At 55.8% G+C, this 130,981-nt stretch overlaps 5 protein-coding genes across 11 annotated transcripts in view; 2 read left to right on the top strand and 3 right to left on the bottom strand.

The window, feature by feature from the left end:
• The first annotated feature begins 10,288 nt into the window (after nt 1-10,288).
• GNB1L (G protein subunit beta 1 like) lies at nt 10,289-70,294 on the top strand. 6 transcript variants are annotated; one of them, XM_057305839.1, is made up of 8 exons: nt 10,289-10,447; nt 11,280-11,375; nt 38,538-38,683; nt 39,175-39,300; nt 44,077-44,239; nt 48,992-49,090; nt 54,389-54,604; nt 69,716-70,294. In XM_057305839.1, the coding sequence occupies exons 3-8, from the start codon at nt 38,538-38,540 to the stop codon at nt 70,031-70,033; spliced, it is 1,068 nt and encodes a 355-aa protein (XP_057161822.1). In that variant the 5' UTR covers nt 10,289-10,447; nt 11,280-11,375; the 3' UTR covers nt 70,034-70,294. The 6 variants fall into 6 exon arrangements, with proteins under 6 accessions (XP_057161822.1, XP_026342105.2, XP_048077535.1 ...); XM_026486320.4 differs by lacking the exon at nt 10,289-10,447 and adding an exon at nt 10,926-11,017; XM_048221578.2 differs by lacking the exon at nt 10,289-10,447 and adding an exon at nt 10,948-11,159.
• On the top strand, nt 13,656-15,674 carry RTL10 (retrotransposon Gag like 10). Its single transcript, XM_026486326.3, is given in 6 exon segments — nt 13,656-13,775; nt 13,777-13,928; nt 13,930-14,001; nt 14,003-14,386; nt 14,388-14,613; nt 14,615-15,674. Coding segments are annotated over 6 exon segments (984 nt in total). The 3' UTR covers nt 14,645-15,674.
• Nucleotides 70,295-85,390: 15,096 nt separating the features above from the next.
• Nucleotides 85,391-91,889, bottom strand: TBX1 (T-box transcription factor 1). The gene is made up of 7 exons (XM_044379539.3): nt 91,411-91,889; nt 89,385-89,486; nt 88,342-88,513; nt 87,583-87,738; nt 86,902-86,969; nt 86,718-86,818; nt 85,391-86,346 (listed from the first exon to the last, which is right to left on the bottom strand). The coding sequence occupies exons 1-7, from the start codon at nt 91,836-91,838 to the stop codon at nt 85,865-85,867; spliced, it is 1,509 nt and encodes a 502-aa protein (XP_044235474.2). The 5' UTR covers nt 91,839-91,889; the 3' UTR covers nt 85,391-85,864.
• A 33,080-nt stretch (nt 91,890-124,969) lies between these two features.
• Nucleotides 124,970-126,090, bottom strand: GP1BB (glycoprotein Ib platelet subunit beta). The gene is made up of 2 exons (XM_026486227.3): nt 126,081-126,090; nt 124,970-125,846 (listed from the first exon to the last, which is right to left on the bottom strand). Exons 1-2 carry the CDS (start codon nt 126,088-126,090, stop codon nt 125,242-125,244), a joined length of 615 nt encoding a protein of 204 aa, XP_026342012.2. The 3' UTR covers nt 124,970-125,241.
• Nucleotides 126,091-126,351: 261 nt separating this feature from the next.
• The window catches only part of SEPTIN5 (septin 5), an 8,841-nt gene continuing 4,211 nt past the window's right edge, over nt 126,352-130,981 (bottom strand). For both annotated transcript variants that reach the window (XM_026486225.4, XM_026486226.4), the window contains 10 exons: nt 130,240-130,336; nt 130,047-130,133; nt 129,670-129,793; nt 129,451-129,585; nt 129,148-129,265; nt 128,909-129,010; nt 128,025-128,121; nt 127,798-127,933; nt 127,501-127,603; nt 126,352-127,396 (listed from right to left, as the gene is read on the bottom strand). In XM_026486225.4, the coding sequence (XP_026342010.1) occupies nt 127,340-127,396; nt 127,501-127,603; nt 127,798-127,933; nt 128,025-128,121; nt 128,909-129,010; nt 129,148-129,265; nt 129,451-129,585; nt 129,670-129,793; nt 130,047-130,133; nt 130,240-130,336 (1,056 nt within the window). In that variant the 3' untranslated portion in view covers nt 126,352-127,339. The remainder of the gene's footprint in view (nt 127,397-127,500; nt 127,604-127,797; nt 127,934-128,024; nt 128,122-128,908; nt 129,011-129,147; nt 129,266-129,450; nt 129,586-129,669; nt 129,794-130,046; nt 130,134-130,239; nt 130,337-130,981) is intronic.

Genomic DNA, 130,981 nt, shown 5'->3' with positions numbered 1-130,981 from the left:
AACCTTTGAAAGGAGAGAAATGCCCTGGGTGACATCCATGTTTGCACTGCTTTTCCCCTAAGGGCCCTCTCCATGACATGGCATGGGTGACTGAAATGTGAGCAGAAAGCTGTAATCTTATTGGCTTGATGTTCCAGAGAACAGAGTTTGGGTCACTCAGAACATTGGGAAATGAGGAAGAAAATCCCTGAAAATGTACATATAAACTCCCCTCAAATCCTTGGTTGACTCTTAGACTGCTTATGTATGAATGAGACTCAAGGGGTCCAGTAGGAAGATAACAGCTGAGCAGAGATTTCAGCTATTGCCTGCCACAAAGGAGAGAGAGTGTGGATCTTGAGACCTGCTAAGTTAGGGGGGCCATGCAAATACCACGGGCTCTCCATTGAAACCACAGAAAGTCCATGCCTTAGGAGAAAAAAAAAACTGTGTTCCAGGATGAAAAGGTTTGTGAAATTAGGACTAAGGGCAGAACTGCAACAGATCTACCCTCACAAATATAAAGCTAAGCTTCCAAAAGTTGAAAATGAAACAAAAGCAAAAGTCAACATGCTTCAGAAGAAAACAATCCAAAGCCTCTACCAAGTGCCATTTGTAATGTCCGGAATGCAATAAAAAGATTACTAGATGGGCAAGAGACAAGAAAAAAGCAGCTAAGAGAAAGCATCCCTCACACAATTCAATTAAATTTTAAAACAGCTATTATAAATATGTTTAAGTACTCAAAGGAAAAAAGGTCACAATGAATGACCAGAAGGAATTTCGGTAGAGGAATTGGTAACTAACTATACAAGAGAACCAAATGGAAATTCTAGAGCTGAAAAGTACAACAAATGAAATGTAATTGGATGGACTTTAAGTGATCTTAGGAACAGATTGGAGATGACAGAAGAAAGGATCAGTGAACTTGAAGACAGATCTTCTGATCAAAAGAACAGAGACTGACATGGGATGCCTGGGTGGTTCAGTCGGTTGAGTGTCTGCCTTTGGCTCAGGTGATGATCCTGGGATCCTGGGGTCCTGAGATCAACTCCCACACTAGGCTCCTTGCTCAGTGGGTAGGCTGCTTCTCCCTCTGCCTGCTGCACCCCCTGCTTGTGCTCTTTCTCTCTTTCCCTCTGACAAATAAAATCTTTAAAAACAACAACAAAGGGGCACCTGGGTGGCACAATCGTTAAGCGTCTGCCTTCAGCTCAGGGTGTGATCCCGGCATTCTGGGATCGAGCCCCACGTCAGGCTCCTCCGCTGTGAGCCTGCTTCTTCCTCTCCCACTCCCCCTGCTTGTGTTCCCTCTCTCGCTGGCTGTCTCTCTCTCTGTCAAATAAATAAATAAAATCTTAAAAAAATAATAAAATAAATAAAATAAAAACAACAACAGCAACAACAGAGAGTGACAATACAAGAAATACAGACCAGAGAGACCATACTAGAAGTCTAATATAATTGTGGCTCAGACGGAAAAAAAAAAAGAGAGAGAGAGAGAGAGAGAATGGGGCAGAAAAAAAAAATCTGAAGAAGCAATAACCAAAAATTTAATGAATTTTGGATCAACTTACAGATGTAAGAATATCAGCAAATCCCAAGCAGTATAAACGTGAAGAAAACATACCGAGGCACATCATGGTCAGACTCTTGAAAACCAAAGATAAAAAGAAATCCTGAAAGATGCCGGAGGAATAAGGACACATCACATTTCTGACTTTATATCAGAAAAAATGGAACAAAATTTATGTGAGGGAAAAAAAAGCCAACCCAGAAAATCTATGTGCAGTGAAAATATTCAACAATGAGGGAGAATTGAAGATATTTAAATGGTAGCTGAAATAATTCCTCAGCTGACTCACACTGCAAGAAACACAACAGGAGGTTCTTCAGGCTGAAGGGGAATTGCACCTATTTGTGGACGTTTGGGTCATTTTCAGCTGTTATTAATGAAGCTGCAATAAATGTTAATGAACAACTGTTTGTGTGGATATATGTTTTCGTTTCTCTTGGATATGCATCTAGGAGTGAAATGGCTAGGACATATGGTAGGTATATGTTTAACACTATAAGAATGCCAGAGTTTTTCAGAAGTGACTGTACCAGATTCCCAACATCATTCTTCACATTTGTTTTATTCTTCACATTCTTTGCAAGTATACATGGAACTTCACCAAGGAGACTACACACTGAGACATAACCACATAAAAAAAATCACAAAAAGATAGCTTGAAAAATCCCTCAAATATTTAGAAATTAAACAACATACTTCTAAATAACCCAGGGATAAAAGGACTCAAAAGAGAAATTGGAAAATATTTTTTTAAAAGATTTTATTTATTTATTTGACAGAGAGAGAGACAGCCAGTGAGAGAGGGAACACAAGCAGGGGAGTGGGAGAGGAAGAAGAAGGCTCCCAGCGGAGGAGCCTGATGTGGGGCTCGATCCCATAACGCCAGGATCACGCCCTGAGCCGAAGGCAGACGCTTAACGACTGAGCCACCCAGGCGCCCCTGGAAAATATTTTGAACGGACAATAATAAAAACATAACACTTCATTGTTTCTGAGATGCAGCCAATGAAGTGATTAGAGGCAAATGTATAGCTTTAAAACATTGGTGTTAAAAAGAAAAAACACTTGTGTCAAAAAGAAAACTACTTGTATTTTAAAAAATACTTGTGTTTATGATCTCTGACCCACACAACCTCCTGAAGAAAACAGAAGAAGAAGGGCAAATTCAGATCACAGGGAAAAGGATGGAAATAATAAATATAAAAGTGGCAATCGAAAACAAGTGATAATCAATAAAATAAAATGTTGGTTATTAACAAAATTATCAATATTAGGGATGAAGAAAAGAACATTGTTACAGAGTCTACAGGCATTAGAGAGATAATGAGGCAACGGAGCCCCTGAGTGGCTTGGTTGATTAAGCATCTGACTTCAGCTTAGGTCGTGATCTCAGGGTCCTGGGATCTAGCCTGGGGTCAGGCTCCCTGCTCAGTGGGGAGTCTGCTTCTCCCTCCTGCTCTCTCTCTGCCCTCCCCACCTCTCATGCTCTGTCTCTCTCTTAAATAAATAAAATCTTTAAAAAATTAAAGATTTTATTTACTAGACAGGGAGCAAGGGAGAGAGAGAGCACAAGTGGGTGGCCACCCCAATAAATAAAATCTTCTTTAAAAAAGATAATAAGGCAGTATTATGAACAAAAGTTGATTCAATAAATTTGACAATTTAGAAATGGACAGATTCCTTAACTTATACAGGAAGAAATAGAGAATATGAAAAGCTCCACATCTATCAAAAGGATTAAATTCTTCATTAAAAACTATTCCATAAAGAAAACTCCAGGTCCAGATAGTTTCACTCATGAATTTCATCAAACATTTAAAGAAGAAATAATGTCACTATCATACCAATTATTTCCGAAAACAGAGGAGGAAGAACCTCTTGCTGTCACTTTATGAGGCTGGCATTACCCTGACAAAGACGTTCTAGGAAAAGAAGGTTACAAACCAGTATCCCTCACGAACAGAGATGCAAAAGTCCACCACAAAATGCCAGCAAGTTGAACCTAACAATACGTACAAAGAATTGATTATGGCCGAGTGAGATCTATCCCAGGAATGCAAAGTGATTTTGCATTCGATACGCAATCAATGTAATTTATCACATTAATAGAAGGACAAAGAAAAATACTGTGATCATAGCAATAGATGGAATAAAAGCATTTGACCAAATTCAACACCCACTTATGAAAAAACAAAACTGAAAATTAGGACTGAAAGGAAACACCTTCAACCTGATAAAAAGGTGTTTATGAAAAACATCTGCAGCTGACAGCCGACTTCATGGTCAAAGACCAAACATTTTCCTTCTAAGATTAGGAGTAGGTCAAGGATCCCTACTCCTACCACTTTTACTGAACTTTATTACTGAAAGTCCTGGCCACCGCAACAAAGGAAAAAATCATGTAGTTATATGTACATATGGGTATGTATGCGTACGCATATTATATATGGATATAAATATACTAATGTCACGTATACATAAGAAAGAAGCACAGTTGTTTTTATTTGTAGATGACAGGGTCATGTACATAGAAAATCCTAAGGAAACTATAAAACAATTACTAGAACTGGTAAGTGAATTTAGCAAAAGCTCAAGATAACATGTCAATTCTAGTTTTACGTATTAGCAAAGAAAAAATGGAAACTGAAAAAATGTTAAAGTACTATTTATAATAGCATCAAAAACCATAAAATGCTCAGGGATAAATTTAACAAAATACATGCAAATCCGTGCATGAAAATTGTAACAATTCTTGACAGAAATTAATGAACACCTGAATAAACAAAGAGATATAATCTGTTCGTGAATTGGAAACTTGGTATTGTTAAGCAGTTCTCTATCCCCAAATTTACTTATAGATTCAACACAATCCTAATCAAAATCTCATTAGAAATTGACAAGCTGATTTTTCATAGAAATTGGCAAGTTGATTCTAAAACTTCTATGGAAGTGTAAAAAAATTAGAGTAGCGAAAGTAATTTCGAAAAGGGAACACAAAGTTGGAGGACGTAACTATCTGATTTCAAGTCTTACTCTAAAGCTACAGTAAGTAATAGAGTATGTTTTTGGCCTAAAGACAAAGACCAGCGGAACCGAGTAGAAGGTCCCGAGTTAGGGCCACACAGATGTGGTCACTGGATTTTAACAAAATTGCCAAGGTAATGCAATTGAGAAGAGGATCCTTTTCATTCTAACAAATGGTGCTAGAAAATGGAATGTCCGCATGGGTAAAAATGAACTTCAACTTGGTAACTCATATCATACACAAAAATTGATTCAAAATACACCATAGGCCTGCGTGTAAAAGCTAAAACGATAGAACTTCCGGAAGTACGCATAGTAGAAAACTTTAGGATGTTAGGGTAGCGATGTGGTTTTTTTAGGGTTCAAAAAGCACTGGCCACAAAGATGGGAAACTTCTACTCTTCAAAGGATATCTTTAAGAAAACACATTGGCAAGTGACAGACTGAGAGAACATATATACAATACATATATCTGACAAACACTTTCAAATTAAGAATGCATGAAGAAGCTCTTGTAAATTAATAAAAGATGACAACCAACCACATTAAAAGCATGGACATCATTAGTTGTCAGGGAAATCGAAACTGCAATGAAATACCACTCCCTTCCTGACAGAATGGTTACAACGAAGAAGACCGATAATACCACGTGTTCGTGAGGATATGGAGCTATTGGAATTCGCATGCAGTGCTGGAAGAAGTATAAAAGTTCTAGATACTTTGGGAAACTTTTGGCAGCTTCTTATCAAGTTAAATATATGCACCTACCCCACGACCCAGCAAGTTCACCCATAGATATTCTTCCTAAAGAAATTAAACCCTATGCCTCCAGAAAGAACGTTTTCAAGAATGCTCGTAGCTTTATTCTTGATAGCTCCAACCTAAAAATCACCTGAACGTCCATTAACAGGAGATGGTGTGAACGCACCGTGTAGTCATATGCAACAGGTGCCACAAAGCAGTAACAAGTGAGACGCTTGCAGCCATACATAGATGAATCTTACAAATAGCGGGTCCAACACCGACTGCATGCTATAGGAGTCCATGGTTAAGAAGTTCCGGAACAGGGGCGCCTGGGTGGCTCAGTCGTTAAGCGTCTGCCTTTGGCTCAGGGCCTGATCCCAGGGTCCTGGGATCGAGCCCCGCATCGGGCTCCTCCACTGGGAGCCTGCTTCTTCCTCTTCCACTACCCCTGCTTGTGTTCCCTCTCTCACTGGCTGTCTCTCTCTCTGTCAAATAAATAAATAAAATCTTTAAAAAAAAAAAAAAAAAGAAGTTCCTGAACAGGCAAAATAAAGCTATGCAGTAGAAATCAGAACAAGGCCTATGAGGGGTGGAAACACTTTCTGGGTAATGGAATGTTCTATAGCTTAATTGTGAGTGGGGGTGCCTTACTGCACAAAATTTATGGAACTGTGCTTTTAAGATCTGTGTATTTTATTAAAGTAAATCTTACCTCAATTTAAAAAGAGAAAGAAAGAATGTAAAGAAACTGACAAAGACAATGATGGTTTCCAAAAGCTTGTCTTACTTCAGATTGCTATAACAGAATACCGTAGACTGGGGGATTTATAAGCAACAGAAATGTATTCCTCTCAGTTCTGGATGCTGGGAAGTCCAAGATCAAGGCACCCGCAGATCTGATGTCTGGTTCATAGACAGCCAACTTCTCCCTGGGTCCTCATGTGGCAGCTGTGTGAGGTCTCTTTAATAAGGGCACTAATCTCATTCATGAGGGCTCCAAAAGCCATACCTCCTAGTACGAACACATTAGGGGTTAGGATTTCCATGCATGAATTTTAGGGGGATACAAACATTCAGTCCATAACAAGGCTGAAGGACAAAGAACCCCAGCGGCACCAGGCTCAGGTGCCCAGCCACCTGGCTAAATTGGCAGGGTCTCTGAGGTATCCATGCTAAACACTTAGGGCACAGCCCTACCAGAAGAAGAGGAAAGAGACCCTTTCTGGAAAGTGGGACCTTTGAGAAGGCACCAAAAGATTCAGCTCTATATTTTTAGGGAAACTTTGGGTAGAATGAGAAAGGTGCTGGCTGAACAGAGAGACCCCAGTATTCCTGGTTCTGGGCTCAGGCATCCACCAATGGGCTCTGGGAAAGGCCCCTGATGAAGGTCCAGGTGCAAGGAGCACAGAGAGGCTGCAGAGGCTGACAGTCCTCAGGCAGCTGGCATCACCTCTCTTGGGCTGCGTGTTCCTGCTTCCTTGTTGCCCCTTTGCTCTGGGGACACAGTGCCAACATCAACCCCGAACACTTCAGAGCCGAAGTCCTTGTTCCAATACCCCCTGCCTGACCACTGCCTCGGGGCCTCCTAATTCAAACACTCACATCTGGAACCCAGCACAGGTGGGTGCATTCCCAAAGGAGGGGCTGCAAGCTGGGTAGGGACTCTCAAGTTTATCATCCCTTGGGCAGGTCTTGGCTTTTATGAAGCTTAGCTTCTCCATCTGTGCAATGGGCTGACTCCTGCTTCATCATCCAATGAGAACCTTGCATTCACATTCTGGATACTTGGTGGGCTCAGCAGAATAAGCTTACCCCACTGTGTGGGTGAAAATGTCCTTCCCTGTTAATACATTTCAAGATCAATGTTATATACCATAACATAGAAACAACAGAATAGAAGGAAATAGAAACATAACAATAGAAAGAAGGAAATAAACATGATCACCTCAATTGATATGAAAAAAGCATGACAATATTCAACACTTTTCCATGATATAACCTTCAATAAACTACAAATAGGAGGATGCTTCCTAAAGGCCATATGCAAAAAAAAAAAAAACACCCCACAGCCAACATCACACTCAATGGTGAAAACTGAAAGCTTTGCCTCTAAGATCAGGAACAAGGCAAGGATGCCTGCTCTTGCCACCTCTATTCAACTTAGTGCCAGAAGTCCTAGCTAGAGCAATAAGACAAGGAAGAGAAATAAAGAAATTCAAATTGTAAAGGAGGAAGTAAAATTATCTCTGTTCACAGGTGACATGATCTATGTAGAAAACGCTAAAGATCCCACAAAACCACTGCCAGAGCTAATAAATACATTCCGCAAAGTTGCAGGATATAAAATCAACACACAAAAACAGGCTGCATTTCTATACACCAACCATGAGCAATCTGAAAAGGAAATTAAGAAAACAATCCTGTTCATAATAACATCAAGCAGAATAAAATATATGGGAATAAATCTAACCAAAGAAGCAAGAGACTTGCACACGAAACACCACAAACCATCACTGAAAGAAATTATAGAAGACTTAAATAAATGGAAAGCCATCCTGTACTCATGGACTGGAAGACTTAATATTGTTGAAATATCCATACCATACCAAGTGATATTATACAGATTAAAGACAATCGCTATCAAAATTCCAACAGTGTTTTTTTTCTTTTGCAGAAATAGAGAAACCCAGCCTAAAATTCATATGGAATCTCAAGAACCCCCAATAACCACAATAATCTTGGAAAAAAGGAGTGAAATCAGACTCAAGCTTCCTGATTTCAAAACTTATTATGAAGTTATAGTAATCAAGATTATATGACATAGTGACAGACATAGACACCAATGGAATAAAATAGACACCCCAGAAATAAACCAATGCTTATACTGTCAATTGATTTTTGACAAGGGTGCCAAGAATATTCGATGGGAAAAGGACAGTCTTTTCAACAAATGATACTGGGAAACCTGGATATCCACATGCAAAAAAATGAAGTTGGGCCGTTATCTTAAACCAAGTTATATAAAAAATAACTCAAATGGATCAAAGACCTTGAACATAAGGGTTAGAACTATAAAACTCTTAGGAGAAAAAACCAGGGGAAATTTTCCACAACACTGGATTTGGCAATGATTTGGATATGATGCCAAAATAACAAAAGAAAAAATGGGTAATTTGACTTTATCAAAATTTAAAAGTTTTGTGCCTCAAAGGAAACCATCAAGAGACTGAAAAGATAAAGCACAGAATGAGAGAAAATATTCACCAATTATATATCTGATGAGGGATTAATATCCAAAATCTACAAAGAACACCTACAAGTCAACAACAAAAGAAAAAAAACCCAATTAAAAAATGGGCAAAGGATTGAACAGAAACTTCTCCAAAGAAGATCAACAAATGGCCAATAAACACAGGAAAAGATGCTGAATGTCACTCATTGCTAAAATTAAAACCATGCAATACCACTTCACACCCATTAGGATGGCTATTATCAGAAAAACCACAAACCAACCAACCAACCCAGAAAAGAATAAGTGTTCGTGAGGATGTGGAGAAATTGGAATGCTTGTGCATTGCTGGTGGGAACATAAGATGATACAACTACTATGGAAAAGTTTGGCAGTTTCTCAAAAAGTTGAACATAAGATTACCATATGATTCAGCCATTTCACTCCTAGGAATATACCTAAGAGAACTGAAAGCAGGACTCACATAGATACTTGGACACCCATGGTAATAGCAGTATCGGTCACAGTAGCCTAAAGATGGAAGCAACCCAAGTGGCCATCAACAGCTGAATGGATAAACAAAATGTGGTATGTACGTATTATTGAATATTATTCAGCCTTAAAAAGGAACAAAAATTCTGATAGGTGCTACACCGTGAACCTCTTAAACATTATTCTAAGTGAAATGACAGATAATTTATGATTCCACTTAGATATGAGGAACCCAGGATAAGTAAATTAACACAGACACAGTGGAAGAGAGGTTACCAGAGGTAGTGGTGAGGAATTAGAACGGGTACAGTTTCTGTGTACACAATGGGTACACATGGGGGTGATGAAAAAGTTCTAGAGATGGGTGCTGGTGAAGATTGCACAACAGTGTGAATACACATAATGCCGCTGAATTGTACACCTAGAAATGGTTTTAAAAGGGTAAATTTTGTTATATATATTTTACCACAATTAAAAACTATATTTATATAGAAGATGGCCTGAATGAAAGAAAGCGATTTGAATAAAAAACGGTAATTTCTGATAGCCCGGCAGGCTTGGACTAGTTTTTTACACAAGCCTACTGCCTGCTCTCTGCTGACCGGCCTTGAGTTGGCCTGAGCTGCCTAGTGCCTGAGGTAAGCCAAATTGTCGGGAACTCCCCCTCTCCTTTGAGGCAGGAAGTTTAAATTATCAGGTCAATTAGGAAAGATACAACCGAAAAATACAAGTTTCATTCACACTTCAAGGAGGTGTTTCCTGGCTGGGTGCCACTTTTATTATTTTTGGCGGAGGCGGCTGAAAGCCCCACAGACCCAAGTAAAGGTACAATGTGATCTTTGATTCGCGTTTCAAAGATCAAAGAGAGTGAGTTTGGGTGTAAATGCAGATAACATTTCAGAGATGGTTTCATGAAAGGAGTCACTAGACCAGGGAAGAAAGGGAGCTGGTTTCTTACGTGTGTGTTCGCCTTGAGAAACATATTTTTCCAGTGAATTCGGACGCTGATGGCCCTAAAAACTACTGGCCTGCATCCAGGTCCCTGGCCCACAGGGCATTTGGTCTTTGGGCTGGGGGGCCGGCAGCCTCTCCCACCTCTTGGCTAGGCACCTTAAGCACAGGGAGAGGAGACATAGGGTGGTGCACGCGAGAAGCACCCAACCTCATGCTCCACTTGCTTTTGCCAAGTCTCTGGGTGCTGACTGCGCATGTCACTCCCGGGCAGCAAACTTGGCCTTGGCAGCCTGCCCTCCTTGTCCTCTCTCGGTCCAGCCTCGACCAGGGTAGGCAACACAAACCCACTCACTAGAAAACCCACAGGCCCCCGCTTGCCAACCCCTAGGCACGCAGGTGGGGAGTCCTCACTGCCAGCCCTGCCCTGTCCTCTCGCTCCTGGGCCGGAGGTATGTAGAACCAGGCATTGGGTGGTGAGAGACACTTTCCATGGGAACGCTGCCTGCCCCTCTACGCCCAAACCCTCCCTGATGCCCTCTGTCCCCAGCATCCCTTCTGACGTTCAGAAGCGCCCCAGTGCCCAGCTGATGGAGGGCAGTGGCAACGGCTCAAACGTCTCTGGGGGAACCAGGTGGGTGACCGGCCCCTCCCTCCAGCTATCCGTTCCTCAGTCCCAGCGCGTTTCACGTCTGCCTGTGAGACACTGGCAGCCCTGGACGCCCCAGTCCTGCGAACGCTGCCCAAACAACTCCAGGGACTTCCCGCGCCGCCAGATTGAGCGCGCTCCGGGACTGAGCGCGCTCCCATGACCCCCCGCGCTGCACCGCCGCGCTGGCAGAACTTGGGAGCGCCTGCGCGGCCCTAGGCCCCAAGGCTCAGGGCGCAGGCGCGGCCCTGCTGGGAGGCTAGCGTGGGACTTATGGGGCGGCTGCGCGCACGCAGGGGGCGTGGCTGCGCGGCGTGTTCGGCCTGTGCGCGCAGCGCGGGTCCGCTCGGGAGTCGCTCATTTCGGCCGGAGGGTCAGTGGGGCGCGGGAGCCCGAGCGGCCGGCTGGGTCCCCCGCCCCTGCATCGCTTCCTAACTTCCAGTCCGCAGAGAAGCGGTCGGAGTCCCCGGACTGGGTCCCAGTTGCCTTTCCGAACGGCGAGCCTCAGTTTCTCGGTCCGCGCTGCGGGCTGGGGGGATCCTGGAATCATTTTCGGGTGGTTCCCGCGGTCTTCGGAGGTCGCCCCCGCACCCTGCCTCGCCTCACGGCGGTCGATATTGTTCTGCACTTTTTAGGTGGCACTTGGACTCTCGCCGTGGGAGGGAGACCGGTCCGCAGTCTCCAGCGGCAGATTCGTGGACCCTCTTCACAGACGCTTCGCGCAGCCTCAGGTAGGTCGGCTTCTTTTTGCAGTGGGACCTGTGAGCTCATTCCCGGCGGTTTCCTGCATGGCGTTTGCGGGAGGGGTGGTGCAGTGGTCTGCCCTCCACTTGCTATGAGGCTTTGGGCAAGTTACTCTACCCCCGGGGCCCCTGGTCTCCTCGGAGCTGAGAACGCTCCAGCGTTCGCGGTGCTTTTTGGCTTTGAGGAAGCAAATGCGCGTGCGTCCCGGTACGTGCTCCTTGAGTAGAGCGCTGTGCAGTCCAGGAGAAGGGCCCAAATTCCTCGGGTTAGGGTGGGGAGAGAAGAGGTCAACAGACTGGTAGCCAAGGCTCCTGAGTGTTAAGAGACCCAGGCTTAGGAAACTTCAGGCTCAAGCAGGGCTGGCTGGTTGGAGCAAGGGAGCCTTCTCCCTCAGGCAGCAGAGGGCACACAGGCATGTCGATGAGCAGGCAGGGGACAGCTAGGGTTCTGACTGGGGATGGGAGTTTGGGACTGAGAGGAAGCCTGGACAGAGACCTGGGTAGTGTGCACTGTCTCCTGGGCATGGGATGTGGTTTTTGCGTGCAGCCTAGCACTTAACCTCAGATTGGTGGCAGGAGCTGGGGTGTGGTTCGCAGTCACTGGTTTTCAGAACTCAATGAGGAACGGAACTGGACTCAGAAGTGAACTGCATTTGTGTGCTGCCCCTTGGGCCACTGCTGCTGGCAGGCTCTAGCATATTCTTTTCCTGCGTTAGCATGGGAGGGGCTTTCAGGTGGAAGAACCCCACAGAGGGAGAGCTGTACCTGAAAGGTTTCAGAATGCTTGGCTGCCAAAGGTAGGTGGTGGTGGCCCTAGCAGGTTCGAGTGCTGCAGGCTAACCTGGGAGGTGCTCAGTAGAAAGGCCAGCAGAACTGTGTCTGCCTGGAGGAACTCACTCTGATGGGGATAGGAGAGAGAAACACATGGACAACTATGCACAAAGGTGTGTGCAGGCCGTGGTGCCCCGACGTGATGAGTTGATGGACCGTTAAGGTCTGTGTGGAGAGGTTGCAGAGTGTGTTCTGCCGTGACTATAAGTGGACCTCCCTTTGCAGAGAGACTGAGGAGGTGGCCTGAGAGGGTTCCTGGCGTTGGAAGGGAACTGTGTCTGGTGATGGTTGCAGCCTCCTTTTCCACTTCAGGTCTCTCTGGGCTGCTCAGGGTTGATGACCACTGCTCTCCAGGCCCTTTACAGGAGTGACTTTGGGGTGGCGAAAGAAGACGTAGCAAGTGGGATTAAACGTGGGGGTTTGGGTGCTGGGCTGTTGGCAGGAATGGGGAAGCAGGGAGGTGGCGTTCGGGGTTGGTGACGTTGCCAGCAGGCTATACTTTGAGTGGTGAGGTGAGTCTGGAAAGCATGGGTGAGGAGGCTGGAGGGCACAGAGAATAGCGGGCCCGGGGCTTCTGTTGGGCATAAAGGTAGGCCTTCCAAGCTCCTAGTGCTTTGATGTTAAAGGATCTTGTGACACGGTCTACTCATAAAACAGTCTGTGTGTGGGGTGACTAGGGGACTCCTCGGTGGATTGAAGGGTAGTTCATAACCAGCATGGTGATGTGTGGTGGTTAAGCTGTGGTCTTTAAAGCCAGGTTCAGCTGCCTCCATCACTTACTGGTGGGTGCTTTGTGGCCGCAGACAAGTGACTTCACTCACCACTGTGCCTCTGGTTCGATGAGAGTACCAGCTTCATCGGGGGTTAGTGTTTGGCACAGAGTAGTCAGTAAAAGGTTGCTACTGTTGTTGTCCAGAAACTCCCTGACAGCCAGCCAGGCCATCCAAGGAAACCCTGGGGGTTCTGATCTGGCCCCCTTTCCTTCTCCTGGGACTGACAGCATCTGCCATCATGCCCATGAAACATCACAGGTGGCGTTTGCCCCCCTTCTCAGACCTCCCAGGCCTGCCTCTTGCGCCCTCCTTCTACTCAGAGCTCCTAGTTGGGTTCCTGGGGTTTGCCTGCTTATTGCCTCCTCTTGCTGCACAGTGGAGATGGTTGGGCCTAGTTCCTGCTCTTCCCCACCTTGTTTTTGGACAGATTGCCTCGGATGATGGCCTGCGTCTGACAGTCCCATCAGCTCTTCTCAGCGCTCCTGAGGCCACAGCTGTCAGCTCCTCTGACCCTCAGCACTTGCCTGGAACGCGTGGGTTTGCCACACCCCTTCTCAGCCCATCTCCGTCCTGTTGTATCATGCCCACCCTCCCTGCTGTGCCATCTCTCCTTTCTTCCTCCTTCCTCTTATAGTTGGTGTGGCAACTCCCTTCTGTTCCCTGCATGCCACCTGGCTGGGGCCGTTGGCAGGGCCTTTGTAATCCCATCCAGGCGGCAGCCAATTACACCAGTGTACACCCTTGGCAGCAGATGGACCAGGTCTCTCCTGGGGTCACGTATGCCCTCCCTTGTGGATCCCTGGATTGAGTGGCCCTGCTGTGGGGACCCTGTGTGTGTGCACACAACCATGGAGCAGAAGAGCACGGCCATTAGTGCTCCCGGCGGTAAACCCACAGAAAGGGGGCTCCCGGCTCTGCACATGCCTGGCCCATGGCCCCCAGGTGGACTTCCACTGGGTGCCAGTCTCACACCCATGCACCTTTGATGGTTCCCCATGGCTTCTGGACCGATATGTCCTTTTGCTTTGAGCACTATCAGGACAACCTCACCTGCATCTTCAAGATCCTAGAGCACCTGATGGGCTGAGCCCAGGCATGGGCAGCCCCCTACCTCGACGGGGACCTGCCCCTTCCTGACGATTATGGGCTCTTCTGCCAGGATCTCAAGGAAGTTGTTCAAGACCCGAACAGTTTTACTGAGTACCATTGCTGTAGCACCTTGCTCCCTGCCTCAAGCCAGCCACCAGTGGCCCTGCAGCTGCCTATGGTGAGGCAGTACTTAGCTAGGTACTCAGAGGCCCTGGCACTCAACATGGATGCTGTCCCAGTTGCTGTGGCCACACCTACTGTTTGTAGTTCCAACTCTACATCCAGAAATACTCCCCTGAACAGCAGTGGAGAATAGCCCTGAGTCTGTGGAGTCCCACACCTTGTCTAGTTCTGCATGCAGCACTGATCCTGGTCGTGTGGGGCCAGCCTTGTCCCAGCCAGGGGAGGTGACCCCTTCACCTGTCCCTGTACTTTCAGGATCTGTTAGCCTGCCTGCCCAGAAACCAAATCCAGTTCCACCAGGGTGCCCAGAACCCTAGAAGACAGAGGAGGAGGTTTCTGAGACAAGAGGTAGACCAGAAGGCATCTTTAGGTACCCCATAGTGGGTGGGGGACATCTCAGAGGTCCCAGGAGACCTAGCAGTTTCTCCCACTCCCCACTCCACAGCCCCGGATTCTGCACATAGCCTAGGCAAATGCAGCAGTGCTCCTTGTGATGAAATGGCTTACATAGCTGAGGAACCCCACAGCCCCCCAGCGGGACAGGGTGGCCTTCCCAGATATTGCTTTATCCACTTGTTTTATTGCTGGGCAGGAGGTGCACCTGTTTGGGCTCTGCTCTTAGCACAAACAGCCCTTTTGTCCCCTCACCACCCCACCTCCTGTTCTAGCAGAATATTGGGCTGTATGCTGTGCCTGTCATCCCCTGACTTCCCCAGTGGCCCAGAAGCTGCCTCCCTGTAGGTTCTCAGCTGCATTTCCACTTGTTGGACAGAGTTTCATATAGCAGTCCTCATCAGATATTTGTATGTCTTTATAACCACTCCACTCCCCAGACCCCTTTCTCAATGTTGACTAGACTGGACGAGGTCTGCCATGTCACCCCTGTTTGGTTCTGTCCCTGGATGGTGTCTCTACTTTGTCCTCCTTCCCCATCTTGGCTCCCTGTGACCTGTCTCCTCTGGGCTGGAATTTAAAGCTGCGTGGAGGAGGCAGCCACTTTGATCATTTAGTATGAGTGGGATGGCAGAGAAAGATGCTTCCCGATGGGTTTACCAGCAGCCTTGGCCAGCTAGGAAGGTGAGATACAGGCCTCCTTGCCAGTCTCAATTCAGTGTCAGGCATTTTCCCCTTTCATATATTAACATTCTGGTTATACCTGGTTTTCTTCAGAAGTTGGCATGAATTTGTGTCTCAGTGCCTTTGCCCATGTGCCTCCCACTTTCTGCTCTTTAGCAGTCCCTGCCTTCCTGCCTGCTCTCACACATTGCTGACTCAACACTTAAACCTTAACACTATAAATGACTTGTATCTTTGGGTAGACTGTGAGCCTCTAGGTCAGGGGCTCCATCTTGATCAGCTTTGTGTCCCTGGTACACAATTTGGTGCTCATTAAACATAATGTTGACCCATGGCTCAGCTTGTGGTGTGGTGGCTGCTGATGAGCAGAGCTCTTATTTTGTTGGCAGGAACGCTGTTGCTGGTTCTGTTGGGAACAGGCTAGGCCCTAGCCATGACTAATCTAGGTCGGTTTTGGAGGTGTGATTTCTGGTGGGGGCTTTGAGAATTGAAGGGTCTGATTGAAGGAAGGAGTTAGGCTGAATATGTGGGAGGGGGAGGCTTGTCAGGTAGAGTGTGGTTTTGAGAACTGACTTCCTAGAGCTGGAGGTGAAGTGAGGAACAGGCAGCAGACCAGAGCGGTGAGGCCCAGGGGCCAGAGGATTGGAATGAAGAAAGACCTGTTCTGTACAAGGATGGGTTTTCTAATAATGAGAGCTGAGAAGCTCCCTTAAGCCAACTTTAAGACAGGATGGGTACAGTGCACCTACCCAGAGGGACAATTAGATAAGAACGTCAAGGCCCTTCAGTTTTACGGTTGCGGAAACAACACTATCCTGGAAAGTAGGAAGAAAAAAATAAGTGGAAATGTGAACTGCTACTAAAACTAATTACTTTAGAGAAAAATTAGAAATAAGGAAACATCTGGTAAAAATTTTTAAGTAAAACAGACATTGTTGGGATTATTTTATTTAGTAATTATCACTTTCAAAGGCTCTAGGTTCAGATGGTTTTATGCGTGAGCTATTTTAAGGCCCAGATGCCTTGTAAATAAAACAGTTGCAAGTCTTAGAAGTAAGTGGGAAGCTGATAGAACCCTAAAAGCAGACAAGCAAGCTAACAGAAGAAATCACTGTGCAGCCTCGATTCTGATCAAGTGTGGAAAATCCCTGCACATTGTAACCCAGCCCCAGACGCACTGCTGCCCCTCCACGCTATTGCTCAGGTCTGGACCCTCCTTTTTCAGACCCAGCTCAGACTGTTTCCCACCCCCACGCCCTGGCCTGCCAGTGGGTCTGATATTGTTGGCCATATCTTTTGAGTTGGTAAGATGTCTCTGACAATAGAACCTGGGGTTACTTTCTGGGGTGATGGCCCAGTCACTTAGTTGACATCCCCTCTCTTGCTGGCCTCTGCACAGGGCACCTTTCTCATCTACATTTAGTGGACCTGAAGTGAATCCCTTTCAGCTCAAGATTCCCGTCTTCCCTTCTGACCCCCCACTCCCACCCCATTGCCATCTCCCTTGGGCCCCAGGCAGCTCCTGCCAGCTTGGTTTGTAGTCTGGCATATGAGGGCCAACTCGCCCAAGGCAGGCCCAAGAGGATCTGTGGAGAGGTCAGATGACCTGTGTTTTCATTTGGAAAATGGGTCCCATTGTGGTTGGGCTCTCATGACGAAAAGAAATGAGGGCAGGGCCTTTGTGACAAAGATAAGGTTGTCAGTTGCTGGGTGCCCTCGAGGGTGGGATCAGGAGAGGCCTGGCCTTGCAGACGCAGTGCACGTGGTGTTGCAGAGTGACAGTCTCATTGGCAGCCAGTGCTGTGCCCTGTCTTTGGGCACATGCAACGACCTAGCTGCTTTTCCGTTCTGAGGGGGTAGAAGGAACACAGAGAACCAGGACAGGAGGCCCTGCCATGCTGGACATGCATGACGGGAGGAGGCTCCTGGGTCATTCGCCACTCCCGGCTCTTCACACACAGGTGTGAAGCTAGAGGCTGCTTCTGGGAGCAGGACAGTCTGGCAGGGTTTGCTGGCTGTGCTCAGATTCTGGCCGATGTGCTGGGGTCTGCCTAAATGGATCATCCCATACTTGGCTTTGGAAATAACCTGGAGATTTTATTTCCTAAACGTAGGACATAGTGGGCACTATGGAAGGGTTTTTAAAGTATATGTCTCCAAGGAAAATTTTGACACCAGAAAATTTTAACACCATACAGTCCTATGAGAGATGGAACTTTTTATAAAGCTGCAGCAATGAAAGTACTTGGAATTGGTGTGGATGGATGAACAGAGGGGAATAGAGAACTTTGAAATAAAGCCAAATAAATGCAGGAATTTAGTTCATGCTAAAGGTATTGTTTCAAATTAATGGGGGTGAAATGGATTATTCAGTAAAAGGAGTTGGAACAACTGGTTAGCCATCTGGAAAATAGTAAAACTGGATACCCGCCTCCCTCTGTGCCAGGCTCCACTCCGGATGGATTAAAGATTTCAATATTTAAAAAGCCATAAGAGTACTACGGGGAAGTATGGGTGAATATTTTTTTTCTTCCTGTGATCCCAGAACTTTAAAAGTTGTAGATATCCAGAATTGCTGAAAGTATGGAGAGAGAGGCTTTTTCTTACTGTTGGTGGGAATATCAAATATTACAATTCAGCCACGTAACACTTCTAAGCACACAGACTCTGGCCATTTGCCTTCGTGCAGGGGCCGTTCTTCCTCAGTGTGGGGCTTCAGAACACGCACTTGGTCACATCGTGCTTCCACTTGCAAGCTCATGGTCCTTGGTGTCACCTGACCTCATAAGGCGGGGGGAAGATCGAATGAGATAAGGCCTGTGCAGGGGCCTGAACCCTGCCAGGTGCCTAGTGGGCACTCACTGCGAAGCTGGAAGCAGCCCAAAGGTCCTGTAGTACGGAGTGAGGTACACAGAGCTGTTGTCCTGTCACATCAATCAGGATGAGCCAGATTGTGCTGCGGTAGAAACCTCCCACGTCTCACTACTCACCTGTCCCAGACCAGCTGGGGTGCCCCCTGCCCATTGCAGAGGACCTGTCCTGACAGGAGTTCACTGGATGCATTTCTCCACAACCACAGAGGCGGGGGAAAGACCACAGTGAACCACAAGTGATACTTGTCACTCCTTTTCCGTTACTGTGGCCAAAGGCAGCTGCCAGACTACACCTGAGTTCTGAGGGATGAGTGGCTAATCCCCCCTTGGGGTGGGGCCATGAGCACGGGGAACGGGAACCTGACACACACACGGTGCAGCCGTCGCCAGAGTGGGGGCAGGCCTGCATCAGTACCTGTGAAAAGATGGCTGTGAGCTTACTAAGGCATTGGGGCCTAAACAGCAGAATGTATTTCTCCCAGTTCTGGAGGCTGGAAGCCCAAGATCAAGGTGCTGGCAGGGTTGTTTCTCCTGTGGTCTGTCCCCTTGGCTTGGGATGGCCATATTCTCCCTGTGTCCTCACATGGTTGTCTCTCTGTGCCTGTCCGTTCTAATTTCCTCTTAGAAGGACACTAGTCCTATTGGATTAGGGGCCACCCATATGACGTCATTTAACCTTAATTCCTCTTTAGAGGCCCTGTCTCCAAATAGACTCACATTCTGAGAGGATAGGGGTTAGAACTTCAACATGTGAATTGGGGGGGGGGGGGGACGACACAATTTGCCCATAATAATGCCCAAGATGCATTTCTTGTTTTTCATTTTTACAATTTCCAACAGTGCTATGGTGAGCACCCTTTGAGCATCGCTGAGTGGTGGGGTACAGAGCCCCTCCAGGCCACAGCAGCAGAACATGCTGGGAACTCTTTCTTATTTCAGAAATCTTTGCCTGCCTGAGGGTACAAAGACATTACCCTGTATTTCCCAGTTTTCATGTTTTGCCTTTTACATTGACTCTCAAGTCGGCTCGTGACTCATGGCATGGCTTGCAGAGGGCTCTGCTGTGGTCATCAGATAGCCAGCGACAGCCAGGGCCCCTCCACGCTCCCTGCACCAGATGTAGAATAGAAGTGGGAATCTCTTTGAGGTGTGGAGCCGCTGAGTTTGGGGGCTTGTGTTTTCCACAGCGTGACCTATCCTTCCCTAATGAGTAGAGGACCCTTTTCCCACAGGGTGTGGACCTTCCCACCCCAGGTTAAGATGCCCAGCTGCCCCAGCCTGTCCATGGTGCCGTCTTTCTCATGCATGCCTGGCTCTCTGGTCTGGGCTGTCCTCCACCAATGATCTAGCTTTATAGTCAGTCTTCACTATTTGGTAGAGAAATGTTCCCACCTGCCCGTCCCCCCCACTGACACTTTGTTCTTAAAGTTGTCTTGGCTAGTTTTAAAGACACATGTCATAAACACAGATGTGGAGAGGATGGTACAGTGGACCGTGGCCTGTCCGTTGCTCAGCTCCAGCGGTGGTCAGTCCTGATCCTGGGGCCACCGTGTTGGTGGACTGTGTGTGCGGTGCCAGACAGAGGAAGTCCTGAGCTCACTTTCTCTTTGGGCTGTGGTGCCCTCACTTGTAAATGGGCAACATGATCTCTGTTACAAAGGTGTTGATGGTGAGCCTGGGAGGAGCCCCTGGCCTGCGGGGTGCCCTTGGCAGCCCATTCCTTCTCTCCTAGCCTCAGGTGTGCACAGCCAGGGCTGGGGCCTGTGGGTGGTGGGCACTCATCCACTTGCCAGTGCGGGCAGTGAAGAGGAACATCCTGGGCTGCTCTCCACCTATGTGCCTGAGCAGCACGGGGTCTGGGCTGACAGTGGGCCCACACTCGGCCGTACAGCTGGTGAAGTGCAGGTGCTTCGTGGTCGGTGCAGGGACGCCTGGCACCGGGAGTGCCACAGCTCATGCCCCGTGGGGTCCTGGGTGCAGAATGTCGTTCACCTTGACACTTCTGCACCATAGCCAGGGTTTTCTGAAGGCCACAGGTGGGGAGATGGGCGGCTTGTGAGGGCCTGCCCGGTAGGGGAATCCAGGAAGCATGGGATGGCCAGGTACCTGATCCTGTGTGCTATCCCGTAGGGCATGGCAGCCAGCCTTCCCACCACCAAGACCCTGTGTTCCTCCCCCGGAAAATCAGGGTGCAAATGGGAGCCATGGATGGTGGTGGCCAGGAGGGTCAACCGGGGCCAGTGCGGCTCTGCGCCTGTGTTTCCACCCCGCTCCAGGTACCCGCTTCACAATGCCTCCTGGTCCCTGTCATCATGTCCCATGCCCCCGTCCCCCTCCGTCCCCCTCCACCCCTCACAAGTTGTTGAACTTTTGCAAGGCTCCCTTTGCTGCCTGTGTAATGGAGAGAATTTCTGCCTTGCATGTGCTTGGAGGCAGCAGGCCCCTCAGGGCTAACATCACTGTCCCTGATCCTTTCCTCCCCCAAGGCTTCGATCACAAGGCACTGCCAGTGGCTGTTAGTGCCAGTGGCTGTGCATGTGTGTGTGCACAGACCCAACAGCCCATTGTGAACGTGCGGTGTATCTGTGGGCCCATAATTTGCACATCTGTGAATGTGTGTGTTAGATCGGTGGGGGGACTCCCCTGCCTGAGGCAGCCTTTGTCGCAGGAGCAAACACAGATCCCTTGTCAGAAAGTGTATCACCACCACCATGGTTACAGATCCCCTCTCCAAGTGGGATCAAGTTCCCAGGAACTGCCTGGGCCCTAGGCCCATGCAGATTGGCCCATTCCATGCCCACGGTGAGAGTCGTCTGGGTGCTGTCATCAGCACTGGGCAGCTGGCTGCCGTGGACCAGATCTCATGGCGGAGTGGGCCCCAGAGGCTGGCACTGGCGCGTGGGAATGGTCACACTTCCTGTAAAACAACGAGCTTTTCCGTGTGTTCACCAGGGGACAAAACTGCTGCTGGCCTGGCTGGCTTCCCACCCCTGCCTGTAAGTTTGTGCAGGCAGGCTGGCTGAAAATGCCCCCGAGTTGGGCTTCCTTCCTGCCATCTTGCCAGGCTCCCTGGACCTGGTCCTGGGGGTGATGGGCGTCCTCAGCCGCAGCTTCAGGTGCCTGTTTGTGGAGCGGCCCCGCCTGCCCAGCCTGCCTGCCTCTGCTGCCCAGCAGCCCCTCGCCCTGGCATTTCCTTTCAGTCTAGCAAGATTGGCCTGTCCCCCTGTCCCAAGCAGAGGTCTGCGACTGCTGGCCTCAGTGGCCCAGCTCCGAAGCCCCTGCTGGCCGTGGGGCACACGGCCACACCTCACACACTGCAGCTGCTGGTTTGTCAGACACCACTGTGCCTTTGTCCGCCGGCTCCCTGCCGGCGTGGGAGCACTGGCTGAGCAGCCAGCAGGTTGTGGTGTGGTGGGGGAGAGCAGGCACGCGGCGGGGAGCGCCGTGCTCACCTCTGCCTCGGCACCCATCATACCACATGGGCCTTGACCCCTGCAGAGGAGCCAGGTCCCAGGGGGTGTGGCTGTAACTTTGCCTCCATTGGCCTCTCCTCCAAACACAGTGGAGTCCTTCCAGAAGGGGTGCTCGCACACCTGGCGGGATGAATGTCTAGACACAGTGTGGGGCACTGCTGGGTTTACTGCAGGAAAGGAGCTCCTATGGGACCTGGGACACTCCTGCCAAGGTCGTGAATCTTCCTGGACGGGGCACCTTCCCCCTCAGAGGAGCCAGGACCGCGTGAGCTTTGCAGTAGCAGAAGGTCTCCAAGTTACGGAGCAAATGATTTGCAGCTCTTGGACAGAACAAGAAGCTTCAGGCCGGGGATGGAGGTGGTGTCAGTCTGTCCCCCAGGGCCTTCAGGAGTGCCGCACTTGACTCTGCCACAGAAGCCTGTGTTTCTACAGCTGTCCCCCAGATCTGCTTTGTGGACTTTCGGGCCCATGGGGAGAGGCCCTGGCTGTACTCGGAGCTCACAGGGGGCTCCTGGCAGCTGGGCTTGGCTGTTTTCCGTGTACGCTCAAGAAACAGCCAGCGTGGAACCTGTTGAGCCTCAGGCCACCATCACCTGCTGCTCCGGGACACCGCTGTGCCAGAGGCAGGCAGGCCTGGGGCTGGCATTCCGTCCCTCAGGGGAAGGGCTGCTGGGGGGCATTCTTTACACCCCCTTACCCCCGCACTGTACACACAGAGTTCCATCCGTCACCGGGAGAGGTGGGGATGGCCACAGTTGGGGTGTGCACTTGCTGCCGGGGAAGGCGGGTGCGGGGGAAGGCGGGTGCGGGTCCAGGCTCCCACCTCCCCACTGGACTCTGAGGCCTGCTGTGCGCAGGGCTGCTGGGAGCACTATCCTCCCTCCCTCAGCCCTCCCTCCCAGGCGGGGCTGGCCGCACTGCGTCCCCGGAACCCCTCCCTGGGATCTGCATCTTTGAAGCCACGGATACTGACAGAGGATTCAATGAATCCAAGGTCGCCAGTTGGGTGTTGACAGATGCCCGGCCACGATACTATTTCTGATTTAATAACCAAATGGGAGGCTGGCCCTTGGTAATAATTAGGGCTAATTACTGAGGAGGTGTTGACAGACGGGCTGAGAGGAAACAAACTACCTTTATCCCCAGGCTTAGAGTCAGATTACCGGCCCAGTGCTATCTGCCCCTCAGAAAGTAGACGCTTCAATCACTCACCGAGGCTTCAAAGGGGAAAGGGCCCTGACAATGCACGGGGTTTGGAAAGGAGCTATGAAGTGCGCCTTTGACTCCGAATCGCCAAACGGAGCCCCATTCCAGGAATGGATTCTTTGTGAAGTTTGAGTTACCCCCGGCAAACCTGCCTCCCTGGCTCGGGGCCGGGGAGGGGTGCTATGGGCACAGGCTGGTGCCGGGACTGGCCTGACCCGCCCTGGTCCCTCCTAGGCTGGGCCTGTGCCTGGCAGCCCACGGGGCCTGAGCAGGGAGGTGCAGCATGCTTTCCTTGGCCCAGGGAATGTGTCCAGTTCTTTGTGGCGGTGAGCTGCAGGTAACGGGATAGGGATCTTACTACTCCAGCAGGCTTGTTCCTTCCCTTGTCTCATCTGCACATGCTTTCTAAAGCTGTTGTGGGCAGATCTAGGCTCTCTGGTTTTGTATTGTTTTGTTTTGTTTTTTAGGCGGGGAGGGGCAGAGAGAATCTCAAGCGGGCTCCATGCCCAGGTCAGAGCTCGATCTCACAACCCCGAGATCATGACCTGAGCTGAGATCAAGAGTCAGACTCTTAACCGACTGAGCCACCCAGGCACCCGTAGTCTGGGCTCTCTGGAAGGGGCTGTGCCCTTGGCCTTATTTATTGCAGGACCACCCCTCTGGGGCCTGGGCATCACTCACTGGGCTGCCCCCACCCCTGGCTTGAGTAGTGAGCCAATGCTGTGGATGGGACACTAACCCCCAGGAGCCCCAGTGACAGGGTGACGACTTGGAAAGGGGTTGTCCTAAGTTGTAGGCTCGTTTCTGATGCCTGTATGTGCACCTGCTGACTCCCCTGGGACTCCCTGCATTTCAAAGACCATAGAGGGCAGTGGTCAGACCTCCATTCCCCTGGTGGGAAGCAGCAGCCCCAGAAAGTTTCCCAGTGACCTGCCCTGGACCGCCCAGGTCGCTATGTCTGTGATGTGGCTTCGAAGGGCCAGTCTGGGCCTCTTGCTGTAGTCTGTCCTGATCAGGAAGGCAGGAGGGTGATGAAACAGTGTTGAGGACGGGCCTGTCCAGAGACCATCTTTCTGGTTCCAGCTGTAGCCTCGGAATCACAAAGTGAGTAGGTCTCTGTTCCTGCCAGCCTGGAGGACCAGCCAATTCAGAGGCTTCCCGCTGGGATGGCTGTGTACTTCAAGGAGAGAATGAGTTGGTCTGGCTGGTGAACAGTCTTGTGAGATCAGCATTCTTCCTTTCCCCGGCATGCTGCTTTGCTTCTGGAAGTAACCATGGTGGAGTGGAAGAAACCATGGTGGTGATGATGATGATGGTAAAAGTCATCAGCTAATTTGTTTAGCTGAATACTCACTCCCTCGTATTAGGGGCACTATGGATGACTTTAAATCTATTTCTATGAGGGCAAAAATAGGATGGTGAATTATTTTAAATGGGAAAAGCTGTCCCAGGATGCCATCCAGGGGATCACATTACATTTAGTTGTCAGATGTCCTTGGTCTCCTCTGGTCTCCTCTGTGACAGTTTCTTAGACTCTCCCTATTTTTATAGCCTTGACAGTTTTATGGGGTACCCGTCAGGTCTTTTGTAGAATGTTCCTCAGCTAGGATATGTAACGTGTTTGTCTCATGATCAGACTGGGGCTGTGGGTTTCCGGGAGCCAGACCTCAAAGATAAAGCACCATCTCATCACATATTAATGGTACATGCTGTCAAAATGACATTACTGTTGATGTCGGCCTTGGTCACCTGGCTGAGGTAGTGGTTGTCAGGTTTCCTCTCTGTAAAGTTAGTCTTTTCTCTCCCTTTCCAGACTGTCCTCTTAGGAAGGAAATCAGTATGGGCAGCCCCTCATGAGGGGTGGAAGTTCTACTCCACATCCTTGAGGGCGTTGTAGCTACACAGATTTTTTGGAATTTTCCTGCATGCAAGATTTGTCTCTCCCCCATTTATTTATTTCTTCAATCATTTTATTTTATCAGTATGAACTCATGAGTATCTGTTATTAATATGATCATTACTATGAAATGTACTTAGATTGAGTCTTAACACCTGCCCACAGCAGCACCACCACAATCCCAACGCAGAAACTGATCCATTACCTCAGAACTTTCCTCCTGCTCCCCCTCGGTAGTCAGCCTCTCCCCTGCCCCTGGCCCCTAGCCACTGCCCACCTGTGCTCTCTACCTGGTTGGGCCGGAACGCCATATAACTAGGCTCATACTGTATGTAACCTTTCACTCACCGTAATTCTCTGGAGATCCATCCATGTTGTTGCGTTTTTCAATAGTTTGTTCCTTATTATTGCTCCAGAGTATTCCATTCCGGGCGCCTGGGTGGCACAGCGGTTAAGCGTCTGCCTTCGGCTCAGGGCGTGATCCCGGCATTATGGGATCGAGCCCCACGTCAGGCTCCTCCGCTATGAGCCTGCTTCTTCCTCTCCCACTCCCCCTGCTTGTGTTCCCTCTCTCGCGGGCTGTCTCTATCTCTGTCAAATAAATAAAAAAATCTTTGAAAAAAAAATGAGTATTCCATTCACCTATGGATGGTCATTTGGGGCAATGTGAACAGAACTACTGTACACATTCATGTACAAAATTGCACATCAATTTTCATTTCTCTAGAATAAATATCTAGGGTTAGGTTTGCCAGGCAATATGATACATGTATATTTAATTCTGTAAGAAACTACACACCCATTTTCCAGAATGCTTTGTACCATTTTGCATTCTTATGAACAATGTATGAGAATTCTGTGCTCCACCTTTCCCATCAGCACTTGGTTTTGTCAGGTTTTGTTCCTTTTTTTTTTTTTTTTTTTTTTTTAGCCATTCGTGGCCTTCAGTCCCATCTCATCTAAATTGTCAAGCTTATGTCCATTGAGTTGTTCATAGGATTTCCTTAATGTTTGTTGTGTCTCGAGTGCTAATCCTTTTTTCGTGAGGATAGTGTGTTTCTTCTCCCTTTTTTGTAGTTATCTGGCTAGATAGAGATTTGTCAATTTTATGAATCTCTCTAAAGAATTGATCTCTGATTTTATTGACTTTATTGCTTTACTATTCTCTATTTCATTTGTTTCTGCTCTATCCTTATCATTTCCCTCCTTTAGCTTGCTTTGGGTCTTATTTTGCTCCTCTTTTTCTAGTTTCTTAAGGTGCAGACTACATCATTGATTTGAGATCTTTCTTTTTCTAATGTAAGCATTTTTTTTCCTTAAGTAATCTCCACCCAGCATGGGGCTTGAACTCATGACCCTGAGATCCAAGAATCTTATGCTCTACTGACTGAGTCAGCCAGGTTTATCTCGAATGTAGGCATTTAATGCTATATATTTTCCTCCATGCTCACTTTAGCTGAATCCTACAAATTTTGATTATTTCATTTTTCATTTTTATTAAGTGCAAAATATTTTCTAATTTCTCTTGGGACCTCTTTGACCAATTATTTCAAAGTATATTGTTCATTTTCCAAATATCTGGAGATTTTCCCGTTACCTTTCTGTTACCAATTTCCAGGTTAATTCTATCATGTTAGAGAACATATTTTGTATGCTTTTGTTTCTTCTTCATTTTTTACGGTTTTGTTTTATGACCCAGGATATGGTCTATCTTGATGAATATTCCATGTGCATTTGAGAAGAATGTGTTTTTTTCTCTTGGGTAGAGTATTCTCTTAATGTCAACGAGGTCAAGTAGGTAGATAGTATTAGTCAGGATTTTGTATGACTTTTTGGCCACTTATTCAGCTAATTACTAAGGAGGAGTTTAAGTCTTAGCTATAATTACATATTTGTTTATTTCTGCTTTCAGTTCCATCCGTTTTTCCTTCACGCATTCTGAAGCTCTGTTGTTAGCTGAATACATATATAGGACTCATGTCTTTTTGATGAATGGATACCTTTTATTATTTTGTATCCTTTTTTTTTTTTAAAGAGACGTGAGATTTTTTTTTTTTTAAGATTTTATTTATTTATTCGACAGAGATAGAGACAGCCAGCGAGAGAGGGAACACAAGCAGGGGGAGTGGGAGAGGAAGAAGCAGGCTCATAGCGGAAGAGCCTGATGTGGGGCTCGATCCCAGAACGCCGGGATCACGCCCTGAGCTGAAGGCAGACGCTTAACCGCTGTGCCACCCAGGCGCCCCTATTTTGTATCCTTCTTATCCCTGGTAATATTCCTTTCTCGGAGGCCTACTTTCTGTGACATTAATATATTTCTCCAACCAACTTTCTTTTATTGTATATATAGTAATTCTTTTTCACCTTTTTACTTTTAATCTGTTTTTATATTTAAAGTGGGTTTCTGCCAGGTAACTTACATTTGGGTCTTTTTTTTTTTTTAATAGGTTATAATTGTTAGATCTGATAATTGACATGTTGAGAGCATTTGTATTTATTGTAATCATTTACATGATTCTATTTTGGTCTATTTTGTTGCTTTCCCTTTCCCTTTTTCTTCTGATTTTTTGGTTCCTCTGTCTCCTCTCTCCTGTCTTCTTAGGAATTATTTAAATGTTTTCAAATACTCTGTTTAAATTTTTCTATTGGCTTTTTGGCTATATCTCTTTGTATTACATGTTTTTAATGGTTCGTCTAGAGATTGCAGTGTACGTTCTCAATCTTTCACAGTCTTTTTAGGGTTAATATTATTTTTCATTTCAAGTAAAATATAGAAGCCTTACAATCCTATAGGTCCTCTTACCCTCCTGCCTTCATGTGATAGCTGTCATATTGAAAACCCTACCAGATGGTGTTATCGTTTTAACAATATACATGTTCACTTAAGAGGTGAAAATTTGTCTTTTATATTTACCTGGATATTTACTATTTCTCTTCCTCTGCCTTCTGGAAGTTCCACATTTCCTTCTGATTATCATTATCTTTGAGCTGTAGAACCTCCTTTAGTATTTCCTTTATTCCACATCTGCAGGCAAGAAATTCGCTTAGTTTTCCTTCATCTGAGAATATCTATTTTTGCCTTCATTCCCAAAAGAGAATTTACTGGATATAGAGTTTTTTCTTTCTATACTTTAAAGATATTCCACTGTCTGCTGGCTTTCGTGGTTTCTGATGAGAAATCCACACCAATTCAGACTATTATTTCCCTATGTATGTGTCATCACTGTCAAGAGTTTTTTCTTTATTATTTTTTAGCAGTTTAATGATGTGTTTGAATGTGGTTTTATCCTGCTTATGGTTCATTGAGTCCTTAAATGTATAAATTTTTGTCTCTTCCCAAATTTGTGAAATTTCAGGCAATTATTTATTCAAGTTGTTTTCCTGCTCCATTTCTTTCTCTTCTTCTCAGACTCCAGTTACATGAATCTCAGACCTCTTATTGTTATTCTACAACTCCCTGATGTTCTACTCATTTATTTTAATCTCTTTTCTTTCCGATTTTCTATTAGATAATTTCTGTTGACCAAGCTTTATGTTCATTGGCTCTTTCCTTTGTCATCTCCCATTCCATTATTGAAATTTTTTGTTTTGAATATTGTATTACTCAGTTTTGAAATTTCCTTTTAAAAAATTAATTTATGTTTCTCTGCTGAGAATGTTCCTTCTGTTCATTTCAAGTATGTTTACCTTTACCTCATGGAGCATAACTGTAAAAGTTGCTTTAGAATCCTTATCTGATATTCCCAACATCTGAATAGTTTCAAGGTTGGCATCTGTAAGTTGACTTTTCCCTTGAGAACTGCTCTCATTTTCTGGTTCTTGATATGTTGAATAATTTTGTATTATATCCTAGACATATCCTGTTTGAATATTACATGGGGTCCTCTGGAAAATGTTGAGTTTTGTATTAGCAGGCAGTCAACCCAGTTAGAATTGCCACACAAGTTCTGTCTTGCCCTTTGTGGGCTATGGTTTTAATCTCTTTTCAATTTTCAAAGCTTTTGAGAGGCTCCTTTGGGTCTATCCCAGGCTTATGAAATTCAGTAGTGAGCGTGGGACTTTTATGGGTTCATTCACAGAATTAAGAGACCTTTTTCTTTAGCTCTTTCCTCTCTGCAATTCTCCCCCCAACTCCACACACACACTCCATCCAGCAAGATCCCCTTCTCTTGATTCCTGTGGCCAAAAAGACAGAGGTTTCTCTCAGAGTCACTTCTCCCACACAGTGCTGTGTCTAGGGCCCATTCTTGGGGCAGTGCTGAGAGAGAAGAGAAAAACAAGCCATCAGGGATTTCCTCTCACATTCTTTAGACTTTTTCTCTGTAAAGTTGTCCAGAAACTAGTCTATCTAAGTTTTAGCTACTGCTGCCTTGTAGCTGTGCAAGCTGGGCCTACCCCAAGGCAATACCCCAAGACATACTAATAAAAATGGGAAATAATTCCCATACAGGTCACTTCTCCAAGGGTTTGCTTGCCTCCAAAATCTGTCTGTTATTTTTCATTTTTCAGAGTTTTTAGGTAATTGCTTTTTATATTTTGTCTAGAGTTTTTAGTTGCAGTCAGGCAGAGAGAGAGGCTATAGTGAACTTATTTCATCCTGGCCAGATTCAGAAGCCTGTCAATGTGGTTTTAATGTACATTTCTCCATGAGTCATGTTAAGCATCTTTTTATATGTTTAAGGGCCATTTTTAGTTTTTGTGAATGTGAATTCATGTCTTTTGTCCATTTTCTATTTGGTCTTTAGACTTTCCTTAATTTTGAAGATTTCTGTATATTCTAAAGATATTAGAATTTTTATCCCTTTTGACATGCAAAAATTTAAAAATGTCTTAGGTATTTTATCTTCTAATTGGTATTGTGAATGGAGTTTTCTCTAACAGTTTATTGTTTGTGCATATGGAAGCTATTAAGTTCTGTTAGTTTTTTTCCCTTGCTACTATACTAAATTTTTTTTAACGTTTGAATTTGTTTTATTATTAATTACCTAAGGCTGTCATATATATCATCATGTCATCTGGAAGACAATTTAATGTTTTCTTTTCCAAGTCATATGCCTTTAATTGATTTTTCTTATTTAATTGCATTGGCTTAAACCTCCAGTACAGTGTTGAATAATGGTATAGATACTGGGTATTTTGATCTTAGAGGATATACCTCCAATATTTCTTCATAAAGTAATGTGTTGACTGTAGAAGGAGGTGTGTGTATGTGTATTTTAATAATTTTTAAGAAACCCATCAGTTTCTCTTTGGTTAGGTGGGGTTTGTTTTGTTTAAGCTTTTATTTATTTATTTTGAGAGAGTGAGAGAGAGACAGCACTAGTTGGGGCTGGCAGAGGGAGAGGGAGAAGCAGACTCCCCATTGAGCAGGGAGCCAGGTTAAGTGCTTTAATAAAGACCCAGGCGCCCTGGTTAAGTGTTTTAATAAAAAATGGGTATTGAGGGGTGCACCTGGGTGGTTCAGTCAGTTAAGCATCTGCCTTCAGCTCCGGTCACGAGACCAGGGTCCTGGGTTTGAACCCTGGGTTGGGCTCCCTGCTCAGCAGTGAGCCTGCTTCTCCCACTCCCTCTGCCGCTCCCCAAGGGCTTGTGCTCTCTCGCTCTCTCTGTCAAATAAATAAATAAAATCTTAAAAAAAAAATGTATAGAGAGGCAACTGGGTGGCTCAGTCGGTAAGTGTCCAACTCTTGATTTCAGCTAAGGTCATGATCTCAGGGTTGGGCCCCATGCTGGGCATGGAGCCTGCTTAAGATTCTCTCTTCTTTGTCTCCCTCTATCCCTCCCCTACTCTCTAAAAAAAAAATGGGTATCGAATGTTGTCAGAGGCTTTTTTTTTTTTAGCATCTATGAATCTAAATTATATGATCTCTCCATAGATTTATTAACATGGTGTATGACATTAATGGATTTCCTAATTAAACTAACCTTATGGGCACCTGGGTGGCTCAGTCAGTTAAGCATCTGCCTTTGGCTCAGGTCATGATCCCAGGGTCCCAGGATCGAGCCCCGTGTTGGGTTCCCTGCTCAGTAGGGAGCCTGCTTCTCCATCTGCCTCTGCTCCCCGCCTCATGCTGTCTCTCACTTGCTCTCTCTTTCTCACACACACATGCTCTGTCTCTCTCAAATAAATAAATAAAATCTGAGGCGCCTGGGTGGCTCAGTCGTTAAGTGTCTACCTTCACTCTGGTCGTGGTCCCAGGGTCCTGGGATTGAGCCCCACATCAGGCTCCCTGCTCAGCGGGAAGCCTGCTTCTCCCTCTCCCACTCCCCCTGCTTGTGTTCCCTCTCTCGCTGTCTCTCTCTCTGTCAAATAAATAAATAAATAAAATCTTTAAAAATAATAATAATAAAATAAAATCTTTAAAAAAAAAACTGACCTTGCATTCCAAGGATAAATTCCAGTTGGTCATCATGTATGACTTTTAATTTGATGTTCTATTTTGTTTGCTAATATTTTATTTACTATTTTTGTATGATATTCATAAGTGGTATTGGTCTCTACTTACCCTCTGGTCAAAGCTTTAAATATATCTCATGAATTCTGGTTTAGAGTGTTTTTCATTGTCGTTTTTAAAATTCATGGATTAAGTACTTCCCCTTTCACCTAAAATTCGTCATTTAATAAATGGTTTTAAATTTTTAGTTGGGAGGACATTTTAGTTTTTATTTTGTTAATTTCTGATTTAACTGCTCTGTGGTCATAGCATATATTTATAATATTTCTTCTTTATGGAACTTACTGATGTTTTCTTTGTGACCCAGTATACAATTTTTACACATGTTCACATGCATTTGAGGAGAAGGTGTAATCTCTGTTTTGAGAGTGTAAAGTTCCATGTCGATCCATAATATTTACCCCATGGAATCTTCTATCTCCTTACTTATTATTTTCCACTTGGTAGGACGTGTACTAAGGGGAGTAGTATATCATGTTCTCCAATTATTGGTGAGTTTTTTCTGTGATTCCTTGCATTTCCTGTAGTTTCTATTTTATAAAGGTGGTGTTTCTGTCATTTAGTACGTAAGTATTCAAAACAATCATATATTCATCGTGAATTCCAGCTTTCAGTATTGCAGAGTGTCTGCGTTTGTCAATTCTAATGCTTTTTGGCTAGAATTCAACTTTGTTGACATCTGTATTTTAACCCCTGCTCTTTTATTGTTTCTATTTGTCTGAGATACCTTTGTCCATCTCTAGTTTTAGCCTTTTGGAATCACTTTAACATTTTTTTTCAAGATTTATTTATTTATTTTAGACAGCACGAGAGAGCATGAGTGGGTGGGGGCAGTGAGGGAGAGGGAGAGAAGTCCCAAGTAGACTCTGTGCTGAGCGCAGAGCCCGACGTGGGGGTCAATCTCAGGATCCCGAGATTGTGACCTGAGCTGAAACCAGTCAGACGCACAACTGACTGCACCACCCAGGTGCCCCCCTCCTTTTTTTTTAATTGACTTTCTATTCTGAGTATTCTGGGTATGGTCTTTCATCAGATATATGTGTCATGAATATTTTCTTCGTGTCTATAGCCTCATTTTTTACATCCTTAATGTCTCTTAACAAGAATTATGATTTTGGGTTTCATCCATGTGAGACTGGAGTTTATACACTTTCAGTTTTGTGGAATATTCTATGAATGTACCAATTTTATCCTGTCCTACAGTTGATGGCCATTTGAGTTGTTTCTGGTTTTTATTAGCATGCATGATATTGCTATGAATATTTTCATACAAATCTCCCCTTGTACACATGTGGGGATTTCTTTAGGGTGTTTATCTAAGAATGGGGTTGCTGCATCATAAGGTGTGTGAACTAGTCCCAGATTGTTTTCCAAAGTGATTTTTTCAATTTATGCTCCCTCTAGCATGGTAAAGGGTTCAAGTTGTCCCACACTGTACTCAATGTTTGACAGATTGTTTAATCTTTTGCTAATTTGCTAGGAGTGTAATTATATCACATTGCGGTTTTGACAGGCATTTCCAAGATTATTACTCAGGTTAAACATCTTTTCATATGTTTATTGGCCGTTTATATTTCTTGTGATATATCTGTTCAAGTCTTTTGTTTATTTTCCTTTTTGGTGTTTGCTTTCTTGTTGTATTGATACGTGTGTTCTTTATTCTGGGTGTGAGTCCAGGCTGGGTTTGTTTTCCTCCCCCTCCTCTAGAATGCTTTCACAATTTTAAGCTTACAGAAAAGTTGCAAGTATAGCATAGTGAATACTTATATACCTTTCACTTATGTTCATCAGTTGTTAGCATTTTGCCACATTTGTTTTGCCTCTCTGTATGTAGAGGTTGAAATTTCTTTTTCTGGAACATTTGAAAACAGTGTGCAGACATCATGACATTCATGACATTTCACCCCTAAAACACTGTAGCCTGGGAATAAGGACATTCTTCTAGGCAAAATACCATTATCCTGCCCAAGAAAATTAACAATAATTTCATATTTTAAAAAATATTTTTTATTTAGAGAGAGTGAGCATGAGTGGGAGGAGGGGCAGAGGTGAGAGGGAGAGAGAGAATCCCAAGCAGACTCCGTGCCGATGCCGAGATCTCAACCTGAGCTGAAATCAAGAGTCAGATGCTCAACTGACTGAGCCACCCAGGTCCCCACAGTAATTCCATATTATCTACAGTCCATATTCAGAAATTCCCCAGTTGTCCCCCCCCCCTTTTTGATCCAGTCAAGGTTCATGTGTTAGATCTGGTCACGATGCCTCTTTAGTCTCTCAGTTTAGAACCCTCACCCTGCTTTTTGCTCTTGTTTTTTCTCTTGATCTTGACCTTTTTGATAAGTCTGAGCTAGTTGCCTTGTCCAGTATCCTGTAATCTGGATGTGTCTGATTGTTTTCTGCGAGTTGTTGGCACAGATGTACAAGGATGGTGCCGTGTTTTCTGGCATCAGCTCAGGAGATAAGTGATGCCAGTTTGTTTACTGTTGGCGGTGCCAGCTTCAATCTCATGGTGAAAGTGGTGACAGCCAGATGTCTCCATTGTTAAGGAACATTCTCCTCTTGTGATCAGTAAATAATCTGTAGCGTAATACCTTGGCACAGTGCAAATCCCCTGTTTCCCAACAGCCTTTCACCTGGTTGGGTCCTTTTTCAAATCTGAGTGGTGATTTTTGTGATCTCTTGCTCTCCACTTGTGATTTATTTCCCTATTTTTATTTCTTTAAAAGCATTAAACACCTTTATTTCATATGCCTGAATGCTTTGTGCTCTAGGGGTCTAGTTCTGCCTTTTGTTGTTTCTCATGGCTCTCATGGTGCCATGTTTCCTTTTTTGTTTCTCTGAGTTTTGACTACTTGCATTTCATAGGGCTTTATCGGTGAATTCATCAGGCCTGCGATGAAGGGGGGCTCCTTCTGAGAGACATTTACAGACTGAAGTTTTGGAGACCTCCTAAGGTGTAAATTAGGACTAAAGCCCAAGGGCTGGCATCATTCTGGCACCTCTGGGTGTAGGTCTACTTCTGGTTCAGTCTAACACTGGGCGTTTAGTCCTGTGGGGTCTCATCTTTGTGGAGATGCTCCAGTGAAATTGTCCACTTTGGGAGGGCCCTAAGCTTTGTCTTTCATAGACTCAGAGGCCTTGCCTATAAACCAGAATTCTAGGTCACTAATGTAGCAAATGCCCTCAAGGCAGGTGCCATTTGGGGGGCTCCGTAGACCTTACTGCGTTTGACTTCCACTTACTTAGTGTTTGGCCTCCAAAGGTTCTAAACTTTTTTTTTTTTGACAGCTTAGTGATGTACCGATGATTTGGGGTTTTTATTTTAGTTGTTTTGTGGGCATTTATCCTGCTACAAAGTGGTGCTTCCCTAGTCCGTGCTGGTTATGGAGTTCTTAGGTGCCTTGTGGGACTGCTGGAAGCCGTTCTGTGCTCTTGTGTGGCCCACTTATGGAGGGCCTGGGCGGGGGCCTGTTTGAGGCACTTGCAGCATTCCGTGCGGCAAGTGTACTTGTACTCCCAGACATAGGCAGTCAGTGAGGCAGGACCTGGTGGGCTGGGCTGGCAGGAATAGTGCTCGGGTGACCCTGGTTGTGGTTTCCCTGCTTTGGCTCCCTTCTCAGTGCTCCTTGTTGATTCCAAGCTTCTTCAAGGACCAGTGGTCCTGGTGCAGTAAAACGCAAGGGCTCTGTGACTGGATGCTCAGGGCTGACTCATGGGTCAGGCTGTGGTCTTTGGGTACCAGCTTCTCCCTTGGCCCTGCCTCCTCTGCGTTTGCCAGTCTTTGGTTGTTTGCCTGCCTTCCCGATGACGGGCATCCTTGGGTCCCATGGCTGCTGTGCCTGCCTGCAGTGTGTGTGGCTTAGTGGGAGGGTGAGTCCCAGGTGTAGCCTGGTCCCAGCCACCCATGTGCCTTTCCGCATGGGACCCTGCCTGCGCACCGCTCCTCATGTCAGGAGGAAGGCTCTGGGCCCCTCTCTGTGGGGATGACCCTGAGGCCTGCCAGGCTGCTACCTCTGAGGCGGGACGCAGGGGGGCACTGTCGTCCTCCATCCATGGGCCGAGGGCCTGAGGGGCTTTCGGGGTTCGCAGCATCAGTTGGAAAGGCTGTCAGAGTGGCATAAATTTTGTCAGATTGTCTTTCTTTTTAATTTTGAAAAGAATGTGTCTCTCTTTGACATCTCGAAGAGCAGGCAGAATATCCGAAGTTGTGCTCGGTGGATTAAGTTTCATGTTCCTTTGCCCTCTGGGAGGAAAAGACGAGTGACAGAACAGGGAAACGAGGCAGCGGCGGGCGGCCGGTACCGCGCAGTGGTGTTGCACAAGGGGCTGCGGCCTCCGCTCCAGGCGGCCCGCTGCCAGGGGAGATAGGATAACGCGATTATTCTCAATTAGATTAATAAAGAATAATTAGATGTCATAAATCAAGTAATCATAGGATATTGTCATGGGAAAAATATGTAGCTAGAATTAATTAGTTTTCAAATAAAGCGTTTATTTTAATTGCTTGAAATGATGGAGCCCTTAATTGCCGATGCATCATTTTGGCCTGAACGTTTTGGTTGTTGTAACAACGTGACGGGTTTGTTCCCTGCAGTTCTGGGGAAACAATAGAGGAGAACTTGATTTCATCACCTCAGACTGAGCCTTGTGTTGGTGAGGTTCTGGAAACTCCCATCAGGCCGCAGGCAGGTGGCAAGTGTGGGCTGTGCTTCAGCTGGCGCTGCCCAAGGCCCCCATGCTTCCTGTGCGTGTGTGTGAGTGTGTGCATGCATGTGCGTGCGTGTGTGTGCATGTGCGTGTGTGCCGTCTGTCCGTGTGCACATGCGTGTGCATGAACGCAGTGTGTGTGCGTGTCAGCACCGCACCATGGGAGCCTGTGCGGAAGTGGCCTGTAGGACATCGAGGCCCTGACCGTGAGGATGGGATGCCCCCCACCCCCCAGCCCTGGGGACCGGGGCTTTTCCGATGGGTCGAGGTGCTTTAGTGGGGTTCTCCATTCTTGGGTTTCTCCAGATCTCGGGCCCTGGAGCTGACCAGCTGTTCTGACGGAGCAGACATAGCACAGACAGCCAGTAGCTTCTGAGGGCCCAATAGCTGCTCCTCTGAATTTTGTCCCAAGCCTGCCTGCCTGAGGGCAGCCTTGCAGGGTTCATAGCCCTGGCTGAGCAGTGTCTCCTGGCAGCTCGCCTGTCCCAGCCCAGAGCAGGGGTCGTGGGTTATGGAGCAGTGTGGGGTCAGGTCTCTGTCCTCAGGAGGCCGTCCTTGTGTTTGGGAAGAGTCAGCTGGTTTTTAGCTAAAGGTGAGAGAGGCTTTTAGAGGGAGAACCCTAAAAAAGAAAGAAAGAAACAGGGACTTGGCCATTTGTAAGGTCCATCCCAGGGACCCCTTCCTTCTCTTTGGAACCCTCGACAGAGGCAGATCAAACAGTAGGGCAGCCACCACTGGTCTCTCACCAGTAAGGGTGAGCCTCTGCCCCTTGCTGGCCCTACGGTGTCTGCTCTGGGTCATTAGGATCTGTCAGTGGCCTTCTGCCGGGTCTCTGCAGCGTTTCCCTGGCTCTGGTGGTCTCCGGAGTCTCGGGTCACTGTCCCCCACCCCCACCACTGCCCTGCTGTCTAGGTGACTCGGAACCCCTTGGCTTACAATGCCCCAGCTGCCTTGACAGTGGCATTTCTCAGGTGTTTTGAACCTTTCGCTCTAGTGAAGCGATTCCAGGCTCTATTTTGAAGAGAGAAAGAAGGAAGGGTCTGGGATGGTTTCAAGGAGGGGAGGTACAGGGCTTCCCGGTTGAGGGCGTGGCTGAAGTGGTGCCTGGACTGGTCTCCTGCTGGAGAAACCCACGCCTCTCTTGCCTCTGCGCCTGCGTGTTTGCCCGTCCTCGGCCTCAGCCCCCTTCTGCGTGGGCCTCCAGCCTTGGCCTGGAACCCCCTTCTGACCTCTTGGCATTGGCCAAGGCTCCCTCCTGGAGGAATGCTCTCTTCTCTGTTCCTGTTCTTTGCCCTGCCCAGTTCCTCTGGCGGCTGTGGCTCCCTCAGCGGCCGGGCAGCCTCTTCCCTGCTCTGTGTACAGGCTGGAGATGGGCAGGCGGGGAAGTGTCTGAGAGCCCAGGAGGAGAGGCCCTCCTGATGAAGTTGCTGCAGCTCCCCAGCGGTCTGCTCCTGGCCTTTCCCTCTGCACCCTCAGCCTGGCTTGGGACCTGCGGGCTGATGGATGTGCCCCTGAGTCATTGGAGCAGGTCACTTCTGGCCCAGTAACCACCCCTGCACCGTTGCTAGGACGGGCTCAGTGGGGACACTGGGAGGCTTCGCCTTTCAGGTGGGTGGGCCCCACAGGACCAGTGATTTGAGGAAGGGTCACTCATCTGTGGTATCAGTCCTCCTGGGGAGCGGCAGGGTAACTCAGTCCCTGCCCCTTGCCCACACACCAGTGCACTGGCCACTCTGCCTCTTGGTGGCAGCATGCAGACTTCAGGCCTGAGTCTGAGGAGCCTGGGGAAGCTCACCAGACCATTCCCTGCCTCCGTTTCTCCAACAGTAAATGTGCTGCTGCCTTCTCTAAGGCCCTCAGGACCCAGCAGGGGTGTCTGCAGCACATGTGAGAGAGAGCCTCCTCTACATCTGTGGGTCCTTCTCCTCCACCAGCCCCCCAGGGGCCCCACACACCTCTTGTCTGTCCATTGGTTCGTCCCTTCAGTACGCACTTGCTGAGCAGCTGCTATGTGCCTGGTGCCGGTGGCCAGGGCTCTGGTCTGGGGGGAGCAGGCCAGGGTGGCCCCTGTTCCCTGGGCTTGCTACAGGGCCAGAGTAGACAGCACGTCCTGGCATGTCCTTGCTCCACTGCAGGGAGGAGAGGAGATGGGCCTCATGAGGGAGGAGGGAGACTGAATTTGCAGTACTCAGCCAGGTCCAGAGGCAGGACAGACACCCCAGGGCGTGTGGACAGCCCAGGTGAGAAGAAGCCAGCCCGAGTGAGGAAGAGTCACTCCTCCTGCTGCAGTGGCCAGTGGGATTCAGAGAGTCAGAGGAAACAGACGGTGGGTGGACAGCGAGCCCTGGAGGCCAGTGGTGGGCTCTACGCAGGGCACTGAGGGTGAGAGTGACCTCAGAAGGGTGTGGGCGCCCCCGTGCCCTCCCAGAGGTGGTGCAGGCTGGGGCCACGGTGATGCCATGTGGGGGTAGAGGCCAATAGGCAGGGTGGAAGACAGGCGGGAGGGGGTGGGCAGCATCCAGGGAGGCTCCTACTGCCTTCCTGAAGGCGACAGGTGGGTCACTTACACCCTTCCTTGGTCCCCAGATGACGGCACCCCTGCCCACTATGGCAGCCTCCCCACTCCCACCGCCAGACCCCCAGTTTGTCCTCCGAGGTACCCAGTCGGCGGTGCATGCGCTGCATTTCTTCGGAGGAGCCCGAGGACAGGAGCGCCCACTCCTCCTCTCAGGGTGAGTAGCTGCGGCCCCAGCCCAACCGCAGGGGTTAGCCCAGGGTGAATTTAGGGGGCGGTGGGCTAGCAATGAGTCCGGGGCTCATTTGGGGATCCTAGTGACGGGCTCAGGCCTCCCATTACTCGGGCGCACTTTCAGAACCCACTTGACAAGCTGGCCCGTGGGCCTGGCCCCCTCAGAGGAGGCAGGGAGCACGCCCTCTCTGTGATAGACACTGTCCAGTTTACAGTGTCAGCGGCAGCCCCCTCTCCCTCTGCGTGAGGCGCCCTCAGAGGCTCCCGAGGGCCCTTGGCCCGCCGTCCCTGGACAAGGAGCACCGTACCACTTTTACCCGTAGTTCGCATGTACAGCCGTCACCTAAACTAGATCTCCCGACTGAAATGCCTGGTCCACCAGCTGTGTGGTTTCCAGGCCAGCCCCGCAGAGCATGCTGGGAATGCCCTCCCCTGATGCCTCTTCCTGAGCTGTGCTTGCGCTTGTCAGAACAGGTCCCTGAGTGGGCTGGTGCACATCTGGAGCCTGCAGACGCGGAGGGCGGTTGCTACGCTGGACGGCCACGGGGGCCAGTGTGTGACCTGGCTGCAGACACTGCCCCAGGGGCACCAGCTCCTCAGGTGGGTGTTGGTGGCAGCAAGTACAGTCCCAAAGGAGTCAAGTTATAGCCTTCAGCAGGGGCCAAGAGCTTGCCACTGGAGGCTCTCGGGGTCTCCGCCAGCTGCCGGGGCAGCCCCTTCCCATGGCAGAGCCATGTGGTCTCTGCCCTTGGCCTCTCCGGAGGCAGTGTCCGCATACACTGGGTGCCTGCCACTGTAGCCTCTGTGACCAGGGCTCTGTCCAGGCACGTGCCCACTGAGAAGAGCCTGATGAACGCACGAAACAGCTCTGTCTGCAGCCCCACCCCACCTGTGGCCTAAGCAGAGCCCTCCCTGGCCTGCCAGGGCTCTCCAGTGGCAGGAGCGAGGGGTCCGTGGCTGAGCTCAAGGCTTCTCCTTAGAGGAGCCTCAGCTTCCCTCCTGTGGACCCCAGGGCTCTGGTGTCGCGACACCTGCTCTGACGGCTGGTCCCCTTCCCATGAGGTGGCAAGGACTGGTCACCAGGGTGGTGCAGAGCCTGCGCCTAAAGCCCACCCACTGATTGGGCTTGTGCTCCAGACCCCGAGTGCAGCCGCTCCCCGGGGCGCTGGGAGTGCCACACCGGCTCCCAGGCCCATGGCATTTGGGCTGACTGGTGCGGCGTGGGAGTCTGGCACTCCTGACAGAGGAAACTGCACGTGCCAAAGCCACAGTGGGCCCAGCTGTGAGTGGCTGGAGGCCGGGCAGCAGACCCCAGGGGGACTATGTTCTGGCACTGCCACCATGGCCTTGTAGAGGCACCAGGCTGGGCACTCCAGGCAAGAGGTGGGCCAGGGGGCAGCAGGAAGGGGCAGGTGGGTGAGAGAATGAGTTTATGTCTACCAAGTTTAAGTGAAACATTCCTGAATGCCCTCCAGGGCAGGTCTGTCTTCCTGCTGTGGACTCGGAGCCTGGACATCTAGGCATCATGGTTCCCAGTCCCCAAAGCACGAGGCCTGTCAGGGACCCACCCTTCTTCAAAGCACTTTTGTGCCAGACATGCCGCTCCCACCACTTGGAAGGTGGCTTGCAGGTGATCAAAGGACCAGCGGTATCCAGGAGGACGGAGGCCCTGGACGCCTGTGCTTGCAGAGCCCCAAGCTGGCTCCCTTCTCCCCCAATTGGTGTGGAAGGCCCTCCATGTGGTTGTGGACTTTCCCTGATGCTTAGAATAGATGTTGCATCCCAGTATCACTAAACCACTTGCACTGGGGGCTGCTGTTTGTAAACATTCCTCCTGAGTTTTCGGCCGAGACCGCAGGCCCTTTGGCGCCTCCCACTCCTCCAGGGCCCAGGTGCCTTGGGCTGTTCCCAGGGAACTCCCAGCCCTGGGCTCTGCTCAGAGAGCGAGCCTGATGTTTTGTGGGGAGGCAAGCGGCAAGGGCAACCTGTGAGTGAGTGTTTGATGGGCCTTCCCTTTCCGAGCTGGGTGGCGCTGCGGTGGCCCTGCTCCCGGGTCAGGAGGTCCGCTGCGCAGACCGTGCAGGTACTTGGAATGCCCAGGTGCGTTTACGTTGCACTAGAGGCCGTGCGCCCAGCTGTGTTTGGAAGCCAAGTCTCTCCAGAGGGGCCCTTGGGCAGGGAAGGTACGCTTTCATGTCTAGGTTGAGGCCGGAGGGCAGAAAGCTGGGGGCCAGGCTGAGCGTTAGGCGCCGCCCTCATGCCCGAGGGCACAGCTGTGCCCGGTGACAGCCACCTGGGTGGGTTTGCTCCCTCCCTTTTTCATTGTGGGCTGTAGCACCCTTACAGAAGAGTGCCTAGAACAGTTTTACAGAGTGGACACCTGGGTAACCACTCCAGTCAGGAGGCAGAACGCTGACGTCTGCTCCGTTCTCGTCCTCAGGGGGCAGCCCCGGCACCTCGCTCTTGCCTTACCCTTCTGAATGTGCATCTCCAAAAAGCATAGACTTGTTAGGTCTGGTTTTTTTCTTACTTAAAAAAATGGGGCCGTGCAGAACAGCTTCCTTTGTATGTGACTTCTTCCGCTCAGCTGCACTTTGTGAGCTCCGCGACGGTGCATGCGGCTACAGGGCATCGTGGGGGGTTTCTCTGTGCAGTGTTCTGCTGAATGTGTATGTATACCCCGATTATGTCTCATTCTACCATCAGTGGAGATCTGCGTCATCCGCTTGAGGCCGAGAAGCTTAAGAAGACCCCTGTCTGGGTCTCCAGGTGCCCAGTGCACACACGTCTGCAGGTTGGACCCTGGACCCAGAAGTGGGCCATCTGGGCCACAGGGCGCGCCCACGTTGGGCGGCTCAGAGGGTGCCATGCTGTCGTCAGTGGAGTGCCCCCACCCCCGCACTGCTGTCTGGGGCCTGGGAGCTTCTGGGTGCGGCCTAATTTGCATTTTCCTGACCACTTAATGAGCCAGCCCTCTCTGTGTTTGTCAGCCACTGGGATAGTCTCCCTGCAATACACGTTTCTCTATCAGATTGCCTACCTTTTTCTCATTGAGTTACAGGGGTTCTTTTTATATTCTAGGTATGGTTGATATTTTTACATCACCAGGCTCTTCTCCCAAAAAGTGGCTTATAGTTCTCACTCACTTAATGGTGTGTTAGTGAGCAGAAGGTAGCCATTTAAATGGGGTCAGATCTGCCATCTTTCCCTTATGGCTGGTGCTTCTGTGTCATGTGAAGGAGTCCCAGCAACAGGTCGTGAAAACCTCCCTGATCTCCCAGGGCCCTCACTCTTGTTCCTTTTTAGCCCACACTGCATCTGGGATTGACGGTCGGTGTGGGTGAGCGTTCTTTGTTTCTGTATGGATGCCCGGCGGTCCCGTCCTCCCGGCCCTCGTGTCCCCTCCAAGCTGAGCGACGTGGGCAGTTGAGGAAGTGGACCGTGGGGGCGGGGGGCTTGCACGCAGAGGCGTTGGAGCAGCGTGCCCAGCGGCAGAGAGCCAGGGTGATGGGGGTGGGGTCTCAGAGGTGGCTGGAAGCTTGGGAGATTGGCTGCGTCGTGCAGGCAAGTCTGCCAGTGGAACGTGGCAGTAAATATCTTGAGGAAAATAGGAGGCAGGTTTTTCCCAGAGAACAGAGTCACAAACCTGAGAAGGAGGAAGGGGAGGAAGAAGCCCGGGGCATCAGCTTGAACTTGTGAGGTTTTGAAAATATATACACAAAGACAGGTACAGAAATACTTGTGTGTGTGTATGTTTGCATGTGCGAGTGTGTGTGTTTGTGAGGTTTGTGTGTGAATGAGGGGTGTGTGTGTAAGGTATGTCTGCATGAGTCAGGTGTGTGTGTGAAGTACGTTTGTGAGTGTGAATGTGTGTCTGAGGTATGCTTGTGTGTGTATGTGTGTGAGTGTTTGCTGTGTGGGGGGGGAGAGAGAGGTATGCTTGTGTGTGTGAGTATGTGCGTGTTGGCTGGCTCTGCCGAGAGGGCCTGGTAGCAGCAGCACCTCGCAACAGTGAGCACACCAGCACACTGATCTTGGTTTGCACATATCTCTCTGCACTGGAAGGAAGAAGGATTCCTTGGAGAAACAATTCTAGGTCTGGAATATCTTGCTGATGGACATGTGTCAGAAGGACTCTGAGCCAGCTCGAAGGCAGTCCCGTTGGCCAACCTGGGATGGTTTGAGCACAAAAATAAGTAATGGGAAGTGTAGATGACGGCCCACTGAGTAATACAGGAACACGTAAGTCCAAACCGATGGAAGCAGAGGGAACAGAAGGAGAGGGAAACGCCCATTCTTCCTGTAGGATAGCATCTCGTAAATGGAGGAGGTGGTGGGCTTGGGAGTCCCCTGCCAGTGGCCGTGAGGGCCTAGTGGACAGGTGGGCAATGTCGCTATGTGCCAAGACTGAGCCATCTGAGGGTTAGAATACAGATGGACCAGCTGGGGTCTGATGTCTCTGTAAAGGTATTTTGCTTTTAACTTAGCAGTACTGAGTGAGCACACTTTTCCAGAATTCGGCTCCTATCTGCCCTCCCCTTGGGTGTAGTGTGCCAGACATTTGTCACCGTCTGCAGTCCATCTTGGGAGCCTGACACCCTGATTGTTTTCTTTACATATACACACTAAAGTTTGCTCTTTGTGGGGTTTTCTTGTGGGCTTGACGATGTCCACCATCACGTCAGTGCCACCCCGGGGCCACCCAGGGCAGTGAGCACCCCGCAGAGCCTCCGTGCTGCCCCCTGTAGGTGGTGGCCCCAGTCCCCCACGCGCCGGAATGTCCCACCAGGGGAATCTCGAGGTAGGTGGCCGTTGGGCTCCGGCTTCCCTCACTTAGCAGAACGCACCCAATACTCCTGCGGTTGTAGCATGAGTCCCAGTTTGTCCCTGTCTGTTGCTGAGCGGAATTCTGTGGTGTGGATGCATCATGGTTGGTTCCCCGGCCTCCTACTGAAGAGTCACGTCCAGTTTGGTCCGGGCAGTTAGGAACAGAGCTGCTGTAAACATTTGCGTACCGGCTTCTGTGTGAATATAGGTTTTAAATTCACTCGGGAAAATTCGTGAAGGTGGGATTGCTGGGCTGTCACGGTTAATTCACAGAGGGAGGGAGGAGGGTGAGCTCACACTTTGGCCGCGTGGGGAGTGGCAGGAAGAGCACGGGAGGCTGGTCATGGGGCGTGTGTCGCAAAGCTCCTTGGAACTTGGTTGACAGTGTACGCTTGGTATGGCCCATGAATGTGTCAGGCATCAGGCATCTTGGATGCAAAGCCCTTCCTTCGGCGTCCGGCTGACCTCGGCACACTGGCATTTGTCCAGGTGGGACACCCAGTCTGCTCACCTGGGAGGCTCACAGCCTGTCTCCTCTTGGTTTGGCAGTCAAGGTCGGGACCTGAAGCTGCGCCTATGGGACCTGGCAGAGGGCAGAAATGCCGTCGTGGACTCTGTGCCCCTGGAGAGCTTGGGCTTCTGCAGGAGCTCCGTCCTAGCCAGGGGTCAGGAGCGCTGGATGCTGGCTATGCCGGGGAGAGGTAGTGAAGAGGTGAGTGCCAGCCCGCGTGGTGCCTGGCTCCACGAGCCGCTTGCGCTTGGTTCCCCTAAATGGGCATGCTCATCCTAAGAACTGTTGTAGGAATGCTGTGCCTGCCACAGGACCACCACTGAGTGCCGGATTGCAACTCCAGGGGCCTTGGTCTGGCCGCCTGTGGGGTGCCTGGTGGTGAGCGTCAGGAAGGGAGGCCCCAGCACCCAGTACTGCACGGCATGAGGCTCGAGACCTTCAGGAGTTCGGGGGAGAGACTACCCGGAGAGGTCCTCCGAGGACTTAGGAGCAGGCATGTGTGGAGGGGCTGGCCAGCAGGGGGTGGTGGGAGAGAAACCGAGGCCTTGTGGAAGTCGGGCATCAGAGCCAGGGCAGCAGCGGCAATCTTTTGGGGAGCTGAACTGGGTTCTGGCATGAGAGGCCTCGGTCAGATCTGGAATGCTGGGGGTAAAGGCCAGCACCGGGGTAGTAAGCGCAGTACAGGGGGTGCAGGTGAGCAGGGGACCTCAGAGAACGGGGCTCTGGGGGGCGTGGTGGAGCCTCGGAGGTGACTATCAGTTGGAGTGCAGGCCAGAGTGGCCAGCAGTGTTTGGTGATGGGGATCTGGTCAGGCTGGACGGCATGTCCACACCCCAGAGGCAGAAGAGGCAGAGTCCACCAAGGGAAGCAGTGGCCAGGACATGGGAACAGATGGTGGGAAGCAAGGGTGGAGGGCAAGGTAGAGGGTGAGGGTGTGGCTGGAGGGGCCAGCGCTTGAAGAGCTGAAGGGAAATCGAAGAAACCCAGGAGCAACAATCGGACAGGCCTGGTGAGAGTGGGGGGGCCAGGGGCTCAGCGAGGGCTGAGGACGCACGCACGCAGGGAGAGGGGGCCTCCTGTCTGCCGCCCACACCCACGTCGCCCTGCATTCCCTGCAGCCCCAAGAGGCTGTGCAGCAGGCGGCGCTGGGCAAGGACCCGGGGCCCCGTGCACGCAGCGAGGTTTGGCCCCTACCCAAGAAGACTCATTTGTCTCAAAGCAGATTCAGTTCATAAATAATGAGATAGGAACAGGCATTTATTTGTTCATGATTGCGTTTAAATCACCAATTAGGAGCTACACACACTTTTCTTGCCAATTTGCCAAAAACCTGTTATAAGTTTTATTAATGTGAAAAGAGAGGGGTGTGCTTCCTCCTGGACAGCCAGGGCCAGGCGGCGCCAAGCCTTGCTCCTGCACTGCACACCGCGGAGCCCAGCCCTTCCTACGGATGCGGGGATGCCAGGTGCAGTCCTCCACCTCTCGGCCACTCTGGGCCATCCCGGCTGCGCGGCCCTGCCCCGGGGCCTGGCCCCTGGCACCGCACATGGGCTGCTCGAGGTTGTTTTTAATGGACTTGCCGGCTCCCTATTCGCCAGTGCAGGCGGCATCTAGTCAGGACCTCAGATATCCTGGGAACATGGTGGTTTTCCATGTTCCCACCTGGAATCTGCCTGGACTGAATCTACTTGGAAAAGCATCACTGGCCTGTGCCCAGACAATGCCCGGGGAGGACATGCTCCCACTCCGCTCGGCCGTCTGGGTGGCCACACTTGCCCGAACCAAACATTTTACCTTCTGGAAACAAAGGTTGCAGTCAAGTGCCAGATGGAAAGCACACTGGTGTCTGTAGGAGGCTCTGAGCACCGACGTCCAGGCTGTTGCCAGAGCCCAGAGCTCTTCCTCGGACTCAGAGCGGCCCCTGGGCTTGACCTGGTCCTTGGGCCCTGGGCTCCTTGCACCCAGGATGTGGCTGTAGGTGCCGCCACTCATGCTGCCTCTCACAATGTCTTGCTCAGGCTTCACGGTTGTCCTGGTTTTCCCCCCTCTCCTCCCTGAGCTAACTTGCAGGGTGACTCACCCCTACCCGATCCGGTCGCCTTCACATCCCTCCTCACTGCCACCAGAGGGATCTTCCTGAGCCCGCAGACTGGGAGAGGCCATCCCTTACTGCACCGATGCTGCCCTTGTCCCATGCCATCCAGGGTGTGGGCCTGCGCAAACTGTGTGTCCAGTGACTTCTGTTTCTTCTGGCATCCCTCTCTCCACCAGCACATGCAAGCAATCAGTGTGGCTTCTCCCCCCAGCCCCTTACCGCCCAGTCAACATCTTTTTTTTTTATATATTTATACTTAAAAAAAATTTTTTTTATCAGGGAGAGAGGGAGAGAGAGAGAGAGAATCTTTTTCTTTTTTTAATTTAATTTTTAAAAAAGATTGTATTTATTTGAGAGAGAGAGAAAGAGAGCATGAGTTGTGGGAAGAAGCAGAGGGAGAGGGAGAAGCAGACACCCCACTGAGCAGGGAGCCCCATGTGGGGCTCAACCCCAGGGCCCCAAGATCATGACCTGAGCCGAAGGCAGATGCCTAAAGAACTGAGCCACCCAGGTGCCCCTATTTTTTAAAAAATTTTAAAAATATTTTATTTATTTATTTGACAGAGAGCACAAGCAAGGGGAGCAGCAGGCAGAGGGAGAGGGGGCCTGATGTAGGGCTCAATCTCAGGACCCTGGGATCATGACCCGAGCCAGAGGCAGACGCTTAAGTGCCAGGAGAGAAGATCTTAAGCAGGCTCCACGCTCAGCTGGCTCCTCCCTCTCCCTCTGCCTTCACGCTGGTGGCTTGCTGCTTTGCACTTGCACAGGGCTGGGTGTCCAAGTGTCCCAACTGAGAGGAGCACGTCTTTCTTCTGTGGAGCATGTGGCCTCTGGGGTGAGCGTGCCCTGGCCGGGGCTCACAGGCTTACCATAGTGTCTGCAGCTGATTCTCGAACAATAAGCCTGAAACTGAGCTGCTGGTACTCACTGCCAAGGACACAGGGGCTCCGAAAAAGCCCCCTCCCCTTCCCCTGGGTGTTCACCTTACTTCTGGGCCATACTTAGGTACCACTGTGTCTTGGTGGTCACGTGGCTTTTCTTGCATTTCTTTTTATTTCTCTTAGAGCTTCTTGAGCGTCTTTGCTGTTCCAGGGGCTCCTTCTAGCAGCCTTTTATTTCATGACAGTAACAACTGCTCCCATCACGGAGGGTCTTTTCTGTCTCCTTTGTGGGCAGTGAGGGCTGCGGTGGGTGGCTGGCATGGACACTGATCCTACAGGCCCAGCAGACGTGGGGGGGCTGTGTGCATGCGTGTGCACATGTGTGTGCATGTTTGTGGGGACGTATACGTACTCTGCAGTGAGCCCCTCCCCTAGGATACTGTGGGCCTCTGGTGAGGGCCCTGCCCGGAAGGGGGGCACAGCCTCAGCCATGGGGGGCCGCCCCCATGCAGGCCTGCAACTGAGAAGACCAGGCTGCGTCACCGGCTTTCTCCCCTGCGGGCAGCGTGCCCTCAGGCGGACCCAGCGTGCAGCTAGCAGATCTGGGGCTTACACTCAGGACTTAATCTCAGGTCTTGGGCTGGTTCTCCCATGTGGCTTAGTGAGAGAAGCTCAGACCCACATGCTTCCAGTTCACTGGGTGTCGGAGAGCAGGCCAGCTGTCCCTTCAGTGCCCCCAACCTCCCTGCACCTCAGACTCTTCATCTGCAAACCAGAAGGTGTCCTCTTGTTGGCAGGGGATGATGTGTGGCTTCCACAATGGCCACACGTTGTTGTGACATTTTCAGTACAGCCCCTCTCACCGGTATCAAGCAGAGCTACGGGCTGGCTGAGCCTCCCCATCATGGAGCACCAGACCTGCTTCACACGGAATCCCCTCTACCTCCAAGCACCACCGGAGGGGGCGCCCTTGTCCCTGCTGGTGGATGAGGGAGATGAGGTGGTAGGGATGGGGAGGGGGTGGCAGTTTCTGGTCTGCAGTGCTCCAGTGCCCAGGCCTGCTCCTTGTGGCTGCAGCTGTCCCCTGCAGACGGTGTGGGGCAGAGCTTGCCCCAGCTCGGGTGGACAGGCCTGAGTGGGACCTGGCTGTGTGGACCAGAAAGGCACATCTTCCAGCCCGGGTTCAGGAGGCCCTGCACCTGCATTCAGGTGACTCAAATCACCACTGTGATGCCCAGTATAGAGGTGCAGGGTGCTGGGAACAGCCAGGCCCCAAACAGTTTCCCTTGGTGCACGCCATGTTCATTTCCTAGGCTTGCTGGTGGTCCCCAGGGGTTCCCTGTGCACTTTTTTTTTTTTAAGATTATTTATTTATTAATTTGACACAGAGAGAGAGAGCACAAGCAGGGGGCGTGGCAAGCAGAAGAAGAGGGAGAAGCAGGCTCTCTGCTGAGCAGGGAGCCCTATGCGGGGCTCAATCCCAGGACCCTGGGATCATGACATGAGCCAAAGGCAGATTCTTAACCGACTGAGCCCCCCAGTCGCCCCCCTCCCCGTGCAGTCCTGTAAACCATTTGATGCACCTGAGATAGCTCAGAGTTGTTCACGTGAAAGCCCACATCCGGAAAGAGAAGGAGGCAGAGGTCAGGAGGATGGGCAAACTGAAGTCAGTGCCAAGCGAGCCTCCTGCTCGGTGAAGAGATAAAATTGGCAGAGGCTGGAGGCATCTGCCAGGCGGTGATGCTGGTTAGAGGGACATGCGGGTCACTCAGAAATGACGTCTGAGTTTCACAACGCCCAGCAGCGCCTGAGCCCACGAGCCTGTGCGGCCTAATTAGGAGGCTCAGCTCCCAGGTTCCTCCGGGGAGCAGACAGAAACTCGCAGCAGCCTTGGCTAATCGCCTTAAAAGTCTCTTGTTTGTATAGCACAGGCTCGACTTGGCGTCGGCCCAAATCAACTTGTTTTCTTACTGTCAGGTTCAGATTCTGGAGATGCCATCCAAGACGTCAGTGTGCACCCTGAAGCCGGAGGCAGATGCCAAGCCAGGCATGCCCATGTGCCTGGAGCTGTGGCAGGTAAGGCCCAGCGCACGCCAACCACGCCCTGCCAGCCACGCCTTCCGGGCCGTGAATCATACCCCATTCAGGATTTGGTTTATCGGAAAACGAAAGGACAGTTAGCCCCCTGGGAGTGTGTGTGCACATGGCCTTCCGCAGCCTCAGTGTCTCGTCCGGCTCCTGCTGCCCTCCTGCCGCTGCTGCCTGTCCTACAAGCTGCCCGGGGCAGGCCTGGCTTATGCTGTCCTCCTCAGGGCGCCGCCCGGCCTGTGCAGTGAGGAGGGACAGCTGGGTCAGCGGAAAAGCCCCCTCCGGCAGAGGGCCGTGTACTCCACTCCTCTCTGCACACCAGCGTGCGGCCCTGCGGCCTGCGGCCCTGCGCAGGGCTAGGAGGGGAATGCTGACTAACCCTGCAAGCCTGCCCAGCCCCTGCTTTGCTTGGGATTACTTTTTGTTACTTCTTTGCCTCAGAGGCAGGAGTGGGCTTAACTCGCTGACTTTCCCTGCAGCCACACTTGGCATTTCTGATTCATAGTCATTTCCTTCTTTCTTGTCTATTCTTTCTGATTGGAGAGGGTCAGAAGCCATCTCCTGGGGCTGGCAGCTGAAGCCTGGGACCAGGGAGTGGGTCACATGCCTGAGTCCTGGCAGGATGGGTTTCGGCTCCAAGGCCAAGTGTGAGGCCTTGGGAGGGATCCTCCCGGGCCCACCCACTTGCCTCTACTAGTGGCCCCATCCCTCCTCAAGACATAGCCTCCCCCCAGCCACAGGGGACAGCACCGGCTCAAAGTGTAGGTTTCTGTTTCTCAGGGCTGCTAGTGTTTGGGGCAACAAAGCAAGTGGTCTGGTGTGTTCACTTGGAAAGAATCCCAGCAGCATCTTTGCCCTGGCAGAGACTGTGGTGGATAGGTCATTGACCAGTGCCTGCCTTGGGGAGCACTGCTTATAGGCCGTTTTTCCAGCTCTGTTCAGTTCACCAGCACCTTCTGGGAGCTACCCTGAGCCTGCCTGAGATCAGGAGGAGGTGATTCCTGCCTCATGCCGCTCTGCTTGTTCGAACTATTCACAAGGTGGGCTTGGGCACTTTAGAGATGTATGTCTGTGGGGCCAACAGGGCCCACAGGGCCAGGCAGCCCCAGAGACCTTGCCCCATGCTTCTTGTCCCTCCACGGACCTGCGCCTTCTTGCCATTGGTTTCTCCCTGTACAATTTCTTAACCGAGAACATTCCAATGGGAGTTTGTTTCCAATTGGAAATCTGATAAGCTGCTCCCGTGGTGTCCTGCTGCTACAGCACCTCTCAGAGAGAAGTCCACGGCGGGCTGAGTTGGCGGAGGCTCCAAGAGCCCCACCTGAGTGACAGTGCTCCTGGCACCCGCAGGTGTGTGGCGGGGAACACCCCAAGGCCGTGACGCCTGGGGCCGTGGCGCCGTGCTCACACTCCCGGGCAGGGCACTGTGGCTGCATCCGCTCGTACTCTGCTCCCTGGAAACACTGTCATTGCGTAATCATGTAAAAATTCCAGCAGAAAAATGTGTAGAAACGGGATGTACAAACTTGTTAAGGTAATTAATATAGTTGACAGAAGGACAAATCGAGTTTTTGTTAGTTGATACAGATCCAACGGAAAGCATTCTGTTAAAAAAGAGTTGACATTAATTTGAAATGTCCTTTTTTTCTCTTCAAACCTGAAGGTCCGGGTTGTAGTTTGTTCATTTGAGTGTGGCAGAGGGGCCTGACATGGCATTTCCCACTGAAACATTCAGACGTAGTCTTCTTTTCTCATCTTTTTTTTTTTAAGTTTTTTTTTTTAAGATTTTATTTATTTATGTGACAGAGAGACAGCCAGCGACAGAGGGAACACAGCAGGGGGAGTGGGAGAGGAAGAAGCAGGCTCCCAGCAGAGAAGCCTGATGTGGGGCTCGATCCCAGACCGCTGGGATCATGCCCTGAGCCGAAGGCAGACGCTTAACGACTGCGCCACCCAGGCACCCCTTTTTTAAAGTTTTTATTTATTTGAGAGAGAGAGTGAGAGGAAGAGAACATGAACGGGGGAGGGGCAGAGGTGGAGGGAGAAGCAGGCTCCCTGCTGAGCAGGGAGCCAGACTTGGGGCTCAGTCCCAGGACCCTGGGATCATGACCTGAGCTGAAGGCAGACGCTTAACCTACTGAGCCACCCAGGCGCCCCGTATTTTTTTTTTTTTTTTTTTTAGATTTAAAAAAAACATAGAGCTTGCACATGCAAGTGGTAGGGAGGGGCACAGGGAGAGGAGAAAGTAGACTCCCCGCTGAGCACCGACCGCACCAAGGGGATCCACCCAGGACTCTAGGATGAAGACCTGAGCTGAAGGCCTGACTGAGCCCCCAAGCAGCCCATATTCTTTTTTGCTCTTCAAAGTGGCTGACTTGCCTTGTTAGGGTGATTATCATATAAAAGGGCAGGGGTATCGATCACAGCAGTGAGAACAGGCTTCCAGACCCTGGGCCTAGGGTCCCCGTCTAGTGAGCTGGGAGCTCCCCACAGGACAGGTCCCAGGAGGTGCTGTAGGCGGGGCCTGCCTGCTGGGGTCCCTCCCAGTCAGCGTGCCCAGAGATAGGAGAAGACACAAAGCAAGTCCTTGTGGCAACTTCAGGTCCTCACCCCATGGAGATCAGCCTGTCACCAAAGGCCTGAGGCCATGAGACCGCTGTTCTGCCTGTGCTGCTGGTCACTGGGGCCACAGGGGCCCTGCAGCACAGGTGGGGAGCCGCAGCCATCAGGGCTGGAGCTTAGCCCTTGGTCGCCCTTGGCAACAGGTGAGCCCCTGCAGGTCAGTCTGGCTCCTGATCTGGCCACCGTGGGGCACTTTGATAGGTGGGTGAGTAGCACGCGGCCTCTGAACTAGCCGAGATGCTCAGAGCCCAGAGCCCCAGGCATGATGCAGACTTGGGCTTACAGAGACGGACCAAAACCAATGTGTTGGCACTGGGAGGAGGCCCAGATGAGGGAGGAATGTGCCCAGGGGATTGGAGAGGAGCAGGGCCCTGGGGGCAGCGGGGGCGGGGGGGGGGAGTTGCAGGGGAGGCTGGGCAGAGGCAAGGTGGATGGGAAGCAGGCGACAAGACAGATTACTACCCTGAAGGGAACAGACTCAAGTGGGCCCCAGGCGAGTTCCTCAGAGCTGACCCCTAGGGTGGGGCCCAGCAAGTCTGGCCTAGGGGGTTGGCATGAGTTCCTGGTCAGCCGGACAGACAGCATTGGGCTGTTCTCACCCAGCTCTCACCCTCCCGGGGTCCAGATAGGGCTGCTCATGCGGGGAGGCCCTTTCTGGAGAGGCACAGCTGCCGGAAAGGAGGTACCTGAGCAGAGGACCTGACCACTTCTTAAAGCAGTCTGTACATGTCTGGAGAAAAGCCGTATAAATAATTTTATACCGCACAAATAGTTTCCAATCAGGTGACTCGAAAGATACCAAAATGGGGCTCTTCCCTGTTACAAAGCTACGGAGAAAGTGTACCAACACTCATGGCTTCGAACAGGAGGCCAGACGGAGGCAGTGACCACGCTCAGCTGCTCCCAGCCTTGGCCCCCCCGTGACAGGCATCACCGGGCACTGTGCACACATAGGGTTCATGGTCACAGGGCCCATATCCTGACTGCTTGCCCTGTCGGGCCCGCTGGGGGGCAGTCAGCCTGCAAGAGGCCCCAGGGAGGGGCACAGGCTGCCACAGGCTAAGTGAAGCTACAGAGCCTTTCTTTGTATGAACATGTATTATCCTCAGAAAAAGTGTAGGGGCCACTTCCGGGGATGTGCAGGAGGCGTCCTCCAGGCTAGCTCCAGCCTGGGGGGATTCCTGTGCTGTGGGCAGGTCTTGAGGGCTGTGTCCTCCCCATCTTCTGGCCCGCCAGAAGATGAGCAAAGAGCTGGTCTGCATCAGGCTCCCCTTGGCTCCCTTCACTAACCAGGGCCCCGGTGACATGTGCCATGCCCTAAAGCCTCAGTTTCCCCTTCTGATGCACAGAGAGAGAGCCCTGCTTCCGTGTGTGGAGGATAGAGTATCCACTCATTAGACACATGACCTGGTGCCTTCTGGCTAAACCCAGTCACCTTGCTTCGCTGAGCAAAGGTTCTTTCTGGGCGCTCTGGAATGTTGTGGAGAGGCACTCTGTGTGATTGGTACAGCCTCTGGGCCTGGAGCCCCTCTGGGCAGATGGAAGCACCCACACAGCTCATAACAGGAGCTCCAGCAGGTGGGCAAGGAGGGCTTCCATGGTGCTGGCAGCCCCTGTCAGCCCACAACCAGTGAGGCCCAGGCCCTCTGCTTGGTGCCAGGCTCGCCGCCAGCAGGGGACTGTTCTGGGAGTTGCAGGTGACCCAGGAGGCAGCCACACTAACCAGCTCCCTCCCACCCCTGCCACTGCCGCCAGGACCCCATGCTTACCATTGACCATCCAGAGGCTGGGGGCCAGGCCCAGGGTTCCCCCGAGGCTGAGCTGAGCTCCTGGCTCTTGGAAAATTCACTGGGTAGGGGATGTGCTCAGTTATTTCTGACACTTGAGTGACGCCAACCCCAAGCAGCTTAGCAGGAAATGCAGAGACAAGTGAAGAGCAAAAGGCATGGGCTGGCGTGTGCTTTGCCCCAGAAGCAACCTGGGTCCCTGTCTTGGAGATCCGGCACCGAGCACGGGGCTGCCGCTCTTAGTGCCAGGGTGACGCGGAATCCCGTGGCGCTCCCCTGGAGTGGTTGCCGAGGCTAGATAAACGAGGCGTCTGTCCCGGGTGCGGAGCCCTCTGACCCGCGTCCTCATTCATCACAATAGCTCAGGGCCGGCAGAGCTCGGCTCACACCAGTCAGCGCCCTGGCGACTCACCAGGCCTGGGGGGGTGGGGGGCTTCCGCGGCGACGTTGACAAAGCACAGAAAGTTCATTTTTCATTGAGATGGAGCTCGCGATTTCCTTTGGCTGGCAGTTCTAGACAGGTGACCGGCCTCACGAAGGGGTGGCCACAAGTCTCAGCCTGCAGAAAGGAGGCAGGAAGCAGCAGCAGCACCCGGCCAGGCTGGCGAGCATGGCAGTGTGAGGTGGGGACTGCGCTGGGCGACCTCGGGCTCTGTGCCCTCCAGTCTCAGGCCTCGGAGCACCCCAACACCGGCCCGTGCCAGCCTGGTGCCACTGGCGTCTGCTATCAAGGGGGCACACAGAGCCTCTGAACTGTTACCGCAGTGTGGAGAACCCAGGGAATAGCTCCCTGGCTGGGCCACCCCTCTCTGGAGCCCCTTCTCCCCCAAAACGTACCAGGAGCCTTTGGGAGCTGACTGCTGTGCTGTCCCCGCAGGCTGACTCCAGTCCCCGCCCACTCCTCCTGGCTGGCTATGAGGACGGATCGGTGGCCCTGTGGGACGTCTCTGAGCGGAAGGTGTGCAGCCGCGTCGCCTGCCACACGGAGCCCGTCATGGGCTTTGACTTTGACTCCCAGAAGGCCAGGGGCGTCTCGGGCTCCGCGGAGAAGGCGCTGGCTGTCTGGAGCCTGGATGAGCAGCAGGCCCTGCAGGTCAGTGCGCCAGACCCGAGGTGTCATTTATCCTGCTTTGCACTAACAGTCTGATAGGCTGAAACAATATTTAGGCATGAAGAGGAGTTGTTGCAGATCCCTGGCTAATTAATCACTGCGAGGCGGGGTGCAGGCCAGCCTGTCCGCGGGGCCGGTGCAGGAAGAAGGGGGCGTGGGCGTTTGTGAACCGTTCACATGGTTTGGGTTTCTCTCAGACCTCGGGTTAACAGCAGTCACGTCTTGTCCATCTAGAGAAAAGGCATGTAGAGTCCAGGAATAGGCAAGTCCATTTGCAAAAACTCAGAGGAATTTGGTCAGTAAGGAACTGATTAATCAACGAAAACCAACCCAGTGTGGAGAAATCCACGGAGTCACGCCCCCAGGGCAGTCTGCAAGCCAACCCCAGGGAAGCGGTTCCTCTCTGCCCGCCACAACGGGAAGGGGTGTGAGGCCTTGGGGTGGAGCGGGGTGTTGCTCAAAACCTTCCCATCAGGTCTCAGTGGACTTTCCCTTCCCATGTGGCTCCTGGAGCACTTGGGGGCCAGGTCGGGGCCTGTGGCTGGCGGTCAGCATGCGGTGGCCCAGCCTTCACCCTCAGCCCTGTTTGGAACCTGGGTGGGGAGAGTTGGGGGGCGGGGAGCCTCCTGTCCAGGCCTCACACTCGTGCAGATCCCAGGGGGCTGCAGGTCACAGGGCGTGAGATGTACGATGCCTCTTGGCCCCCAGAGGGCGGCCTGGGTGTCTTGGGGTGGCCAAGGAGTCCCCATTTGCCAGGAAGCCTCGGAAGGCTGAGACTTGGCCACTTGACAGCTAGTGGAAGCTGCGTGGAAGGGCAGCGCGGTAGAGCCGGGTCTGGTGCGGGAGCAGGGCCCGGGGTGGGAAATGTGTGGCCCTCAGAGAGGCTGCCGGCAGAAGCAGCAGCAGGCTCGGTGCCTGGCCTCACCTCACTCATCACTGGAGTGCTGGAGCACAGGACTGCCTGCCCTCCTCCACGGGAGCTGTGGTGAAGAAGGCATCTCCCCGGGGTGCCTGGGTGGCGCAGTCATTAAGCGTCTGCCTTCGGCTCAGGGCGTGATCCCGGCGTTCTGGGATCGAGTCCCACGTCAGGCTCCTCTGCTAGGAGCCCGCTTCTTCCTCTCCCACTCCCCCTGCTTGTGTTCCCTCTCTCGCTGGATGTCTCTCTCTCGCTGGCTGTCTCTCTCTCTCAAATAAATAAATAAAATCTTAAAAAAAAAAAATAGAAGAAGAAGAAGGCATCTCCCCTCGCCAGGTGGTAAAGCCTTGCCTACTAGCCTGGCAAGCCTGCCTCACCTCACATTTGCCCAGCCTGGACCCTCACAGACAGAGGAAGAAGCCCTGGGCAGCCGCCACCAAGCCTCTAAGGCACGGGGTTGGAGAGGGCAGGGGCGGGCCCCCAGAGAAAATCAGGGCATACTGCAGTGCCTAGCAGGCGTCACGCGTCCTGGGTGTCAGCCGGGGGTGGGGCATCGCCACCCAGTCATCCCGAAAGAGGGACAGAGCGAGGACAGCTGGGGCAGGGGTTTCACGTGGTGGGTGACGAGTCCTGGGGAAGACAGAGGCTGAGAAAGGAGCCAGGCAGCAGGGTGCTGGAGGGAACATCGAGGCCCAGAGACGGACACAGCTCAGGCAGAGGGAGACCTGGGAAGGGCCCTTTTATGCTGAAGCTGGAGCTAGACCCGGCATCCTAAAAAGAATGGTCCTGTCTGAGAACAAAGGTGAAAACCAGAACAAGTGGCCAGCAGCAGCAGGGACGGAGCCGTCTACTGTCCTGGTGCGAGGCTGCCTGGTGTCTCTCCAGGTGCGATCTGAACAGGAATCTGAGGGTGGGGGGCAGCCAGCCAGAGCCCAGCAAGAGAGGGAAAGGGGTGGGTCACATGTGACACTTGGGGACAGGGTACACATTTATGCTTCCTTAGCATTGCCCCCCCCAGCAGATCAGCTTGTGCGAGTGCACGGCTGACGTACAGTAAAGCCAACTACCCACCCGTCCTTCTTTCTGTTGTCTTAGAGAGCCCATGGAGGCCCCAGGGGAAGGGGGTTTAGACAGGCCTCCAAATGCGGCCAGGCCTGGCTGTGGCGGGGCGGAGTTCTCATGCCTCTGTCCCAGCGGAAGGGTCCCCAGGCCTTGGAATGGTGGACCTGGGTGGGGATGGGAGTGAATGTTGTCATGATGGCTGTCATCTTTAAGACGGGCAGAGCCAGTCTGGTGCTGGGTCTTCATGTCCTCAGCAGAGGAGGGCACCTCACTGGCTGTCGAGCCCAGCCAGGTGGGCCTTGCAGTTCTCTCTTACACCCCCTCCTTCCTGCACCTCGAGCCTGGTGGGGACCGGGCAGGGCTCCACCTTCCCACTGTGGGGTCCAGTGTTCCATCCTGCTGTGGCTTGAATGTCATCGGCCTGACCTTGCGAAAAGCTGAAGACTCAGGTGGCTTCCCTGAGAACCCCACCCTGGACTGCAGTACCCCCAGGACCCCTGGAAGGGTCCCCTCCTGCCGACCTGGCCCAGATTTGCCTGGTCTCTGCTGGCTTGTTGGGGAAACAGCTGCTGGAACTTAAACTTAAATTTATGGGGCACGTTCCAGTCCAGAAATGAACTTTTACTGCACTGATGAACTGAAAAGTTGAAGCACAGAGGATTATTAATGAATTTGAAAGTTAAAGCAGAAGGGGAGCCCGGCACTGCGGAGTGGACGCGGTGGTTACATGACGGTGCTACACCGGGCTCGGGGGCCCGCTCGGCCATGCACATCAAAGCGGGAGGTCAGTGCTCCTCCCGCTGAGCACGGCCACTGAGAACGGCTGCCTCGCCAGGAGACGACTGCGCCTCCGGTTCAGAGTTGGCCCCAGAGGCCCTGGAGATTTTCAGGTTGTGACGCAAGGCCTCTGAGGAGGAAGCGTCAGGGGCCGGCACCCACAGGCATCCACAGGGATCATTGCCCCGAGGCCCTCAGTGCACCGTGCTGGCCCACCGATGCGGTTGCCCGCCCCGGCCCTCGAGCCACGTGGGCACAGATGTGCCTCACCTCTCAGCCTGCTGCTGGAGTCTCTAATGAGCCCAAATCAATCTCTCCCGGGCGGGCGCTGGGAGCAGAGACGCAGATGAGGTTTCCCGCAGCAGAGCGTGGGTAATGGGAACCAGATGCCGGCCGCGCCGTGTGCACATTCCTGGCACCTGAGGTCATGTGCTGGGAGAGCCACTAGTGGCCAGGGATCCCTCCCAGAGGGTCCTCATCCAGGATGGGTGTGTCCAGGGGCATGGCAGTGACCGGGAGCCTTCGGCCACCCTCATCAGGACACCGTGGCCTTGGGGGCACATGGCGGTGCTGGGCCACTCGCTTGCCTTCCAGAGGTGGCTTTCCCTCCAGCCTCCAGGGGATTGGGCCTTGGCTGTCGTCAGACACAGGTGGTGTGCAGACCTGCTCCTTCCTCCCACACTTGGGCAGGGCCCATGGCCTTGAAGCAGGGGCTGATTTACGGCCAGCAGTATTTTTAGGCCTTTAAGTAATATCGAGGCCGCCCACCCCAGCCAGCCTGGGCTGGGAATCGGACCAACCACGCTTCCCCGAGTTGCGCCCACGGCTGGTTGGCCAGGCGTCCCCTTGTCCCTCTGTGTGTCTGTTGCCTTCTCTCTCCCAGGCCCCGCCCTCAAAAGTGTCAATAGCAGGACCTGTGGGACAGGTAGGAAGGAGACTACAGGGCCCTGAGACCAAGCAAATTGTGGACACAACTCAATCCCCCATGTGCACCTCAGGAACACAGCAGAACAAGCAAGGCTCTGGCTGCCATGACCATGAACAGACCCTGATGGACCCTCCTCGTCCTCCTTGGGAATACAAGCCCGGGACAGGGGCTGGCCTCTTTTGATTTAGGTCCCCATCAAAGCTGCTGCTGCTGCTGTCTTCATTCCTGCCACGGAAGTCCGCTTTGTGCCTTTGCTTCGGGACCAGATTCACTTCTGCCCCGTGGGCAGCGCTGGGCATACCAGCCCCTCCCAGGTGGCAACACTGGCGTGGAAGGCGTTCTCTGCCCTGGACCCAGCTTCCAGTGCATGAGGACCACGGTTCAGGGGCCTCTATGGAAGTTCAGATTCCTCTTCCATTTGCCTTGGGTTCTCGGTGATCATCAGCAGAGAGCAGACTTGAAAGCAGCCCTTTTCTCCCTGGAAAATACTTCCCCTGTTAACAAATTCACATAAAGATGGAATATGAAGGAGGCGACCCTGCAGCAGGGCCCCACATGGGTTCCAGGGTGTCCATGGCTCTGAGCCCAGGGGTCCCCTGGCTACCCCTGGCTTGAGGCAAAGTCCACGGAAGAGAACAGGATGAGGGCCGGTGATGGTCACACGCGAGCACACGTGGGATTTGCCTTCTCACACATGCGCAGTGACCTCAGCTCCCACAGTCCTTCTCCAGCATGTGCCACTTGGAGGCCTGGGCATCATGGTCCACTAATTGGTGGAGCCAGGCACTGGCCAGAGCCCTGCAAGAGTAGGAGGAGGTCCCTGACCGTGAGATGCAGGGTGGGCGTGGAGGTGCCTGGATGGTCCAGGAACCCAGGCCACGCTTCGTGGAGGCAGGGGCTGTAGTGAGCCTCCCGCGAGTGCTGCAGGTTGGACAGCGTGCGAGTTTGCTGCCAGGTTTTGGCAGGTTCTCATCATACCAGATCCTCCTTCTACTCCTAGTGGGGAAAAAATCTGAATCGTGAATAGGCGTTGTGCTGTCAGACTCATGGCTTTTCTTCTCAGATCAGTTAATTTAATGAATTGCATTATTTGGCTTTTATGATACTGAAACAACTATTTAGTCTTAAAATAACCTGTGACAGAGCATGTCCATTTCTGTGTGGTGGGGCCCAGTCGGAGTTGTTGGGGCCATCAGTCTGTCTCTCGGTAAACTAAGCTGCACCCCCTCCCCTGTCACCCCTCTCTGTTTATGGTTTCAGGAGCCCCAGAATCGAGGCAGGCATCCCCTCCTCTCCTGATCTCTGGATAAGCTGGCAGGGGTCTGTTTGGTGAGTGGCCATGGGTCGCTCTTTCCCATGGGGGCAGGTGTTTTCTCTGCAAGGAAGGCTTGATTTTCTTTTTGGACTGATTTAGGTTTCTTGATTTTTTTTGTTAAGTTGCCTTTTTCTAAGAATTTGTCTCTGGGCATAAAAGCTTTCGAGGTATTTTCATACTACCCTTTTTTTTAGTTGTTTGAAATGATTGCATAGACTCTGCTGTATTTATAAAACTTTCCCATTTTTATCCCTAATCAGTCTTATCTCTGTTGATCTTTAAAAATCTTTTTCTATCATTAAGAGTCTCTTATGGTTTGAAAGAAGAAAAAGAAAAGAAAGAAAAAAAATCCTTTTCTGTTTCATCATTTTTGCTCTGATCTTTCCCTTCCTTCCTCCCGTGTTCTCTGGGCTTGGTCTGTGGCTCTGACTTGAACTGCATTTGAAGTCCGCTTTTTCTCTGCCGACCGACCCCCGGCGGCAGCGGCAGCCTGTGTGCAGCCCTCTAGCTGCATCCCACGTTGGGAGATGTCACCATCTTCATGGGGGGGGGGGGTGGAACCCAATTTTTGTTTGTTCTCTGACTGCTGGGCTGATCAGAGTGTTTTTATGTTTCCAAATGTTTGGCTTTTGTTTCCTCCCCAGTTTTTTTTTTTTTTTTTTTTTCTGAATTTTTAACTCAATGCCGGTGTGGTCGGAGAATAAGGTCTGCATGATATCAGCTCTTTGAAATGTGGAGGCCAGTCCAGTTGACATAAGTATTCCACATGTGTGTGGGAAGGAAGTGCTTCTCGTTGCTGGGTGCATGGCCGTACCTGCACGTGCTCTGGCAGCCGTGGGGGCCGTGCAGCCCCGACATTGTGCGTGTGACTGGGCGCCTCCGGAAGGGGCAGGGAGTCCCCGGCACCGAGGCACATCTTGGCAACTTCTCCTGCAGCCGGTGTGTTCTTGCTTCTGCATTTTGAAGCTGGCTCAGGGACATACCGGTTTAGAATGGCCATCTTCCTGGGGAATTGAACCTTTATACTTTAGCGACTCTCATTATCTCTAAGAGCCTATTTTGCCAACTATTCATATGGTTCATGCCAGATTTCTTCTGATTATACTACTTCTTTTTATAGTTTTTTTTTTCTAAGTGTTTTGCCGTCCACTTGTCTTCAGATGTTGGTGTGTCTCTCACAGAGCTGGTTTTGCACGCAGAGTGCATCTCATCGCTGCTCTTTCGTACCATAAATACTGCTCAGGCATTCTAACTCCTCAGGCACTCCTTCCAGAAGCCGAGGAGGCCGCCCATGAGGGCACGTTTAGTGGGGGTCTCTGCATGTGTGAATCTGCACGTTGATGGTGCCCACAGTTCTAGGTGCTTCTCTGGGTTTGCCCTGGCCCTTCCCCTGGGCTGTGGGGGAGCCAGCCCCCAGCCGACTCACTAGCCTTGGTGGGTCTGTCCCACAGATTCTGATTTCTGTGTCTTCATTTTTATTCAGTTCAAAATACTGTCTATTTTCCCTTATGATTTCTTCTTTGATCCAGTTGTTCCTTAGAAGTAAATTATTTAATTTCCAAATATTTGTCGATTTTGTAGCTATCTTTAATCTAGCTTAATTCTGCTGTCAGTAGAGGCATCTGCACAATGTCAGCATTTAGATATTTATTGAGGCTTGTGTTTGGCCCAGCATATGCTGTTACATCTTGGTGAACGCTTGTGTTACGCAGTTGTTGGGCGGGGTGTTCCGTCAGCACGACCTTCGTCAGGGTGGTTGGTAGCGTTCACGTCTTCAATATCCCTACTGATCTTTTCATCCAGTTTTTTGCCAGGTACCGAGAGGTCTTTGAGTCTTTGAGTGTCGTCGTGAATGTGCCTATTTCCCCCTTTCTGTCTGTTCTGCTTCGTGAATTTTGAAGCACTGTGATTACGTGCATTTAAGATGGTTACCACATCCTGCTGAATGGTCATCATGAAATATCCTTCTATAGCTCTTGTCACATCTTTTTTTGTTTAGTTGTAGTAATTTAATATTTTTAAAATCGAAGTGTAGTTGACACACAATGAATGTTACGTTAGTTTCGGGTGTAACACATCCTTTGTCTTGGGGTCGGCTTGGTCTGACGCTAATACAGCAGCACCAGCTTTCTCAGGTTTCCTCTTTTCGAGGCATGTCTCCCTTATTTTCAACCTATGTCCATCTCTTTTATTTAAAAAGCATCTTTGGGGCTCCTGGGTGGCGCAGTCGTTAAGCGTCTGCCTTCGGCTCAGGGTGTGATCCCAGTGTCCCGGGATCGAGCCCCACATCAGGCTTCTCTGCTGGGAGCCTGCTTCTTCCTCTCCCACTCCCCCTGCTTGTGTTCCCTGTCTCTCTGGCTGTCTCTCTATGTCAAATAAATAAATAAAATCTTTAAAAATAAATAAATAAAAATAAAAATAAATAAAAAGCATCTTTGGCAGTCTTGCTTTTTTTAATCCTTTCTGACAATCTTTGCCTTCTAATTGGAGCACTTTTTGCATGTAATGTAATTATTGGTCTGCCATCTTGATACTGGTTTTCCACTTGTCACTTCTGTTTTTGACCCTGTTTTACTCCTTTCCTGCCTTCTTGTGTGTTAATCAAATATTCATTTTTTAGTTTTCCATTTTATTTCCTCTCTTGGTTTCTTTGATATAGCTCTTATCATTTCTTCCGAGTGGCTACTTGCAGGCTCACGGTACACATCATCAACGTACCTAACCCAGCCCTACTCAGTCAGTGTCGCCATACCGCATGTGTCATGACCCCATGCTAGAAAGATTCCATTTACCACCCGCCCACCCTTTCTCCTGCCGCTGTTTTACATTTGACTTCTACACACCTTATAAACTTTACAGTGTTATTGGTTTTGCCTTAAATTATCAGTTACTAAACCTGAGATCAAGACCTGAGCTGAAATCGAGAATGAGACACTTAACTGACTGAACCGCCCAGGCACCCCCGGATTTTTTTTTTTTTTTATAAATAAGGAATAGTACTATAAATGTGTTTTCTCTTCTTTAAGATTTTATTAATCTTTTCTTTTCTCTAGCTTATTGTAAGAATATGTGGTATATATTACATGTAGCATACAAAATACGTGTTAACCCTTCATGCTATCAGTAAGGCTTCCGGTCAACCGTAGGCTATTGGTAGTTTTGGGGGAGTCAGAAGTGATAAATGGATTTTCAACTGCGTGGGGGGGGGGCGCCTGGGTGGCGCAGTTGTTAAGCGTCTGCCTTCGGCTCAGGGCGTGATCCCAGCGTTCTGGGATCGAGCCCCATATCAGGCCACTCCGCTGGGAGCCTGCTTCTTCCTCTCCCACTCCTCCTGCTTGTGTTCCCTCTCTCGTTGGCTGTCTCTCTCTCTCTGTCAAATAAATAAATAAAATCTTCAAAAAACAAACAAACAAACAAAATCAACTGTGTGGGGAGTCAGCACCCCTAACCTGCATGTTGTTCAAGGGTCAACTGGAGTTTATATTTACCCATCTGTTACCATTTCTGATGCTCTTCCCGTAGGTCTGAGTTTCTGTCTGGTTTTATTTCCCTTTATCTGGGAGAATACCCTTTAGCATTTCTTGAAATGTAGTTCTTCTGGCAAAAGATTCTCTAGCTTCTGTTTGTGAATAATGTCTATCTCACCCTCTTTTTAAAAAAGAATTCTGCCTACCGAATCTAGGGATGATGGTTTTGTTTTCCTTCACTCACTGTAAAGGTGTCGTTCCATTGTCATCTGACGTCCATAGTTTCTAATAAGAATTCGTTGTATCTTATCGTTATTATCGGACACAACATGTGTCTCACTCTATGGTGGCTTTCAAGGTTGTGTTCATCTGTGGTTTTCAGTATCTGACTCTCTTGGAACTTCCATAAGTTAGACAATTGGATGTCATTCCATACTCTCTGAGGCTCTGTTCAGTTTTCTTCAATCATATTCCTCTCTCTGTTCTTCAGATTGAATAATGTCTGTTGATATGTCCTCTAGTTTACTGACTTTTTTAAATGATTTACAGTCTGCCTATCCTACAAGTTTTTCACTTCAGTTACTGAGCTGCTCAGTTCTACGTTTTCAATTGTTCTTTTTTTTTTTAAGACTTTATTTATTTATTTATTTATTTATTTATTTATTTGAGAGAGAGAGAGAGAACACGAGCAGGGTGAGGGGCAGAAGGAGAAGCTGGCTCCCCTCTGAGCAGGGAGCCCAATACAGGGCTCCATTCCAGGACCCCGGGATCAGATGCTTAACCTACTGAGCCACCCAGGCGCCCCTCTTCTTCTTTTTTTTTTTTTTTAAGATTTTATTTATTTATTTGACAGAGATAGAGACAGCCCGTGAGAGAGGGAACACAAGCAGGGGGAGTGGGAGAGGAAGAAGCAGGCTCATAGCGGAGGAGCCTGACGTGGGGCTCGATCCCATAACGCCAGGATCACGCCCTGAGCCGAAGGCAGACGCTTAACCGCTGTGCCACCCAGGCGTCCCGCCCCTCTTTTTTTTTTTTTAAATAAAAGACTTTTTTTTGTTTTTTAGAACAGTTTTAGGTTCACAGCAAAATTGAGAGGAAAGTACAGGCATACCCCACACTCCCCTTGCCCTTCACCCCCACGCATGCACAGCCTCCCCCGTTATCGAGAGCCCACCGGAGCGGGACAACAGGCTGATCTCACTGACACATTATCACCCGGAGTCTGCGGCTCGCAGTACGTTCACTCTTGGTGGTGTGCCTTCTGTGGGTTTGGACGAATGTATAATGACATGTATCCACCATTATGGTATCACACACAGTGTTTTCACTGCCCTAAAAATCCTCTGTGCTCTGCACAGTCATTCCTCCTCCCGCACTGACCCTTGACAACCACTCATTGTTTTGCTGTCTCTATGGTTTGGTTTTGCCTTTTCCAGAACGTCGTATGGCTGGAATCATACAGTATGTAGCCTTTTCAGATTGGCTTCTTTTAGTGAGTAATATGCATTTAAGGTTCCTCTGTGTCTTTTATAGTCTGATGGCTCATTTCTTTTTAGCACCGAATAATAGTCCAGTGTCTGGATGCAACACAGTTTATTTGTCCCTTCACGTATTAAAGGACACCTTGGTTGCTTCCAGGTTTGGCAGTTACGAGTAAAGCTGCTGTAAACACTGATGTACAGAATTTGGGGGGGGGGGCAGAGGGAGAGGGAGAAGAGAGAATCCCAGGCAGGCTCCACACCCAGCACAGAGACTGACATGGGGCTCGATCTCGTGACCCTGAGATCATGACCTGAAAGCGAGGGTCGGGTGCTTAACTGACTGAGCCATCCAGGCACCCCACAGTTTTTTGTATGGATATACATTTTCAGCTCCTTTGGGTAAATACCAAAGCCCGCAATTTCTAGATCACGTGGTGAGAGAATGTTTAGTTTTGTCAGGATACCACCACGCTGTCTTCCAAAGTGGCTGTAGTGCATTCCCGCCCCAGTGAGCGAGAGTTCCTGTGACTCCACAGCCTCGCCAGCATTTGGTGTTGTCAGTGTTCTGGACTTTGGTCGTTCCAACAAGAGTATAATGGGTATCTGGTGTTTTCTTTATAATTATTATTGAAGTATAGTTGACATACAGTGTTATCTTAGGTTATTGTTCTAATTTGCATTTCCCTGATAACATATGACAGAAGCACTTTTCATGTGCTTACCTGCCATGTGTTGATCTGTGGTGAAGTGTGTGTTAGTCTTTTGCCCATTTTCCAATCAGGTTGTTTGTTTTCTTATTGTTGAGTTTTAAGAGTTCTTTGCACATTTTGGTTAATAGTCCTTTACCAGATGCAAATATTTTCTCCTGTTTTGTTGCCTGTCTTTTCATTCTCTCACCAGTGTCTTTCACAGAGAAGAAAATTTTAATTTTAGTGAAGCTTAGCTTATCAATTCTTTCTTTCATGGATCGTGCCTTTGATATTGTGTCTAAAATGTCATTGCTGGGCGTCTGAGTGGCTCAGTCAGTTAAGCATCTGCCTTCAGCTCAGGTCATGATCCCGGGGTCCTGGGATCGAGTCCTGCATCAGGCTCCCTGCTCAGCGGGGAGTCTGCTTCTCCCTCTGCCCCTCCCACTGCTCCTGGTTGCACATGCACTCTCTCTGTCTCACAAAAATAATAAAATCTTTTTAAAAAATTAAAATAAAATATCATTGCCAAGCCCAAAGTCATCTAGGGTTTTGTCTTATGTTATCTTTTATGATTTTTATAGTGTTGTGTTTTATATTCAGGTCTGTGATTCATTTTGAGTTATTTTTTGCAAATTAGAGGTGTGAGGTCTTTGTCAAGAATCATATTTTTGCACGGATGTCCAGTTTTTCCAGCACTGCTTGTTAAAAGAGTATCTTTTCCTTCATTATGTTTCCTTTGCTCCTTTATCAAAGATGAGTTGATTCTATTTATGTGGGTCTATTTCTGGGCTCTGTATGCTGTTTCTTTGATCTGTCTCTTCTTTCATCAATACCACACTGTCTCGACCACTGTAGCTTTCTAGTAAGTCCTGAAGTCAGGTAGCGTCAGGCCTCTGACTTTGTTCTTCTCCTTTAACATAATACGTTGGCTGTTCTGGGTTCGTTCTTTTTTTATAATCTCCATTTTTCTGCTAATAATTCCTGTCTGTTCACGCATCAGGGAAATTGTTCTTTATAATTATTTGAATGCATTTTCTTTCATTTTTTTGGAACGTACTTAAGTAGCTGCTTTAAAGTTTTTGTCTGATATGTTCAACACCTGTGCCGTTCTGGGCCAGTTTCTATTTACTGCTTTTTTTCCAGTGGACTATGGGTCATATATTCCTGCTTCTTTGCATGTCTAATAATTTCTTTGTTTGTGTGCTCAACGTTGTAAATGATACGTGATGGAGACTCAGAATTCTAATCTTTTGCTCTGAAGAATATTTACTTCTGTCCTTGCAGAGAGTTCGCTTACTGGCTGTTCACCTTGAACTTGTGGGGGCTTGGCTTTACGCTCTGTCAGGGCAGATACGTGGGAAGCCCAGGGTCCTTCCCAGGCTCCTCTAATGTGGCAGCACTCCCCTTCTGCACTCTGCCTCGCCTTCAGACCGTGTAGAGCTCTGTCTCTAGCATTGTTACAGTAGGTCCAGGGTAGGCCCTACCCGATTATTCCTGAAGCAAGACCATTGTAGCATCTCAGCTGGTGTTGGGTTGCCAGGCCTTATTTGCGCTTGGGCCGGCTGGACCCAAGATCACAGTTGATCTCCTGTATCTGTTCCATTTAACTTTGCTACAGTCACAGTCCAGTAAACCTCATGTGGTGTCGTGAGCATGCACAGCCCAGCCCTCCCACAAGGACTGATGGGGAACCCAGATGCGACTGCAGGCCAGTTGCCTCCATGCTGCTGGCTCACCCCACAGATTAGCTGCTCCAGCTGCCCCCACGCTCTGATCTCTGCCTCCTCAGCTTCATGTGGCCTCTGCGCACCACCTAGGTTTCGTGGCTGGGACACTTCCCCGGGCAGATTGCTGCCAGAGCGTTTGGGAGGCTCTTCTCATCAGCTGCCCCTCCCCACCTGTTGTCCACTGCCTGCCTGGACACGGTTGCTAGCTATTTTTTGTCCAGTCTGATGGTTGGTTTATAGCATGAGGACTGGTCTGGTACCAGTTACTCCATCATAGCCGCATTCCTGTTGTTCTCACTTCATGAATGATACGCCCGTTTATCTCTAGAACAGCCAGCCATAGCTCTTCATTGCGAATTGTACCCTTTATCATTGGTAAGTATGGTACGTAGTCTGTCTTCGTGCCTTTTCCTCTGAATTCAATGTTTCCTATTACTGACACTGGACCCCTGTTTCTCTTGTCTGCACTCTCCTGGTATATCTGCTAATCACCCTTTCGGTGTCTCTCTTACACATAGCACAGATTTGGATTTAACTTTGGAATCTAATTATAAATCTGTTGAGTATATTTTTGTGGAGAAATACAAGGGCAAATACTAGGAAAACATGGCACCTCGTGTCAGGGATGGGGAAGGAAGTAATGTTGTTTTTGTCATTACTTACAGTGGATTGTCAGATAATCTCTCAAGTATGAGGTTGACGATTTTATCTTAGCCCCAAGTGACAAAAGATGAACAAATCAGTGAATTTAACAAATATCCCATCCCTCACTATCCTCCCATATTTCGGTTAGTTACATAACCGGTTCTATAGCCGTAATCCGTGTATTGTTTTAGATCTAATCCTACTGGTAAGTAGATTACTTGCTTTCTGCCAGATCATCTGCTAAAGTTCTCTGGTTATCTCTTATGAGACTGGAGTTAATCTTCCAGTCCTTCAAGAAGAGCTTATGGGAGCATATTCTTTAAGTTCTTACATGTTCAAAAATGCTTGTCTCTTGTTTTTATACTTGAACAGCAGTTTGGCTGAATATAAAATTCTTGGCCCATGCCTGCCTTCGCAGCTTCCACTGTCTGCTGGCACAGAGGTGGCCGTGGAACATTTTGAGGACGGCCTAACCTTACCTCACAATCGACATGATCTTATTTGCCTGAGTACCAAAAGGACTTTTTTAGCTGTTAAGTCCAGTGATCTTCCTAAGGCGTATCTTAACATTGACCGTCCTAGAGCCTGTCTTTGGATCTGGATCATAAGGCTTCAATTTTTCTAGAAATTAAAAGTGATTTTCTAAATCACTGAATGTTAGAGCACCTCTGCCTGTCTTCCATGTCTGCTGTTTTCTCTCCAGTCCGTTGTAACTCTTTGTTTCCCTTTCACTTTGCTCACTTTGTATCATTCCTGTTCTGTCTTATTCCAGGCTCCTTCTGCCATTTCCCATTCCCTCCATTTCTCTGAGGTCTTCCTTCCTCTTCTTTTCTGTGCTCTGTCAGTTCAGCTTTCCTCCTCTGTGTTTTGCTGCTTCGGGTTCTTGTTTTATAGAGGTAACTGCTTCCTGAGGTTTGGGTTTATTAAATTATGGCCAAAAAAAAATCCTTGGTGACAATTTCTGTTTGCTTCCAAGGGATGTTGCCATTTGTTTTTCCATGTTTCTTTCTTCCTTTTCCCTTGTGTTATCTTTGTAGAGATGAGTGATTCTTAACCAGGACCACCATGGCCCCATTAGGAAGTGAATTAGGAGAAAAGGGTGTGCTGGTAAGGGACAGCAAAGGCAACCTCAGGGCAATGGGGGCTCATGGTGCATGGGGCTAGGCCAAACACAAGGTCAGTAGAAGGAAGTGGCTACTGTGTATTGTCACAATGATGGCAAAGTGCCTTTGTCATTTAGTGCATGGGGACAGAGATGCCAGATTGCAACGCATGAGACAGTGCCGTGTAACCATAAATAGCTGTGACCACAAAGGCAGCTCCGATTCCCTACCTGCTGCAGGAGGCACGTGTCGGTGAGGGTCATCACCCAGCACTGACTGTGGGAGCACTCAGCCTCCAGAGAGAGGTTGGCTCCCAGTGTCTCCATGCAGATAGAAGACGCCTGTGCAACTCCTTGTTTAGTTTTGCCTGCCCTCCTCTGAGAACCAAGCTAGGGACTAAGGTTTCAGCCATGGCCAGTGTGGCAGGTCTGCAGGTGCTCCTGCACCCACTCCCCCCCGTGGCCCTTCAACCCTTTTGCCGCATCTCTCATCTTCCTCATGCTGTGGACGGGCGTGAGGTTTCCCCAGGAGAGAAACATGCAGACTTTATGCTGCTATCAAGCTGGAGATGCATCTTGCTGGGATGCTAGAGTGCAGTGTGTTTCCGTGGTGAGGGGCCCCAGGACCTGGCCCACTGAGGTCTTTCCTGAGGGCCTGATAGGTAGAGAAACAGCAGCCCCTGTGTTCCTCCCAGACCTTGTGTAGGGGAGCAGCTCTGCGGGACCACAGGGGCTCTCTGAGGGAAGGGCCTGAAGTCTTCTGTCATAAGTCAAGGGCTCAGTCAAGGGCAGCGGTCAGGCTGCTCCCCTCAGCAGGTCTGTGCCTGGCTCCTGGGAGGTAGGGAGTAAGTTTGTAGGAGCATATGGCCATCTTGGCAGCCTACATTTCCCTCCTTGTTCTGGCTGCCAGACTAGGGCTGTCCATGGGTGGGCGCCCCTGGGACAGGTCTAAGAAGCCATTTCATGGTTCTCTTGATCTTACAGGTGTGCAGAACTCACGAACTCACCAATCCTGGGATTGCTGATGTCAAGATCAGGCCAGACCGCAAGATCCTGGCCACTGCGGGCTGGGACCATCGTGTCCGTGTGTTTCACTGGCGGACGATGAAGCCACTGGCTGTGCTGTCCTTCCACAGTGCCACTGTCCACTGTGTCGCCTTTGCCACCGATGGCTTGCTGGCCGCAGGGTCTGGTGATCAGCGCATCAGCATCTGGTCGCTCTACCCGGTCCGCAGTGACGCGTCCACTCCCTTGTTGGGACACGCTGAGGGCGGGGAGGTGGGCGCCCATGCTTTGGCCTGATCCAGGCATGTGGAAACCGTGCATCGGGACTCCCCCCCGCCCCCAGCCAGCCAGTCACAGTTCTCCTCTTCCAGTTACAAGAGGTGCTTGGTCCATGGTCTTCATTTTCTGCACAAGGCGTGTGTTTCCTTTTGTGGAATACAGCATCTGTACGACAGTGACTCTGCAGTTTACCAAGAGTAACTGGGCAGGCGCCTGGGCAACTGTGGCCCAGGCGAGAGGCCAGCCCGGGGCTGCTTTACAATAAACCTCTAGATGCAAGCCCACAGGCTCAAGGGACAAATTCTCCAAGGTGACACCCCGGATTCCCTCTTAGGGTCAGCTCCAAGAGCTCGCCTCAGACCTTCCACTGGGTAGGGTTGACCCCTGTCCAGTGGGGAACACCGAATGTGATCCCCAGGTCCTGCTGACTCGTGTTGCTCCTCACTCCGGGGATGGCCAGGAGCTCCTGACGCACAGGGCTGAAGCCAGAACCAATAGAAAGAAGTGGCCAGACCCTGCAAGGGAGCAAGGCAGGAGGCGGGTGGGCTGTGGATGGCAGCAAAGGCAGAGAGAGCTCGTGGTTCAGGGCCAGGCCAAGCGCAGGATCCATGGGAGGAAGTGCCGCCCCAACAAGAGGAAGACCAAAGATGGCAAGGTGCCATCTTCAGGGTGGAAAGCACGGCAGAATTAAGTGTTGCCGACACAGCCACCAACAACACAGAGCCAGCAGTGTGCACACAGGGCAATTGGGAATTAGCAGCCAAAGCAGGCAGTGTGTCCGGTCTCCTTCCATGCATGGCTGGGCCCAGCCATCAGGGCAGCTTTTAAAGCTGGGCTGTTGATTGGGAAGGAATGTGACCCTGGAAATTGGGATGGGGGCTATGGGCAGCCACTGAGGAAGCTGGGGGCCTCAAACCCCTTTGTTCTGCTACCTTTTTTGCCAGAAGAGCCCCTTTCAGTCTCTGACTGAAGAGGTCAGTCCTCCTTTACCTGGAGGACCCGGAATGGCTCCCCCTGGGGTGGGGTCCTTGTGGGACACTCAGGACCACCTCCCCCCACGCCAGCTTTGCTTATACTAGACTCAGGCCCCAGGAGGCCCCAAAGGGTGAGGTACAAAGTATGGCCTGTGATGAGGTGGCTATGCTCCAGAAGAACTTCATGCAGATAGAAATCTGGAGAACACGTGTGGGATCCAGGTGGCAGGAATATGAAACGCATCAGGCCAAATCCATGGAAACAGGGCCACTAACAGAGGGTCTGGACTTGTTGCAGCCCGAGGAGTAAGAAAGGGGCCCAAGGGTGTGGTTGCTTGGTTAAAACCTGGACCACAAGGCAGGTTCGCTGAGTACGGTTGCAATGCCAGAACCAGCGTGCCGCAGAGGGAATGGCCCAAGGGGTCAGGGAGATTGGGGTATTCGAGGGGACTTAGCCCATGAGAGCTGCTCACCCTCCACAAGAGGGGCCAGAGCCTTTCCCCAGGACGTTGAGGAGTGCATCCACAAGGGGAACCCAGCATCCCTGGAGAGCTGCGGTTTCTCTTCTCTGCAGGTCGGTTGGAGCCACTGTCACACAGCAGGACCTCTAAATGCAGCGGAGTCCTTGGCTCTCAGAGTGGCAAGGCCTAGTCGTGGCACTTAGCCCCCAAGATGGAGTAGGCGTGGTTGTGTGGTGGGCAGCCACGGCCCCCGGCAGCCAGACCGGCAGAGATGTGGGCATGGGCTGGCGACCTTGGGGCCCTGGAGGTGGAGCTGACAGGCAGCCCGATGAGGCTAGCTTGATCTCGGGCAGAAGCGTTCTGGATCGAGCAGACACATGTCTGACCCGGGCCACCAAAATAAATTCACCACCCCTCAGTCCCCGCCCCGGGCTCCTTGAGGAAAGACCCCACCACACTGCCGACAATGTATACTGCTGGTCTTCTGCCCAGCCTCCGCGGGGACCTCTGGCCCCTTCCTCGGGGACTGAATACCGCGGGAGCTCGTGCAAGGCCCATCCTGGGGACTGGCCTACCCACGTGGGCCCTGTTGGACAGAGGTGCTGGCGAGTGTCCTCCAGCACCTCTGGGAGGGACCCCGCCCCTGGGTATCCTGTAGCCACGTCACTGGATGTTGGGGGATACACCCAGAAGGATTTCCACATGATGAATGTCAGAAGGGGAGGCTCTGTTTAGCCTGCAGGCGTTTGAACCTCCCAGTCGTGAGGAAAACCGCCGAGTAAGCCACTCTCGGGGTGCTCCTCATGGGGAGGCTGTCAGGTCAGAGACAACGGAGCGTGGCCTCACCGAGCCACAGCCCTGCATGGCTCCCACAAGAGGCCCCATGCTGAGGGTGTTCTCCTGGAACACGGCTGTGGCCTGCTCAGTGCTATTTCCCACCTCCCTCTTCTTTCTGCTGACACGACCCAAGGCACTTGGGGTGCTGGGTTGTGGGTGGTCATTTTGGGAGGTGACCCTCTGCTAATCCCATCTGTGGCCAGGCAGCCACAGGCTGATGCCAAACAGCGAAGAGTAGTCCAGTGAGTCTCAGAATGCGCCTGGCCTCCTTGCTAAAGCAAAGCCATGAACACAGAGCAAGTGGTGCCAACATCCCGTCCTCGCGAGCACTCTCGGGAGAGTGCGCGCCCTGCAGGCGGTCACAGAGGGGAAGGGCCACGCCTGTACAGGAGGGCAGGGGAGAGGTGACCCCCTCAGTTACTTCGCACCAGCGGCCCTGCCACAACCCACTGCCGTGGCCAGGAGGCCCCTGTGGCAGTGCCAGCCACCCTGCCTCAGCTGTGACCCCGAGGCGCAGGGCGCCGGGCTGGTGCAGCCTCCAGAGGCTTTGAAACGGCTGGCTGAGGAAGGGCTGCCCCTGCCCCCACACAGGCCTGTGTCATCAGCTCAGCAAGAATCTCGGTGACTCCGTCCTTTGGTAGAATCACCGTATTTACAAAAACAGCTATGGAGGTGTGTGTTCCAGACAGAGGGACAGGGCACTGTAAGTCAGCGTGAGGTTTATTAAACCCAGAGATGCTTCCAGAATGTGTGAGGTGAGCTGCGCATGTTGACTGCCAGTGCGTTGCCCCTGGAGACGGTGAGGGGAGGTGTTGGCAGACGCGCACCCAGAGTCCACCCCTGGCCCTCACCTCCCTGTCGAAGGCACAAGCAGAGGTGCATAGAAGATCACAGGCAACTGACCCTTACCGAGGTCACGTGCTGGTGAGCAGTGTCCCAGGGACATCTTGTGGCCGAATCTTGGTGTACAGGGGCCAAACTGGGCCGTCAGAGCCCTGCTAGTCCTGCGTGCCTGATGGATGTCGTGTGGAAGGACTGGTGGCCAGGACTTTCGTCCACTCCCCTGAGCCACCTGGAACCGCAGTGGCACCAACCGTACTAGAAACATGGGCGTCTGAACCACTGGGATCTCCTCTGCCCGCTGGGGGGCCCACAGCTTTGCCCAACACAGCCTCCGCATCAACACGATCTGGGGCGGTAGCCAAGACCCGACCAGTCGCAGACTCCCTAGAGATAAGGAGAAACAGGCCCCACTCCGACACCCAGCCTGGGGAAAATACTTGATGTTCGCAAAGCTCAGAGGGTCCTTGTCGTGTTCCTCGGGCTGAGTCCTTTCCCAGACCTGAGCCACTGTTGGGGGCTGGCTGTGCCACGGGACCCAGGTGTGCAGGGGCGCTGCCATCTTCCAACAGCTGTGTGGTCCCCTTGCTGGAAAGGCTTGAGCCGATCTCCCTGAGTATCCTAGGGTGGGCCGCAGAGTGGGCACGGCGCCGTCCTTGCGGCCCTCCACGGGACAGGCAGGCGCTCTACAAGGAGGAGCCTCGGTGCAGATCCAAGGTTGCCCTTCACGAGAAGGACGCGTGTGCTCTCATGGCCAGTCCCTTTGATGTCAACGGGCCCTGAATGTTCTGGGAATGGCTTTCTTTCCTTTGCACGGACGCTCATAGTGGCTTTATTCATAACAGTGCCAAACTAGAAACCACCCAAATGTATCGATGAATGGACAGAGAAGCAAACTACGGTGTAGTCCCACGAGCCATGAAGAGGAGCCTGGATGGACCTTGAGGGACTGGGGTGGGGTGGAAGCCACAGTCATCCGTGGTCCTCACAGTCCAGAAAGCTCAGCGCAGCCCAGGTCTGCCCCAGGCCGTGCAAGGTGTCTGCGCAGGTGGGGTCCATGAAGTGAAGGCCGCTCTGGCCGCGGCCTCAGGCAGAGGCCCATGGGGGGCCTCCCACACCCCTGGCAGAGTTTTCGCCACTTTTCACTTTACCACAATTCAAAAAGGTCTGCTTTTCCTTTAAGATGCTTCCACCTGCCTCCTGTCAGTAAAACGTGTCCTTGGAAGTCCAGTTACCAGGGGTAACTGTTAAACAGACAGAAAATGAGAGCAGGGCTTGGGCCAGGCCTCCTGGCCCTCACCCCTGGCTATGTGGGAAGCCCCACTCCTTCCTGGTCACCCGCCTGCAGGCCAACAGCAACCTCGGTTGCTGACAGAGGCGTCTGCCCGTCCCTGTGGTGGCTCTGGGGCCGGGCCGAGGGTGGGGAGGCAGCGTCCAAGCATCTCGGGCTGTACGCCTGTGTGCCTTCATGTCCGATGCTTTCAGCAAGACGGCCCGGGCCCAGCCGCTCCTCCACACACCCAGCCGCATCTGCCCGTGGCAGCCGGGTGGCTTTGCGAAATCAGCCCTGGGATTTTCTGCCCGGTTCCTAAGTGCCTTTCCCGGCTACTTAGGCTGTTCACTGAGCAACGTTTCCAGGACTTACACTTAAGCGCCGTTTCACTGAGGATCCCCTTGAATTTAGCACAGTCCACAGTGGCCAGACCGTGGTGATTCTGTGCCACCGACATCGATGTTGTCATCCAGGACAACGAGGAAGGCTGTGGCTCAGGTGCCCGGCGGGGAGGAAATGCAGCCAGGCAGAGACCTGAGGTTCCCCAGGCAAGCGAAGGCGGGGGGGGGGGGGGACCCGCTGGCCAAGCATCGCTCATCAGGTGTCCTCAGGTGTCCTCCCCCATGGCAAGGCACTTTCCGGTCCAACCCAACAACTGAGGGAGGCTCACCAGTCTCTCGAATTCTTCATTAATACTCTCTCAGTGGAGAGGCTGCTCACAACCAGAGAAAACTTGTTCGGAGTAGCGATGGAATTTCTCGTGTGCAGTCCTGGCTCTGGGCGATGTGTTCTGCTGTTCTGTCCTTATTGGAAGAACTTTCAGGGGCCAGGGGTGCGGGCACAGTGCAGCCGGGGCCTCTGGCCGGAGCCTCACAGGCTGTAGTTAGGTGTCAGTGGGCAGGCTACAGGACTGAGGCCCTCAGCTCCTGGAGGCTGCCCGGCCTCTCCACGGCCAGCAGGAGTGGCCTTGGGGTATTCTGTGCCGTGACTTGGGTGGCCCAGGGTGGGATCTGGATGTTCTACTGGGGAGAAAAGCATCCCCAGTCACCAGCTCCGGGGCGAAGGGTGCCTCTCATCAGCAGGGCAGACAGGCCGGCAGTGGGTCCCCCCTCCAGGCCACCCCCCGGAAAGGCAAGGCAAGCAGCTGTGGCATCCTAACCAGCCAGCCCAGGCAAGGGAGCAGCCCAGCCTCAGGCACCTGCTGCGGATCATCTTCCAGACCCGTGGTAACCCTGCAAGGGCGGCCTCACGGTCATTCCCACGCAGCACGTGGGCAGGTGGGCAGCGCTTACCCAGCATCCACTGCAGGCCGGGTCCCTCGGACAAGCAGGAGGCTCGTGGCAGACCAGGCCGTGACCCCAGTGTGGCCCCTGGATCCTGAGAATTCACCACCTTTTCCTGTGCTTTCTGAGTTTCAGAGGCGGGACAGCGTCGGACAGCCACGGGCTTGGGAAAGCCGCGAACCAGTGTCGGCAGGAAGCTGGACGAGGCCCTCAGACGCCGAGGATTAGCCAGGGAAGGGCTTGCTGCTCGGCGTCCTGGGAGACCTGGCGGCGCTCGCTCGGCAGGCTGGCTTTGTGCTGACGTGCAGTGCGTGTCTTTACGCCCCTGAGTGAGTGACGTTCAATCAGGTGTTACCCACCTGCGTCTGTGCCAAGAAGCCACAGAACACCCTCTGCACAAAAGGACTGTTTGCACAAAGAAAAAACATTCCTTCAGGGGGTTCTTTAGAAACGCTTGATACTCAACTAGCTATAACTTCATGGGAAAGCCTGGTGTCAAAAACGAGCTGGCACAGATGAAAACCTTACAGCTGAGTTGCCGCGCACCTGTGCCTCAGGCTGGGCAAGCCGCCGCTCCCCAGCCCGCAGCCCCCCAGCCCACAGCCCCCCAGCCTGCAGCCCCCCAGCCTGCAGCTCGGGGGGGCGGTGGCGGTGCTGCTGCGGCGGCCACCCGGCCTCTCCTGCATCATCGCATCACCACGCCCACTCCTGCCTGGACGCAGCATCCCGGGGCTGAGCTCTCCAGCTTGTCCGGGAGCTCCCCTGGGAGCCAGGCGGGAAGGAAGCCCCCGGGCCTGGTAGAGCCGAACAGGATGCTGAGAGCCACGGCTGGTGAGTGGGGCAGGCATCCACCCAACCCGCCCGGAGACATGCCCACCAGGTACAGGACTGTCCGTCCTACAGAAGAAGTTCTAAAACTGTGCTTAGGGAATCCCCGCGGGAAAACACCCGAGCGGGAGATAGAGCCACAGACCAGAGGAGGTCGCATACCCGTACTGTGTGCTAACCTGAGCAAAGGTGCTCAAGGGCCTTCAGATGAAATGCTTCTGCCTCCATCCGTACCAGGAGGGGGCCGAGAGCTGCTCCCCCTGTCCACTCAGAGCCCACGTGGGGCCTCCGATCTTGGAGCAGCGTCAGGAAAGCCCATCCTGTGTGCCACCGACAGACACCCTTGGGCCACAGTGTGTGGGCCCACAGAGCCGTGTGTTGGCCCCTGCTTCCGTGGCACGGGGCAGACGTGGGGAGTCTGCTACTGCCACAAAACCAGGAGTCATTAAGAGGTGCCAAGAGCAGCACTGAAGGCCAAGGGGCCTCCCACATGGGCCCGGGACGTGTCAGGCAGCAAGGTGACGGTCACCATCGTCTGTTCAAACAGGCAAAATTCCGATGGGCGAAGAAGTCTCCTTGACACTCAAACAAGAAAAGTTAACTTGAAGTAGACTAACAAAGTATTGTAATAGTGACGTAGGCCAAGTGTGCCTGAAGATTGCTATGGGCTGAGTGTCTGTGTCCCCCCCAAACTCATAGGTTGAAACCTAACCCCCCAGGTGATGGTACTAGGATGGGGCCTTTAGGAAGTGCTTAGGTCATGAGCTGGAACCATTACGAATGGGATTAGTGCCTTATAAAAGAAACCCCAAAGGGCTCCCCCTGCCCTTCTGCCACGTGAGGACACGGGAATGGGGCTCTCACCAGACACTGGCTCTGCCTTGATCTTGGACTTCCAGTCTCCAGAACGGTGAGAAATGAATTTCTGTTATTTATAAGCCACCCGTCTGCGGTATTTTCTTATAACAGCCTGAACGGACTGAGACAAGATGCTCTATTTTTATTATTTTTTAAGATACGGAATGTTAAGGGGGCGCCTGGGTGGCTCAGTCGATTAAGCGTCCAACTCCTGATTTTGACTCAAGCCATGATCTCTAGGTTGTGACATGCATTCTTTTAGAGCAGAAACTGTATCTCAACAACTACTCCGTGGCAGCCACTTTGGCGTGTGAGAGTATGAACGTGTCACCCCACGCTCCCTACCTCACACCACACCTTTGCCTCCTCTGAGAGAGGGCTTGTGGGGGCCCTCCCAGAGCTAAGTGGCCCTCTTGAAGAGTCGGGGCCCCTAACGAAACCTATACAAAAAAAGAGGGAGACACTGTCCCTGTGAGAGAGACACATGAGCTAGCTGGACTGGCCAGGGCACAGGAGCTTGGAGAAGCATCCCCCAGGGGTCCTAAATCCCACACCCCAGGCTGTCACCAGCATCCCCAGGGTATAAGACACACCGCTCAGGCTGGGGGCTGGACTGCCGACCTCATGGGTGAGTCTGGGTCCCCGGGCACCAGAGAGGCTTGTGGAGAGAGCCTAAGGTGGACTCGGTCTGGGGCAAGTAGCACCAGGAGGGACGCTCGCTTGTCTAGCTGCTGCCCGGTTACGTGGGGCTCAAAAGACTTGGGGCTGTGGCTGTTGGCTGGTCCAGACCCCGTGACGTCTGAGCCCAATCATTCTGTGTTGGGACCATCCTACCACCGGAGGGTGCCGAACAGTATGTCTGGCCTCCACCTACCCCATGTGGCCTTCAAAAGCATCTCCCGACATTGCCCGATGGCCTCGCAGGATGAAATTGCCATGTTAAGAACTCCTGGTTTAGAGACAGGTTAGGACTTGGTCCGTCCGAGATTAACAGAGTGGCTTTTGTAGATTAGAGAGAATCCAGGCGTTCTCTAATTGTTAAATACATGCAAGCATACATTAAAAACATAAATTTGCCTTCTTAACCACTTCACGTGTCCAGGTCGGTGGCGTTAAACACATTGGCAGTGTTGAGCACCCATCCCCACCACCCATCTCCAGAACTTTGTCATCTAAACGCAGCTCTGTCCCCATTAAACACTAACTCCCCCTTCCCTCCTCCCCCAGCCCCTTGCACCCCCTCCAATACTTTCTGTCTCCATAGATCTGTCTCCTCTGGGACCTCATTTAAGTGAAATCCAACAGGATTTGTCCTTTCGTGTCTGGCTTGTTTCACTGAGCATAATGTCCTCAAGGTCCGTCCTCGTCGCATAGCTCGTGTCAGAATTTCCTTCCTTTTTATGACCCACTGTATGGCCATCCCACATTTTTATCCATTCATCAGTCCGGCTTTTATCCACTGGGTAGTTGATGACACTTGGTCTGCTTGCACCTCCCGGCTATTGTGACTAATACTGCTACGGACACAGGTGTACCAATATCTGTGTAAGTCCTTGCTTTGGTCTGTTCTCTGGGGCATACGCCCAGGGTGGAATCGCTGGGTCCTACGTAGTTCTAGATTTACTGTTTTCCACAGTGGCTGCACCGTTTTACATTCCCCCCAGCAACGCACGAGGGGCTCGATTTCTCCACGTCTTCACCCATGTGTATTCTGGGGTGTGTGTGTGTGTGTGTGTGTGTGTGTGTGTGTGTGTGTTCATAGCAGCCATCCTAATGGGTACGAGGTCTCTCTTGGTTGGTTTATTTTATTTTTTAAAGATTTTATTTGTTTATTTGTAAGAGAAGCAGAGACAGAGCATGGGGAGGGGTGGGAGGCAGAGGGAGAGGGAGAAGCAGGCTCCCCGAGGAGTAGGGAGCCCAACATAGGGTTTGATCCCAGGAGCATGAGATCATGACCTGAGCCGAAGGCAGACACCCAACTGACAGCTGCCCATTTGCCCCTCTCTTGTGGTTTAAACGAAAATTTTCATTCATCATATATTATTTTCCGGGTGTACACGTGATAGGATCTCCATCTTCTGGAAACTTCAATCCTCACTGGGATGAGACACCCGCATGGGAAATAGCTGGAAACTGGAGGGAACCCCAGCAGCAGTGTGTAGTGGGAGTGGGCAGGCTTTGAGGAGCCGAAGGGCCTCACCAGCACACAGACGCCGCTTGGCCCCCTTACGTGTCCTGGCCCACCTGAGACCAGTCCTCTTCCTGGCGGCGACCATATCAAGGTGCCTAGATACTGGGGGCTCCCACCTACAGCCCACCTGTCAGAGGGGCAGGATTCGTACACGTGGCCTCAGAGTCAGGAGAGCGGGTGGTGGCAGGGAAATGACAGTGGCATACGAAGAGGCCAGAGACATTGCGGCTCTGGGGACAGCCTGGCAATAGCTTCTGGGAGTCCAGGTCCCTGGAAAGGGGTGCCAACTCTGGCTTTGGGCTCTGTCTCTAAATGGACCCTTCTGGCTGGCCACCCAAAAAGAAAGAGGGCTCAATCGTTGGAGCCCAGGAGGTAAGACATGCCCAGAACCACCCAGGCCCACAAAAAGGGCCCACTGTACGAGTCCCCGTGGGGCACTGGGGAAAGTGAGTCCCACTGCCCCTGGCCATCCAGTAGCGCTGCCCGGTGGAGACGGCAGCAGGCACGCTTGGGGCCAGTGGCCTCTCTTCAGCCACCCCTGTGGGGATGGTGACCTTCCCCCAAATGCCCAGAGTGTCTGCTCACTCACAGCCGGCTGCTAGGTGGTGGATGTGTGGGAATCTGGGTGTGAGTGTCCACCTCCTCGCTCCGCTGGCAGCTCCCTGCAGCCCACTCCCCACCTTGGCCAAGATGCCCTCGGGGCCGGGTGCGGAGCCTGGCAGCCGCTGCTCTGCCACTCTGTGCTCTGCAGGCGCTCCCCAGAGAAGGGCCAAGCCGAAGCGTTTTCAAGCTGGCCAGTGGCATCTAAAGCCGCTGGCTTTTCTTAGCCCTTTTAAGACTTTACTTAGTGTTGACGGGGCACCTGGGCGGCTCAGGTCATGATCGCAGGGTTCTGGGATGGAGCCCCGCGTTGGGCTCCCTGCTCGGCAGGAAGCCAGCTTCTTCCTCTCCCACTCCCCCTGCTTGTGTTCCCTCTCTCGCTGTGTCTCTCTGTCAAATAAATAAATAAAATCTTTAAAGAAAAAGGTGTTACTTAGTGTTACCAGAAGAGTGATTCTTCGCATGGAAGTTGCTGCTTCCCTATTTTGTTGCAGCCCCTTCCCCCACCCCACAGGCTCCGAGTTCCCGCTATGACGTTGCAGACCTGACCTGTCAGTGCCCAGAATGGCAGAGAACACACTACAGTGGGGCTTTCTGCAGCCCTGGGCCCCACCTGCAGACCTTGCAGGGGCTGGCCGGGCAGGCAGCCTCAGAGGTCATGGGGGGGGGGGGGGCTGTGTCCCAGCCGGTGACTCAAGCCTACCTTACCACAGGTGTACGGTGTCCTTGGACGGAAACACCAGAATCTCCGAAGTCAGGATATGTTTCCCTCGAAGGGGGACACAGTCTGATCGGAAGGCCTTTTCCTTGGTGGCACAAGCATGGGGGGGGGCGGGGGCGGACCCTCACGTGTCCCCAGTGCAGGTCTTCGAGGCCAGAGCTGGGCCGGGCTGCTCTGTGAGCCCAGGGGAAGACCCGGGCGGCTGCTGGAAGCAGAGGATTAGGATTGGGCACGGATGGGATGCAATTGAAAGCTGATAGATAAAGGATGTCGGCAATGCCATTCCTCTTTATAATTAAGAAGATAACTTAATTACTGCTATTAAAACCTAAGCTTCTCCCTCATGGGGACTGCTTTTCACAAAACACCTTTGGTTCTGCTGTTCCCCACACGCAGACCTGGCAGCAGTTAAGTGCGGGCGCCGAGACTCCAAAGTCTCGTCTTGAGAATCCATCTGGTTTGAAGTAGTAGGACAAGCGGGGAAGGGAATCGAATCAAAGGCAAGATTTGTGGGTTTTTTTAAATACGGAAAATGTGTGGGGTAGACCAGGAAACAACCCCAGCCTCCCCTCCCAGGGCCAGGAGGCGTGTGGGACCACGTCATGTCCACCCCCACCTGCTCCCCGGCTGTGCCCATGTCACAATGCGGAGGTGGCCTTGGGGGTGAGGGAGGCGTGTGCAGGGGCATCAGACATGCGCAAATGTAGATGCCTGGTCCTGCCCCTGGGACCTGTGCCAGGGCACAGCCTCATTGGACCCCACACAGAGGATGGGAGGATGGTCCCCGCTGCTCACATGGGCCTGCACGACTCACACCGCTCCCACGGGGCAGGGGTCAGCACCCAGCATGAAGGGGGAACTGAGGCACAGGGCTTGTGGAACCTGGGAGGTGTGCTCTCCCTCGCACCCAGCTCCAGGCGAGGCCACACTCCTGCTGCTGGAATCGTTCCTTTGGTCCTAGAAGAAGCACCTCAGGCCCCCGCCCTTGCTCTGTCTGCCTGCACGCCCGGCTCCCCTGGCTGTGCCGGCTCTGCCCCCTCCCCCGCGGCTGTGGCCCTGTGGAATTCTCTAGCGCTCCAATGCTTTGATCTGCAGCACACCTGGAGATCAGTGCCTTGCGTTCACCCACCGTCTCGTACAGGTCCCGCACGCTCTGTGGACGTCCCCGGCCAGCGGAAAAGGGCTGGCTGAAGCCCCCGCACCAGGCTTCCTCTTCCTCTGCAACTCCAGGACGAGTGCCACCACGCAGACTCCCCTCATCCTATGGCAGGATCCCAGTGTACTGCGTCTGCACCCCAAACCTTTGCCTGTGGAGGAGACTGTACCAGCCCCTCGGGGAGGTGTGTCCTCAGAGACCTGTGCCCACAGCCGCCTGTGCCCCACGGTTCAGCCAACGTGCGTGCTCAGGGCACCTTCTCTTGATCTCAGAAAAGCCATGCGGTGTTGCCAGCTTTACTACGTGGCAGTACAGGGGGAAGGACCCATTCCAGAGCATCCCTGCCCCGGCTGTGGGCCGGCAGGCGAGACCCTGTGGGCAGGGGGGTTGTCAGAGGCCTTATGTCCTGGGCTTTTGGAATACCTAGATGTGTGGAGGCAGCAGCCACAGGGCTTGCGAGGGTGCCGGGCACTTGGTGAGTCCTCCAAACACGCCAGTGGTTTGTGCTGGGGCAGCGTTTCCCAAGCCTTCCTAGGAGCGGGAGTGTTTCTGTCAGACAGAGGCCCCAGCGCTGGAGGAAGGCAGCACAGCAGACCCTCCCTCCTCTCAAAGCAGCAGGCTGGGGTGCTGGGGGGGGAGGCGGGGGGCCGTGCCACCACACCCCAGCGTCCTTGGGTTCGCTAGACCCCTTATGTGGGACCCAAAGCAGTGAAGAGGGGAGTAGACAGGCCACACGCTCCTCTACTTAGTCAAGAGTTAGCCTGGTTTACTCGTTGGGCATCCATTCTTTTTTGAAGGGCTTCGAGGTTCCCGGACCAGATCTCCGAGGTCCCTTCTAATCCAAGCTCTTGTCCTCCTGAGTCCTAGCAACCGGACACGTGCAGACAGGTGAAGGGAGCCGAACAGGACCTCTGGGCCAACTGAGGGACCCAGAGGAAGACACTGAGGGGTGAGCCCACAAGGGAGTGGGTCGGATGGGACCCAAGTCCCTACACAGTGCAGCGTGGTGGCTCATGGAAGAGGCAGCCCAGGCGTGTCCGCAGAGGAGCCCAAAGCGAGGGACATGGAAGCTGTCAAGACAGTGGCTTTACAGGGAAGTCAGGGACTGTCTGGGGTAGCTGGCCACGGGAATGTCAGCCCCACACGGCAGGCAGGGGCGACAGCGCTGGCAGAGCTCACCGGGCACTTGTTTCAGGAATAAGTGACTAAGAATGGCCCTAGTGCTTTTCTGAAATGAGGAGCCCCCAGCAGAAGCTGGGTGACCCGAACCACCCTTCCCTCGCAACCTCCCCAGGGCGGAAGGTGGGTGACAACAGCCCACTGAGGTGTTGCGTGGCTGCCCAGAGGAACCAGTCCCACCTGCAGCACCGAGGACCACAGCATCCATCTTAAAACCACTGAGCGTCCTTCGCAGGAGACCGGACACTGGTCAGCAGTAAGAACTGGGTGCGCGGCAGCGTGGGCCAGCCTCGAAACACCCCGGCGTGGAAAGCAGCCAGCCTGGGCACCCTGTTGCATGATCCCATTTGTGAGAAGTTCTGAAGAAGGGCAGACTCGTCTATGGGGGCAGAGGGTAGAAAACCATGCCTTCGGGGGCCTCTTCCCCCGTGCAGGGCAGCCCTCATCTGCCGCGTTCAGCGAGCTGACCTGCCGCGCATGTGCTGTCCAGCACTCAGAATGCAGCCAGGGAGGAACCGAATGTTTCATTTTATTCTATTTTCGTCCATTAACACGTAAGTGGCCCACCATGGCCAGCAGCCACCGTGTTGGACAGCAGCAGCAGTTTCCATCTGGAGTGGGTGATGATTATGGGAGCGGGCGCACATGCGGGAGGCTGGCGGGCTGCACACCCGTGCGCTCAGCTGCGTCCTCCCATGGCAAACACCCCCGCCGCTGGTTCAGAGGGGACCTTCCACTCACTTTAGCTTTAAACAAAACCAAAACAGAGATCTTTCCAACTGTGGTTCTCAACCCCTGACCCTCACCATGGCCCGAGTGTAAAGTGTGCAGGGGAAAGGGGGCCTCAGAATCGCAGTGCGCCTGGGAGGGGTGCCCAGCACCTGCAGGAGAGACTGGCCCCTCATTCCTGCAGGCCTCCCAGAACAAGAATGCAGGGTGCATTTGTGGTACAAACGGGAAACAGGCTGCATGAGTGGTGCACGCGGCTCACCCAGAGGGAGACGCTTTCGTGGACCCTAGTCCAGAGCCCATTCCTCAGCAGCTTGGTCACCCCCTCCCTTCGTAGACCTGCCTCATGGAAATGCTTCCTGCTGTCCAACTGCTAAGCCTTCTGTCACCTCATGCCACCAGGGTGAACACATCCAGGAAGAAAGTGTCCCGTCTAGGACAGACATTGGGAAATGCCTGGCTGTGCCGGGGAAGGGTGGCACCAGGTTGCCACGGCCATGTGGCAGCGACTGCCACAGACATTCTGGGACAGACACAGAACAGGGATAGAACCTCAGCCACTTGCATTTCCCGTCCATCTTGTGTCCAAGTTAGCAGCCTTGACGTTGACCGGTTGTCAGCTTTTCCTGCCTGGACTCAGGAAGGGAGGGATCAAAGAGTTCCTCTGGCCCCATCGCGGGTGTTGAGTTAATGGGGAGAGGTCCCTCACCACCTGGCCTGGGAAAAATGCTTCACAGACAGGTTTCAGGATGACTCACGACCACTGTCATTGTGCCCCCTGCCCAGGTCACTCCGTGGGGACATTCACAGGGAACAAAGTCAATAAACAGGGGAAAATGCAGGCCTGGGCTAGGGCCAGCCAGGGGAAATGCTAGAACAGCAGAATTGTCTTTTGTCTTTCTGCGATCAGAGTCAGAGCTCCTCCCCTTCCCAACCCCCAACGGACAGGGTCCTGTCCTGATGGTTATTTCCAGCTTCCGTGGAAAAGCACCCAGGACAGGCACTGGTCCTGAAAACAGGCCAGGGCTGCCTGCCTGAATCCTAGAAAACGGCCAGAGTTAAGTAAAAAGGCCCTCAGCACACCTGGGGCTGGGGCGGAGCCCCTGTAAGTTCAGCCTCAGGGAAGACGGGATGAAGCTGCAAGGTGGAAGTGGGGGCGGGGAGAGGGCTGGCCGGGCCTGGAGGAGACCCTGGGAGCGAACCCGGATCGGGCCACGGCAGAGGGGGCGGGGAGAGGACGGAGAGGGGCGTGGCCGGGAAGAGGCTCTGGAAACGGGCCGGGAGGAGGCGCTCGGAGGGCACCTTAGGGACACCCACTTCGCTGCGGCTATGGGGACTGGAGCTGGGGAGACCCCGAAGTCCCCGAGTCGACCGGACACGCTCTCCCCGACATCCCCCGTGCGATCTAACTGGACACAAATAAATGGACACGCAGGCAACTTCCAAAAGAGGCGAAACCTTTATCAAGTCGGCGCCGGCGCGGTATCTACAGTATCTACAAATATCTACACGTATCTACACTGCCTGCAGTCAGGCTCTCGGGTCGTCTACACTGCAACTGCCGGCCGGGCCGGGGGTGGGGGGGCGACGCGGTCTCGCGGAGAACAATAAATATCACTTCCTTCCGCCGCTGACCGGGCGCTTTGGCACTGGCGGGCGCGGACCCCGTGGCCCTCCGGGCTGGGGAGGGACCCGCGGTGGCTCCCGGGACTGGGGAACCAGATACTTCGGCAGCCCCGGAGCTGGAAGGTGGAGGACCCCGATGGCTTCGAGGCTGGGGAAGGGGAGACCCGCACTGACCCCCGGGGCTGGAGGAACACGTTCTTGGACGGCCCTTGGGGCTGGGTGGACGGGGACCCCGACGGCCCTCAGGGCTGTGCGGGGACCCCGGGCGGGGAAGCAGCCGGCGGGCGCCCGCATTATCTGGGGCAGTAATCGTAGGAGCCGGGCGGCGCGGCCCCGGCCGACGAGTACATGTTGGCGGCCGCGGCTGCGGCGGCAGCGGCTGCGGCTGCAGCGGCGGCGGCCGGACTCACGGCCGGGTGGTGGTGGTGCGGGTGCGCGTGCGGGTGGTAGCCGTGGCCGCGCAGGCCGGGCAGCGGGTAGGGCGCCGGCCGGCTCTTGGCCCCGAGGTAATGGTCGTAGGCGGCAGCCGGGTACTTATAGGGGTGGTGGTGGAGCGGCTCCGATGCGCCGGGCGCCTCCAGGCGCAGCTCGGGGTGCGGAGGGCTGGGCCGGCCTCCGGGCGCCCCGGGCAGCGGGACGAGGCCGCCGGCGCCGCCGGCCCCGGGCAGTGCGGGGCTCAGCACCCGTGCCAGCAGCTGCGGCGGGTGCGCCGGGTCCCCGAGCACTGCCGGTCCGCCCGCGTCGCGCTCGAATTCTCGCCGAGCCTCGGCCGCGTCTGCGGGGAGGGCCGAGGGGTAAGCGCGCCGGGTCAAGACGGCAAAGGGGACCCGCGAGTGCCCCGTCGCTCCTGGCAGGGAGGAGACGCAAGCCCGCACTCGGGCGCTCCCCACCCCTTCTCGCCGAACCTGCGGGAGCCCCGGGCCCTCCCCAGGGGCCCGTGCCCCTCCGCGGGCGGCAGGCGGGGCGGGCGGGGCGCAGCCGTCGGGCCGGGCGGGCGAGTGCGCGCTTGCCCGCCGCCACTGCCGTTGTGCAACCGGCTCGAAGGCCGTGGGCGCCCCTGGGGCGCGGGCGAGGCCAGGCTCGGCCGTCTGCCCGGGGCGGAGCGCGCTCAGGGCCACGGCCCGGATCCCACGACCCCGGCCCTACCTTTCTCTGCGCCGTTGGGCTGCGTGGGGGAGGCCACGGGGTTCCGCGAGCGCGCGAAAGCGCTCATAAGCGGCAGCGCGCCGGGCCGGTGGTTCCGGGGCCTGCGGGAGGGAGGAGGGCAGGGGTCAGGGGGGCGCCCCCGCCAGGCTCCGGAGCGGTCGCTGTCTCCTCAGAGGTCACTCACCAGTCCTCCGGATCGCAGTCTCGGAAGCCTTTGGCGAAGGGGTTGCTGGCGATCTTCAGCTGCGTGATCTGCGGGGCGGGGGAGGGGCATTGAGCAAGTGGCTGGAGCCCCTGCGCTGGGGGTGGGAGCACCGGGAGAGGGTAGTTTGGAGGAGCTGCCCCGATAAGGGCCCTTTTACTCTTCCGGGACAAGAACCTTCCCACAGTTAACTCTCTCCTTCACTGAGGTTATCCCTCTCTCCTGTCGAATGGGATAGCTCCTTTCTGGCTAAGAAACCCCTTTGTGGCCCCAAGTGATTGGGATGGAGACCCTGTGTCCCTGCCTGAGATGGGAATGTGGTCACCTCCACTGCCTGACCCGCAGTGTGTGTGTGTGGGGGGGCGTGCCCTAGGAATTTGGGTAAACCGTGGATCAGGCCCCTGATGGGGAGTTTCCGGAATGGTTTGGAAAACAAACTTTCAGGCTGCACTGACAGTTGCTGCTAGAGAGGTCAACCTGATAGGAGGCTGGGCCAGCCTGCAGCAGAGGGAAGGAAGCTTCTTGAGGCCCTTGGGAGTGGGACTCCATCCGTGTTGGGTTCCACCAGAACCTACAACCTTTGGGTCCAAACCTCTGTCCGCCAGGCAGCAACTGGAAATCGCAAGCCAAAAGTATTGAATTCGCCCATCCCCAGGGCCTCACCCGGTGGTTCTGGTAGGCAGTGACCGCGGTGAAGCGAGTCTCCTCAAACACAAAGGTTTTAAAGTTCTCCTCAGCGTATTTCTCACTATCTTTGCGTGGGTCCACATAGACAACGTGGAAGCGGGGCTGGTATCTGTGCATGGAGTTGAGAATAATCTGGAAGACAAGGTGGCAAGTTTGGAACTAGGAAATGGGCGAAGGTCCAGATAGGCAGTGAACTCCCCAGAGAACTTGGACAAAACTCTGAACTCCCGAAGCGAGGTCTGGCCATGGGGCTCAAGCGGAGACTGCAACCAACGGGGGACCACCAGGAAAGACACTCAAAATGGCAAAAGGTCAGGGTTTCGATCCTTTTCCCGTAGGTCCCTGAGAACTCCTTTGGGCCTACAGTGGGTGGGTGGTAGGTGGCTGCCGGCCAGAGCTCAGCCCGCAGGAAAGCGGCATCGCCCGCCTGGATTTATTCTACAAAGTTCTACCGCTATCCCCACGCGCGGCCCCATCCTTTCCAGTTACAAAACCTCCAGCAGAAAATCAGGAGTGGAGTGCAGGGGGCAAGGGGACACCCTCTCCCAGGCCTGAGGGCCACCAGGCCCTGGGAGCCCCTGACCCAGAGGGGCCTCCTCTCCTCAGCCTCCTCTCCTGTCCCTTATTCACACCCCGAGCTGCCCAAGCTCTGCTTCCGGCTCTGGGCCACAAGGACTCTGGAGGGCCCGCACCGGGGAGAGCGGCGTCGCCTGGGGAGGTGCGGGGATCGCTCACATGGCCGTTGTCATCCAGCAGGTTGTTGGTCAGCTTGAGCTTGTCGAAGGACACGATTTGCTTCATCCACTGTGCACCTTTGGCAGGCGAGTCCGGGTGGTAGTGCACTCGGCCTGGAGTGGCGGGGTCCGCCTTCCCGGCCACCAGCCAGGAGGAGCTGTGGAAGGCGTACCTGGGGCAGCACCGGAACAGGGGTCATGCCATGTGGGGTGAACCGAGAAGGCCTTGCTGAGTGAACCCCAAAAGTGCCTCTGATGCGTTTCTCCATCATTGGGGTGAAATTGAGCCTTCGGCTGCCACACAGACTGGGAGCATTTCTGAGGGGGATTGTGAAGAACATAGAAAACTCCCTCCCATCTCAATATACAAGACGGCAGGAAGCCCGGCACCGAGGGAGGAGGCTGGGCTCCCGGCGCCACAGTTCCACATTTCGTCGCACGCGGGTCTGCCTGCCCTGGGCCTCCCCGCCACCGGTCTCCCAGTCCGCCGCGTGCGGGCCCCGAGTTGGCTGCGCCAGCGGCCTCGGGTGCAGGGCGGACCACGTTCTCTTTATTAATTGCTGTTAATTGTCCGGGCAGCTGAGGCCCGCCCTGCATAATCTTTCCCGGCCACCCCACCTTTCCTGCTCGGCTCCAGGGCCCAGCGTTCCGGGGAATGGGGGAAGGGGACAAGGTGCCCACGCTCACCCCGTGGGAGAAGGAGCCGAGAATAAAGGCAGCGGCTGTGTGCGAGGGGCCTGCCCACCTCAGGCCAAGCTGGCCCAGGGGCGTGGGAGCCCTCTCGGGCCTACTGCTGGTGGAGAGGCCCAGCCTGTGTGACCTCCTGAGGGGAGTTCCCCAAGAACTGCTGGGGGTGGGGTGTGTGGGTCTGGAGTCTGACAGGGACTGGGAGGGGGCAGGTCAGGGGAGTTGGTGGGGCAGCCGGGGCAGGTGCCGGGACTCCCGGTCACTAACGTTCTCGCGGGCTGCCCTCCGAGGCATCACCAGGCACGGACCGGCCGCTTCCCAGGGCACCCTCCCTCCCAGGTCCTGCTGGGCGCTCACCGGTAGCGCTTGTCGTCCACCGGAACGAAGTCCATGAGGAGCATGTAGTCCGCCATGGGGTCCATGCCGAAGAGCTTCACTTGAAACGTGGGGAACATGCGCCTGGGGGCGGCGAGGCCTCCGGTCACCTCGGGTAGGGGAAGGCAGGGCCGCCCCACCTTGACCAACCCCAGACGAGTAGCTTCCCGCTGGCTCCTGCGTTCAGCCGCCTGCCCCCTCCACCTCCTCTCCTCTCCCTCAGCTACTCTAACCCAACTAGGCCCCTGCCCAGCCAAAGACAAGTGGAGTGGCAGGGCAGCCCCCTGCCCCCGTTTCTGAAGCCCCCAGACGGCTCACTCAGCACGAGAGCTGAGCCCCCGCGCCCCAGTGTAATCTGGGGCTGCTCTGCCGCATCTGCCCGCACAGGGCCAGCCTAGCGTTCGCTACTTCTCGGCTGTCCAGGCCAGAGCTGGCCTCAGCTGGCAGCACCCCATCGGCAAGACTCCCCAGACGCGGTCCCAGAGATTCTCAGCCCTCCACAGCACCTCCTCCAGCTCGATCTAAGCGACGGATGTAAACTCCCGGCTCGAACAAAGTGAAACCGGGTGCTTACCAGGAGTCCCAGTTGCCCTTTCGGCTGGGTCTGCGGCTGCTCCCCAACCCCTCCAGCGACGCTGAGGCCTCAGAGCCCACAGCCCCAACAGGCCCTGTCTCGACCCAATGGTGGAGTCCCCCCACCTTCCTCAGGGTTACACGCAAGTTCCCACCCCACGCCTCAGCTACTCTGGCAGACCTTGGCTTGTGCCCCCATGGTCACCTAACTCTCCCTCCCTGGACTCTGACTCTATGACCCACGCAAGCTCCTGAAAGGACATTCTGCAGCTCCTGGATGGGCCGCCGGCCGTGGGCCGGCCCTGTCCTGAGGGCACAGCAGTGCCAGCCACTGGGCCCTGGAGGACAGCATGAGGCTTGGCTCCCACCTGCCCTTCCTAGGCGTCCCCTCATAAGCAACTCCGTGCAGGCAGTGGGCAGAAAACAGATGCCATGGAGCTGAGCCTCCTGGTCAGGCCTGCCACCCCCACCTCTGCAGGCTGGTGGGTGCTACAGAATGTTGGCTTCTGGGATGAAGCCTGGCCACCGCCAAGGCCCTTGCAGGGCTGGACTGGGCCCCTCAGGGGACAGTAAGGAGAGCCCGCAGAAGACCCACTGAACTGAAGCAGAGCACAGGCCGCCGGATCCCCAGGGAGGACAGCCGCGGCAGGGAAACAGAAACCGCGAGAAGGCTCTGCAAACAGGCCCTGAGTTCCCCTTGGCTGTGTGGTGGAAGAGCTGGTGTCTCCGTGTGTACACTAGACACAGCCCGGCACCCGCCTTTGTCTGCCGGTCGAATCGGTTGCATCGCAAAACTTGTTCCCTTTCTCTCTGGGCCCTTAAAACAAATACAGGCCAATTGGAAGGTGGCTGGCCCCAGCAGCAGAGCCAGGCCCCACAATCACCCGAAATTTAGGCCCAAGGTAACTGGGTAGCAACTTCCACAGAAGAGACCATACTGTTTTTAAGGGTCTTAACTTTCTCCTAAAATTCTCCAGACGATTGTCCAGCGGCCCCTCTTTATCTAACCCGTATAGACTGAACTGGGAAACTAAAGACATGAATTTCCTTCCAGGTGGGATCCGTTGGAAGCCGGCTTGTTGGCGAGGCCGCTCAGGGGCAGCTGCCTAACCCCTAGCCCGGTGTGCTCCGAGTCGGCTCGGGCTTCCGGCGGCGGGCGCCGTGGGGCTGCAGGAGGGGCGAGCCAGTCCTCCAGGCTTCTCTCCACCGGCCTTCTGAGGCTGCCCGCGCCGTCCCCTGTCCCCGCCCGGCGCGCCAGGCGCCTGTCGCTGGAGCCGGGACCGCGGAGAAGGAAGAGCCAGCTTGCGCCTAGAGGGGGCCGCAGGTGGCGGGGCCGCGCCCCCACCCCGCTTCTCGGCCACACTCGCGTGGATCGCGCTGCCCGAGACTGGGGCCACGTGGGGAGTGTCGCGGGCAGTGAGGGGGGCACCCTGACCTGCCGGCCTTGGTGACGATCATCTCGGTGCCCAGCTGATTGAACTCGTCCCACAGCGCCTTCATCTCCAGCTGCACACTCACGCTGGCCACCTTCGCGTTCTTCTTCACTGGCGCCTTGGCGGCGGCCGCGCAGCTGGCCCCGGGGCCCTCGGGCTCGGCGGCGGCGCTGGTGGCGGCCCCGGCGGCCGGCGCGAATGGGTAGGCGTGCGGCGGCGGGCCCGGGGCGCCGGGGGCGGCGGCGGCGCACGGGTCGTAGCGCGGCGGCGGCGGGGGCTCGCGCGGGCCGTACGGGTCGGCGCCCGGCGACGCGGCGCCCGGGAAGCCCCCCGCGGCCCCCAGGCTGCTCAGGCTGCTGGCCGTGAAGGCTGCAACGTCGCAGAAGTGTGAGAGCTGCGTGAGCCACGGGCTGGACACGGCGGAGATCATGACCGGCGGGCCGCCGCCGCCGCCGCCCCCGCCGCCGAGGTGAGCGCTGCCCCGCGCCCCGGGCCGAGTGGCGGGCGCTGCGCTGCGCCCCGGGCCGCGCCGCCCTACACCGCGGGCCGGCCCCGAGGAGGCGCCCCGCCCCGCCCCGCCCCGCGCCCCCCCCCAAGCGCCGAGACAATGGCCTCCCTCCCCTCCCCCGTCTCTCGCCCCTCCCCCGCTCCTTCCCCCCTCCCCGGCCCCCAGCCCGCCCGCCGCGGCTCGCTCGGCCCGGGCCCCCCGACCGCCCGGACCGGCTCCCCAGAGCGCCGGGCCGTCCGCCGCCCCTCGCTCTGCCGCCCTCCCGCGTTGCATTTCTCCTTTCTCTCTCCAGGCTCTTTTTCCAATTTGTTATTTCTTTACCTTTGTCTTCGTCGATGAAATTTTCCCTCCTAATCCTCTTTCCTTCTTCCACTATCTCTTTCGTTTCTCTTTATTTCTGTTGTATTTTCTGCCTCTTTCTTTCTCCAGTTCTGTCCCTCTCCTTTCTTTCCACTTCATTTTTCATCACTTCGTCTTTCTTTCCAGTCTGCCTTTTGCCGCTTATTTCTGTAGGTCTTTTCCTGTTATTCAGGATTTTTTTTCTCTCTCTCTCTCTTTTTTTTAACAAAATAAAAACTGGAGATTTTCTCTAGTTTTCCCTTTTTTATGACTTTATTTTCTGTCTTAAATTTCCCTTCACTTTCTTCCTTTTCGTTCTCGCTCTCTTTATTTCTTTTTCATCTCTCTCATTTTTTCCGACCTTCCTTTTGAGTTTTCTGTGTTTTCTCTCTTCTCAATTTCTTTTCCTCCCGCTGCCCTCACCCCTTTCTCTAGCTCGTTTTCCCGGGTTCCCAGACTCTGTGACATTCTCCTCTCCTGCCACCTTCCCTCCACCTCTCCCAGCTTGCGGCCACCTCCACCACCTTTCTGTGGTCCTCCTCTCCCGTCCCTCCTGGCTTCCATTAGTCCTATTCTGGGCCTGAGTCTAGCTGCTTGCTCGTCTCTGCAGTTGGGTCCCCAGGCTGGAGGGTGCACAGGCTTTGGGCAGGATGCCTGCCCTTCTTCTCTGCTCCACAGTCACTGGAAGCCTGGAGCCCACCCCGATAGAGCTCCCTCCACCCACTCTGGCCCCCAGGGGGGCCTTGCCAACACTCTTTGCTTGGGCCCCACGGCAGCAGTGGCAGGGGGTCTGGCCAGCGGGTCCCTGTAGACACGGCGGGGTGGCTCACCTTCCATGTCCCTGGTGACGGTGCTGAAGTGCATCCCGGCCGGGGATCCCGACAGCCGGCGAAGCTTCGCCTGGTCGGAGGACCGGGGGCCCAGGCGAACGGTGCGCTCTGCGGCCTCTGCTGCAACCAGAGAGGCGATGCTGAACGCGCTGGCCCGGGGAGACAGCGGGCTCCGCGCGTCCATAGGCGCCCGGGCGGCCTGGCCGGCGCCGCCTCCGACTGCGTGCACCCAGCCGCACCGAGGCCGGCCCAGCCCACGGGACCCGGGGGCGGGGGCCTGCGGTGCCACTCACAGCCTGCAGCCCTGGGCCCAGGGGATTATGGCGTCACAGCCCCCCACTCCGGGCTGGTGGCAGCCGAGGGGCCCAGATGGGTGGAGCGCCCTGGGAGTGTGGGGCCCTTCTGTTTTTCAAGCTCCCTGCCCCTGGCCTCTGCTCCCAGGGACCTCCGTGACCAGCGCCCTTCAAACATCCCGCTGTTCCCACCGAGGCCGGGGTTCCCTCTGTCCGGCGAAGCCACTGTCGGGTTCTACAGCCCCCGAGTGGAAGCAGCTGCACCGGGAGCGCCCAGCCTCAGCCCGTGTCAGTGAGGCAGCGATGGATCACCGTGGGGCCGCCTGGGCTCAGCCTTGCCCCTGCCCTCAGCCCCTCCCGCCTCCTCCTCCCTGGCTGCCCCTGCACCTGGGTGAGGAGAGGGCAGTTCGGGCTCCGGCACTGGCCACAGGCGGACAACCCCAGAGCTGTGGTGTCGTCCGTCCCTCAGCGCGGCGGAACAGGACCCGGCCCAGCAAACGCCCCCCAACCCCCTTCAGCCGGCTCACTGTCGTGGCTGGGGACCCCAAGCAGAGGGACGCCGCCCAGGCCGCGCAGCCCGGGAGCCCGAGTGTCACGCGCACCCGCGCGCACCACCCGCCTCTGGCCAGGACGCTTATACATCCGGAGGGTGGGCAGTGCCCGCTCCTCCGACCTCCCCGCGCACCGGCCGGGCGCAGGGAGGGCCGGGGGCGGGGCCTGGACTGGCCCAGGGAGCCGAGGACACGTCGGAGGAGTTCAGGCCGCCGGGTCGGATCGTATGCTGCCCCCTGCCACCCACCCTGCCCACCTGGGAAGGCCCTGCTGCCTTGGTGTCCAGCAGGCCCAGCAGAGTGAGGCAAGGCCCACCCTGAGGCCTCAAGGCCTCTAGGCCCAGGCATCCAGGACACTAAGGCCTAACTCGGCCTATGCCTTCCCTCACCTACTGCCACGGAGGTCTTCTCTGACCAGCTCAAGACATCCGTGGCTTTGCGGCCCAGAGTCTCCCCGGGAGAGCATCAAGTCTCTCAGCCTCCCAGGAGCCTCTCTGGCCCTTCACTGAGGCTCTGGCCGTCAGGGCCTCTGTTTGCAAGGCTTCTCTGCCTGCAACCATGTTGTAGGCCTTCGCCTGCGCTTGCCTGGGATGAGGGTGGGAGGCAGGCGGCCTCTTCCAGAGCTTTTACAATCCCTGGGCCTCAGACCCCAGGCTGGAGAGGGTGCTGGCTAGGAAGTGGGGAAGGCTCAGGAACTGAGGACCAGGGCATAAGCTCCAGTAGGAAGGGACTGGCTCCTGGGCCTGAGGTCCAGGAAAGAGCATGAGGCGGTGAGTGCAGCGCGGGAGCATGTGGGTCTATGACTGGGGTGTGGTGTGTGTGACTTCCTGTACAGTGAGCCCCCCTACTTGCCCCCTGGCTGCAGCTGTAGTGGCTGTAGTTGTGGAGTGTGGAGGGAAAGGGAAGCTGATGCCAGAGGGTGCCTTCAGCCCTGAGTGGCTATTTGGGGCTGTGACAGTGACAATGACCTGTGCGACCGAGGGTCAGGTGGGGGGGGTGAGATGTGGGATCAGCTGGGCTTGAGGTCCCTCTTCCTCTTCCCTGAGCAGGACAGCGCACTGCCTCCAGGACCCCAGGAAGAGCTTCTTCTGATGGAGGGGAGAGCCCAGCTGGGAGGGGGCATTGGTGGGGCCAGGTTGTGGCAGTGTTGCAGGAGGTGTGCCTACTGCTGACAGTCCACACCCAGAAAGGTGTGCAGGGCAGTGTCACCAGAGAGGCCCTGGGCCCTCCAGGCTGTGTATAGGGCCCATGTGGGGGCTCTGGGAGGGGCTCCTGTGTGCGGTTGTGCATTATCTGGGATGCATGCTGCCCCAGCATGTGGGGATGCTAGTGGTTGTGTCCTGTGCACCTGGGGAGCCGTCTGCGTGTATCTGGGCACACACCTGAGGGCAGTGGCCAGATGTTGGAGTCTGAGGGTGACACCAATATTGAGAAGGGAGAAGTGAAAGTGAAAAGCCCTGGGGCTCCCTGGATGGGCCTCTGGGGTACCTTCCTGAGGCCCTTGGCCCTCGGTGTCTGAGGTGGTGGAGGGGAGCGCAAGGTCCTCCCAGCCCCTCTTTAACCCCTTCGTGCCGGAACTGGGACCCGCCGGGGCTGGGCTGGGAGGGCAGAAGTGCGGGAGCAGAGGATTCTGTGGGGTGGGCAAACCCTGGTCGAGGAAAAGGGCCCGGGAAGAGGTGGGGGTCCTTCCTCCCCGAGGCCGCTCCGTCGTCGCGGGGTCGACCCCTTTCCACCCGCGGCCGATACTCACCCGCGCGACTGCAGCACCCCCGACCCCGCTGCTCAATGCCCGGGCCCTCCTGGAGCCCTCGACTGGAAGGGCCCGAAGCGCTCGAAGCGCGAGCCTCCAGCCCGCGACGGAGTCGCTGCCTCCACCGCCCACCCCGGCTGCGCCTCTCGGAACCACCCTCCGTCCCTCCTGGGGCGCGCACCGCCCTCTCGCGCTGCGCTCCACCGCCCCGCAAGCCGCCCGCGCGCTCGCCGCCGCCTCCCCGGCCCCGGCCCCGGCCCGCAGCCCGGAGGATTGCGCCCGCCCGCCGGCCCGCGCCCCGCACACCCGGGCCCGCACGCGCACGCCGCGCGGCCGCCCGCGGGAAGCCTTCCTCCCTCACCTGGCCGGCCGCGGCTCCCTTCCGCCTCGCTCCCCCTGCCGGCCGCGCCTCCAGTACCGCGAGGTAGGAGGCCTGGCGGGGCGCCGGCCTGCGCGGGCCGGGAGGGCCGAATGGCCGGCGGTCGGGAGCCGCCCGGGGTCTGCCTTCTCGGGGCGCCGTCCGCCCCTCTGCCTGGGGCGCAGAGAGAAGACAAGAGCCGCATTTTGCAGCCCGGCTGGCTGCGAAGTCAGGGTTACTATGAGACCATTTCACAGGCCCTAAAACCGAGGCTGGGCGTTGCTGGGCCTCCGGTAGGTGCGGGGTGGGGACCAGAAGTCCAGCTGAGGGCAGGAGGCGGGAGGAGCGGGAGGAGGCTGAGACCCAGGCACGGCCTCCGCACCAGGGCGGCTGCAGCCTTTGCTTCCCTCTGGGCCCCGCACGGGGTCCCACGTGTGCACTCGGCTCTGCCCCAGCACCACCCTGGAAGGCTCAGCCACCCCTCGCCCCGGCATCTTTGGAGTTTGCCTGAAGCAAGCCCTGTGTCGGAGGTTTTCTCCCCGGCGTGCAGGAGGTGGCCCCTGGAGAGTCTTGACTAGCGGGCTGCCTGCCCGGCTCCGCCTCCGGAGAGTGCACGTGTCTCCCCCAGGGGAGCTGTCACCACAGGCACCTTCACACTCTTCTGGCTGGACCCCACTTCTCATCCTCCGTCCATTTGCAAAGGCACACCTCTAGCGCTGCGCCGGCTGCTGCTAATTGCCTCCGAAGTTTTCCATTCCCAGCCCTGGAAGGACCTGTGCACCCTTGTGCATCTCGGGCCAGCGCAAAACCCTCGGATCCTTGCACTCAGCTGCTGCTGAAGACCAGGGGCACAGCACCCGCGCCCCCAGCGTGGGTCTCCCGGCATGTGGGGCAAATGCATGCGCAGATGGATCCGTGCAGGCGCCCACAGGGTGTGGGTGCGTGGCGCACTGGAGACCCCCTCCTCCAGGAACCAGAGTTTGGATGAGGGCAGAACCAGGCTGCACCTCCCAGGGCATAGACAGAAAGAGCCGGGCTTTACTCGATCCCATTAATTCGTTTCAGGATTGATCAGCCGGGAACTGCCTCAAGTGCCTGCTTAGACTTGACCTCAGGGGTCTCAAAGGAAAGTCCTGCACCAGGAGCACCCTGTATCCTGCTTTTCTGCCTCAGTCAGCGCCTCCACCCCACGATGAGCGAGTCTTGAGCCTTCGGAGCCAAGTCTCCACAGGGCAGCAGCAGGGGCGAGAGGCTAGCTTTGCTGGAGCCCGGGGAGGCAGGCACACTGGGTGGCTCCGTTCTCCCTTCCCAGCTCCATCCCCACCTCAACACTCCGGCCAGCCACTGGTGCGCCACTGGTGCCTCTGCGCCACTGGTGCCTCATTGGTGCCTTAGTCCCTCAGGTGCACCCCATCATTCCTCCATCCAGCGAAGGTGCTTTGGCCCCGACGCTGTGAACCTGGCTTTCAAGGTGGCGCTGGTGTGGATAGGCAGGGACCCCAAGCTCTGGAGGCAGATGGGTGGGGCTGCCATGCCCACATTGTCTGCACAGCGGCTGGGCTGTGGCCTCCTTACTCTTGATCCCCAGCCACTGAGCAGGGATAACCTCCAGCTCCCTGCTGAGGAGAATCAGGCTCAGTCGTTCCCCCTCCCCCCACATCTCCCAGGAGCCCAGGCTGCACAGTGAGCAGGCGCCCTGCATGGGGTACTGCTTGCCTGAGTACCGTCTGACCACATGCCATGGATTTACAAACCCTCTGGGTGCTGGTCTGGCACTGGGCGGGGGGATCTTCAGGGGCTATGGTGTGGCCCGGGGCTGGGGCCAGACTGGGGGCAAGAGCAGTTTCCTGCCCTGGCCCTGCAGTGCGCACATCTGATCTCTTGTGACACTGTCCTGCAAAGCTGGAGGAGGCGAATCCCTCTCTCCAGCTTGAGGAGTCAGTGTGCCTAGAGGAGCAGTGACTCCGTTGACCTCTCATTGCTCCCTGGCCCTTCCCTCCTCATGCCCCTCCCCCTACTGAAGCAGAAGCCCCTGTGAGCCCACCTCTAGGCATCCTCCTTGGTGTTGGGCTCTTACTGAGACCTCTGCTGGGCGGGAACGCATGTCTGCCCAGTCCCGAGTTCTGTGGGGTGTGCCAGAGTACCATCCCAAGTCCTGCCTGGGGGCCCCACGCCCACAGAGGGATTCACACGAGGGGGACTGAGGGCTCTGAGGGGATGCCCAAGTGAGCCCGGCCAGGCACATCCCATGAAGTTCTTGGCAAAGGTCCAGGAGTTAGAAACAGCCTGGTGTGTGCACTCTGGTGGCTTGGAGGGGACATGGGGGGGGGGGTGTTGAAGCATGGCTAGGGAAGGGGCTGGCCCTCTCACCCCTCCCGTGACCTCCCTAGGACTCTTTCTGGACCCCAGTGTCACCTGCCTCCTGGTCCCAGAGCAGGGCTTGCTGCATCTTTGGAGTGCTGGTGCCTGGATCCTGGGGATGGTGACTGCAGGGTAGCAAATAGGGAAACCGGGAATTGATGGGTAGATACCAGAGGCGATGGCAGTAGTGGGGAGAAGAGAAGACAGGACAGAGAGACACACAACCCTGTGACACCAGGCCCCTCAGAGCCAGGAGGGGATGGGCCCGGGCCTGCACAGCCATGCATAGCTGGGTCACAGCCTCCCTCTGCCTAGGGCCTAGCTGTGCCCCTTCATGGGGGTGCTGTCTTCCAGGGGGACATGACAGGGAGATGGGGAGAGGGATGGCCGGCCGGATGGGGCTGTCAGCTAGGCCTGGGTGGTAGCACCCCTGCCCCCCGCCAGGGCCTCCTGCAGTCTGGAAGTTCCCACAACTCCAGAACAAACAAACAAACAGACCGATGCATAGCCAGGCCCTGGGCCCCTCTCCGATTTCTGGGCCTGTTGATTTAGCTGCCCACTTGGCGGGAGGACCCAGCCACATGGAGAGCCGGCTGTCCATCTGTCTGTCCATCTACTGGTCACGCCAGCCTCTCCACCCCAGGTGCTGTCCGGCAGAGGTGGGGCTCAGAAACCCAGGTGACAGAGATTTAGGTGTACTACTGGGAGGACTGAGGACACCAGCCCCACCAGCACCCCTTGCTTGCCCTTTTTGGCCAGGACGGGACTGACACTTTCCAGGGAAAGGGACAGGCCCCAAAAGCTCCTGGGGTGTGTTGGCTGAAGTTGACCAGGGAACCAGCACCCCCTTCTCAGGCCCTGACATGGCATCGACACCACCACACACCCACACTCACGAGCATGAATGTCCATGCATGCATATACCACACACACACACACACACACACAGGTGTGCGCACACATGCACATTATACACACACGTGGATACGTGGACACATGCACACGCTGGACATAGACATGCATACCTGTGAGCACGGGCATGCACACACATACTGCATACACACGTGTAAACAGGGGCACACGCATGCATGCACTGTTCGTACACACAGACACCAATATGGGCTAGAGTGCCCACACCGGGAAGTGCAGAACACGCATACAGGCGTGCATGTGCGCGCGGCTGTGCCCTTCGCAGGTGGCTACCACGGTGGGTCCTCAGTGTCCAGGACGCTCATTTCACTAACTTAAGTGAAACTCGTCTTCCTTGACTTGGATGAAGTCCATGGGGGGCTGCAGGTACCCCATGGTGAAGGAAGACTACAGTGCGGCAGTCCACTCATACTGGGTGATTTCCTGAAGGTGACACACTCAGGCGATGCCCCGAGGCAGGGAGGTCTGATGGCCAGGATGATGCCATGGGCACTGGGACAGGAAGAGTCTCCCAACAGGGTCACTCAACAGGGATCCTTCCGTGTGGTCAGTCTTCATGCTCAGGCCCCAGCCCCGAATCAGGCTTGGAGGCCAACCTGAGCCCGGAGAGGCTCCAAAAAGAAAGTAACTGGGGACGGGGCCAGAGACAAGGAGGACTGTCCACTAAGCCAGTTACGTCAGCACCGCTGTCGATAGGTGCTAGTGAGAGCACGCTCCCTCATGGTCTTTAGATCGATTACGTCTCCCCTTACGGATACTTAGAACATGTCAAATAGTTGCATATGTCTAACTTGAAATTTTTGCTCAATGTTTAAGTTAGTAATTAGATTCAAGTTGTCCACATATTTGCTGTGACAACAAAGCGTGACTACTCGGAGAAGTTCTGTGTCAAAATCTGGTCCAAGTACAGTGGAGATTTGGCTCTGCTCCTGGACCCCTCTTCATCCACTCTGCTCCCTGGCTCAGCCCCCAGGGCGGCTGGATTGTCCCCATTAGCCCAGGACCATCCCCAGGTGCCGTAAGCCTGGCAGCCGGAGCCTTTGCACCCACTGCCCTCAGCAGGCCCACCCTGGTTCTCTCTGCCTGCTGACCTGGCACTGAAGGCAGGAGGCACGTGGACTGTCTAGCCTGGGGCAGGTGGCAAGAACGCTGCTATCATGGCAGAGTTAGTGGGAGGACACAGGGGCCTGATGGGCAAGGCTCTAGAGTGGGGGCTCCTCTACCAAGGGAAAGCACTCAATGGGTAGATGGGAGACTAACGCCCCCGAGAGATCTGGGGAGGCAGCCGGACCTCCATGGTGGATGCCACTCCCCAGCAGATGTCCCCGCCCTGCCTGGTCTCCTGCCTTTCTGGAGAAGGCTGTGTGCGTTGGGGGGAAACTGCTGCGGGAAAACACCAGGAATAACATATTGGAGAATTGACTCCTTTAGGCAGGGCTCTCTGTCCTCTCGGCCCTTCAGAGGAGGACAGAACCAGGGGTGGCTCAGTCCTCATGAGCAGGGGGCAGGTGTGATCCTTGCTCTGTGGTGTTCCGTGTCTGGGACACACCTTGGCCTCTCCAAGCTTCAGTGCTCCTGTGTGAGAAATGGGGAGAATTCTCAAGGCCCCGCAAGGTGGACACGGGGACCCATGTCAGCTCTTGAACATGGCTCCTCCACTGATCTCACCATTGCAGCTGCCCTGGCCTCCTTGGGCCACCCCCCAATCTCAACTAGTCCGCCGGGACTGGGAAGGGCAGCTGTCGTCTCTGTGATTCTGTGGGGCCGCCAGGCCTGGCTTGGGAGTCAGTGGCCCAGTGGGGAGTGGTCCTGGCTGTGTCCCCAAGAAGCCCAGTTACAAACACTCTGCCCAGCTTCCACACCTGGCCCAGGTGCCTAGACTTAGCCTCAGTTTCCCCATGTTCATGAGCACAGCTCCGCCCTGCCCAGCCAGACAAACCCCTTCCCTCCTCCAAGACTCCACTGAACCAGGTTGGAATTTCTCAAAAGCAAACAAACAGGCGAGCTCAGCGTTGTGGTTTTCAGAGCTCAGGCTCCTCCGGTCTGTCTGAGCTGGCATCCAGTGCGGCCCGCCGCCCCCGACAGGCTGGACCGGGCCCACAGCTGAGCCCCTTAGGTCGCAGAGTGGGGGTACCAGGCTCAGAGCTAACCCGAAGCATTAGGCTGCCCCCACTGCCCTCCTGAGACCCCGCAAGCATGGCAGGAGGCCGCCGGCGGTGCTAAACAGAAAGGACACCTGGTGGGGACATGGCTGGACGTGAACAGGAATCTTTGGTGGGGACAGCAGCTCGTGACGGTGCCCTGCTGAGGTCAGGCGGAGCTGTCTGTCGGAGCAGGGCCAGTGAGGACTGGAAAGCTTGGGCGCTCAGAGGATCCGTGCCCTGGGGGGTCGACCCTAGGCAGCGGGCAGAGCGGGTGGTGATATTGAGGCTCCGGGGCAGGGCCATGGTGGCTGTGTGGGAACGCGGGGGTGGGGAGGTGGGCCAAGGGCGGGAAGGCACCTCAAGGGGCTGAAGGGGCTAGGAGGGAGGGCGGGGGTGAGGGGAGGGGTGGAGGGGGCTCTCGCCAGGTGGTCTTAATCTCCTCAGTGAAATAGGAGTCCTGGGGGCGGGCGGGGGAGGTGGGAGCCTGAGACAGCTGCGGGGAGGGGACAGCCTGACAGCCCTGAGGCCCCCCAGACTGGGAGCCCCTGCCTGCCAGGCCCACTCCCTGAGTCAGTCCTGGGATGGGTCCCTGGGCCAAGACTTGGAGCCGGTTCTTCTACCCACCCCCTCCCCCTTGGCCTCTTTTGCCTTCGTGGCCCAGAGAGTCTGGCCTGTGTCTGTATTGCGTGTATAGACGGTGGCCTGGCCTTTCCTGCTGTCTAAACAGCCTTCAGTGACTGGGCGGGGCAGGGGCTGGGTCACTTTTGCCTCTACTGAAGCCCCCTAACTTGGATCCCCACTAACCTTAAGCTATCAATTGCCCTGAGGTAATGCCTGTGGGTGGCAGGGGGGAGGAAGAAGGAGCCCCTGGCCAGGCCTGGACCCTCAGTTTCCCCTGGGCAGCCCTCCACAGGGACCAGGACAGAAGGGAGGGACTGGATGGGTCTTTTCCTTTTCCCACCAAGGGGCCTCCCACAGACAGGGAAACTGAGGCTGAGAGGAGGTGGGTGAAATTGGCCTTGGCCACTAAGCAGTGGGGACAGGAGGGGACGTGGGCCGCGTGGAGGCGCCGGCTGCCCCATCCTGCTAAGTGGGTGCTTGGCACCAGCTGTGGTGGGCGGACAGACGGACAGATGCGAGCTTTCACTGGTGTCCCAGGCCAAGCCAGCCCCTCCTTCCAGGGTGTTTGCCAGGACCTAATGCACCCAGGCTGCCCCATGATGGGCGGGGTATGGGCAGCGCCAAGCTGTCTCAGGCCTCCCTGGGAATGGCCAAGCCCTGGGGCGGAGGCGGGTGTCTGAGGCGCCCACCCGAGAAACCGGGGTGGCCCTCCAACAAAGGCGATGTGAAGTGGGAGCACTTCGGGCTTTCCAGGCCTGGCCTTTCTTCTGAATCTATGGCAGGCCCCTCTCTGAATTGTCCGCCTGCCTGGGTCCTGGCTCCTGTCTGGGCCCCTGGCCCTGTGTCCTCTCCTTCTTGACTCTGTGCCATGGTTCTGCCCCTCGTGACAATTAAACCCGTCTTAGGACTGTACCCCTTTGCACCTGCTGGGCCCTGCACCCTGTAGGGTGGGGCGGGGGAGCGCTCACTCCAGGGTGTTTGCCAGTGCTGTCACTGTTCCCTTCCAGGCCGGGAACTGGCGGGCCAAGAAAGGCATCAGGAGACCAATCTGGCCCACATGCGGACAGCAGCAGTGAGCGGCAAGGCAGGCCCAAGCTGTTTTGGTGGGTGGCCTCAAAGGTCGCTGCAAGAAGGTGGCGCATGAGTCAGGGCTAAGCAGCCCTGGTGAGCTAGACCAGGCCTGAGGCCGGGAGAGTCGGCCTGAACTGGTGGGGGGAAGGTGGGACTGGTCCCTGAGCTTTCCTCTCCCCAAATCCCCATCAAGTCAACGCCCAGAGAGTTTGTTGACAGGGCCTCAGGTGTCACTGTTCCCCCAAGCACCTCCCATCAGCCTCCAACAAGAAGACCGTTCCTCACTAGAGGACATTCTTACAGATTCTTTCCTAACATCTGCTAAGCGCAGCCATAGGCTTACTTCAGGGGAGAGTACCTTTCAGTCTGGGAAGATGGAAGGTGGCAATACCCTGTAGTTGTCTGCAGGGCTGTCCTTGGGCACCAGGTCTCAGGGGAGAAAGTTCTGGAAGGAGGTTTGTTGTTCCCAGAAGAAGAGTAGTGAGATTGTGCAGAGTGTCTGGGAGGGAAGCAAAGAGGTGGCCGTTGGGAAGGGAGGAGGACAATTGGGGCGGCACAGGCCGCAGGGGGACAAGGGGACACGCAGCCACTGTGCTGAATCTGAAGAACATTTTCCTGACCTAGCTTTGGGCTTCTGGCCTTGCTTCCGGGGACGCTCAGTGCGAATCTGTTCTCTGCACGTCATCTGCCCTGGGATCGAGGGCTGACGACCTGTGGCCTGGCTGCTGAGGACTTTGGAGTTCGCTTTCCTTGTCCACAGGCCCAGTGGGAGCCTGAGACCTTCCTTCCTACCCCAGGACTGGGGCAGTGAGGACTAACCATGTTATGGATCAGGGGATAAGGGCAGAGGTGTGAGGCTGTAAGACATGTCCCAGGGCAGCCCATGGGGGCCTCAGGGGCTATTGCTGTGGGAAGCAGTCATTGATTGGTGGGTGCTTAGTATGGTTTCAGTAAATTACACCTGTTATGCACACACTTCACCAAGTAACAGTGGTCGTGGTATAGGTGCTGAGAACACTGCCCTCTTGGTATCACATGTCACCTCCTCCATTCTGCATGTGCTGTCTCTCTTAATGTGGCCCCAAGTGTCCCTGGCTCTGATCTTGAGGCTGGAAGTCTCCAAAGAGGCGTCCAGGCCCTTCCTGACCTCCTGGCAGCACCCCCACCCCAGCCCACCGGTTGGTCTACAGCCTGGTCCTAGTCCCAGAGCAGCTCATCGCAGCCATACGACAGCCAGCATCAACCATCTTGGATTTCTGACAGAGGGACCCCCACCTGGTGGCAGTTGACACCTGAGCCCACCCCACCCAGTGGCAAGGGGCAGGGGTGAGTGACCTGGCTGGAGACAGCTGCTGTGGGAACAGTCAGAAAATCCCAATGTCACTAGCCCTGGTTTCAGAGGGGAGACTGAGGCACGGAGCAAAGCAAGGCTTCTGGCATTGCCCAGCCAGGCGTCCTGCCACAATCCATCCCGGCCCTGCCCTTGGTGCCCTGTATGCCTCCGCTGTCCACCCGCCCGCCCAGGCAGAAAATGGCCATTTCCTCCGGCCCCTGCCCCAGGGAGCGACACGGAGCTCGCAAAACAAACAGGCCGTTCCTCCTGTGGCCGCCGGCTGGTGATGGATGGCCGGAGGGGCTGGCCTCGCTGATGGACGACCGCCCATCATGTGTGGGCCGGAGGCGGGGGCCCAGTGAAGCCTTGGCCACAGGCACAGACACACACTCGTGAGCCGTGGTGCTGGCCTCACTCTACCTTGAGACACTCCTGGGCCAGAGACCCAGGTGGACCGAGACCTGGGCATACCAATTCCCCCAGCATCAGTCTCCCCATTGGTGTGGGGGGGGATCGTAGCCTAGGTCCCCATAATGGGTAGGGGTTGAGCCAATGTACCTCGGGGTGGGGTCCTCCAGAGCCCCTCTGAGGCTCCCACCTGTCTCACGAAGGACTAGCATCCTTCCTCGACCTGTACGCTAGTCCCGGCCAGGCTGGGGTCCTCTGAAGCACTTGCGCGTGCACGCTTGGGCTTGCGGGGCCTCCGCGGCCGGGCTCCCCGGCAGAGCTAGAGCACGCTGTGCAGAGCCCGGCACCTGGCTGAGGTTGGGTCCCTGAGCTCAAGGCAGGGTCAGGCAGTCACACCGGGAGTGTCTAAGGTGCGAATGAAGGCTGGGCAGTGGGACCCCAGGTCTCAGGGGTCTGACGGGGCCTGGACCCACTGCACTGACCCAGAAGGCCCTGGGGTCCTCTGTCCCTGTTATCCCTGTCCAGCCTTCATTGGCAACCCTTCGATCTGTTTACCTCAGGCGGATGGGTGAACCAAGGTTCGGGGGAATTCTGGCTTGAGGGAACAGAGGCCTGGGCTGAGGTGGACCCCACTGGGCGCTTCTGAGTCCTGCTGCACCCAGCTGACAGCGACTCCCACCAGGCAGGGCCGGATGTGCTGATGGTGCTGACGGCCCCACGGAGGCCACAGCTGACAAGCCTATATGGCACTGGCAGGCTCCGAGAACTTCCGGCCCTGACCGTAGGCCACCTGCAGGGCCCGAGGGACACCCAGCTACCCAGCACGAGGCCGGCAGCAGCACAGGCCACCCAGCTGGTGACCGGCTGGAGAGGAAGGGGCAGCTGTGGCCGGGCCTCTGACCCCCCTAGCTGCCCTGCCTCACCGGGAGCACGTCTGGCCAAGAGGAAGCTTCTGAGACCCCCACTTCCTGAACCTCAGAGCAGGCTGGCCTGGGGCCGCCTACTTCCCTCCAGAGCCCCCAGCCCTGCCCTCAGCTCCTCCAACCCAGTCCTGCAGCTCCACGACCCCCAGCTATGTGTCTTCCGGGGCGGAGGGCAGAGGGGGCAGGTGGTCGACTTGCCCTGATGTAGGGTCAGCAGGGGCAGGAAGCCCCGTTGAATGGGGTGTGAAGACCTGGTGGGTGAGGGGCCTGGGCAGTGGGGGAGGGCTGGGCCAAGGGGGGACCTCTCCCGGAGATGAGGCTCCCCACGGAGCAGGGTGATGGTCTCTGCTAAAGGACCCCTCGAATGCAGGCTAGCCCCCGGGTTCAACCTTGTGGGTGCCAGATGGGCCCACCTCAGCCATGGCCAGGGTGATGCCCTGATTCAGCCATCAGCTTCGAGAGCTGGGCTGGGGACCGCTGAGGTCATGGTTCCCCGCTGGAATGAACTGTGGGAGCAGCTGGGGATGTTAGAGCTGGAGTGTCTGAAGGAAGGCCTTTGGGCAGGGACACGGGGTCCTAGGTGGAGGTTCTCAGGCCCTCAGCTCTGGGGAGTTTGGATTGTGCCTGTGGGGTTGGGTCAGGCAGCGACGTCTTGGCCCCTTCACACTGCTGGGGGCAGGAAGTCTGGGTCTGGCCTGGGCTGGCAGAATCGGGGGCAGGACCAAGCCCCAGGCAGGGCAGGAAGCGGCCCTGGACTCCAGCAGGGATGGGGTGGCCTCTGAGAGGCCATTTCCTCCCTGGGAACATCCTGCCCAGGCAGCAGCGGGGAAGAGGACTCCAGTCCGGGGGGGCAGGAAGGGCCTGGGGCTCAGTGTCCCCTCAGGCAGGGCCCTGGGAGGTCCCAGGAGGGAATGACCTCATGGATGTCTGAGCCTCAGGAGCTAAAAGGGCAGTTGCCCCCCTCCCCCCCACCCCCAAGACTTGGAGCTCCTAGGCTCCCACCTCAGGCTGAGTTCCTGGAGTTTCCAGCAGCCAGCATTATTCTGCTGTGGCCAGGTGCTCGGACCCCCGCCCAACCTCAGTTTCCCATATGAGCGATGGCTGGAATCCATGCCTCCCCAGCCTGCATGCAGCTATCAACAGAGGGCCAGGAGCCGAGGGAAAGGCGCCACGGGCAGCAACCTGCACCTCAGAGCTCAACCCAAGCCATCAGGCTGGGCCTGGGCAGACGGCCCAGCCCCAGCTGCCCCTGCTCCAGGCCCCGGGAGGGGGGCAGCAGCCCAGCAGCCCCCCCCAACGATGTCCTAAATATAACCAGAGCAGGCGCCTGGCCGGGAATAGAGACCTCTGTCAGCCCCTAGCAGGTGCCAGTGGGAGGAAGGTCAGTGTGATTGGCAGGGGTGCTGGCCGGGCAGGCAGCCAGATGTGGGTCATGTGAATGTCCGGTGGCAAGGCCCAAGGGTGGGGTGGCGTGTCCTCACAGGACAGCTGGGTGCCCGGCCCGCCCTGTTTAGAGTAACCCTGGACCCTGCCCTCACCCTCACCCCACTTCTGAGGCTGTCGCCAGGCCTCCAGAAAAGGCAGGCCTGCCCAGCACTGGCCATGTGCCTGAGCCTTTCCCACCATCCCACCCTGCCACTCTGGCCCCCACAGTCTGAGCCCCCGACCTGCAGCCCCACATGGTGACCATCTGGCCCCATGGGGTCACTGAGCAGATGCTCAGAATGCTGTCTGGCACTGCCCAATATCCCTCTGTCCCTCACCCCTGCAGGACTCTCCTGTCCCCTCCGCACTTAGGCCTCTTCCTGCCCTGTATGCTCATCATTGCACTACCCCCAGACCCTCTACTCTGGGCTGTTTTGCACTGACCGCCAGCCTGGCCGATGGAGCTGGCCTCCAAGTCCTCCAGAGTCCCCCTGGACCTCACCTCCTGTCCCAGCATCCAGCTGCTCCCGACCTGTCAGGTGAGGCTCTCTTGAGCCCACATCACTGGGGTCAGGCTCTGAGGAAGGCTGCCCTCCCAGCTCCCTCGGGCAGCATCCTGGGCTCCAGGCCAGGTCCTGCCCTGGCCTGTCTCCGGAGCCCAGCGCTGCATCCCCCTCTGCTGGGCGAGTCCTGGACGTCCTTGGACGTGGCTCTCACCAGCCAGCTTGCTCTACTGTTCACTTAAAGCAAAGCCTTCTGCCCCACTCCTTCCTGTTGCGAGGAGATTGTCCAGCTAAGAATCTGTAAATATCTTGAAAAATGCCAAGCAGCCTGAGAGATGGATCCTTGCTGGCTTTCCACTGTGGTCATCCCAGTTACTTGAATACAGATCAACAGTTTCTCCCCTGCTTGACTGAAGTCACAGGCAAGGGAAGTGGGGTGGGAGTGGCAGGTGCTGGGATGGGGAGGCCTGTCCGAGGCATCACAAGGGTCCGGTGGCCTGTCCTGACCCTCAGGAGTGACATGGAAGGGCAAGGCTGGTCAAGACATCCAACTGCCCCTGGACCCCACTGGGGTGTTTGTTGATTGAATAAATGAGTATTTGTCCCGCACCTACCACGTGCCCGGCACTGTGCTGGCCACATGACATGCCGCCATCCCGGAGGTCAGAATTCTGGAACCTGGGCTCTAGGAGGGAGTCTTGGGTCCAGAGACTCTTGTCTGAAAAGGACCTGGGGAAACTGGCCATACCCTCCATCCTGTGCCCCCCTCCCCCGCTCTAGCCCCCTGGCTGCAGTCTTCCCACCCTCCTCGCGTGCCCTGGTGATGAGAACCTCACGCCTCACAAAGAGCACACTGCACCCAGGACAGCAAGCTTTGAGCTTTGCAGTTCTCAGTTCTCGCTTTGCGGGTCTTTGAGGAGAAAGCCTGTCCCCAGCACAGGGGGGCGGTGCCCGGAATGGGAGGAGTTGGGTGGGGACACAGAAGGGGGCGAACTGGGGAGGCTGGGTGCCGGCTGCAGAGTGTGGACTGTGATCTGCACCCCCTGTCCCACTACCCCTCCCGGCCTGACTCTCAGGCCCCCAGAAAGGCAAGCCCCAGCTCCCTGGCCCTGCTGGTGCTGGACATGGTAGCGGCTGCGGTGTGGGCTTGTTTGTTCTTCGTCTAGTTTTTCTGGTTTGCAGCCTGGATGCCCCAGCAGGGCTAGGGGCCTGGGAATGGGTGGGGGTGGGGAGTGGGGAGAGAAGCAGAGGGCCCTGGCAGAGGTGTGGCTGAGCGAAGGGATCAGACTTGAGCGCAAGGCCATCCCTGGACCCGCCTTGCTGTCACCTTCCTGTCCTTACCTGCCCTCACCTGTGGACAGGTGGGGGAGCTCCACCCTGAGCCATGGGGGTCTCCCACATGGGCTTCCAGGAGGAGGTCTGTCCTGAACCCATCTGCCTTCACCCTCTGGCCTGGCTGCAGGTTCCTAATGACCACCTAGCTTTCGTTTTTGGCCCCCTCCACCTTCCTTGGAGAGGCCTGAGTAATGCACTCCGTGTGTGGGAACAGTGGGGACAGGGGCAGTGGGCAGTTGCTAGAGGCTCCAGAGTGTGGAGCTCTTGGGGGAGGCACCTCCCACCCACATGGCATCCATCTGCCTTCGGTTTAAATCCAGGCTCCTCCGCTTCCTGCGGGTGGAGCCCTAGGCCTCTCTGTACCTCTGGAGGGGGCTGCTGGGGGTCTTCCTCTTGCTTCCTGGCCCCCATGCCCCATGGCCCACCTCATCTTCCAATAACCCCTGACCAAAATGCCTGGGATACCCTCTCCTCTTCCCAATTAAATTCTGCCCACTTGCCCTTCTCCCAGATCAATGTAGGGAAACTGAGGCCCAAGGAATGGAAGGAAGGGCTGAGATGCAGCAGCGCTGAGTGGTGTGGCCTGAATTCTAATGGTGGCAGTGGTGGTCAGGTGCCGGGCCGTAACCACCAGAGTCAGCAGCTTCGGGGCAGCATGGGAGGGGCTGCTCTGCAAGCTTCAGCCCTAGTGGGCACAGTCCCCCGGTCCCGAGCCTGGCAGGGCCATTAGTCAGGTGTCTGCCTGCAGACAGCAGGGACCTGGAGAGAGGGCCCTGAGCAGCTAGCCAGACAAGGGAACTAGGGAGAGCATCTGCACCCCGCTGTGGGCACCACTCTCAGACACTTCCAGCAGCTGTCCTTCCTCTGGGCAGCCCCCCCTGATCTCCCCCTGAGCATTCAGTCAGGATACCCAGGGCTCATCACCCACTAGACACTCACCATCTCCTTTTCGGAGTTGGGGAAACTGAGGCACTGTGACCTAGTGTGTCTGTCCTGACAGCATGAATCCAGGCCTAGCAGTGAGGGTGGCCTGTCCAGTGAGGTGAGGAGGCAAGGCCAAGACTGGGACTGCCAAAGAGGGGGACTGGTGGGCTCCCAGTGGGGCACGAGGCACAGAATTCCCACCGGGAGGGGGAATTAACAGCTGAAGATGGGGCTGGGAGTGTGTGTGCCATTTGGGGCTCATGGTTCAAACCCTCATGGGTTTTGAGGGGGCATAGGAGTTCACCAGGGCAGAAGGGCAAGCGAGAAGCACAGCCTGATGATGCTCACCAAGGCCCTGAGGGGAACTGGGACTCAGGGTGAGTAAGCAGCATCCAGGCCCCCGAAGCAGGACACCGGGATTTACTGAGGTCTGTCCTGTACACCCAGCGGCCAGAACCGTGTCCCTCCTATGGGCAGAGATTACAGGGCTTTGGGGACTGGGACAGACTCGGGGGAAGGATTCTGTACAGCAGGGATGGCTGTAGGTCTTCCCTCTGACCCTGGACGGGCTGCCCCCTCTCTGGGACTCAGTTTCCCCATCTGTAAAATGGTGAATATGGCCCCCCGGGGAGGCTCATGGCTCTGAATAGGCTTGCTGGCTCAGGGGTGGGGATGTGGCCAAGTCCTACCAACTGAGACCAGATCAGGGACTCAGCCACAGGTGCTTTGAGGGCTGGGGACCCAGCTGGCTGGGGAGCTCCCGACGGCCTACCCTGGAAGAATCACCAGAGCAACTGCCCCTGTGCTCCCCCACATTCCCAGCTAGGCCTGGGCTGGCCCAGCCCCCAAACATTTCTTAGAGATTAGGCCCTAATCCTCATCTGCCCCAGGGGGACCCCAGCCTCCCTTTGCTGTCACTCACCCACCCAGCTCCTCTACCCATGGTGCTCCAGTCCTCAAGGCCCTAAGAAGCTTCCAGAAGGAAGATGGCACCACTGAGTCCCCAGGTGGGCCCTGGAGCCTGGCCTTGCCCTGGCCAGCTCTACTCAGCCTGAGGCATGCTTCTGGTCCCTCTATTGTTCAGGTGGTGAGGGGTCCCTTCTGATGTGGAGATGAAGAAACTCTGTCCTGTTGCTTTTTAAAGCCAGTTCCAAGGCACAGATCCCCATTCTAAGTCCTGCACCCCAGGCAGGCATTGCCAATCCACCCCAGATCTCCTGCTCCATGCTCTGGGAAGCTTCGGGTTTCTAGCAGCCCTGAGCTCCAGGTGGTTCTGCCAGTGGGTCAAAAGTGGCGCATCAACTCGCCTGCCCTGCTGACGGTGGGGAAGGCAGTCTGGTGGCATTCCCGGGGCTCCCAGATCAGGGAAAGCCAGCCCTAGAGGAGTTCAGGGCTCCTTACGGGCTTCACATGGTGCTAGAGGCCCAACAGAGAAGGACCAGCAGAGTGGGAGCTGACACCAGGCCCCCCACCCTTGGCACTGAAGTGGCCCCCGGCTCTGACCCCTCATGGGCGTTCTCACCTCATCACCACCAACCCCCGACCCCAGTCACCAGAAACTTCGGTCCAGGAAGGGGCAGGTTGGTTCATGGGTAAGGGTAGGGGGGCTGGCCCTGCCCCCACAAGGCCTGGGCGGGCGCCTTGACACAGCTCGGGCTCCAGAAACATTTGCTTTAAGTCTTAAAATATCAGGTTCCTGCATCACAGGGCTTCCCTGGGGGCCACCAGGCAGGCGGGAGGGATTTCAGGAGTAAGAAGATTCCCCCACTGGCCCCCACCCCATTAGCCACTCTGCCCGCCTCTTGGCCTCAGCCGAATCCAGCCTGAGTGGTGGTGGCCAGCTGGGCCCCTACCCTCCTGCTCTGGGGGAACCCCCAGTGGGCCACATCAAACCCCACCTCTTCAGAGCCCCCAACCTCCGCAGAGCCCTGGGATGGGGTGGAGGTGCAGGACCCAGCAGCCTGTCTCCCCCTAGAGCTCAAACTGGCTCCAATGGACCTGGGGATGCTTTCACCCAAGGACAGTTCGGATGGGGAAACTGAGGCCCAGGGGAAGCAAGGCTTCCTTAAAGCCACAAATGAGCCTCTCGCTCATGGCAGTGGAGCTGCGTACCCCATCCTAGTGTCCAGCCCTGTGGCAGATGCAAGGCCGCTAGAGAGAAGTCTTTTTTTTTTTTTTTTTAAGTAATTTCTACACACAACGTGGGGCTCAAACTCACAACCCTCCAATTAAGAGTTGCATATTCTCCTGGCCCCTCAGAGGAAGTCTTGAAAAGGTGGTGATACCACTTTGGTGCTGGGCCCAGCATTCCAGGTGGCTTCCCAGGGACAGAAGCAGACCCTTTGCATGGGGTCTTGAAGGGTGAGTAGGAGTTCTATGATGGTCCCAGTGGGCAGGCTCCCTGGACTTAAGGGCCAGCTTTAGCAGAAGGACCAGCCTGGACAGTACAGGCTGGTGCCAGACCCATGGTGTCCACAGAACGGATGGCTCTGAGAGGGCGGGCCCTGGAGGGCCTCGAACACAGGCCCAGGCACTTGGTTAGCCCTGCCGCCAGGTGAGGGTGGGATGGGGACCTGGGCGAGTCTGGTGCCCAGAGGCTTTGGGACCTGCTGCTTGGGGGGTCAGAAGAGCCCTCCTGGACGGCCAGCTCTGCCACTCAGCATGAGGGTGATGCCCTCCTACTTCTGCTACCCCTGGGACCGCTGTCCAGAGGAAGGCACAGCCCCCATAGCCCGCCCACTCCCTCCCAGGCAGACCACCGGCCTCGGCCCGGGGGACCAGCCTAGTGCAGAGCGGGAATTGGAGCCAGGCAGCAACAGCTGGCCCCACTCGAGCGTCCCCGGGGGCCACCGCCTTCTTCCCAGGCCCCCATCCCAGCCCGTTCCCAGGCTGCACCCCACCCCCCAAAACACACTGCTAGGGACGTGGTTGGGCGAGGCTGTGAAGGGACCACCGGCTGGGAAATCTCCTACTCCCTCGCCACCAGGATGCAGGACCTCACCATCAGGCTGTGGGGGGGCCCAGCATGGCCCCCACCCCACGGGGCCCCTGCCTCATTCCACTGCTTGTGTTCATGGGCTAGGTCTCCCTGCAGGAATACACGCACTTCAGATGACTGGAAGACTCCAGGGGAACCTCACCAGCCAGAGGGGACCATAGGGGGGGCAGCGAGACCCCCCCCAGCTTTCAAAGAAGATGCACACAGATCTGTGTAGGTGCAGAAAGACATCGTTTTGGTGGCTGCCATCCTTCTTGGTAGCACAAGTGGGATGAGCGTCTACTTGCTTCCCTGGGAGTTCCAGGGGGTCTTGGAGAGCTCTGGGTGGTGTCCACAGACCTTGTGTTTCTGTCCTCACCTCCCTCCCCCCCCATCCCATGCATACCCCGGGGTGCCGATTTTCATCTGTGGCTGAGGCATTGAATGCCCGTGCACCAGCGGTGCCCGTTAGAGGATTTCAGACCCAGCCACACACCCGGCGTTCCCCTCTCAGAAGGGTCACCGCTGTGCTATTTACTTGGCGACTGCTGAGTGTCTGACCACCTGGCTGCCCTATCTGTTCTCAGAGCCTCCCACACCTTGGCTGGGAGAAGTCTTCCATTTTGCAGATGGGGGAAACTGAGGCTAAAAAAGGCTGTGAGGCTGAGCCCATGGAGGTGGAGGTGTCCTATAGATTGTCAACAGTGGCTGCCAAGTGTCACGGCGAGTTGTGGGAGGGATTGGAGGCAGAGTCTTGGGGGTGGGGGTGGGGTCCAGGGACAGATCCCCAATGTCCACACTGACCACACTGCCCACACCGTCTTGCTTCATGGCTGGGGCCAGAGGAGGCAGGGGCCAGAGCAGCTCCCCCACAGCCCTGAGGAACCAGGTGTTGTGTCCCCGAAGGGTGGAGAGTTACAGCCAGGAGGATTAGTAGGTCGTTGGCACCCCTGAAACCCAAGCTGGCTGCCGGCTCTGGGAATGGGCGTCTGACCCCTCTGCGGCCTCCGGGATCCCGGAGAAAATCCTCGAGGCCGAGTTAATACCAAGACCAATTTTTATTTCAACAAAGTTAATTCTCAACAATGTGACACTGAGGGAGAGGGATTTTCCTGCCGCAGGGGAAGGGGGGCTGGGGTCCCGACACGGCACCGCCCCTCCCCCTCCCCAGCTGTCCCCACCATGCGGGTAGGGACTGGGCTGTCCTGAGGATGAAGTTCTGGACAGAGCAGTTCAGGCGGCTCCTTTCAGGGTGATCCCGCCACCTTCACCTCCTCTTCCTCGGGCCTGCAGGGTCTCTGGGCCTGGAATGCCCTCCCCCATCCCTCTCTGCCCTCCCAGGCCCCTGAGGTGAGTGAGGGGAACTCCAAGCCCCCCCCCCACCTCCCTTATCTCCTTGAGGAGGGTGGGGTCTAACCCCTGTCTGTGACCTGGGCAGGCAGGGCTCCGGAAGGTTCACTGAGCAATGCATGAGCCTGTGTCCCTTGGGTCACACGAACTTTGTGGACCCTGACCACACCCCATCGAACGGGCCACACGTCCTCCCACTTCCAAGGGTGCAGCTGGCCTGGACTCCGACCTGGCCCAGGGTACTCGATGGGAGGGCTGCTCGCGAGGAGCAGGGGCTCTGGTGGCAGAAGGTGTCCTCCACCCAGCCCCTCCCGCCCACCCCCGCAAGCCCTGAGGGGAGAGGGTGGGAGGGGCTGGCACCAAGGGCTCTAGGACTCGACCCGCTGGCCCCGGCCGAGCCTGGGGCTGGACCCGGAAGCTGCTCTCCGACCAGATAATCGATGGTCTGGGGGCTGCTGCGGCTGCGGGAAGGTTGGGATCCCTGTCAGAAACCGCTCCTGACGATGACCACATGCGCTGCCCGAAGGGACAGGCTCCGCCAGGCCCCACCCCACTGCCCCGCCTGCCCTCCGCAGTGGCCACTCCATCACTCGCGCCCCGGCTCTTGCCGCCCTCCAGGCGGGGCGGCCGTTACTCCCCTCCGATGGAGGGGAAGCGGGCCTGCTTGGGCCATGGCCTCTACGCACACCCCAGCCAGCAGAAGTGCTTGCGGACCCCAAGCGCTCTAGGGTAGCCCCGAGGGGACCCAGCCACGGGAGGCCCGCGGCGGTGGGGGGACACTCACCGGGCGGCAGAGGGACCAATGCGTGCCAAGGTTAGAGGTACTGTCCACACGGGCCCCCGGGCTTCACTCTGAGGGTACTGCCCGAGGGCAGGACTAGGGGCCCAAGGGCACCTACGACAGGCCAAAGTCAAACCAGATGGGCTAGGGGCCCTGTGGGGCAGGCGGGCCATTCGTCACCGTTATCTGCTCCGCCGCCGAAATCACAAACACATTTTTAAGTGAAGGACTAGCTGCCACCGGCTTGCGGGCCCTGATGCCGCCCAGCTGTGGCCACACTAGGCCCGGGTTGGGGAGGGGGGCGGGTGTGGAGAGGGGGTATGGGGGGGCCAGCAACTGGCCGGCCTGAGGGAGGAGTGCCTGCAGCCCCCAACATGCCCCCCAAGGCTGCTCTGGCAGCGAGCCGGTGCCAAGCCCCCTGGTCTGACGTCTGCTTGAACCCCTCTGGAGCTGGGGTGACGGGCCCGGGGAGCACCCTCATCTCTGCTCTGGCCATTGGTGCCTCCTGCCTTCGTCCCACAGCCTTAGCAGCACAGAGCCACTCTCCGACTCACACACTGACCTGGGCTGCGCATCCGGCTGCTCGTGGGGACAGAGGCCTCCAGGTCAGGGCCGCGCCTTCTGCATGGGGCTGGCGGCTCAGTGGTCATTCCACGGGAGGGGCTGCGTCCAAGACCCAGAGCGACCAAGACAGAAACAGAGGCAAGAGATAGAAAGAGACAGAAATGGGAGAGTGAGCCTGGCGCCTGTCATCAGAGACCCACCCTGTGTGTCACCGCAAAGCCAGCAAGTCTCGGTGGCATGGCCCAGTCCCGCTTGTGCTGTGGCCTGGCTTTGCAACGCGGCCGGGCATGTCCTCCAGGGTGTGCAGGAGGGTGGGGCTTGGCTTCTTCTGGCCGTCACTCTGGGAGCTGAATGCAGGTCCTGCCCAGCACCCTGGACCCCCGGGCAGGCCCATGGGGGTGGGGGGCGCCGGGAGAAATGGCCTGTGACGGGGGTGGGCGTCCCGGGCGGGAAAGCAAACAGTGTCAGCGGCTAATGAGCGGGAACCGGGCCTGGGGCCGAGGGCCCAGGGAGGGGCATGGCCATCGCTCATCCTGACAGGCGGGCAGCAAGGGGGGGCTGGGGACTAGAAGTGGGGGAGAGCATGAGAGCCGACAGCGGGTACCCTGGAGACCCGACCCCACACACAGACAGACAGACGGACAGAGTGGAGGCGGCCCGGCCTCTCACCCCTGGTTGGCTCCCATCCCAGCTGTGGCCCCTATGGCACTTCACTTGCTCCATCATCTGCCCTGTCTGACCCGGCTGGCTGTCCCCCTCCCCCACACATAGTCTTTACAGGACAAAGGAAACCCTCCCAGGAGGGGGTGCTGAACCTGGGACCCCCACATTGCACACTGGGGAGTAAGAACTGGAGTCTTGAGGTCCTGCCCCTCCCTGGGCCTCAGTTTCCCAATCTTTACAAGGCTGAGGAGGGAAGGTATGCTCTGAGAGGTCCTCCCTGCCCTGACTTTCCATGGTCACTGTTCCTCCCTCCCTATGTGCAGCCCCAGCTGTCCTCAAGGTCCCCACCCTTTCACACAGTCTTCCCCCAAACCTCGATGCCTCCAACGGGCCCCATAGCAGTGGGTGGGCTGACTCCACCCCTGAGGGGAGCGGCCCCTCCAGTCCTGTATGGTAAAGCTGCTGTCCCATTTCATAGGTGGGAAGACTGAGGTGCAGAGTGGGAGGGCAGATAGACGGGTTGGACGTCAGGCCCAGCACTTGGCTCTCCTGCCTCTGGCAGGTTAGGAACCCCTACATCCCAGCCCTCCCCTGGGCCGAACTGACCCAGCCTCTTTGCCTCTCGTCTGCCTTGAGCACCCTAAAACTGCAGGGTCTCTGAGCAGGCAAGACCTCGAGAGTGCCCCTGAGTTCCTCCTGGCCCAGCCCTGGCCCTGGTGGCCCCAGGACAGCTTGGTTGGCCGAGCGGCCTGTAGGTGCTTGCCTACGGGGGTGTCCAGGACCCTGTCCTGCCTCAGCTGGGAGGGAGGGGCAGCCATAAATTCACACCGCCAGCCGCCCGAGGGATAAATGTGTCATCGACTGCACGATTTACGAGCACACCCCTGGCCCGCAAGGCAGAGCAAACAAGCCTCCGTGTACACATGGCGCGGAGGGCAGGGCTGGGCGGCTGCCGGGGGGCAGGTGGGGGCACGGCAGGCCGGCAGGACACGTGCACGCGAGAGGTGTGGGGGTGTGGACGTGGGGCTGTGGGGACACAGACATGTGGACAGGTATGTGTGGGCACGGACACACTCATATAGGGAGGTGGGACCATACATCCCCGATCTACCCACAAACACACGTGCGCACACACACAGTGGTGTGATTACACAGACCCTCACACCTGAGAAGGTGGCATAGCATGCTCGGGGACACTCAGTGGCATGTCACCCAGAAGCGCGCATGGTTAGCCTATGCTGAGCCCACCCTGGAGGTGTGCTGTCTCCCAGCCCCTCGAAGGAGCCAGACCCAAGGAAGGGAAGACAAGGAAGGCTCTCTGGATGCTTGTGTGCATGCATGCGTGCGTGCATGTGTGTGTGTGTGCAGGGTCTCTCCCGTCCCCAGACAGCTCATGGAGGGGGCCGTGGTGGAGGGGTCACCGCATGACGACACAAAGGCAGAGCAGGAGACCAGTGGCCCAAGGAGGACACAGGGCAAGCATGAGGGGAGGCGAGGATGCGCGGGGACAAGGGCTGGGTGGTGATGCCTCAGTCCTGAGTGCATCCTGCCTGCTTTGAGGCTTGATTGTCCGAGAGGCCCAGGAGAACCTGGCAGCCGGGCCCCACCAGGCCAGCTCCCGAACACACCTCAGGCAGCCGCGCTAAGGAGTGAAGCCATAACTCAGCCTTGGCTGCCTGGCCTGCTGACCATATGCCCACGGCCCACTTTGTCCATAAGAACCCCGTGGGGCAGTTCCAGGCTTGAGGCTCTTCGGGCACCAACTGAAGTCACCTGCTGGGACCAATCCTGAGGGTGCGGGGTGGGAGGCGGGGACTGCAGGCGTGCTCCTGGAAGCTTCAGGGAGCGCTGGGAGGATTCCAGGGAGACTCAGTGGACCCATAACAGCATCACTGAAGTCTGGCAAGGACTCGGGAGCTTTGTGGAATTGAGGCTGTCAGCCTTAGCTTTCAACGTCCTTCCACGGATGATCTGGGGACACACCCTGGCCACTCATGCTGCTGGCCTTGCCACAGGGGTGTCGGTAGTGTGGCCCCCGGGAGGGTTCCTGGGATGGGGGACCCCCAGTGCAGGGAGGAGGGGCTGCCTGGTGTCCTGGAGACCACGGTGGCAGAACTGCGGTACCCCCAATGAAGAGAGACACCATGACCAACTTCCACACTGGGGACCCCCAGACGCAGAGCAGGCACCTGGAGAGCTGATCAGGGACCCTTGAGACTAGAGACCCACCAAACAGGGACCTCAGGCTAGGGGTCCACAGAACAGAGACCCCCGTACCACGGACCCCTACACCGGAAATTCCCATACCAGGGATCCACAGAGAAGAAATCTATACAGCAGGGGCTTCAGATAAAGGATCAGCAGCAGAGAGACACATAAAATAGGGATCCCCCCAACTTGGGACCCCCAGAGCAAGGGGTACTCAGGTGAGGCATTTTGTGCCAGGAGGGACCCAGGGCTCCCACAAACAAGTCTGTCTCCACTTTTCCCATAAAGAAAACCAATGGTCTCCCCCACTCCCCCTTTTCATGAACATCTCAGGGTGGTGGTCACGTCCACGGGCTCCGGCTCTGCTCTGGGTCCGTGTCGCTGGTGCTGTCGTGGGTGCGGTCCCCCAGGCTACACTCCTGTGGGAGAAGAGGCCGCCTGAACACGGTGAGCGCCTTCGGTGGGCACACAGGGGCGCGGGCAGGCGTGTTTGGACAGGCGGCTCTCCAGGGCGCCCGCCCCTCCCCAGCCCTGCCCAGACAGAAGCCCTTCCCTCGGTATCTGCAAAGCCTGGCTGGAATCCCTCACGAGCATCTTTAAATAAACAAAGCATAGAGAACAGGGAACTCCTAAATACAAGTCACATCAGCATAGATTTCCACGCAGACGCGAGGTGGAGCGTGGCCTTTAGGCCTCCCACGGGCAGCTCCTCGAAGCCCTGCCCAAGCCTGGGAGGGCTTCAAAGGCCCACGGGCACAATCACCTGGGTGATGCCCACGCTGCCCCAGTAACTTCACCCCCACCTCCCCAGGCCCCCAGCCCCAGGCTGCATCCTCCGTCTCGGGGATGGGCATGCCAGGCCTATCCACACACCTGGGCAAGAAAAGTGGCTACCACGGGGACCCTCTACTTCCCCTGAGGTCTGTAACGCCCAACCCCCCCCCACCCCGTGGCTCCATCAGGCAAAGTTTGAAGAATCCCCTCCAGCCCTTCGCACTTCTGAAGGGTCTTTTCCCTCACTGGGAACCCAGTGACCTTGTGGGGATGATCCCAGGGTCCCATGTGACTGGGACGGAGGCCGAGAGAGCAGCACTGGCCGCTGGCCGGGTGGGGAGAGCCAGGCAGACTGGCCCTTGTTGGTGCAGGAGCCCTCCCCTCCCCCACCCCTTGCCGCGTGAGGGTCGGTCTGGTCCAGAGCCCCTCAATGTGTCTGACACACTTACACAGGGTGAGGTAAGCTCCCCAGGGATGCCTCTAGTAGAAGGTGAGAGAAGGGGGGGCCTCTACTGGATGAAGGTCGGGGACCAAGAGACCTGCACCCCGAAGCCCTCCCCCAAGCAGCCAGCGGCCTCCAGACAGGGTTGCACACTGCTGGGAACAATGCTTGAGAACCAGTGAAGGCCTGGACGGCAGCTCCGCCTGCACACTCGGGGGGCCCTTTGGCCCTCGCCCTCCCACAGGCTGAGCCCAGTGCACCTCTGGGCCGTGCCCTCCCTGTCCCCTCCCCTGACAGGCATCTCCGGCTGCAGGCTGCACAGAGCAGCTCCCTCAGCCTGAACATCCCCAGGAGCCCCTCCTCCCCAAACACACACACACCGCTCAGTGCTTTTGATGTCCCAAGGCTGGGGCACTCAGGCTTGTTCTGAGGGTCAAGAGGCTCGTCCACATAACGAGGCCCAGGGCTTCTCAGGCACAGAATTCCAAGAGCTCTGCAGGAAGCCCCGTCCCAGCTCCCACTGCTCTTTGAGAGAATTTATGGTGGACATTTGTTTCCCTGTGTACAAGTGGCCTTATTTCGGCCACATGAGCCCTGACGGGTGGTCTGTTGGACGGACCCCTGGGGCAGGGATCGCTGACGCCAGTGGCTGGAATCGGGGGCCTGGGCAGTGGGGGTGCTGAGCACACCCCACAGGTCTTGGGAACACTCCCATGGCCTCTCTCAGGTTTCGCCCACTGAATACTGACCCCCCCCCAGGGGTTGTTCACACCCATGGAGGGGTCCCCACCTCGTCCATCTCTCAACACCCTTTGTCCAGCTGTCCCTCAGCACCCTGCGGGGCGGTGGTGACAGGAAAGCAGGACAGAAGAAGGGACAGACAGTGTTTCCTCTGGGACAGAGCAGACCCCCCTGGGAGGGCTTCTCCGGGGAGGACTGATGACCCCCAGATCCTGCAGGACCAGCCCAGGGGTTCTCCTGATAGGACAGGACATTCCCCGCAGACATTTCCTGTCTGTGCACAGAGAAGATGAGCACGGTGAGAGTGCCTCCAGTAGAGACAGCACTGGGTGTAGACGGTTCTGGGCATGGGACTGCGCTGGGGAAAAACAGAAGTGGGCCTGGGGGATTCCCCTAGGGGCTTTTTAAGGAGGGAGGGACACAACAGCTAAGGCCAGGCCCAGTCACCAGGACCAGTGACCCCAAAGACCCCCCTCAGCCTAGGGGGGGGAGTGCTTTCCAAGAGCCCCCTGCTGATTTATGGTTCTCCAGGGTGGACAGAGTTATGGCTGCTAAGGCCTTGCTCCCTCCCTCCTCCTCCTCCCTGTTGGGGGTCTGCTGGGGTGGGGTGGCTCTCAGCTGGTTTCCAGATGGGACTGGTGGAGGGGGCACCTGGGGGTGGCAGGCCAGACACCCTGAGCAAAGGGACCTGGCCGGTGTCAACTGGCCAGCCCTAACTGCCTTTGTCTCTCTCTGCGGTTGTCTCTCTGTCTCTGTCTCAGGCTCTGTCTCTGTCACATGCAGCCCCCCTTCCCCAGGGCAGCCTGGGTGGGTGGGAGTGGGAGCCGGTGATTTATCGCCTGCTGCCTGTCTTCCATCGGAAACGCCGGGGGTGGGCGCAGACGGTGCGGTGAGCTATGGGCCCCCAGGGCCCCGCCACCCACTCCAATGTTGTTGCTCTGTCTGGGCGGCGGGTGCGCCGCTCCCCCACAACGTGGCCAGAGCTTAGGCCCCTCCAGACCTTCCCAGGGCCTCGTCCACTCGGGCGCCACTCAAGTCTCTGCCCAGTGAGGGGCCGCCCCCCCCGCCGCATGCTCCCCCTCATCTCCCTAGGCTGGAGGGGGCCCAGGGAGGGCCCGCGCACACACACCCCGCCCCCAGGTTGGCTGGGAGGTGGCGCAGGCTCTGTTCCACTTCCCCCAGGAGCTGGCTTTACGGTCCCCACCCGGTATCCTCAGCAGAAGCGGCTGAGGCCAGCTCTTCACAGACTCCCTCCACGCCTGCCACGCAGCAGCTCCTTCCAGCCCCGCCGCGGTGTACACAGCAGGGGCTCAATAAGTGTTTACGGAGCAAACAGGCGGCGGGAGGGCGGATGGTGCACCTGGGCTGACACCCCCTCCGCCCGAGCGGAAGAGGTCCCTTATCTTCCCTGTTGATGGGCTGTCAGCGATCCAAGGGAGGGGAGGGGTGGGGAGGGGAGGGGGAGGATGCAGAAGGGGCGCTCACCCCTCCCCGTGTGTTAGCGGCCGCTCGGCGCACCCTTCCCTGTTCCCATGGGGGTGGGGGTGCGACCTGTCCGCCGTCTCGGCGACCACCCCCACCAGCCTGGGCAATTTCTCCCTCTCCGGGCCGCTGTTTCTCCGCGGACCCTGGCTGCCTGCACACCCGGTGCCCACCTCGGCCTCCCCTGCCCTACGCTGGCGGTTTCCACAGACCGCGAGCGCCCTCTGGTGGTCTCCCAGCGTCATGGCGAGTGAGGGGAGAGCAGGATGCGTTGTTTTGGGCGGGAGATTCTCAGCCCACGCAGCACCCACGCATTTCACGGACAAGGACACGAAGGCTACCAGCGGGAGGTGACGGCTGTGTCTTCCCCAGGAATGTTGTCTGGCCCTGCTCAGGGGTGGCCAGTGGTTTGGTCAGAGGACCCTTGGGCTGCAGGGCAAAGGGCCCTGAATCAGCCTGCCTGGGGGCTGAAGGTGTGGGGGGATGGGTAGCGCCTTGCTTGGTCACCGCCTTGTTCCCATCTGGAAGGAGTCTGAAGCCACAGAGAGGACCAGATTGTCAGTGGGGAACAGAGCCTGGGGCAGGTATGTTGTCCATTAGATGGAGGACAACGCTGGGGGAGGGGCATGATAGGGCAGGGAGCCCAGGTAGGGGTGTACACGCCCCCTCCCGGCACCGGGCCATTCAGGGGCGCTGAGCTGGGACCATCCTCTTCTTCACACTCCTTGGAAGCTGAGTCCCCTGGGTCAGCGCATGGAGGGTCAGCTCGGGGTCAGAAGTTGAGACTGGGGGCTCCCAGGCAGCCTGGAAAAGGTTGGCCAATGAGGCCAGGCCAGCACCCTCTGTGCTCAGTACCTTGGCAGAAGCCAATCCAAATCATGGAGAACTGGCAAAAGAGAAAGAATCTTGGAGAAACCGTGGAATTCAGCTGCCCTATCTACCAGGGAGTAAGGAAGTTCTTCCTTAGGTCTGACCACACTGTGATGCCAACCTCTTTCCTCCATCAGAGAAGCTCCAGCTGCTTCTGCAGCTCCAGGCTCTCAGAGCTGTGTGCCCACCCTTTCAGCTGGACACTGGCCCAGAGGCCCTCAAGCTTGTGGGCACTGGGCAGCAGACCTGGGCTCCTACTGACCCTTCCCCATAGTTTCTGCTGGAGCCTCAGCAGAAGAGGGGCTCCTTCTTTTAGCTTGGGGTCACCTAGGACCCCCAGGTCATTTTCTCCTGGGCCCTGCATTTGTCCCCTGAAGGCCTCAGTGAGGAGGAAGAGAGAGGGGTCCTGGGGGCCTCGTGTTAGCTTTGCCCCCCCTACAGCTGTGGACATAGCTCTAGCTCAGTAGGAGGACCCCACTCTGGCGTCCGGCTTCCTCCTCTGGAAAGTAAGGGGGACACTCTCTCCCCCTACCACGTTGGGACTGAGTTAGGAGGTTGCCTGTGTACCTTGCTGTGACAACGACTATTACCTCTGACCCCTACCAGGGGCTCTGAGTGTGCTGGGCCACCCCTGGGGGTGGGGAGGGTGGCAGTTCATTTGTACAAAAGGGGCCACCATCCCTGATGTGGTGATAAGGCCGGATGGACGATTGGACAGTCGGCCACAGCCCACAATGGGCCGGATGCCCCGCACCTGCCCACAAAGGAGGGGGTGGCTCCTGCCTCATGTCTGACCGGCAGCCCCGAGATAGCATCAGCCCAACCGGAGGGCCATCCATCTTGTCCCACAAAGACTGGGACAAAGGCCATGTCAGCGGCAGCCTCCCCGACCTGGTCATTGGGGGCCAGAGCCTTCCTGTGCCAGGCACCCCAGACCCAGGCCTGAGGCTTCTTGTCAGGGTCCTATTTTTGGTTGGTGGAGAGCAGCCTTGTTTATAGGGCCAGCCAGGTGGGGGCCACACGAGGGCGGGAGCAGGACTCTAATAGTGAGGAAAGCGTCAGCCCCTCATTTCGGCACCCCAGGCCCCTTGTTAGCAGCTTGTGCCTTGCTGGGGCACCCCGGAGTCATCCCAGGCCCTGGCTGCTCAGCCCGGGCAGTCAGAGACGCCAAGTCCAGGACCTGATTCCAGATACCATGCAACCCCCTGGTACCCACTCACCCCTGCCTTGGAGGCTGAGCCTCTAATTCAGATGCCCAGGGAGTTCCCAGTCGGCCATCAGACCGGCCTCACCACCCCCAGTCCAGCCCCGACCGCCCTGAAAGCTGCTCACGTGGCACGGTCCCTGTCACTCATGCTCTGAACAGTCCTCACGGCCCCTCACCGACGCCCAGGGACTGCTACTGCAAACTCTCCCTCTCTTTCTCTCAACCACACTGCCCTGCAGTGCCCTCGATGTCCCCCACTGTCCCAAGTCCTCACTGTTGCTGTGTCCTCACTGCCCCTACAGTGTCCTCACTGTTCGCTCGGAGTCCTTACTGTCCACGGAATCCTCACGGCACTCAGTTGTCCTTGCTGTCCCTGTGTCCTCACTGCCCCACAATGTCCTCACTGTCCCAAGTGTCCTGTCCTCAGTGTCCTCATTGTCCCATGTCCTTGCTGTTCCCACTATCCACTGCCTTCACTGTCCCCACAGTGTCCTGATGGTCCCATGTCCTGTCCTCAGTGTCCTCGTTGTCCCCAGTATCTTTGCTGTCCCTGGTGTCCTCCTTCCCCAGTGTCCTCACAGTGGTTCACACTGTCTTCATTGTCCCCACAGCGTCTTTGCTCCCTGAAATGTCCTCGCAGTGACCTCACTGTTCCCCCACTGTCCTCCCTCCCCTGCAATGTGGTCACTCTCCGAGTTCTGTGCTTTCCTCTTCACCTTCTGTGAGAGTGAGTGGTCTGGGAGAGTTCACTGCCTGACCCCGTGTTTGGCCGGCAGTGATCCTGAGTGTACAAAGATGTGATGCGGCCCTTCGAACCGCCTCCCAGGGCTGTTCCTGCGGTTTGTGGAGGGGAACTTCCCGGTGGCGGGGCGCAGAGACCAGGCAGATAGGGAGAAGGGTTTATTCTGCGCTGGAGTTTGGCGTGGGGAACTCGCAGGGGCAGGGCTGCAGCTCACCGCCTTGACCTGCCTCAGGGACCCGGGCTAGCAGAGGGCACTCAGCGGTGGGGCGCGCCAGGCCCGGGGGCCCGCAGGGGTTTGGCGTGGTCTCGGAAATTGTGCCCAGGCGGAGGACGCGACCCGGTCCCGGTCAGCGCGAGGGTCCCCACGGGGGAGGGTTCCTTCGGCTCAGCGCGCCCGCGTCGCTCGGCACGTCTCGGGACTCGTCTCAGGACTCGCCTGCTCCGGCCGGCCCCGCCACCAGCGGGGAGGTCAGCGACAACGGGTGCGCGGCGCGGGCGCGGGCGCGCAGCCGGCGCAGGCGGCACAGCAGCAGCAGCAGCAGCAGCGCGTGCAGCAGCCCGAGGCCCAGCAGCACCAGCTGCGCCACCAGCGCCCCCCAGCAGAGCGCACCCGGCGCACAGGCTGCGCGCAGCTCGTCCTCCGCCAGGTAGGGCAGCAGGCGGCCGCGCAGGGCGGGGGGCGCGGAGCAGCGCAGCTCGCGGTAGGGCGCGCGCTCCGGCCGACCGGCCAGCCAGGCGCGCAGCGGCACCAGGTGGCAGTCGCAGCGCCAGGGATTGGCCCCCAGGTACGCGGTGCGCAGCTCGGGCAGCGCGTCCAGCAGTCCCGGCGGCAGCGCCGTCAGATTGTTGCCCGTCAGCACCAGTTCGGTCGTGTCCAGCGGGAAGGCGGCGGGCAGCGAGGCCCACGTCAGCCCGCGGCGCCCGCAATCCACGCGCGTCCCCGCGCAGTCACACGGCGCCGGGCAGCCCGCGGCCGGGCGGCTGGGCGGTGCTATCAGCAGGAGTAGCAGGCTCAGCGCCCCGCGCGGCCCTGGAAGGGAAGCGCCGTAGTGAGCCTGACAGCCTGTGGGGCACCTGGGCGGGGATCCCTTTCACCCGGAGCGCTGGGCCGGCTCCTATTGCCCCCAAGCCTCTCCATCTCCATCATCTTGCGTGCTGGCTAGAGGTCCCTTCGAAGTCCGACCCAAACCTCCCTACTGCAGCGCCTCCCAACCCGATTTGGCTCAAGGAGCGCAGCCCGGACCCTGCCTGACCCCAGACTCACCGGAGCCCATGGTGAGAGGATGGTGACCCGGCTTGCTCTGGAGCGCGTAGCCTTGGCTGGCGAGCCAGGCGATAAGGCCGCCCCGCCCCTGCCAGGCCCCAGAGCCCCCGCCAAACCGACCACAGCGCAGCCATCCGCCAGAAATAACCCGGAGGAGGCCGAGGGGACAGGCGCTGCGGCCCCAGATACAGCGCTATCACCAGGGCCCGCAGGCCGCCAGGGCTTCCGCCCCCACAAACTCCCAGGGGCGCACGAATCACTCTGACACCGCTGCGACTTCACCAACATTGTTCTCCTGTCACCAGGACAGGACGCAGCATTCACAACTGAACAAAACTGGAGAGTGGGGTTTGGGGGAAGGTATCATGCTGGGGGTGGGGTGGGGGTGGGGGATGGGCTAGGGAACCCGGGGCAACAGTGCTGCTGGGAAGAAGGGACCTCCAGCCACAGGCAGGGAATGGCAGTCTAGGGATAGGGGGTTGTCAGGTTGCCCACCACCCACTGCTCCTGGAGCCCTCAGGCCAGGCCACAGCCATGGGTGAGGAGTAGAGGTGATCACAGGTGTCCCAGCCCCACCAGCCCCACGAAATCCTTGCCTGCAGCCAGGTGCCCTCCTTTGGTCTGGAGGGATCATGAATGCTTCTGTTGCCCAACCTGCCCCCTGAGCTACCCAGTGAGGGGGTGAGGAGGTAAGGAAGGACCTGGCCCACCTCGGCACAAAGTGAGGTCTCAGCATAAGCTGGGTGGCCCAAGGGAGTGGGCATATGAGGGCTCCCACATCCATTCTGCGGCACTGGGGTGGGGAAATAGGCCCGGGATGCTGGGGATCTGCTCCCCTATTCTGGCTTGTTTTACCCACCAGCCTGAGTAGGGCCTGGAGTTGGAGTTCATGACCTTCTAGGGTAGGGGTAGATCTTAAAAGTCATGCCCCAACCTAGCTGCTGCTCCCCCAAGGCCGAAGGCGGCCAGCTGTGGGGGCTACTCTCCAGGCCCCTTGGAAGCAGATACAAATGAGGGGAGGGACTGATGCTGAGAATAAATTAGGGTTGGCTGGGGGCTGTGACCCCGCGTCTCTGGGTCAGGTCAGGAACAGCTGGGAACAGTCCTGGTCCTGGTCGCTCTGGGACTGGGTTGGTGCCCAGGCCTGTTGGAGATCCAGATGATTCCAGGGTTGAGTCCAGGCCAGTCGGGGTCCAGGGACGGGAAGGGCCAGCCCAGAAACTGGCAGTCTCTCCGCGGTTACTTGGGGCCGGGCTGGGTCACTGGTCCTGCATCTGCTGCTTCATCTTCTGCAACATCTCCTGCATGCGCCTTAGCTGGAGGTGAGGGAGGGACAGGGGAGGACGGCGGGAGACACGTGATGGGACGGGCCTGCCGCCTGCCCCCACCAGCCCCTGCTCCTCCCCGTGGCCCTACTAACCTCCTCGTCCTTCATCCTGATCAGCTTCTCTGTCTCAGCGTCGGGCGTAGGCAGGGGCAGGATGGGGATGGGGCTCTCCATGCGGCTGTCCTGGGTCAGTTTGCTGTGGGGCCGACACGAGGGCCTGAGTGACACCCGGCACTAGCGATGCCCTCCCCCTCTGAGCTCCCACACGCTCGGGGGGCGCTGGGAAGGCGAGGTGCACGGGAAGGGGGCGTCCCCGGGGGTGGGGACCACGTTCGGGTCTGGGCGGGCAGCAAGGAGCAGCGAGGGAGCCGGGCCTGGCAGGCCGCGCACCTGGTCATCTGCTGGATGCAGTGCGCGCGGTAGTTCTCGTAGTGCACGTCGCACGTCACGTCCTTGAGGTCGTGCATGTGCGTGCGGATGAGCATGTTGCGCAGCTTCACGAAGTCGCAGTGGGCCTGGTTCTCCACTGCGGGGCGCCAGCGGGTGGTGGGTGGGTGCCGGCCCCGGGGAGCCTCCCCACCCCTCCCCCCCCGGGGGCGCCCCAGGCCGGAACTCACCCTCCACGATCCCCCAGGGGTACAGTCGCCCCCGGACCCGCTGCCCTTTGGCCTCCACCACTGTGTTGCTGCCGATCACCGCGAAGGGCGCGCTCTCCTGGGGAGGGCAGTGCCAGGGTCGCGCCCCGTGAGTATGAGTATGAGTTAGTGGCTGCAGAGGGGCATGGGCACGCCGCACCCGGCAGGCCCCTCCAGCACCATCAACAGCCTCTCCCCAAAGAGCTCCTACAGTTGTCCCGCTCTTGGCTTCTCTGAAGCCAGAGCTAGCACAGCTTAGACCCTAGGGGCCTTTGCCAGGCTGGGCCCCACCGCACATATCCTCACCTTCTGACACCACCCCCCATCAGGAACTGCTCCAGCTAGCTACCTTCGCCATCCCACCCCAGGGCTGAGCCCACGGCCCTGTTAGTGAGGCTGACTTTGGCGGGGGCCAAGGCCCCACCCTGCTCCCGGCCCAGCGGCCGCCTGGCCCGTGTCTTGGGCTTGGTTGTTGCCACTCTACATCCCAGGGCACCCAAAGTCACAGCCACCCTCTGGAGCTCAGAATTCTGGGAGCCGGGTCATGCATAGGCTTGTGGGCCCCTGGGCCCTGGGCCGGACCCTTCTGCTGGTGACCCCTTGGAAGAAGGCTAAGGAGTAGGGTCAGAGTGGAGGCCTGGCCAGCACCGTGCCTTTGGGCCTGGCAAGCGCTCCATGACACATGAACCACACGGGGCCCACATTGCACAAGCCAGTGGGGACATGGGGGACTGTACCCCCCCAGCCCCAGGTGGAGGGGCTCTACTGCCCAGACAAGACTCCTGTCCCCACTGGGTTGGACCTGAATGCTTGGCCCCATGTAAACTAATCTCCAGTTCCCTCCTCTGCCACACCAGGCTGCTCACCTTCAGCTCCCGATCTTGCTGCTTAAAGTCCTCATCCTCGTCGGAGTCACACTCGGGGAACTGGTACACATGGATACCGAACTTGTCAATCTCCTCCCGGATCTGTAGCGGGGCAAGGGCTGTCAGATTTGAGGCTGGCCAGGTACCCAGGGCTGGCCACGTTGGCACCCAGACTCAGCACACCCCGTGGTCTCCGGCCCAGAGACCTGGCCCAAGCCCCACCGCCACAGCAAGCTCACCCGCTCCTTCAGCTTCCGGATCTCACCGGGGACGAGACAGTCAGCTTTGGCGATGAGGGGCACGATGTTCACCTTCTCATGCAGGGCCTTCATGAAACCCACATCCACGGGCCGCAGCCTGCGGAGAGCAGCCAGGATGGCGAGGGGCAGAGTGGGGGTGGCAGGGGCCCGGGGAGAGGCTGGGGTGGGCTCGGGGAGGGCGCGCTTGTACCGCACGGGCAGGGGATAGGCAACGGCCGGTACAGCCGTGCGGATCCGTGGCGGCGGGTGGCCCCCGCGCCTGTCCCCAGGCCAGTCACGCACCCGTGCCCAAAAGGGGAGATGAAGTACAGGCAGCAGTGCACGCGGTTGTCTTGGATGTTCTTGCGGTTGAGGCCGCTCTCGTCGCGGAAATACTGCTCAAACTGCTGGTCCACGTAGTCGGTGATGGGCTTCCAGCTGCAGGGAGACAGCAGGGTCCGTGAGCCGGAGCGGAGGCTGGGCCAGCCTAGGCAGACTGTCCCCCCGCCAGGCTTTGCTCACCACTCAGAGTTGTTGACAGCATCCCCGAAGCCGGGTGTGTCTACAATGGTGAGCTTCAGCTTCACCCCCTTCTCCTCAATGTCCACCGTGTGCTTCAGGATCTCCACAGTCTGGCTGATGCGCTCTGTGGGGGTCGGGGCGTTGTCTGGAGGGGGTCTCTCCAACTCCCACCCCCACCCCGGGCAGCCAGGCCCCTTGTTCTCATTCATTCTAGTGTTTCGGCTCTGGCCTATGATCCAGCCACTCCTCCTGGACCCTGAACAGGAGATCCAGGCTGTGGGAAAAGAGGAGCGAGGTCTGGACCTGGAAGGGAACTCTGAGGGGTCACACTGCAGGGGATGGGGAACCCGTGCCACGGCTTCCCGGGGCCCACTCACCCTCAGCACTGAGCAGCTTCCGGTCCTTGTACAAGTCGGTCAGGAAGAGGCTGTGGACCAGTGTGGACTTCCCCAGGCCCGACTCACCTGCCAGCAGGTATGTGAAAGAATCAGGTTAAGTCTGAGGCCCCTATGACAGAGCCTGGCTGGCTAATGGCCCAAGCCACCCTACCTGGGAGTCCAGCCCACTCACCGGCCACCATGAGCGTGAAATCAAAGCCCTTCTTCACAGACTTCCGGTGCACCTGATTGGGCAGTGTGGCGAAGCCCACGTACTGCTTGTCGATATCCTGGGGGCCAGGGTGGGGCAAGTCAGGGGCACGCTGGCGTTCCTGGGGGCAGTCTGATGCCCTGTTCCCTACCTGGCTCAGACATGGAGGCAGCAGGGGGCAGAGGCCCCTGGGTGGGGAGTTTCAACGGCACAAATGGGGTGAGGGCCTGTGGGCAAAGGCCTGGCGGTGGAAAGGCAGGTAAGGAGGTGGCAGGCATCCTTGCCCCAGCCTCAGTGAGGGGCTTTGCAGGGACCTGACGTCTGTGTGTGTAGAGTTTAGGATGTCTGGCTGTAGCAGGCATAGGCTGTGTCCTCCCTTGGGTGGTGGGAAGAGGGCGCCAGGACCAAGACCCCTCAGACACACCCAAGGTCCTCCACAGGCGGGAGAAGCCCCCTGGCCTTAATATTCACCCCTCCTGAGTGTACCAGAGGGTGGGAGGCCCCATCTGGCCGTGATCCAGCCGCGGGGGTGGCTGGCTGCTGCTACCAAGGCGAGCAGGGGCTATTTATAGACAGCGGCACCGAGCCTCCCCCGCCAGCCGGGTCCCATGGCCCACCCTGGCAGACCCTGGCCCTGTGGGTCCCTGTCACGTCCCAGAGCCCTGGGGACCGTGACCAGGCGGGCGCACACACACTGACCCACATTCCGCTCCCCTCTCCACAC

The sequence above is a fragment of the Ursus arctos genome, unplaced genomic scaffold (assembly GCF_023065955.2).
Source record: "Ursus arctos isolate Adak ecotype North America unplaced genomic scaffold, UrsArc2.0 scaffold_34, whole genome shotgun sequence".
Lineage (NCBI taxonomy): Eukaryota > Metazoa > Chordata > Mammalia > Carnivora > Ursidae > Ursus > Ursus arctos.
The sequence above is the reverse complement of the archived record's forward strand: the minus strand, read 5'-3'. Positions and strand labels throughout refer to the sequence as shown.

Bases quoted from the DNA above. Each gene is read 5' to 3' on its own strand.
- GNB1L (XM_057305839.1), top strand. From the start codon at position 38,538: ATGACGGCACCCCTGCCCACTATGGCAGCCTCCCCACTCCCACCGCCA. The intron at 44,240-48,991 runs GTGAGTGCCAGC...TCTTACTGTCAG, and splicing joins CGGGGAGAGGTAGTGAAGAG to GTTCAGATTCTGGAGATGCC. The intron at 54,605-69,715 runs GTCAGTGCGCCA...TTGATCTTACAG, and splicing joins ATGAGCAGCAGGCCCTGCAG to GTGTGCAGAACTCACGAACT.
- TBX1 (XM_044379539.3), bottom strand. From the start codon at position 91,838: ATGATCTCCGCCGTGTCCAGCCCGTGGCTCACGCAGCTCTCACACTTC. The intron at 86,819-86,901 runs GTGAGTGACCTC...TCCCTCCCGCAG, and splicing joins GACTGCGATCCGGAGGACTG to GCCCCGGAACCACCGGCCCG. The intron at 86,347-86,717 runs GTAGGGCCGGGG...CCCTCCCCGCAG, and splicing joins GCCCAACGGCGCAGAGAAAG to ACGCGGCCGAGGCTCGGCGA.